The sequence below is a fragment of the Oncorhynchus clarkii genome, chromosome 31, assembly GCF_045791955.1.
Source record: "Oncorhynchus clarkii lewisi isolate Uvic-CL-2024 chromosome 31, UVic_Ocla_1.0, whole genome shotgun sequence".
NCBI classification, from domain to species: Eukaryota; Metazoa; Chordata; class Actinopteri; order Salmoniformes; family Salmonidae; genus Oncorhynchus; species Oncorhynchus clarkii.
The window spans coordinates 25,848,444-25,992,622 of record NC_092177.1 but is presented as its reverse complement, the minus strand read 5'-3'; the positions used below and the strand labels follow the sequence as shown (position 1 = coordinate 25,992,622).

The 144,179-nt window shown below is 45.9% G+C and overlaps 2 protein-coding genes and 1 pseudogene across 2 annotated transcripts; all 3 read right to left on the bottom strand.

The window, feature by feature from the left end:
* The window catches only part of LOC139390839 (protein diaphanous homolog 1-like), a 91,197-nt pseudogene extending 90,089 nt beyond the window's left edge, over window positions 1-1,108 (bottom strand).
* An 8,047-nt stretch (window positions 1,109-9,155) lies between these two features.
* Window positions 9,156-11,007, bottom strand: LOC139390952 (small integral membrane protein 32-like). The gene is made up of 2 exons (XM_071138382.1): window positions 10,195-11,007; window positions 9,156-9,939 (listed from the first exon to the last, which is right to left on the bottom strand). Exon 2 carries the CDS (start codon window positions 9,896-9,898, stop codon window positions 9,575-9,577), a length of 324 nt encoding a protein of 107 aa, XP_070994483.1. The 5' UTR covers window positions 9,899-9,939; window positions 10,195-11,007; the 3' UTR covers window positions 9,156-9,574.
* A 21,019-nt stretch (window positions 11,008-32,026) lies between these two features.
* LOC139390772 (short transient receptor potential channel 7-like) lies at window positions 32,027-106,508 on the bottom strand. Its single transcript, XM_071138135.1, has 12 exons — window positions 106,075-106,508; window positions 95,506-96,268; window positions 85,928-86,110; window positions 81,044-81,208; window positions 78,762-78,978; window positions 73,160-73,393; window positions 60,669-60,933; window positions 48,511-48,706; window positions 46,842-47,063; window positions 39,674-39,754; window positions 34,709-34,784; window positions 32,027-32,169 (listed from the first exon to the last, which is right to left on the bottom strand). The coding sequence occupies exons 1-12, from the start codon at window positions 106,506-106,508 to the stop codon at window positions 32,027-32,029; spliced, it is 2,979 nt and encodes a 992-aa protein (XP_070994236.1).
* Between the last annotated feature and the right edge of the window lie 37,671 nt (window positions 106,509-144,179).

The following is a 144,179-nucleotide window of genomic DNA, read 5'->3' as shown; positions in this document are numbered from 1 at the left end:
CCGGAGACAGTAACCTGTTAAACCCTAACCGAATTATCTCCAAATCAAACAATAGAACTTGCTACTACCGGGTTACAGTTTCCAAACCGCGAGTCATGCAGTTTGTTACAATGTCCCTCATTGCAGCACTTCAGACTTTCAGCAGGTGGTAAACTAACTACTTCCTCATGTGTTCACAAACCAAGGTTTGACATTAGCCTTGCAGATTTCAGAGTTTTCGGAAAACACGCTGAATAATGTCAAACTGGTTGCAAATTAAATATAATCACAAGCAGGTCTGCTAGACAGAGTTACTAGTGATATACTGACAAGCCACTTGTTCTACCAATAAGTAACTGTTGATGAGTCCACACTTGTTCAGCATGTTGCCATCAGAGCCCATAAGTAACATTGAACAGGAGTGCATAAACTAGCTAACTCACAATCAGTGAAATATGAATACGTACAAATTTCTTTTTCCCGTCTCCATCTTCATAATTTCTCTTTTCTTTTTTGTCCTTCTTGCTTTTGGGAGCAGCAGCAGAGGCAGAATTCCCCGCATTAGGATCCATTGTGATTTAGACAATTTCCTCAAAGAGAGAACAAAACTAAACTCACGAACACACCCGGTGATAACCGTATTTTTACACAAAAACAAACTGACGCCTCGCTACCAAGTAATGAAAAGTTGTCCTTTCCGAAGAAAAAAAGTTCTGAGTAGACCCTGCTGCCTGTCTGTACTCGCCTAACGTTACTGCTTTTGGACTAGTTACTATTAGCGAGTGGCTAGCTAGTCGCTAGCCAATAACCCGAACCCCCGCCTGTGATGGAAAAAGGAGGGAAATTTAAAGTACCCCCAAACAGCGGAAGGAAAACGCCACTCTTGACGGCTCTTTGTTGTTGCACCAAAGACAACTATACCATTTATTTTAGTTAGTTAATGTTCCACAGTTGTCGTCCCAAAGAAAGAGGGTTGCCCGTAATCCTTGCAAATGTTGAGTGGCTAACGTTAGATATCTTACAACTCGGTGAACAAAGACGGTTCTTCCTACTACCACAAGTTGTTTCTATACAACACGGTAGTCGTGTGGTTTCCCCATATTCGTGTCCATTAGTGCAACAAGTTAACTTTCTCGAGTGACAACGTTCAAACACATCCACAGTAGTTTTCTTCCTGTGCTGACAAATTAGAACGGCTGGGAGAGGAGCCATGCGCACTAGAACTACACCTGAGAGATGACAGATACAGTAGGTTAGGTATTCCCAAACTGGGGTACGCCAAATAAAAATGTAATTCACTTATTTATTTATTTTAATAAAAATTCAAACAGTACATTTATATTTTCTAACGGGGGTATATATTTGGGTGAGTTTTTTTTCTCTCGTCTGAGTAACCTCATTTCACTGCCATTAAATAAAATGAAACCATCTAGTGTTCAGCAAAATAACAGCACAATGTCAAATACATGTAGCCTAGTCAAATAATTAACATCCAATCACATTAACCGTTACTCTCTGGCAGGAAACCTTCACTCTTGCGCAGACATTTAAAAACATGACCATTTGAAAATAAGCCACAGGAGTTTTTAAGCGAGAATAAAGTCGATTTTCGAGTAGTAAGACATGTATAAAAGCAACAGATACCATTAATAAGAAGGGGCTAGCTGCAGGGGCGAAAATGTGATATCAACTTTGGAGGGGACAATTACATGAAATTCCTGAGGGGGACACCAAAAGTAGTGCTGTACACATAGCCTACGTTGTAGTATGTTTTTATTTAACTTTTTCTGATTCATTTATATAGTCATTAAATATGTGCCACTGGTTTGAGTCTATTACAACATCTTTACAAGAACAAAACGCTCAGAATAAGTACAGTTCTAAAAGCGAAATAACAATGAAATAACAATGAAAAACCCAAACAAATCCACCAAAATATCCTTCAGAAATACTTAGTTATTGTTCAGTCAGTGTCTCAACTCTTCAAACAACAGCTATGGACAAGTATGTCACACAAAGTATGCCATTTTAAATAAATAATTAGTAAGTGTACTGTCATGTACTAAAGACTACTAAACAAAATAACATATATCATACTATACCGCAGGGGGTCTCAAACAGGGTAGGTGGACCCCTAGGGGTCCCTGGTGTAATGGCAAGGGGTCCATGAAATAAAAAAGTGTAATGAACATATTCAGCAGCACAAGGATTCCAGTAACTTTACATTTAATATAGAGGGGGTGGAGGTCCCTGAGGATCACTCAAAACCTTGCCTCAAAATATGCAGGGGTTCCAGTACCGAAAAAAGGTTGAGAACCACTGCTATTCACACTACTGAACAAAACAACTGAACATATGTTTGAGGGTTTCAATGGATCCAACACATTGCTGGTAGATATTTTCCCTCAAGACTGTCCAGCCTGTCTTTATGTACATTACAGACTAAGTTCTGATCAGCACCTCAACTTGGTCAACCAACCCCCGCACCTCCACTGGAAGCCTCCTGAGGACCTCTGCTGCCTCTCCACTGCTGCTACAGGGGTATTTGATGCGAAAGAGATGCAACTGCACTAAAAGAGAATATATGTTCCGCTCAGGGTACTGATCTAGAGACTCATCCAACTCCCCCGTGAGAAGCGCTCTTTCCAACTCTTACAGAACGTTTAGACTGTCCTGGTCAAAACGGTTGCCAAACAACCTCCACACCATCCAACACTTTAAAAAGATTCTGCCCTATAGTGATCCACTGCTTTGCCAGCAAATCGTCTTGAGTGTCTTTCAATGGAGTCAATCAATGTTGTTGCTTTCTCATACAGTGCAAGGTAGCTTTCGTCATTTCGTCACTGCTGTTTACCCCAAGCACTGGATAACTGGGGACTGATTGGATTTAGCTGGTGTGCTGTTACAGTTACACAGTGGCGGTGGGTTTGGCAGTTTAGAATTTTACAATGGCTTTTCTCCAGTTCCTAAATCCTGCACTAATGAAGGCAGCATCTGCTCTTTGGCCAAAAGATGGCTGGCTTGAAAACCCTTGGCTACAGTGAAAACACAACACTCCTTTTATTGATGGATTATGATGTAGCCAGGGGAAATCACCAAACCATCTCTCTTGAAATGTCAGCACTCTGTTGGCAAGAGATTACAGTTCTATAAATTGTGGGTGTGGCTGATATGTTTTTGTGCCATCACTGAGGTAACTGGACAATGCTGTGCCACTGTCCCCTATACTGGTGCTGCTGGCAACAAGGTTGTCACCTGGTCCTGCCGTGGCTGTGCCACTGTCCCCTATACTGGTGCTGCTGGCAACAAGGTTGACACCTGGTCCTGCCGTGGCTGTGCAACTGTCCCCTATACTGGTGCTGCTGGCAACAAGGTTGACACCTGGTCCTGCCGTGGCTGTGCCACTGTCCCCTATACTGGTGCTGCTGGCAACAAGGTTGACACCTGGTTCTGCCGTGGCTGTGACACTGTCCCCTATACTGGTGCAGCTGGCAACAAGGTTGACACCTGGTCCTGCCGTGGCTGTGACACTGTCACCTATACTGGTCCTGCCGTGGCTGTGACACTGTCACCTATACTGGTCCTGCCGTGGCTGTGCCACTGTCTCCTATACTGGTGCTGCTGGCAACAAGGTTGACACCTGGTCCTGCCGTGGCTGTGACACTGTCACCTATACTGGTGCTGCTGGCAACAAGGTTGACACCTGGTCCTGCCGTGGCTGTGCAACTGTCCCCTATACTGGTGCTGCTGGCAACAAGGTTGACACCTGGTCCTGCCGTGGCTGTGCCACTGTCCCCTATACTGGTGCTGCTGGCAACAAGGTTGACACCTGGTCCTGCCGTGGCTGTGCCACTGTCCTCTATACTGGTCCTGCCGTGGCTGTGACACTGTCACCTATACTGGTCCTGCCGTGGCTGTGACACTGTCCTCTATACTGGTCCTGCCGTGGCTGTGACACTGTCCTCTGAAGTCTCTCCTTGGCTCTTTCCCTTTCACCACTCTCACTGACTCACAGTCTGTCTCTAGAAAAGAAATAAGGTGTTTGCTGTACTCCTAACTACCAGTACCCAAAACGACACAATTAATCACAACAGCAACACCATTTCCTTCAACAAATCTTAGTTCAGTCACCAGTTAAAGTTGAGAGTGGGGGTATCCATGGCATTTTCCAATTATGTCCCTATTTTACAGTCTAAAAAATTGAGAACCTTTCATAATGTTGCCAAACAAAGACTCAACAAACTTACCTGAGACTCCCTGTCTCTGCCAGTCTGTCCCTGCCTATCAGTCTCTGTCAGTCTGTCCCTGCCTATCAGTCTCTGTCAGTCTGTCCCTGCCTATCAGTCTCTGTCAGTCTGTCCCTGCCTATCAGTCTCTGTCAGTCTGTCCCTGCCTATCAGTCTATGTCAGTCTGTCCCTGCCTATCAGTCTCTGTCAGTCTGTCCCTGCCTATCAGTCTCTGCCAGTCTGTCCCAGACAATCAGTCTCTGCCAGTCTGTCCCTGCCGATCAGTCTCATTCAGTCTGTCCCTGCCTATCAGTCTCATTCAGTCTGTCCCTGCCTATCAGTCTCTGCCAGTCTGTCCCTGCCTATCAGTCTCTGCCAGTCTGTCCCTGCCTATCAGTCTCATTCAGTCTGTCCCTGCCTATCAGTCTCATTCAGTCTGTCCCTGCCTATCAGTCTCTGTCAGTCTGTCCCTGCCTATCAGTCTCTGTCAGTCTGTCCCTGCCGATCAGTCTCATTCAGTCTGTCCCTGCCTATCAGTCTCTGTCAGTCTGTCCCTGCCTATCAGTCTCTGCCAGTCTGTCCCTGCCTATCGGTCTCTGTCAGTCTGTCCCTGCCTATCAGTCTCTGTCAGTCTGTCCCTGCCTATCAGTCTCTGTCAGTCTGTCCCTGCCTATCAGTCTCTGTCAGTCTGTCCCTGCCTATCAATCTCTGTCAGTCTGTCCCTGCCTATCAGTCTCTGTCAGTCTGTCCCTGCCTATCAGTCTCTGTCAGTCTGTCCCTGCCTATCAGTCTCTGCCAGTCTGTCCCTGCCTATCAGTCTCTGTCAGTCTGTCCCTGCCTATCAGTCTCTGTCAGTCTGTCTCTGCCCATCTGTTGCCTGATCTGCCTAATGACATCATTGTGAAACGTTTCCATTATCATTTCACTTCTTTCTAATGAACATTTTATCAACTAGTCTTTGAGATATTAGACTACTGGGGTTCTTACTTTGCGTTTTGGTGTACTGAAAAATACTCTGATGTCTGTCTTTTTACTACCTGGCAGGCTGGCTAGCTGCACAAACACACACACACACACACGCACGCACACGCACACGCACACACACACGCGCACACACACACACACACACACACACACACACACACACACACACACACACACACACACACACACACACACACACACAGTGTGTAGGTTATTTACAGTAGGAGTTGGGCTTCTATCATCTTATCTTCTATCATTCTATATGGGCTTCGATCTAAAAGGCAGCTAGCAAATGTGAAGTGGATTGCAGTGACACGAGTTGACAGCTGTGTGAGTTCACCATTTACACAACATATGCTGCAACCTTTTGTCATTGTAATATAGTATGTTTCATATTGGCTGGCTTCCAACAATAGCTGAATTTGCAGAGCTAGCGAGCACCAATTCCGTTTCTGTGGTGTTTGCTATTATCTTTGCTATCGTCAGTTTACTCCAAGATCAGCACACGTGCTTCAAAGTCCCATAGCGACAATTTAGTTTTTGCAACAAGACCATTAAAGATATTTAAGACAATGGTAGAAGAGAGTGTAGTTCTGTTCAGTTGGGAGTTCAGTTTATCTCTAACCTGATCACAGGGACTTTGAAGCACTACAGCTGCATGTTGATCTTGGAATAAACTGACGATAGCAATGATTCCATCTTTGATGACGCCACGTAAATAGAATAGGTACTAGCTAGCTTAATAGCTAATGTTTGCCCGCTAGCTCTGCAAATTCAGCTAGTGTGTGTGTGAACCCTGCCAACATAAAAAAATAAACATTGCTATGGCGCGATTGACTGGAATAACTTCACGTCAGTTATGTGCATTGAGTGCCTTTCAAAAAGTAGATACGAACCCTCTTACCTGCCAGATAAAGAACTGGCAGTGGATCAAACCATTGTGAGGCAAAGGCAGCAAGCATGTAACGCTTTTACCACATACTGGTTATCAAGGGGCAAAGTATTGCCATGTTTTTTTTTAAATTGAGAGACCATTATTTTCACTTGTCTGTCCGCTTGCATGATGATGAGTTTCTCACACGACTGGCCTGTCTGGGGGATGTTTTTTCCCACCTGAATGATCTGAATTACAGGGACTCTCCACAACTATATTCAATGTGCGGGACAAAATTAAGGCTATTGTTAAGAAGTTGGAGCTCTTCTCTGTCTGCAGTAACAAGGACCACACACAGGTATTTCCATCATTATATATTTTTTTGTGTGCAAATTAACTCAAGCTTACGGACAATGTCAAATGTGATATAGCGAAGCACCTGAGTGAGCTGGGTGCGCAATTACGCAGGTACTTTCTCGAAACGGACAAAACAAACAGCTGGATTCGTTATCCCTTTCATGCCCTGCCTCCAGTCCACTTACCGATATCTGAACTAGAGAGCCTCATTGAAATTGCAACAAGCGGTTCTGTGAAAATTGAATTTAATCAGAAGCCACTGACAGATTTCTGGACAGGGCTGTGCTCAGAGTTTCTTGCCTTGGCAAATCACGCTGTTAAGACACTGATGCCCTTTGCAACCACGTACCTATGTGAGAGTGGATTCTCGGCCCTCAGTAGCATGAAAACTATATACAGGCACAACCTATGTGTGGAAAATGATTTAAGACTCTCCAATACAACCCAACATTACAGAGTTATGTGCATCCTTTCAAGCACACCCTTCTCATTAACCTGTGGTGAGTTATTCACAATTTTTGATGAGCAAAAAAGGTTTTATATGCAAGATTGATAAATAAAGAGTTAAATATTGATTATTTATTATATTATTATTTGTGCCCTGGTCCTTTAAGAGCTCTTTGTCACTTCCAATGAGCCGGGTTGTGACAAAAACACACTAATTCTTATGTTTAATAAATGTATCGTATAGTGTGTGTGTGGCAGGATTACAATGATGGCAAAAAACAACATTTCAGAGTGGCTGACCCTGGTGCTAGAGGGGGTACGCAGCTGGAGGTTGAATGTTTGCAGGGGGACGGGACTATAAAACGTTTGGGAACCACTGCAGAAGATGGAAAGGTAGAAGGGCCCTCAAGTCATTCTTGTAAATTTGATGAATGTCAACAAAAATCACATGTGAAGTAGAAAGATGCAAAACAAATGAATCAAATCATGCTTAATGAATATAAATAGAAAAGTTGAAGGCTTCATTTAAATTGATTGAAATGTAGCTTTGAGTAAAGTAGCCTATAATTTCTGAATCCCCCAACAATTTTTTTTGGTGTCATATTTTAGTCGTTCCAGCTCAGCTCCAGCATGATTCACTATGACAACATCCCATTGGAATGTGTTTGGGTTGTGGTGCATAGTCAATATTTTTAACTATCCCAACAGATGGAATTGAGAACGGTATTTTACTCAGCCTATGTCTTAAGAACACAAACAGACACAACAATAGAACAAAACCACCTCTGCAGTTCACTGTGATATGGAAATACTATGTTTCCTCATTAGCTTAAATTTGATTAACGATTTCATAATTATTTCAAATTTCCTTGGAGTTTAAGGTAAGGCTAATGACCGTTTTAGTCTACCACCTAGTGGTTAAAACACGAACAGCAGGCTCGTTTTCTGTCAACGGTTGGCCTGTGTTATCTTCGGGTCATTCAAGTGTCAAGAAAGTTTCACCCCTGTCTAAAACAAAATCAAATGATCATGATTCTGAGCACAGCAAGTCTCAATGACTCAGCAGTAAACTCGACTAGAAGTATGGGAAGTGGTGGAAAAAGTACCCAATTGTCATACTTGAGTAAAAGTAAAGATAAAAGTAAAGATAGAAAATGACTCAAGTAAAAGTGAAAGTCACCAAGTAAAATACTACTTGAGTTAAAGTTTAAAAGTATTTACTTTTAAAAATACTCAAGTATCAAAAGTAAATGTCATTGCAAAAATGTACTTTAGCATCAAAAGTATAAATAATTTCAAATTCCTTATATTAAGCAAACCAGTTGGCACAATTATTCGTGTTTTTTTTTATTTGCGGATAGCCATGGGCACACTCCAACCCTCAGACATCATTCAGAAACAAAGCATTTGTGTTTAGTGAGTCTGCCAGATCAGAGGTAGTAGAGATGACCAGGGATGTTCTCTTGATAAGTGCTTGAATTTTACCATTTTTTGTCCTGCTAAGCATTCATACTTTAGGAATGTAGTGAAGTAAAAGTTGTCAAAAATATGAATAGTAAAATAAAGTACAGATACCACAAAACACCACTTAAGTAGTACTTTAAAGTATTTTTTACTTAAGTACTTTACACCACTGAGTATGGTGCTACGTTAGAATATAGGCAGCATTAGCTGTGGTCTATCTTTCCACAATATGTCTTTATCTTTCCTTCAGAATGTGCCAACTCCATCGACCCAAATCCAGGAAGGGCAGGCCACCAATTGATGCGTAGTCGACTATTATTTTCACTTCAAAACTCACAGCAATTTCCATAAAATAATAATCCCACCCATGTGCTCAAATCCATGAAAATGTCTTTATCTAGGCTGGCTGAGGAATTCGTTCAAGGTAAACCTGCCCCCCTCCACCCACACACACACACACACACACACACACACACACACACACACTACTCCTCTGTGGTGACAAAACTGTCTTGGCATCTAGTGGTATTTTGGAACAACATATTTCAGTGGGGTCGGCGTAGACAGCGAGGCTAAAAGGATATATAGTCAATTTGGCTCGGGCGATTAATATCAGCGTAAACCATTTGTTCTGCGAGAAATTACACTAGTCAATTGTGAGTGTCGGCTTAATTAAAAAATAAATGAAAGTGCGTAATAAACAGGGATTCCATTCATGAAACCTCTTGTCTTGGATATTCATCTATCAACCCGTGTCATCCCATCATCATCATCATCATCATCATCACCCTATGATTTTCATATAGCCATATTGAACTAGATGGACAAATATAATATATTTAATCATAGTTTTACACAATACAAATAATAAAACGTTAAGCTCAGAATTACACAATAGATATACATAAGAGCGTATTACAGTGCTGTTATATAAAATGTTTTATATTCAAAAACAAACAAAAAATATACACCATTATATAGAACTTGTTCTCAACTAGCCTACCTGGTTAAATAAAGCTGAAATAAAATAAAAATGAATATAGACCTACACGTAATGACATTTAGTCCAGTTTGGAACAGGGAGCGTAATAGGTCTCTATGTCATTGTGCCAAATGAACACGTATCGGATACTCACAGCGTCTGGACTATGCATAGTCAATATAACACACCCCTCCATGAACACATTCATAACACACGTTACCTAAGCCTACAGACGTTACCAGCTGAGTTGGTATCGGGTTCTACTTGTAGGAGGTCCGGGCCTCTCTGAGAGACCGATCGTAGGGCATGGAGGCGAAGAAAGAGTTCCTCAGCTGACAGTTGATGAAGAAAACGATGAGCAGCACAAGCAGAAACAGCAACAGACATATTATCATGTAGGTGGCCAGGTCCGGTTTGTTCAGCTCCCCGTCCTCCCGCATCCCGCCCCTGCTGCCCGTGGGCAGCGCCGCCATGTTCACCGATCCGTGAGATGCGTTAACGGACACGGTCTCGTGCGTCTGGAGGGCCATCCCTAGGTCGAAGTCTAGTGCGTTGGTGGAATTCAGCAGGATTTGTCTCAACATGACCTCTCGCGTCACCGGCGGTCCACCCGGTCAACGTTCAACTGGGAAGGGAGTAAAATAGCAGTTTCTAATCCCAGATCAATGTATTGATATGCTATATAACGATCAATCATGCAAATGTTTTTAAACAGTTCACAAACGACAATAAGAACACAATTGGGCTACATACCCCTGTGGAAAATAATGACGGACATGGAAAGACATGGAGTGTGTCAACACCGCAAAGGAACTGAGTGTCTCTATCCATAATAGCCTACCTCATACGAATCCGTTACTTACTCAAATCAAATACTTACTTTGTGTGTTCCGCGTAGAGTCCCCGCAGGTGAGATGGAGATCCAGGGAAACAGAGACCGCATTCCCCAGGCTTTGTTTGCTCTGTCCAATCTCTCCCAGGGAGGACGCGCTCTGGAGAGGCGGTGTTGTTTTGGCACTAAATCCGCCGCGCTAACAGACCATATGCCGCCTGTCCTTAAGCCGCAGAACTGAATTTCGCATATCCATGTATGTCTAAGTCACTCAAAATCACCATAGGTTGTCTAGTCTCGTTACCGGTGATGTAGGCCTAAACCATGCAGGAGCTTCTCCGGTCGTAGCGATGAGATTATGAGGACGGAATTCATCTGATATATTTAACAATTTGAATCCTCTGATTTCTTTATTGAGAGTTATTACCGTAAACACCAGAGTAGCCTATCTGGACTGTATAAAGTGACAATGTCGCCCACTATGCAAATTGAATGGCTACTTGGTATAATTGGTCAAGTTTATAAGGTTGGTCCAAGTGGCTCCTTAGCGCGCTGTAATGTCTTGGTTGGAACGCGGGAAGAGAAAGAGTAGGCAAGGGGCAAACCGGTTCACTCCCGGTTTCTTCTCGCGCTCCACTCACGTTCTTATATCCAGGAAAGGTCGATACATCTCGGTTTTGAGTGCCTTCAACTCAAAACGATCCCCTGACGGGAATATCGACCTAGACCCGAAGAGAATGGTGGGAGAGAGACAGAAAATGTATAGAATACATAAATATTATTCACCAGCTCCCGATGGAGCTCCTTCTCTCTCTCTCCATTTCGTATACAGCTTCCTCCCTGCTTCGGTTTGTGTGTTGTGGGGAGAGGATAGATTGATTACCGAGAGGGGAGAGAGGGAGAGGGAGCGCGCCGGATGGGCTCCCTGTGCGCGCAGGGTTGGTGAGGAGATGTCATTGGACAGGGATGTGTTAAAGTCAAGCGGGTCATGTGACGCCTTGTCTCCCTCACCATCTCTCGTTTTTCTCCCAACAGGTCCTTCTTCATTTGAAAAAAAGTGAGTGAAACAATTGTTAGGGCAGTGCGGAATCTCTCAGGGTAATTAAAACAGACAGAGAGAGAGAGAGAGAGAGAGAGAGAGAGAGAGAGAGAGAGAGAGAGAGAGAGAGAGAGCTGAGCTGAGCTTGGGGAGGTGGGGAGGTGGGGAGGGAGGCAATTAAAGGAACAGCCCCCAACCAGACATGCAACTAGGCTGCAATCTGAATGCATTTATCTTAACCCTCACGTGTAAACGCTTGCACACCCAACCCTTCTCCTGAAAAATACACAAAAACAGTTTGTTTTTCTCAGAGAGAGTGGATGAGTACTATGACAGTGAGACTGATGATGAAGTAAGGCCATGTCCTTGGTAGCCATATAAAGAGTAGACCGTGGGGCTGTGGAGATGTGAGGGTTATTCTACTCCTGGGATGGAATGGACATTTGGAGATGGTGAGGCTTTATGGATCATAATAGATGGAGGCATGTACATATATTAACCTATAGATCTTAAAGCTTCTTGCCAAAAGTGAGTGGGTTTCTACATGGTATATGAATTCCCAAAGTGCAAATGGAATGCAGTATGTATAAACATTTGCTACATTATCATAATAGCCTTGCGTGCCAAGCTCAGTGTCACACAGCTGCTAAATCATACCAATATTATATTATTGTGTTTTGCTGCAGATATCAACCATTCTCACTGATAAGTGACAGCCTCCAGCGCCAACCCTGTAAATTAATGCCTCTCTCTGTCTCTCTCTGTCTCTCTCTCTCTCTCTCTCTGGTCTCTGCTTGACTGTCACTATGGAAATCCCACTCACCTGCTGTCAAATATCACAGAATAGGCATGAATACAGCACAGCCCCTGTATAGAAACCATAATGATGACATTTGTCAGAGATGTGAAGGTGACCATTGGAATCCAGCATTATTACAGTGGGTATTTGGTTTGGATATGATTAAAACAGCACTACCTTAAAAGGTTGGCTGGATGGTTCATATTCATGAGAACCTGTCGTGGTCGCAACAGAACGACAGACTGACATGGTTCACTGACACACACACACACACACACACACACACACACACACACACACACACACACACACACACACACACACACACACAGTATCTGCCAAGCGAGGAAAGATTAAAAAACATTCACCATTGAAGAACAGGAGTTTGATTTCATGTGCAATATAGAGTGTATCTTATTATTTTATCATTTTAATATCATAGCAACATAATACATCTGAATCTATACAAGATCACAATAATTTACTCTCCAGAGGGACTTCAATAGCTTCCTGTCCTTCTCTCCTGTCATCTTCAACTACATGGAAGGTAGACGTGGAATGGTGTCCTAGATCCACCTCTTACTGATCAGTGGGAAGACAAAGAGGACATAGAGCATGATGTAATAATGTAACATTCCTTTATATAAAGACCAAGCATCTTAAATGACCTCTAGACGACTATGTGAAACGTCATCACCTTGTTATGCAACCCTACACTAAGTTATATAAAATGCTAAAAGAGGATTTCGACCCCAGTGCTTGGCTACATCTCCTTGTGACAGATGAACACAAGTATAGCCTCAAGCCATGTTTACATATGAAGAGAAAACATCTCAGTAATTGTGACGGGTAAGGGGATAGTAATAGCTTTTTCCAAGTGACACTCTTATGCCCTAGGCCTAATCCCCCCCCCCCCCCCCTAATAAGAATGACCCACTTTTCCAGTGCTCCGCTGTCCGACTCGATCTCTTTACATTCCGCTTGGTGACAATCTCACCCGTATTTGCCAAATTCCAGTCCAGTCTCCTGGCACGAGGTTAACAAGCAGCTTGCCTACAGAGCGGAGCAACCTATTCTGACAGAGAGGGTCAACCAGGAGAGAAATATATATAGTACATACACAGGTGTTCAAAGATGCCTTTCTCCATAGCTAATTGTGTTTGGTACCCAGCTCTGCTCATCACCATGACAATCACATTTGGATGATGAACACTTGTCTTCCTGTAGTAGGCTTTATTAGGGATGCTGACAATCTCTCTCTCTCTCTTCCTCTCTGTCTCCGACACACACACATTTTATTTATCTCGTTCTTCGGCCCTCACATTCTCTCTGTCTCTTTCTCTGTCTCTTTCTTATTAACACATACATTCAAGAATGACAGAAAGCGAGAAAGACTAACAACAATTTATAGAGCAGCACGGGATCATGTCTTGGGTCTTTGTCTTGTAAAATAATTTACAAGGGAACAGAGAAGTTCCTTAGACAGTCCTAAGAGAGAGAGAGAGGAGGGAGGGAGGGAGGGGAGGGAGGGAGGGAGACAGGGAGAAAGGGAGGGAGGGAGAAAGAGAGAACACAGAAAGAGAGAGAGATTAAAGAAAAAAAAGAGAGGGAGAGAGAGGGAGGGAGGGAGGGAGGGAGGGAGGGAGGGAGAGAGAGAGAGATACTGAGGGGGATAGAGGGAGAGACAGAGAGACTGAGGGGGACAGAGGGAGAGAGAGAGACAGAGAGACTGAGGGGAATAGAGGGAGAGAGAGAGACAGAGAGACTGAGGGTAATAGAGGGAGAGAGAGAGACAGAGAGACTGAGGGGGACAGAGGAAGAGAGAGAGAGACTGAGGGGGATAGAGGGAGAGAGAGAGACAGAGACAGAGAGAGAGAGACAGAGAGACAGAGAGAGAGAGACAGAGAGACTGAGGGGGACAGAGGGAGAGAGAGAGAGAGAGAGAGAGAGAGACAGATACAGAGAGACTGAGGGGGATAGAGGGAGAGAGAGAGACTGAGGGGGACAGAGGGAGAGAGAGAGAGACAGAGAGACTGAGGGGGATAGAGGGAGCGAGAGAGAGAGAGAGAGAGAGAGAGAAATGAGACATAACTGGCCCAGCGGGTTGCCTGAGAGAAAGGCGACAGTGATTACGTACACAGCACACATAAGCACCCACCCCTCCCCCACCGAGCGCCACTCACTGGGGCGCTGGGCCCGTGCCATGCAGTGTTTTTGAGGGAGGGAGACTTTGTGGCTCTTTGTGATATCTTCCCTTATATATCCAATGTTTTCACAAGTTTAACTTGCCTCAAATACTGTAACTCCCACACAAACAGGATTGAGTGTTTTAGAGTTTTAGAGTTAGCTACACTTCTCCTAAATGTAAACTGTGTGATCTCAACCTAAATATCAAAATGTTTTTTATTCAAAATAAATCTACAATAAGTAAGGTCACTGGAGCCAGAGGACATGTCTGAAAGATTTGTGTTTGAGTCTGTTTCTGTATGGCTCTATAATAGGATGGTTATTACATCATGGGAGGGCGCAATGCAGGATTTCTCCCAGATTCACTTCAGCTATGTAATATAGGCGAGAGGAAGGTGTTCTCATAGCCCCATTCCTCTCCCACTGGCCAGGGTCAGAAGAAATAGGCCAGGGACAGAGCAGACAGGCTAGGGACAGGGCAGAGAGGCCAGGGACAGGGCAAAGAGGCCAGGGACAGAGCAGACAGGCTAGGGACAGAGCAGACAAGCTAGGGACAGGGCAGAGAGGCCAGGGACAGAACAGACAGGCTAGGGACAGGGCAGAGAGGCCAGGGACAGAGCAGACAGGCTAGGGTCAGGGCAGAGAGGCCAGGGACAGGGAAGAGAGGCCAGGGACAGGGAAGAGAGGCCAGGGACAGGGTAGTGGCCAGGGACAGGGCAGAGAGGCCAGGGACAGGGCAGAGAGGCCAGGGACAGGGTAGTGGCCAGGGACAGGGCAGAGAGGCCAGGGACGGAAGAAATAGGCCATGAGCAGACAGGCTAGGGACAGAGCAGACAGACTAGGGAAAGAGCAGACAGGCTAGGGACAGAGCAGACAGGCTAGGGACAGAGCAGACAGGCTGGGAAAGAGCAGACAGGCTAGGGACAGAGCAGACAGGCTAGGGACAGAGCAGACAGGCCAGGGACAGAGCATACAGGCTAGGGACAGAGCAGACAGGCTAGGGACAGAGCAGACAGGCTAGGGACAGGGAAGAGAGGCCAGGGACAGGGCAGAGTGGCCAGGGACAGGGCAGAGAGGCTAGGGACAGAGCAGACAGGCTAGGGACAGAGCAGACAGGCTAGGGACAGGGCAGAGAGGCCAGGGACAGGGCAGAGAGGCCAGGGACAGAGCAGAGAGGCCAGGGACAGGGCAGACAGGCTGGGAAAGAGCAGACAGGCTAGGGACAGAGCAGACAGGCTAGGGACAGGGAAGACAGGCTAGGGACAGGGAAGAGAGGCCAGGGACAGGGCAGAGAGGCCAGGGACAGGGCAGATAAGCCAAGGACAGGGCAGAGAGGCCTGGGACAGGGCAGAGAGGCCAGGGACAGAGCAGAGAGGCCTGGGACAGGGCAGAGAGGCCAGGGACAGGGAAGAGAGGCCAGGGACAGGGTAGTGGCCAGGGACAGGGCAGAGAGGCCAGGGACAGGGCAGAGAGGCCAGGGACAGGGTAGTGGCCAGGGACAGGGCAGAGGGGCCAGGGACGGAATAAATAGGCCAGGGACAGGGCAGAGTGGCCAGGGACAGAGCAGACAGGCTGGGAAAGAGCAGACAGGCTAGGGACAGAGCAGACAGACTAGGGAAAGAGCAGACAGGCTAGGGACAGAGCAGACAGGCTAGGGACAGAGCAGACAGGCTGGGAAAGAGCAGACAGGCTAGGGACAGAGCAGACAGGCTAGGGACAGAGCAGACAGGCCAGGGACAGAGCATACAGGCTAGGGACAGAGCAGACAGGCTAGGGACAGAGCAGACAGGCTAGGGACAGGGAAGAGAGGCCAGGGACAGGGCAGAGTGGCCAGGGACAGGGCAGAGAGGCTAGGGACAGAGCAGAGAGGCCTGGGACAGGGCAGAGAGGCCTAGGACAGGGCAGAGAGGCCAGGAACAGGGCAGAGAGGCCAGGGACAGGGAAGAGAGGCCAGGGACAGAGCAGAGAGGCCAGGGACAGGGCAGAGAGGCCAGGGACAGGGCAGAGAGGCCAGGGACAGAGCAGACAGGCTAGGGACAGAGCTGCCTGTCTGGGGGACTCAATGTGTGCACGTTCAGGCGTCTGTCTCTGTTGTGTACACAAAGCCCTGAGTCCCTCCAACCCTAATGCAGATAACAGCCATCAGCACTGAGTGTCCCTGTTACCAGTCTAGAGCACACAGACCAGACCCAAAACGAACAACAGACGGATGGATACAAACACAGACAGAACAGCTGCTCTGATAACAGGGACACACAGTTAGCCCTGTTAAAATGCGGACTCACAGATGAACCCATTCAGTTCAGTTATCAAGGTAACACAAGAAAGCCTTTGTCATTTCATTTGAATTGATTAGCACACTGAACATTGTTTAATTGATTGCTTAAGTCCATTGAAAGATGGATGCTCTTGTTGTCTTGCTCTGTCCGGGAATATCCGGAAACTGATTTCGATTGACTAGTCTGATAGCAGGGAGAACATAGACCAGTAGCCTTCAACCACGTTACTATGCCTCATTTTCTTCTCTGATGATTCTCGTTTGACTGCAGCCAAGTTACATATAAACAACGGTTTCAGTATGCAAATGACTCCTGCTCTCCATGTTCACCATTAACCTCCTTTCTTCCTTCCACCTCCTCTTTAACCTGGCTGGAACTTACTCTGCAAATTAGGATATTCCCTCAATGTACATCATCAGCCCTGGCTGGCTGGGTCTCTGTTCAATTAGTCACTTGATTATCCTCCCAGAAACATGAGATACTGTGGGATGTTCGTCTGTTGCAGAGCCAGAGCCATTCACGTCCACAGCAATCTACTAACACATCTCTAAATGGACACACTCTGGGACTTCACTAGAAACAACTAGACGGTTCTGTTTCTACTAACACATCTCTAAATGGACACACTCTGGGACTTCACTAGAAACAACTAGACGTTTCTGTTTCTACTAACACATCTCTAAATGGACACACTCTGGGACTTCACTAGAAACAACTAGACGTTTCTGTTTCTACTAACACATCTCTAAATGGACAGACTCTGGGACTTCACTAGAAACAACTAGACGTTTCTGTTTCTACTAACACATCTCTAAATGGACACACTCTGGGACTTCACTAGAAACAACTAGACGTTTCTGTTTCTACTAACACATCTCTAAATGGACACACTCTGGGACTTCACTAGAAACAACTAGACGTTTCTGTTTCTACTAACACATCTCTAAATGGACACACTCTGGGACTTCACTAGAAACAACTAGACGTTTCTGTTTCTACTAACACATCTCTAAATGGACACACTCTGGGACTTCACTAGAAACAACTAGACGTTTCTGTTTCTACTAACACATCTCTAAATGGACACACTCTGGGACTTCACTAGAAACAACTAGACGTTTCTGTTTCTACTAACACATCTCTAAATGGACACACTCTGGGACTTCACTAGAAACAACTAGACGTTTCTGTTTCTACTAACACATCTCTAAATGGACACACTCTGGGACTTCACTAGAAACAACTAGACGTTTCTGTTTCTACTAACACATCTCTAAATGGACAGACTCTGGGACTTCACTAGAAACAACTAGACGTTTCTGTTTCTACTAACACATCTCTAAATGGACACACTCTGGGACTTCACTAGAAACAACTAGACGTTTCTGTTTCTACTAACACATCTCTAAATGGACACACTCTGGGACTTCACTAGAAACAACTAGACGTTTCTGTTTCTACTAACACATCTCTAAATGGACACACTCTGGGACTTCACTAGAAACAACTAGACGTTTCTGTTTCTACTAACACATCTCTAAATGGACACACTCTGGGACTTCACTAGAAACAACTAGACGTTTCTGTTTCTACTAACACATCTCTAAATGGACACACTCTGGGACTTCACTAGAAACAACTAGACGTTTCTGTTTCTACTAACACATCTCTAAATGGACACACTCTGGGACTTCACTAGAAACAACTAGACGTTTCTGTTTCTACTAACACATCTCTAAATGGACACACTCTGGGACTTCACTAGAAACAACTAGACGTTTCTGTTTCTACTAACACATCTCTAAATGGACACACTCTGGGACTTCACTAGAAACAACTAGACGTTTCTGTTTCTACTAACACATCTCTAAATGGACACACTCTGGGACTTCACTAGAAACAACTAGACGTTTCTGTTTCTACTAACACATCTCTAAATGGACACACTCTGGGACTTCACTAGAAACAACTAGACGTTTCTGTTTCTACTAACACATCTCTAAATGGACACACTCTGGGACTTCACTAGAAACAACTAGACGTTTCTGTTTCTACTAACACATCTCTAAATGGACACACTCTGGGACTTCACTAGAAACAACTAGACGTTTCTGTTTCTACTAACACATCTCTAAATGGACACACTCTGGGACTTCACTAGAAACAACTAGACGTTTCTGTTTCTACTAACACATCTCTAAATGGACACACTCTGGGACTTCACTAGAAACAACTAGACGTTTCTGTTTCTACTAACACATCTCTAAATGGACACACTCTGGGACTTCACTAGAAACAACTAGACGTTTCTGTTTCTACTAACACATCTCTAAATGGACACACTCTGGGACTTCACTAGAAACAACTAGACGTTTCTGTTTCTACTAACACATCTCTAAATGGACACACTCTGGGACTTCACTAGAAACAACTAGACGTTTCTGTTTCTACTAACACATCTCTAAATGGACACACTCTGGGACTTCACTAGAAACAACTAGACGTTTCTGTTTCTACTAACACATCTCTAAATGGACACACTCTGGGACTTCACTAGAAACAACTAGACGTTTCTGTTTCTACTAACACATCTCTAAATGGACACACTCTGGGACTTCACTAGAAACAACTAGACGTTTCTGTTTCTACTAACACATCTCTAAATGGACACACTCTGGGACTTCACTAGAAACAACTAGACGTTTCTGTTTCTACTAACACATCTCTAAATGGACACACTCTGGGACTTCACTAGAAACAACTAGACGTTTCTGTTTCTACTAACACATCTCTAAATGGACACACTCTGGGACTTCACTAGAAACAACTAGACGTTTCTGTTTCTACTAACACATCTCTAAATGGACACACTCTGGGACTTCACTAGAAACAACTAGACGTTTCTGTTTCTACTAACACATCTCTAAATGGACACACTCTGGGACTTCACTAGAAACAACTAGACGTTTCTGTTTCTACTAACACATCTCTAAATGGACACACTCTGGGACTTCACTAGAAACAACTAGACGTTTCTGTTTCTACTAACACATCTCTAAATGGACACACTCTGGGACTTCACTAGAAACAACTAGACGTTTCTGTTTCTACTAACACATCTCTAAATGGACACACTCTGGGACTTCACTAGAAACAACTAGACGTTTCTGTTTCTACTAACACATCTCTAAATGGACACACTCTGGGACTTCACTAGAAACAACTAGACGTTTCTGTTTCTACTAACACATCTCTAAATGGACTCTGGGACTTCACTAGAAACAACTAGACGTTTCTGTTTCTACTAACACACTTGGACACAGACTCTGGGACTTCACTAGAAACAACTAGACGTTTCTGTTTCTACTAACACATCTCTAAATGGACACACTCTGGGACTTCACTAGAAACAACTAGACGTTTCTGTTTCTACTAACACATCTCTAAATGGACACACTCTGGGACTTCACTAGAAACAACTAGACGTTTCTGTTTCTACTAACACATCTCTAAATGGACACACTCTGGGACTTCACTAGAAACAACTAGACGTTTCTGTTTCTACTAACACATCTCTAAATGGACACACTCTGGGACTTCACTAGAAACAACTAGACGTTTCTGTTTCTACTAACACATCTCTAAATGGACACACTCTGGGACTTCACTAGAAACAACTAGACGTTTCTGTTTCTACTAACACATCTCTAAATGGACAGACTCTGGGACTTCACTAGAAACAACTAGACGTTTCTGTTTCTACTAACACATCTCTAAATGGACACACTCTGGGACTTCACTAGAAACAACTAGACGTTTCTGTTTCTACTAACACATCTCTAAATGGACACACTCTGGGACTTCACTAGAAACAACTAGACGTTTCTGTTTCTACTAACACATCTCTAAATGGACACACTCTGGGACTTCACTAGAAACAACTAGACGTTTCTGTTTCTACTAACACATCTCTAAATGGACACACTCTGGGACTTCACTAGAAACAACTAGACGTTTCTGTTTCTACTAACACATCTCTAAATGGACACACTCTGGGACTTCACTAGAAACAACTAGACGTTTCTGTTTCTACTAACACATCTCTAAATGGACAGACTAGAAACAACTAGACGGGACTTCACTAGAAACAACTAGACGTTTCTGTTTCTACTAACACATCTCTAAATGGACACACTCTGGGACTTCACTAGAAACAACTAGACGTTTCTGTTTCTACTAACACATCTCTAAATGGACACACTCTGGGACTTCACTAGAAACAACTAGACGTTTCTGTTTCTTTAAAATACTTTTAAAATCATTTTTCAACATTTCCCACAGTGCTGTATGGTAATCCCATCCATTCCAGACTATTTGGTTCTAAAAGTGGATTTATTCTTGAACTCATAGGAGTGTTTCTGTTCCACAGCATTTAACCACATTGGTTCATATATACAGTGTACAGCATGTCACAAGCAGAGTGGATTGTACACTGCATTCACCCAGATATCTTTTTATTTTTGGTTCCATCAAGCCGTAAGAGATGGCAGCCATCTCCCATAAGAGCTGATCTCGGATCAGCTCTCCTTGCCCTAACCTTTTCAATTAACCTGCTAACATCGACACTAGCCAGGGACACGTTTGTTTACAACGTGAAATCAACACAACGAGGATCCACTTGCTTGTAAGATATTTTGCTCAGCTGCCATTTTGGCTTCCTAAAACTGCTGCGTAATATCAGAAGCCGGTGTCAGGGACGGAGATGGGGGACGGGGGGAGGTTTAGGTGATCGCTCCAGTGAGCCGTGAGAGGCGCCCCGGACCAGAGCTACCTCGTTAGCATGCACCTCACCACACCGCAAGGCCGGTCATTAATGAACACAGACAAACCAGTAGCAGACGAAAAACAGAGCTGAGTGTCTACTCTGTCCCTGTTGTTGATTACAGGCTGGTTTAGGCTGGATCACTGGTTGGTTAAGAAGAGAAGAGATAAACACACAGCTAATTACATGCTGCTGAACTGCTTCCAGGGTCGCCACACAAACACATTTATGCACGCACACACAAATAGACACGAACACACACACCAGACAAAGACAACGAAACAAAGACCTGAGAGAAGAGGAGGGAAAGAGAAGTAGGGAGGTGGATGGATGGATGGATGGAGGGAGAGAGAGAGGGAAAAGAGGGAGAGAGGTGAGAGTGGAGGAGGGGGGAGAGAGGAGAGAGAGAGAGGAGGGACGGAGAGAGGAGAGAGAGAGGAGTGAGGGAGAGAGAGAGGAGGAGGGAGGGTGAGAGAGAGGAGGAAGGAGGGAGATAGAAGAGAGAGATGAAGATGGAGGGAGAGAGGAGGGAGGGAGAGATGAGGAGGGAGGGAGGGAGAGAGGAGTGAGAGGTGGAAGGAGAGAGAGAGGGAAAGAGAGGAGGAGATAGGAGGAGGAGGGCTGAGAGAGAGAGGAGGATGGAGGGAGGGAGGAGAGAGAGATGGAGGGGAAGGGAAAGGGTGGGAGAGAGAAGATATAGAGAGGTGGAGAGAGGAAAGAGAGAGGAGGAGGGAGAGAGGAAAGAGAGGAGGAGGGAGTGAGAGTGAGGAAGAGAGGCTAGAGAGAGGAGGGAGGGAGGGAAGGAGAGAGAGATGTAAAGAGGGAAAGAGAGAAGAGGGAGCAAAAGAGGAGACAGAGAGAGGAAAGAGAGAGGAGGAGGGAGAGAGGAAAGAGAGGAGGAGGGAGCGAGAGTGAGGGAGGGAGAGAGGCGAGAGAGAGGATGGAGGGAGGGAGGGAGGGAGGGAGGGAGGGAGGGAGGGAGGGAGGGAGGGAGGGAGAGAGAGAAAGATGGCGAGAGAGATGGTGAGAGAGAGGGAGAGAGGAGGAGGGAGAGAGGAGAGAGAGAAGGGAGGCAGAGAGGGAGGGAGGGAGACAGGAGAAAGAGTTGGAGGGGAGAGAGGGAAGGAGAGAGAGAGGGAGGGAGAGAGGAGAGAGAGGAGGAAGGGAGGGGGGAGAGAGAGAGGAGGGGGGAGGGAGGAGAAAGATGGCGAGAGAGAGGGAGAGAGGAGGAGGGAGAGAGGAGAGAGAGAAGGGAGGCAGAGAGGGAGACAGGAGAAAGAGTTGGAGGGGAGAGAGGGAGAGAGAGAGGGAGGGAGAGAGGAGAGAGAGGAGGAAGGGAGGGGGGAGAGAGAGAGGAGGGGGGAGGTGTTGAGAGAGAGAGGAAAAGAGAACACTAACGAGGTTGGAAACCATCAGTATGTTCTGTAAAAGAGACAGAGACAGGGAGTTTATGCTTTGCCAGTGTGAGGTCACATAAGGATCTTTGATTTGAGTCAGGGCATGGGTATACATGTGTTTAGTCAATATAGACTGAGTGTACAAAACCTTATGCCTTTTCCATGACAGACTGACCAGGTGAATCCAGGTGAAAGCTATGATCCCTTATTGATGTCACTTGTTAAACCCACTTCAATCCGTGTAGATGAATGGTTGGAGACAGGTTAAATAAGGATTTTAAAGCCTTGAGACAATTGAAACATGGATTGTGTATATGTGCCAGTCAGCAAGACAAAATACTTAAGTGCCTTTGAACGGGGTAGGGTAGTGGGTGCAGTTTTGAGTGTGTCAAGAACATCAACGCTGCTCGGTTTTTCATGCTCAACAGTTTCCTGTGTATCAAGAATGGTCCACCACCCAAAGGACATCCAACTAACTTGACACCTCTGTGGGAAGCATTGGAGTCAACATGGGCCTGTGGAACGCTTTTGACACCTTGTAGAGTCCATCCCTCGACAAATTGAGTCTGTTCTGAGGGCAAAAGGGTGCAACTCAATATTAGGAATGTGTCCTTAATGTATAGTCAGTGTATGTGTGGGCACTCTTATTGGTCCCCCCCCATTCCTACTGGACGACACTCTAGCAACAAAGACTTCTCTAGAAATTGGATATTGGCTGCCAGGTATTGGAGGTTATTTATAAGTCTGTCACAATAGAGGGGAATAACCTTAGAATATTGCTTTTATTAAATGTGAAAATAGGCAGGCTACATTTTCTGAATCTACAACAGAAATGTATTTCGTAGTTCTTCAATCCCAAGTGGTGTGTTTTCTCATCCACACATCATTTGTGTGAGATGTACGTGAGGTGAATGTTCTTGATAGCAGTCAAGGGTGTGTGTGTGTGTGTGTGTGTGTCTGTCGAGTTGTCTAAATCCCTAGATGGTTTGCAGGCAGAAGCAGTGTTACAGGGGTATAATCTCTCCTCCAAATCCAATGAGTCCCGTCTTCTGTGCCAGGGGGTGTTGTTGCTCTGTGAAAAGAGATAGAGGGGGAAGGAGGAGAGTTAGAGAGGAATCACATCCTTCCCTTGGGCCTCCGGGACTTTCCAAACTACACCAAAGAGAGGGTGGCAGGTTTAACACAAAGTATAATTGGGTAAGACCCCAGGAGCTCAGACAGATATCAGAGGGAAGTTGAATAAGAGAACTAAAGATATAAAATAAATGTAATTTATTTGTGCTGGGAAGACCACCTTAGTTATTATGGAGAATGGACTGGTCAGCTTTGGGCTAGAGATATGTGTTTGTGTGTGTGTGTGTATGTGTGTGTGTGTATGTGCGCACGTGTGTTTGTGTAACTGTGTCTTCCTGTCTAGTAAAATACCATACAAGGCCAGGTATATGTTAACGTTTTATGGATTAACTTTAAAGGCTGACTTTTACAGGAGTACATGACCCCAGCCTGTTAAACTCCAGACTATTCAGACGTCATTACAGATTGAAAGAATACAGAGTGAAGATGGGACATCCTCGGTAAACACATGGATCCATAACATTGTGACACACTGTTCCCACAAGGTCATGTGGGGAGTCTTTGTGTGTTCTCACGCAAATAAACAATTACACACACACACTGAACGAAAAGGTCTGAATGCACAGATAGTTGTTGTGGGATGTTTGAGTTGCATATGTAGAGTTGCTAGGTGACATGTTGAATTGTGTGGAATGGACCAATTATTAATAGATTATAAATGAGTGTGCTGTGTGTGTGTGCATTTGTGTACTGTGTCATGCTTGTGTGTGTCATCAGTAGATTACTGTATACAGTGTGTGTGTGTGTGTGTGTAGGCCTACACAATATCTATCGGGCCACATTTGCCCAGGTTGGGTGTGTGTGTCTGTTTTCACAATGCACGAACAGACTGTTTGCGCAGTGTGTGTCGTATTGGTGTTTGGTTGTGTGTGTGCGCGCATTTGTATGTGTGTGGCGGTGCCCTTTCCAGTGTGTACAGACATAATGACGTGGTCGCCAGAGGTTCGGTCTTGCTTGACTGCGTGTAATTGAGCTGACAACAGAACAATCATCACATTTCTCAGCTCAATAAAATCACAGGTTGTACAGACTGATTAATAAACAGAATTAATCAGACAAAACAATATCCAGTTTATTCCTTTTAATTCAAGATCAAAATATACAAGATTTTTCCCCTTTTTTTCGCTACAATTGAAAAATACAGTATATTGAGTCTCTATTCCGTTTGGTTTCTATGAGTGAAAATGTTAAGTGTTTTTAACAAACAATTACAATTTTCGTTGAACTCTTCAAAGTGACTCACATACAGTTTATCTCTCTCTCTCTCTCTCGCTTATGCACGCAAGTAACGCACACGCACACGCACACACACAAAACAAAGATAGAGTTTAAAATTCCAAATGTTGTTTCAATAACCATTTACAGTGTGCAGTCTACACTGTCCGACCAGGTGTGTGAATTTATTCAGAGCATGGTAGGGTAGATAGACAGAGTACAGACTGTGTACTGAAGCCAACATGCCCTCAACAGCTGGAGTTTAGAACCAATATATTCTAGGTGCCCATGAGAGAACCAATCAAAGTCCTGCAGGTAAGCAGATGGTGGTCTGAGTGTGTTCAGGTTGTCATGTGATAAACAGACCACTTTTTAATCAGCACTTTATTAGGAGTTATACAGTAATTAGCTTACCAAGTGTGTGTGTTTGAATGTGTGTGTGTGTGTTTGAACTCCTCCAGTGTTTGTGAACCTATGGACATTGGACAATGTGTTAATTAGATTGCCAACTCTATAAAAATGTCCATTATATTTATCTTCCCGAAACAGTGGACTGCTATACGGCACAATACCTCAGGTACAGACACCCCAACAATACCTCAGGTACAGACACCCCAACAATACCTCAGGTACAGACACCCCAACAATACCTCAGGTACAGACACCCTAACAATACCTCAGGTACAGACACCCTAACAATACCTCAGGTACAGACACCCTAACAATACCTCAGGTACAGTCACCCCAACAATACCTCAGGTACAGACACCCTAACAATACCTCAGGTACAGACACCCTAACAATACCTCAGGTACAGACACCCTAACAATACCTCAGGTACAGACACCCCAACAATACCTCAGGTACAGACACCCTAACAATACCTCAGGTACAGACACCCCAACAATACCTCAGGTACAGACACCCTAACAATACCTCAGGTACAGACACCCTAACAATACCTCAGGTACAGACACCCTAACAATACCTCAGGTACAGACACCCTAACAATAACTCAGGTACAGACACCCTAACAATACCTCATGTACAGACACCCTAACAATACCTCAGGTACAGACACCCCAACAATACCTCAGGTACAGACACCCCAACAATACCTCAGGTACAGACACCCCAACAATAACTCAGGTACAGACACCCTAACAATACCTCAGGTACAGACACCCTAACAAAACCTCAGGTACAGACACCCCAACAATACCTCAGGTACAGACACCACAACAATACCTCAGGTACAGACACCCTAACAATACCTCAGGTACAGACACCCCAACAATACCTCAGGTACAGACACCCTAACAATACCTCAGGTACAGACACCCTAACAATACCTCAGGTACAGACACCCTAACAATACCTCAGGTACAGACACCCTAACAATACCTCAGGTACAGACACCCCAACAATACCTCAGGTACAGACACCCCAACAATACCTCAGGTACAGACACCCTAACAATACCTCAGGTACAGACACCCAAACAATACCTCAGGTACAGACACCCCAACAATACCTCAGGTACAGACACCCCAACAATACCTCAGGTACAGACACCCCAACAATACCTCAGGTACAGACACCCTAACAATACCTCAGGTACAGACACCCCAACAATACCTCAGGTACAGACACCCCAACAATACCTCAGGTACAGACACCCTAACAATACCTCAGGTACAGACACCCTAACAATACCTCAGGTACAGACACCCTAACAATACCTCAGGTACAGACACCCTAACAATACCTCAGGTACAGACACCCTAACAATACCTCAGGTACAGACACCCTAACAATACCTCAGGTACAGACACCCCAACAATACCTCAGGTACAGACACCCTAACAAAACCTCAGGTACAGACACCCTAACAATACCTCAGGTACAGACACCCTAACAATACCTCAGGTACAGACACCCCAACAATACCTCAGGTACAGACACCCTAACAATACCTCAGGTACAGACACCCTAACAATACCTCAGGTACAGACACCCTAACAATACCTCAGGTACAGACACCCTAACAATACCTCAGGTACAGACACCCCAACAATACCTCAGGTACAGACACCCTAACAATACCTCAGGTACAGACACCCCAACAATACCTCAGGTACAGACACCCTAACAATACCTCAGGTACAGACACCCTAACAATACCTCAGGTACAGACACCCTAACAATACCTCAGGTACAGACACCCTAACAATACCTCAGGTACAGACACCCTAACAATACCTCAGGTACAGACACCCTAACAATAACTCAGGTACAGACACCCCAACAATACCTCAGGTACAGACACCCCAACAATAACTCAGGTACAGACACCCTAACAATACCTCAGGTACAGACACCCTAACAAAACCTCAGGTACAGACACCCCAACAATACCTCAGGTACAGACACCCTAACAATACCTCAGGTACAGACACCCCAACAATACCTCAGGTACAGACACCCCAACAATACCTCAGGTACAGACACCCTAACAATACCTCAGGTACAGACACCCAAACAATACCTCAGGTACAGACACCCCAACAATACCTAAGGTACAGACACCCTAACAATACCTCAGGTACAGACACCCTAACAATACCTCAGGTACAGACACCCCAACAATACCTCAGGTACAGACACCCTAACAATACCTCAGGTACAGACACCCCAACAATACCTCAGGTACAGACACCCTAACAATACCTCAGGTACAGACACCCTAACAATACCTCAGATACAGACAACCTAACAATACCTCAGGTACAGACACCCTAACAATACCTCAGGTACAGACACCCTAACAATACCTCAGGTACAGACACCCTAACAATACCTCAGGTACAGACACCCTAACAATACCTCAGGTACAGACACCCTAACAATACCTCAGGTACAGACACCCCAACAATACCTCAGGTACAGACACCCCAACAATACCTCAGGTACAGACACCCTAACAATACCTCAGGTACAGACACCCTAACAATACCTCAGGTACAGACACCCTAACAATACCTCATGTACAGACACCCTAACAATACCTCAGGTACAGACACCCCAACAATACCTCAGGTACAGACACCCTAACAATACCTCAGGTACAGACACCCCAACAATACCTCAGGTACAGACACCCCAACAATACCTAAGGTACAGACACCCTAACAATACCTCAGGTACAGACACCCTAACAATACCTCAGGTACAGACACCCCAACAATACCTCAGGTACAGACACCCTAACAATACCTCAGGTACAGACACCCCAACAATACCTCAGGTACAGACACCCTAACAATACCTCAGGTACAGACACCCTAACAATACCTCAGATACAGACAACCTAACAATACCTCAGGTACAGACACCCAGGTAACAATACCTCAGGTACAGACACCCTAACAATACCTCAGGTACAGACACCCTAACAATACCTCAGGTACAGACACCCTAACAATACCTCAGGTACAGACACCCTAACAATACCTCAGGTACAGACAACCCTCAACAATACCTCAGGTACAGACACCCTAACAATACAGAACAGACCCTAACAATACCTCAGGTACAGACACCCTAACAATACCTCAGGTACAGACACCCTAACAATACCTCAGGTACAGACACCCTAACAATACCTCAGGTACAGACACCCTAACAATACCTCAGGTACAGACACCCTAACAATACCTCAGGTACAGACACCCCAACAATACCTCAGGTACAGACACCCTAACAATACCTCAGGTACAGACACCCTAACAATACCTCAGGTACAGACACCCTAACAATACCTCAGGTACAGACACCCTAACAATACCTCAGTACAGACCCCAACAATACCTCAGGTACAGACACCCCAACAATACCTCAGGTACAGACACCCTAACAATACCTCAGGTACAGACACCCAAACAATACCTCAGGTACAGACACCCCAACAATACCTCAGGTACAGACACCCTAACAATACCTCAGGTACAGACACCCCAACAATACCTCAGGTACAGACACCCTAACAATACCTCAGGTACAGACACCCCAACAATACCTCAGGTACAGACACCCTAACAATACCTCAGGTACAGACACCCTAACAATACCTCAGATACAGACAACCTAACAATACCTCAGGTACAGACACCCTAACAATACCTCAGGTACAGACAGCCTAACAATACCTCAGGTACAGACACCCTAACAATACCTCAGGTACAGACACCCTAACAATACCTCAGGTACAGACACCCTAACAATACCTCAGGTACAGACACCCCAACAATACCTCAGGTACACCCCAACAATACCTCAGGTACAGACACCCTAACAATACCTCAGGTACAGACACCCTAACAATACCTCAGGTACAGACACCCTAACAATACCTCAGGTACAGACACCCTAACAATACCTCAGGTACAGACACCCTAACAATACCTCAGGTACAGACACCCCAACAATACCTCAGGTACAGACACCCTAACAATACCTCAGGTACAGACACCCTAACAATACCTCAGGTACAGACACCCTAACAATACCTCAGGTACAGACACCCCAACAATACCTCAGGTACAGACACCCCAACAATACCTCAGGTACAGACACCCTAACAATACCTCAGGTACAGACACCCAAACAATACCTCAGGTACAGACACCCCAACAATACCTCAGGTACAGACACCCCAACAATACCTCAGGTACAGACACCCCAACAATACCTCAGGTACAGACACCCTAACAATACCTCAGGTACAGACACCCCAACAATACCTCAGGTACAGACACCCCAACAATACCTCAGGTACAGACACCCTAACAATACCTCAGGTACAGACACCCTAACAATACCTCAGGTACAGACACCCCTAACAATACCTCAGGTACAGACACCCTAACAAATACCTCAGGTACAGACACCCTAACAATACCTCAGGTACAGACACCCTAACAATACCTCAGGTACAGACACCCTAACAATACCTCAGGTACAGACACCCTAACAATACCTCAGGTACAGACACCCCAACAATACCTCAGGTACAGACACCCTAACAATACCTCAGGTACAGACACCCTAACAATACCTCAGGTACAGACACCCTAACAATACCTCAGGTACAGACACCCTAACAATACCTCAGGTACAGACACCCTAACAATACCCTCAGGTACAGACACCCCAACAATACCTCAGGTACAGACACCCTAACAATACCTCAGGTACAGACACCCTAACAATACCTCAGGTACAGACACCCCAACAATACCTCAGGTACAGACACCCCAACAATACCTCAGGTACAGACATCCTAAAAATACCTCAGGTACAGACACCCTAACAATACCTCAGGTACAGACACCCCAACAATACCTCAGGTACAGACACCCTAACAATACCTCAGGTACAGACACCCTAACAATACCTCAGGTACAGACACCCTAACAATACCTCAGGTACAGACACCCTAACAATACCTCAGGTACAGACACCCTAACAATACCTCAGGTACAGACACCCTAACAATACCCCAGGTACAGACACCCCAACAATACCTCAGGTACAGACACCCTAACAATACCTCAGGTACAGACACCCTAACAATACCTCAGGTACAGACACCCCAACAATACCTCAGGTACAGACACCCCAACAATACCTCAGGTACAGACATCCTAAAAATACCTCAGGTACAGACACCCTAACAATACCTCAGGTACAGACACCCCAACAATACCTCAGGTACAGACACCCTAACAATACCTCAGGTACAGACACCCTAACAATACCTCAGGTACAGACACCCTAACAATACCTCAGGTACAGACACCCTAACAATACCTCAGGTACAGACACCTTAACAATATCTCAGGTACAGACACCCCAACAATACCTCAGGTACAGACACCCTAACAATACCTCAGGTACAGACACCCCAACAATACCTCAGGTACAGACACCCTAACAATACCTCAGGTACAGACACCCTAACAATACCTCAGGTACAGACACCCTAACAATACCTCAGGTACAGACACCCTAACAATACCTCAGGTACAGACACCCTAACAATACCTCAGGTACAGACACCCTAACAATACCTCAGGTACAGACACCCTAACAATACCTCAGGTACAGACACCCCAACAATACCTCAGGTACAGACACCCCAACAATACCTCAGGTACAGACATCCTAACAATACCTCAGGTACAGACACTCTAACAATACCTCAGGTACAGACACCCTAACAATACCTCAGGTATAGACACCCTAACAATACCTCATGTACAGACACGCTAACAATACCTCAGGTACAGACACCCTAACAATACCTCAGGTACAGACACCCTAACAATACCTCAGGTACAGACACCCTAACAATACCTCATGTACAGACACGCTAACAATACCTCAGGTACAGACACCCTAACAATACCTCAGGTACAGACACCCCAACAATACCTCAGGTACAGACACCCCAACAATACCTCAGGTACAGACACCCCAACAATACCTCAGGTACAGACACCCTAACAATACCTCAGGTAAAAATACCATCACAGTGTTTTTTTCAACTTCTGTTCTCTCCCACTCACACTCTCTGTTCCCATGGTAGGGTGAGCTGATGTATCTTGGCAATGTGTTTTGGAGGGGTGACCTCTCTCTTCGCTGCATCAGAATTGTACTCTTAACAATCCCCTATGTACCCCTCATACTGCTCAGAGCCTCCTTCCTCTCTTTCAGTCCTCTCTCCTGCCTCTCTCCCCTCCTCCTCTCCTCCCTTGCTCTCAATTCCGTCCCATCTCTCTCCCCCCTTCATCTCTTCTTCTCACCTCCCTCTGTCCCACTTTCTCTCTTTCGCTGTCCACCAGCTCTCTTCCCCCCCCCTCTTCTCTCATCTCTATCCCCTTCTTCCCACTTCTCTCCCTCTGTCTATTTTCAGGTCTCCACCTTCCTCCCCCTTCCCCTTCTCTCTCAGGGTCTTTTGGTGGTGTTCTTGACAAACTTGTCACTGAGTTGTGTGATGAGGTCAGCTAGTTCTCCGGTGGCCTGAGACTTCTCCTCCAGGAGCTCATAGCGCAGGCTGGAGATGTCCTGCTTGATCTCCTTCAGCTCACCTATAAGACACAAACACACACAGCCAGACAGTCACACACACACCAAAACATATGAATGAAACATAACATAACAACGCCCTGACCTGAGTATTCTTTGTTTTCTTTATTGTTTTGGTTAGGTCAGGGTGTGACATGGGTGATGTTTGTGTTTTTGTACTGTCTATGGGTTTTGTAGGTTTATGGGGTTGTTTATCATCTAGGTGTTTATATATGTCTATGGTTGCCTAGATTGTTTCTCAATTAGAGGCAGGGGTTTATCGTTGTCTCTGATTGGGATCCATATTTAGGCAGCCATCTGCTTTGGGTATTTCGTGGGTTATTGTCTATGTCTATGTGTTAGTTGCCTGTGTCTGCACTTATCATATATAGCTTCACGTTCGTTTTGCTGTTTTTGTATAGTTTAAGTTTTCAAGTGTTCTTCGTTAAATAAATAAGAGGAATGTATTCTCATCACACTGCGCCTTGGTCTCCTCTATACGACGAACGTGACAAAAACAAACGCAAAGAAACACACACATCAGCCTGGAGATGTCCACTATTACCTCATTACAAATCTTCAATTAAAAAAACACATTTTGAAATGTTGCTCATAATAGTCTTCTTTAAGTCCAAAGTGATCTGTAGGATACAATACACACTCACACTCAGAACAGCAACCCAGTCACACTCACACTCACGACAGCAACCCAGTCACACTCACGACAGCAACCCAGTCACACTCACACTCACGACAGCAACCCAGTCACACTCACGACAGCAACCCAGTCACACTCACAAGAGCAACCCAGTTACACTCACACTGACAACAGCAATCCAGTCACTCACACTGACAACAGAAACCCAGTCACTCACAAGCACAACAGAAACCCAGTCACAGTCACAACAGCAACTCAGTCACACTCACAACAGCAACTCAGTCACACTCACAACAGCAACCCAGTCACACTCACGACAGCAACCCAGTCACACACACGACAGCAACCCAGTCACACACTTACAACAGCAACCCAGTCACAGACACGACAGCAACCCAGTCACACTCACGACAGCAACCCAGTCACACTCACGACAGCAACCCAGTTACACTCACACTGACAACAGCAATAAAGTCACTCACACCGACAACAGAAACCCAGTCATTCACAAGCACAACAGCAACCCAGTCACACTCACAACAGCAACCCAGTCACACTCACAACAGCAACCTAGTCACACTCACAACAGCAGCCCAGTCACACTCACGACAGCAACCCAGTCACACTCACGACAGCAACCCAGTTACACTCGCACTGACAACAGCAATAAAGTCACTCACACTGACAACAGAAACCCAGTCACTCACAAGCACAACAGCAACCCAGTCACACTCACAACAGCAACCCAGTCACACTCACAACAGCAACGCAGTCGGACTCACACTGACCACATCAACCAAGTCACACTCACACTGACAACAGCAACCCTGTCACTCACACTGACAACAGCATCCCAGTCACACTCACACTGACTTCAGAAACCCAGTCACGCACACTGACCACAGATACCCAGTCACAGTCACAACACCAACCCAGTCACAGTCACACTGACCACATCAACCCAGTCACAGCCACACTGACCACATCAACCTAGTCACTCTCACACTGACCACATCAACCCAGTCACAGCCACACTGACCACATCAACCCAGTCACACTCACACTGACTTCAAAAACCCAGTCACGCACACTGACCACAGATACCCAGTCACAGTCACTCTCACAACACCAACCCAGTCACAGTCACACTGACCACATCAACCCAGTCACAGCCACACTGATCACATCAACCTAGTCACTCTCACACTGACCACATCAACCCAGTCACATTCACACAGCCACACTGACCACATCAACCCAGTCACAGTCACACTGACCACATCAACCCAGTCAAACTCACAACACCAACCCAGTCACCCTCACACTGACCAGATCAACCCAGTCACAGTCACACTGACCACATTAACCCAGTCACAGCCACACTGACCACATCAACCCAGTCACACTCACTGACCACATCAACCCAGTCACACTCACACTGACCACATCAACCCAGTCACACTCACACTGACCACATCAACCCAGTCACACTCACACTGACCACATCAACCCAGTCACACTGACCACATCAACCCAGTCACACTCACAACATCAACCAAGTCACACCACAACATCAACCCAGTCACACTCACAACATCAATCCAGTCACACTCACAACATCAATCCAGTCACAACATCAACCCAGTCACACTCACAACACCAACCCAGTTACACTCACAACATCAACCCAGTCGCACTGACAACATCAACCCAGTCACACTCACAACATCAACCCAGTCACACTCACACTGACCACACCAACACAGTCACAATCCCACTGACCACACCAACCCAGTTACAATCACATTGACAACACCAACCCAGTCACACTCACAACAGCAACCCAGTCAGGCAGAATCTGGTGAGTTACATAGAGTCGACGTTAAAGGAGATTAGATCTTCACCTTCATTGACGTCATCATTCTCTCTGTCAACCTGAGCCTTCAGAACATACCGCTTAATGAGACGCTTCATGATCTTCTGTAGGAGGAGAGAGTGGAGAGAGGGATGAGGGGAGAGGAGGATGGGAGGAGAGTGCAGAGAGGTGAGAAAATATGAAAGGGAGAGAAGAGGTGGAGAGGAGAGAGTTGGAGTTATGAAAGCTGAAAATATTATACTAGGTTATTATACAAAACTAAAATGAATCATGAGAAAACTATTTAGCAAACGGAAATAAAATAAGAACTATTTAACCTTTATTTAACTCGGCAAGTCAGTTAAGAACAAATTATTATTTACAATGTGATAAAGGAATTTATATGTTTAAAGTAATGACTAAAGAATTCAACCCTGAAATCATAGAATTGTATGAAATATGTTAGAGTCAAAATTCCATAATGTGTGTGTGACTAGACCATTGTGTTACTATGTAGCAATGTGACAGTTGAGACAACAAAGGACAACTAGACTACACATGACCTGGTTATAACTCTGAAAAAGCTGACAACAGGAAAGAGGGCCATTCCAAGGCCTCTAATTTAGGGAGGAGAGGAACGGCGAGAAACTGCCAAGGCTGGTAGAAAAGTGACAAAACTGTGTGTGTGTGTGTGTGTGTGTGTGTGTGTGTGTGTGTGTGTGTGTGTGTGTGTGTGTGTGTGTGTGTGTGTGTGTGTGTGTGTGTGTGTGTGTGTGTGTGTGTGTGCGTTTTTGACTTCAGAGCTCTCTGAATAAAAAACTAGCCTATTGCAGACTGGGGGCTTTGTCTAATTCTTCATTAACCAGGGTCTTACAAACTTCTGGGAATTGGTCAAAGCTATAGTGATAGTTGAGTTCAACCATTGTGATAAAAATTCTCATGACACAATGACAGCCTTCCCGGGAACAGTGGGTTAACTTCCTTGTTCAGGAGCAGAATGACAGATTATTATGTTGTCAACTCGGGGATTCGATCCAGCAACATTTCGGTTACTGGCCCAGCGCTCTTACCACTAGGCTACCTGCTGCCCTGAACTCGCAATAGCTATCATTAGCTAACAGGGGAAAAACTGCTAGGTGGCTAACAAATGCTAAAACGTATTAGATTGGGAGAGAGACTTACCTTCCAACATATTTTGTTTGCACCAGTCTCTGCGCTATTCCTTTAAATCCAAGTCACATCGAGATTGATTTTATAATTTAAACACAACCTAACCTTAGCTCCTGAGAACCCATACAGCCATAGGGTTCTCATTTGAACAATTGACCCCAGTGGGGCAACTGTACCAACACTTTATCTACACGTTGATAATTACTACGCTTTTGGAAACCTCAGAAATTCTACTTTCATATGTACCTTGAACACTCAGTTTAATTATCAACCCAAAATAATTTTATGAATACAAAACAATACTTATTATGCGTGTTTATCTCGAAGATTCCCGCTGAGGTTTTACATGGCACTTCCTGAGCTAATGGAAACTCGGGTGGGAAGAAACAACAACATCAGCTCGAAGCTGTGTTAAATAAAACATGTTTCACCACAGATTTCCACAGAGGTTGTCTTTTGTAAAGTTATTTTGTGATGATAATTAAGTTGAGTGTTCAAGGTTTCCAAAAGCGTATTGCAATAATGGATCAATTGTTTCTAGACAGATCAAGTGTTTTCTTGACCAAATGACCAGCCAATCAAAAGGGACGTGGAATGACTCCAACGTAGCATTGGTGTCATGAGAAGACCTAACCTAACCTAACCTATGACCTGACCCATCACCGTATGTCTTACTGCCCCCAGTTGGTAGAAGTGACGTAAAATTAACGCACAAAACTATACCATATACCAATTGGCTCCTAGCCTCTCACACTTTCTGTCCCTAACACTAAAACTGAAATTAAATAAAAAACTACATGGAAACATTTGTATACAACTATAACGAAATACAACTAATATAAAAACAAAAAACTATAATAACATTGAAGCAGTGTTTGAAAAAGTACCCAATTGTCATACTTGAGTAAAGGTAAAGATACATTTATAGAAATTAACTGTCTTGTTAAATAATTGTTAAATAAAAATGTAAAAATTAAAAAGGAAAAGTGAAAGTCATCCAGTAAAATACTACTTGAGTAAAAGTCTAAAGTATTTGGTTTCAAATATACTGAAGTATCAAAAGTAAAAGCAAAAGTAGAAATCATTTCACATTCCTTATATTACCAAACAAGACAGCACCATTTGATTTATTATTTATTTAGTTTACGGATAGCGAGGGGCACACTCCAAGTATTTGTGTTGAGTGAGTCCGCCAAATCAGAGGCTGTAGGGATAACTAGGGATGTTCTCTTGATAAGTGTGTGAATTTGACCATTTTCCTGTCCTGCTAAGCATGGGAAATGTTTGACACTTTTGGGTGTAAAATGTATGGCGTAAAAAGCACATCCTTTTCTTTAGGAATGTAGTGAAGTCAAAAGTAAAAGTTGTCGAAAAATATAAATAGTAAAGTAAAGTACAGATACCCCAAAAAACTACTTAACTAGCACTTTGAGTATTTTTACTCACAGTTGAAGTGGGAAGTTTACATGGACTGGAGGTTGGAGTCATTAAAACTCGTTTTTCAACCACTCCACACATTTCCTGTTAGCAAACTATAGTTTTGGAAAGTTGGTTAAGACATCTACTTTGTGCATGACACAAGTCATTTTCCTAACAACTGTTTAAAACAGATTAATTCACTTATAATTCACTGTATCACAATTCCAAAGGGTCAGAAGTTTACATACACTAAGATGAATGTGCCTTTAAACGGCTTGGAAAATTCCAGAAAATGATGTAATGTCTTTAGAAGCTTCTGATAGGCTAATTGACATCATTTGAGTCAATCGGAGGTGTACCTGTGGATATATATTCAAGGCCTACCTTCAAACTCAGTTGCCTCTTTGCTTGACATCATTGGAAAATCAAAAGAAATCAACCAAGACCTCAAAGTTTCTTTTAGACCTCCACAAGTCTGGTTCATCCTTGGGAGCAATTTCCAAATGCCTGAAGGTACCACGTTCATCTGTACAAACAATAGTACGCAAGTATAAACCCCATGGGACCACGCAGCCGTCATACTGCTCAGGAAGGAGATGCGTTCTGTCTCCTAGAGAGGAACGTACTTTGGTGCGAAAAGTGCAAATCAATCCCAGAACAACAGCAAAGGACCCTGTGAAGATGCTGGAGGAGACAGGTACAAAAGTATCTATATCCACAGTAAATTGAGTCCTATATCGACATGACCTGAAAGCTCGCTCAGCAATGAAGAAGCCACAGCTCCAAAACCACCAAAAAAAGCCAGACCACGATTTTCAACTGCACATGGCGACAAAGTTCGTACTTCTTGGAAAAATTTCCTCTGGTCTGATGGAACAGAAATAGAACTGTTTGGCCATAATGACCATCATTATGTTTGGAGGAAAAAGGGGGTGGCTTGCAAGTCGAAGAACACCATCCCAACCGTGAAGCACGGGGGTGGCAGCAATCATGTTGTGGGGGTGCTTTGCTGCAGGAGGGACTGGTGCATTTCACAAATGTCATCATGAGGATGAAAAATTATGTGGATATATTGAAGCAACATCTCAAGACATCAGTCAGGAAGTTAAAGTTTGGTCGCAAATGGTTCTTCCAAATGGACAAGCATACTTCCACAGTTGTGGCAAAATTGCTTAAAACTTCTTGAGGGCCGGTGGCAGTATTCGGTATTTCGGATACCGAGCTAGGATATGCATATAATTGGTAGTATTGGATAGAAAACACACTGAAAATAAAATAATAAATATAAAATAATGTAATGTCTGGCGAAAACCCGAGGAGAATCCATCCAGATTTTTTTTTTTAGGTGTCTGCCCATCCAAATCCTTGCTTATGGGAAAATCAAAGGAATACCTCACAGATTGGAGTTCCTAGGGATTCCCCTAGATATCAACAGTTTCAGTTTTGTTTTTTGAAAAATGAGCTAGAATTTGTAGTATTTCTAGGTGGCTCCCATTTTGACTGTAGTATTGTGGCGTGCATTGATGAGGGCCCACACTTCGTTATTTATCTCCGGTAATGAACATACTATTCTCCGTCCTAAATGTGATTGTTTATTTACATATTATGGTACCTGAGGATTGATTAGAAACGTTGTTTGACTTTTTTGAACAAAGTTTATTGTCAACTTTTGGGATTCCTTTGTATGCATTTTGAAGGAGGGAAACAGGTGGATTATGAACCAACTTGTGAACCAAGTGATCCAATGATCCAAAACATAAAGCAAAATCTACAATGGAATGGTTCAAAAATAAACATATCCAGGTGTTAGAATGGCCAAGTCAAAGTCCAGACCTGAATCCAATCGAGAATCTGTGGAAAGAACTGAAAACTGCTGTTCACAAATGCTCTCCATCCAACCTCACTGAGCTCGAGCTGTTTTGCAAGGAGGAATGGGAAAAAATGTCAGTCTCTCGATGTGCAAAACTGATAGAGACATACCCCAAGCGACTTACAGCTGTAATCGCAGCAAAAGGTGGCGCTACAAAGTATTAACTTAAGGGGGCTGAATAATTTTGCACGCCCAATTTTTCAGTTTTTGATTTGTTAAAAAAGTTTGAAATATCCAATAAATGTCGTTCCACTTCATGATTGTGTCCCACTTGTTGTTGATTCTTCACAAAAAAATACAGTTTTATATCTTTATGTTTGAAGCCTGAAATGTGGCAAAAGGTCGCAAAGTTCAAGGGGGCCGAATACTTTCGCAAGGCACTGTATCTGTCTCGATAATTGTCTATTTCTCCCTGGCTCTATCATTCTCTTTCCTTCTGTGCCCCCCATTTCCCTCTGACTTGTTCTCTTCCATTACCCTCCCACACCCCTCTTCTTTCTTTCTTTCTTTCTTTCTTTCTTTCTTTCTTTCTTTCTTTCTTTCTTACTTACTTACCTGGTATCTGGTAGGGTGTTTGATAGGTTGTCTGAGAGTGTACTCCTCTCGTAGTCGACCATGGGCCATGTAGCGTTCACCCTGCAAAAACACAACATGAGTTATACATATATAAACAGAAGAAACCCTGTGCACAGCACATCATCTAGATCAGGGCTCTCCAACCCTGTTCCTACACAGCTACCGTCCTGTAGGTTCACTCAAACCATAATACAGAAAACCTGATCCTAATAATTAGCTTGTTTATCAGCTGAATCAGGTTACTTACAACTGGGGTTGGAGTGAAGACCTACAGGAGGGTAGCTCTCCAGGAACAGGGTTGGAGTTAAAACCTACAGGAGGGTAGCTCTCCAGGAACAGGGTTGGAGTGAAAACCTACAGGAGGGTAACTCTCCAGGAACAGGGTTGGAGTGAAAACCTACAGGAGGGTAGCTCTCCAGGAACAGGGTTGGAGTGAAAACCTACAGGAGGGTTGCTCACCAGGAACAGGGTTGGAGAGCCCTGCTCTAAATCCAGGTGCTGGTATTGGCAGGAACAACTAGTATTCCCGAAATTCAGTATGCAGGAACAAATACTATTCAAATTTCAGTATGCAGCCTCCCGGGTGGCGCAGTGGTCTAAGGCACTGCATCGCAGTGGTCTAAGGCACTGCATCGCAGTGCTAGCTGTGCCACCAGAGACTCTGGGTTCGAGCCCAGGCTCTGTCGCTGCCGGCCGCGACCGGGAGGTCCATGGGGCGACGCACAATTGGCCTAGCGTCATCCTGGTTAGGGAGGGTTTGGCTTGTAAGGATATCCTTGTCTCATTGCGCACTAGCGACTCCTGTGGCGGGCCGGGCGCAGTGCGAGCTGACCAGGTCGCCAGGTGCGGGAGTTGGGAGTTGTAGCGATGAGACAAGATAGTAACTACTAACAATTGGATACCACGAAATTGGGGAGAAAAAGGGGGTAAAATTAAAATAAATAAATTATAATTTCAGTATGCAGAAACAACTAGTATTCTGAAATTCAGTATGCAGGAACAACTAGTATTCAGTATTCAGGTTGCAGGAACAACTAATAGTCAAAATTCAGTATGCAGGAACAACTAGTATTCAATATTCAGTATGCAGGAACAACTAGTATTCAGCATTCAGGAACAAATAGAATTCAATATTCAGTATGTAGGAACAACAAGTATTCAGCATTCAGGAACAACTAGTATTTAATATTCAGTATGTAGGAACAACTAGTATTCCGAAATTCATTATGCAGGAACAACTAGTATTCAGTATTCAGGTTGCAGGAACAACTAATAGTCAAAATTCAGTATGCAGGAACAACTAGTATTCAATATTCAGTATGCAGGAACAACTAGTATTCAGCATTCAGGAACAAATATAATTCAATATTCAGTATGCAGGAACAACTAGTATTCAATATTCCGTATGCAGAAACAACTAGTATTCAATATTCAGTATGCAGGAACAACTAGTATTCAATATGCAGGAACGACTAGTAATCAATATTCAGTAGGCAGGAATGAAAAGTATTCAATATACAGGAACAACTAGTAATCAATATTCAGTAGGCAGGAATGACAAGAATTCAGCATTCAGTATGCAGGAACAACTAGTATTCAGTAATCAGATTGCAGGGACAACTAGTATTCAATATTCAGTATGCAGGAACAACTAGTATTCAGTATGCAGGAACATCTAGTATTCAATATTCAGTATGCAGGAACAACTAGTATTCAATATTCAGTAGGCAGGAACAACTAGTATTCAAAATTCAGTAGGCAGGATATACAAGTATTCAGTATACAGTACGCATGAACAACTACAGAAGACAGGTGATCAACCTTGACTTTAGTTAGTATTTATTTATATTGTTCATGTATATGAAGAGAAGTTAGCCACAACAACACAATATTAGGTATACTGTACATGAGAAGTCAGCCATAACAACACAACATGAGCTATACATGAGGAGGAGTTAGCCAAAACAACACAACATGAGCTATATATGAGGAGAAGTTAGCCACAACAACACAACATGAGCTATATATGAGGAGGAGTTAGCCAAAACAACACAACATGAGCTATATATGAGGTGATGTCAGCCACAACAACATAAGCTATACTTGAGGACAAGTTAGAAACAACAACATGAGCTATATATGAGGAGGAGTTAGCCACAACAGCATTACATGATATATATATGAGAAGTAAGCCACAACAACACAACATGAGCTAAATATGAGGAGAATTCAGCCACAACAACACAACATGAGCTATATATGAGGAGGAGAAGTCAGTCAGAACAACAGAACATGAGATATACTGTATATGGAGAAGTCAGCCACAACAACACAACATGAACTATATATGAGGAGAAGTTCTCAACAACAACATGAGCTATACATGAGGAGAAGTTAGCCACAACATGAGGTATAAATGAGGAGAAGTTAGCCACAACATGAGCTATATTTGAGGAGAGGTCAGCCACAACAACATGAGCTATATTTGTTGACAAGTTAGCCACAACAACAAGAGCTATACATGAGGAGTTAGCCACAAAAACACATCCTATATGTGAGGAGAAGTTAGCCACAACAACAAACAATGATCTATATATGAGGAGTAGTTAGCCACAACAACATGAGCTATACATGAGAAGGAGTCAGCCACAACAACATGAGCTATACAGGAGTAGGAGTCAGCCACAAAAACACATCATGAACTACATATGAGGAGAAGTTAGCCACAACAACACAACATGAGCCACATTTGTTGACAAGATAGCCACAACAACATGAGCTATACATGAGGAGGAGTTAGCCACAACAAGACAACATAAGCTGTAAATGAGGAGAAGATATCCACAACAACACAAGCTGTAAATGAGGAGAAGTCAGCCACAACAACATGAGCTATACAGGAGTAGGAGTCAGCCACAACAACACAACGTGAGGTATATATGAGAAGTTAGCCACAACAAAACAACATGAGCTATATATGAGGAGAAGTTAGCCACATCATGACCTATAAATGAGGTGATGTCAGCCACAACAACATGAGCTATATATGAGGAGAGGTCAGCCACAACAACACAACATGAGCTATATCTGAGGAGAAGTTAGCCACATCAACACAACATGAGCTATATATGAGGTGAAGTTAGCCACATCAACACAACATGAGCTATATATGAGGAGAAGTTAGCCACATCAACACAACGAGCTATACAGGAGGAGTTGGCCACAACAACACAACATGAGCTATATATGAGGAGAAGTCAGCCAAAACAACACAACATGAGCTACATATGAGGAGATGTTAGCCACAACAAGACAACATGAGCTATAAATGAGGAGTTAGCCACAACAACACAACATGAGCTATATATGAGGAGGAGTTAGCCACAACACAACATGAGCTTTATATAAGGAGAAGTCTGCATCAACAACATGAGCTATATTGAAGAACAATTTAGCCACAGCAACATGAGCTATACATGAGGAGTTAGACACAACAACACAACATGAGCTATATATGAGGAGAAGTTTTTCACAACAACATGAGCTATACACAAGAAAGATTTATCCACAACAACACAACATAAGCTGTAATTGAGGAGAAGTTAGCCACAACACAACATTAACTATATATGAGGAGAATTTAGCCACAACCTGACCTATAAATGAGGAGAAGTCATCCACAACAACATGAGCTATACTTGATGACCAGTTAGAAACAACAACATGAGCTACATATGAGGAGAAGTCATCCACAACAACATGAGCTATACTTGATGACCGGTTAGAAACAACAACATGAGCTACATATGAGGAGGAGTTAGCCACAACAACATAACATTATATAAATATGAGAAGTTAGCCTGCAGGACAGGTACAGGAAGGCAACAACAACTGCCCGAGTTACACCAGGAACGCACAATCCCTCCATCAGTGCTCAGACTGTCCGCAATGGGCCGAGAGAGGCTGGACTGAGGGCTTGTAGGCCTGTTGTAAGGCAGGTCCTCACCAGACATCACCGGCAACACATTGCCCATGGGCACAAACCCACCATAGCTGGACCAGACAGGACTGGCAAAAAGTGCTCTTCAATGACGAGTCACGGTTTTGTCTCACCAGGGGGGGGATGGTCGGATTCGCGTTTATTGTCGAAGGAATGAGCATTACACAGAGGCCTGTACTCTGGAGCGGGATCGATTTGGAGGTGGAGGGTACGTCATGGTCTGGGGCGGTGTGTCACAGCATCATCGGACTGAACTTGTTGTCATTGCAGGCAATCTCAACGCTGTGCGTTACATGGAAGACATCCTCCTCCCTCATGTGGTACTCTTCCTGCAGGCTCATCCTGACATGACCCTACAGCATGACCCTCCAGCATGACAAGCCATACTACTCTTTCTGTGCATGATTTCCTGCAAGACAGGAACGTCAGTGTTCTGCCATGGCCAGCAACGAGTCCGGATCGCAATCCCATTAAGCACGTCTGGGACCTGTTGGATCGGAGGGTGAGGGCTAGTGTCACGCCCTGCCCGTAGAGATCCTTTTATTCTCTATGTTTGTTTGATCAGGGTGTGACTCGGGTGGGAAACTCTTATGTTCTGTGTTTCTATGTTTTGGCCGGGTATGGTTCTCAATCAGGGACAGCTGTCTATCCTTGTCTCTGATTTGGAATCATACTTAGACAGCCTTTTTTCCCTTTTTTGTATTGGTGGGTAGTTGTCTTTATTAGTGGCCTGTATAGCCCTAGTAAGCTTCACGTTCGTTTTTGTTGTTTCTTGTTTTGTTGGCGACATTTATAATAAAGAAAAATGTACGCTCACCACTCTGCACCTTGGTCCGGTCATTTCCACGATTTCGACTAGCGTGACAGCTTGGGTCATTTCCCCCAGAAATGTCCGGGAACTTGCAGGACCCTTGGTAGATCTGGTGCAGTCCATGAGAAGGAGATGCACTGCAGTACTTAATGCAGCTGGTGGCCACACCAGATACTGACTGTTAGTTTGATTTTGACCACCCCTTTGTTCAGGGACAGATTATTCCATTTCTGTTAGACACATGTCTGTGGAACTTGTTCAGTTTATGTCTCAGTTGTTGAATCTTGTTATGTTCATACAAATATTTACACATGTTAAGTTTGCTGAAAATAAACGCAGTTGAAAGTGAGAGGATGTTTCTTTTTTTGCTGGGTCCATGAGTAGAAGTCAGCCACAGCTACACGAGCTATAGATGAGGAGTTAGCCACAACAACACAACATGTGCTGTATATGAGGAGAAGTCAGCCACAACAACACAACATGAGAATTTAGAGAGGAGGTTAGAGAGCATGAAAGCCAGATGAGTCAGATATAGATATGTAAACCATAGAAAATAACAATCAAGGCTGGTCTAGCTTGTACCCCCACGGTCTGTGTTACCCTCAGTGAGGGCATGAATGTCGACCAGACTGCTATTGTGCATTTCCCTCCATTTTTGTCTCACCCTCCTTTCAATTTCTGTCATATTAGATGGAAATTCTCCGAAAAACATTTGACATGTTAAATGTAATTAATTATATGTTATATTTAATTGTGTGGCGCAAACATGATTCCTGTGACCATGGAATAATGTGTATCGGGTTAGGGGAGGGTTTGGCCGGGGGTCTTTACAAGTAGGCTGTCATTGTAAATAAGAATTTGCTTTTAACTGACTTGCCTGGTTAAATAAAGGTCCACATTTTTTTAAAACAAAATAACAAGTACTCTCTGCTATGCTAACTAACACTGACCTGGTTTTATTGTCCTCTATTAGCTTTATTTAGTGTCCTTATTTTCATTTTGGCAGGAGATACCCTCAGACACACACACACACACAACCCCCCCCTCGTAAGGCTGCTAAGCTTGGTATTGTCAATGGCATGGCATGACACCAAACTGCAATGGCTCCTGAAACCCCAGACAGACACCCACACACTAACTCATGCACTCACACACTCCCACAGACACACACGACTGCACGCACGCACGTACAGACACACACACACACACACAATCTCACTTGACATTTTGCTGATTTTCCAGAGGTGTAGTGTGAGTCTATGTATCGATTGCTCACCTCCTGCTCAGTTCTGTTCCATAGTCAAGCCATTAGGTCTCTGCATACCCATAGATGCAGTTCTATGATACATCCTGAAGCATTTGAAAAACAGGTAACTGTCAAGATATGCTTGAAGGGCTGTAGGAAGTCAGGTGCAGGAGAGCAGATATTTGGTAGCAAAACGGAGCCTTTTATTTGGCGAACCAAAAGCACATGGCACAAATGAACACGAAATACAAATACAGGTTGAACATAACTCAGTACAACCAGCCTAATGTGCGCATACATGAAAACATAATAAACAATACCACACAAAGACATGGGGGAAACAGAGGGTTAAACACACAACACATAATGAGGGAAATGAGAACCAGGTGTGTGGGAAAACGAGACAAAACAAATGGAAAATGAAAAATGGATCGGCGATGGCTAGAAGACCAGCGACGTCGACTGCCGAACACCGCCCAAACAAGGAAAGGCTTCGACTTCGGCAGAAGTCGTGACAGTAACTGTCAAAATAAAGGAAACACCAACATAAAGTGTCTTAATAGAGTGTTATGCCACCATGAGCCACCAGAACAGCTTCAATGCGCCTTGGCATAGATTCTACAAGTGTCTGGAACTCTATTGGAGGGAAGCAACACCATTTTTGCACGAGAAATTCCATAATTTGTTGTTTTGTTGATGGTGGTGGAAAACGCTGTTTCAGATGTTGCTCCAGAATCTCCCATAAGTGTTCAATTGGGTTGAGACCTGGTGACAGACACACACACACATAAAAACACATGCACAACCACACACATAAAAACACACGCACAAACACACACCCTTTAAACCCCCTATGCTCTTTCAGGCCCGTCTTTCAGCCTCCCACCCTGGACGTTCAGCTGTGTCTTGGGAAGACAGATTTACCCAGGATCAAATTCTCACCTGGTTAACAAACAAAACCCATTTTTTAAATGTCTTATCATCTTATTATGAAAATAGCTTCGTATCAGGTCAAACTCTTACTAGCATCTACAATATCTATTGACACAATTAGGGTTTGACTTTTGACCTTTGTCCTCTCCCCTCTGGCCTTGAATCGTGAGTTGAGCATGCCCATCTCCAGCTCGTTGTCGTGGCGAAGGTCCTTGGCCTTGCAGAGGTGAACAAGGCCGGCCTTGGTGCGGAGGACCAGGTAATACCAGGACTTGGGAGACGGCACCATGTTGAAGGGAGCAGGCAGAGTACGACCCTCGTCAAAGTAGGACATCCACAGCTTGGCACGGGCAAACTTCCACTCTACATCTGCATCTGTCTAGAGGGGACAAACACGCGTGTAGAAACGGACACAAACAAACAAATGGATGCACAAACGTAAACACACGCATATTGGTTGCATCATTGCACAGGCACATGTGATTAACAATATTTCACATTAAATATACTGTACATTGCTTTGACTAAACATGTCTTAAATTAAAAGGACACTACTAGGATTATACATTAACATACAAAATTGAATAATTTCAGATGAATTAGTTATTAATAGGACTGACCTCTATATGAATGGGTTATTAATAGGACTGACCTCTATATGAATGGGTTATTATTATGACTGACTTCTATATTAATAGGACTGGGTTATTAATAGGACTGACCTTTATATCAATAGGAATGAGTTATTAATAGGATTGACCTCTATATGAATGGGTTATTAATAGGACGGACCTCTATATGAATGAGTTATTAATAGGACTGACCTCTATATGAACAGGTTATTATTAGGACGGACCTCTATATGGATGAGTTATTATTAGGACAAACCTCTATTTGAATGAGTTATTAATAGGACTGACCTATATATGAATGAGTTACTAATAGGACTGACTATTAATAGGACTGACCTCTACATGAATGAGTTATTAATAGGACTGAGGTCTGAGATATAAATGAGTTATTAATAGGACTGACCTCTATATGAATGCGTTATTTTTAGGACTGACCTCTATATGAATTAGTTATTATTAGGACTGACCTCTATATGAATGAATTATTAATAAGACTGACCTCAATATGAATGGGTTATTAACAGGACTAACCTCTATATGAATGAGTTATTAAAAATTCTGACCTTTATATGATTGATTTATTAATAAGACCAATGTCTATATGAATTAGTTATTAATAAGAATGACCTTTATATGAATGAGTTACTAATAAGACCGACCTCTATATGAATTAGTTATTAATAGGACTGACCTATATATGAATGAGTTACTAATAGGACTGACTATTAATAGGACTGACCTCTACATGAATGAGTTATTAATAGGACTTACCATCTAAATGAATGGGATATTAATAGGACTGACGTCTGAGATATGAATGAGTTATTAATAGGACTGACCTCTATATGAATGGGTTATTAATATGACTGACCTCTATATGAATGCGTTATTAATAGGACTGACTTCTGAGATATGAATGGGTCATTAATAGGGCTGACCTCTATGTGGATGAGTTATTAATAGGACTGACCTTTATATGAATCAGTTATTAAAAATACTGACCTCTATATGAATGGGTTATTAATAGGACTGACCTTTATATGAATGATATATTAATAAGACCGACGTCTATATGCATTAGTTATTAATAAGAACGATGTCTATATGAATTAGTTATTAATAAGAATTACCTTTATATGAATGAGTTACTAATAAGACTGACCTTTATATGAATGAGGTATAAATAGGACTGACCTCTATCTCCTGGTAGGAGCTGTTGATCATAGCGATGAGCATGTTGAGTAGAACCACCACCATGGTGACGTTATAGACCCCGTAGAGCACATAACCAATGTTCTCTATGAACTTATGGTCATACTTCAGGACCACAGAGATCACCTCCGACAGACCAAAGATGGACCAGAACAGGGTCTTAAAGCTCTCCTCCACCCTGGGGAAGGAAGGAACGAAGGAAGGAAGGAAGGAGACAGACAGACAGACAGACAGACACACACACACACACACTCTCTCCAGGTGAGTCTTTAAACCACAGTATGGTGTAATTTATAGAGTTTATGAGCTGGCACTGATGAAAGAGTTCCAACACAATATCCCCCCACCAGGACATTATCCCCCCCACCAGGACATTATCCCCCCACCAGGACATTATCCCCCCCAACAGGACATTATCCCCCACCAGGACATTATCCCCCCACCAGGACATTATCCCCCCCCACACCAGGACATTATCCCCCAACACCAGGACATTATCCCCCCACCAGGACATTATCCCCCCCACCAGGACATTATCCCCCCACCAAGACATTATCCCCCCACCAAGACATTATCCCCCCACCAGGACATTATCCCCCCACCAGGACATTATCCCCCCACCAGGACATTTCCCCCCCCACCAGGACATTATCCTCCCCACCAGGACATTATCCCCCCACCAGGACATTATCCCCCCAACAGGACATTATCCCCCACCAGGACATTATCCCTCCACCAGGACATGATCCCCCCACCAGGACATTTTCCCCCCCACCAGGACATTATCCTCCCCACCAGGACATTATCCCCCCACCAGGACATTATCCCCCCAACAGGACATTATCCCCCACCAGGACATTATCCCCCCACCAGGACATTATCCCCCCCACCAGGACATTATCCCCCCACCAGGACATTATCCCCCCACCAGGACATTATCCCCCCCCACCAGGACATTATCCCCCCACCAAGACATTATCCCCCCACCAGGACATTATCCCCCCACCAGGACATTAGCCCCCCCATCAGGACATTATCCCCCCCACCAGGACATTATCCCCCCACCAGGACAGCTCAATGAATGCCAATTCTACTGTCACATTTTAGAACAGATCACTAAGAGGATTTTGCTTCAATTTATAAGCTCAGAATTGAAGCTGAGTCCAGTCCAGCCCAGTCCAGTTCAATCCAGTCCTGCTTTTAGCCACAGTGCTCTAGCTAACTTTCTGGTTGAGGGGCTTTTGAATAAGCAAAACAAACACTGAGCCTAAAGAACACAGACATTTGGCCTCAGTTCTGTAAATACATATTCAATCAGTGGCAGAGCTGGAGGAAGGGAGAAAAGGGAGGAGAAATGATGACAGAAAGCCTGTGTGTGTCCTTTCCACTTTCAGAGCTGAGAGCACACACAAATCCACACACCCTCGGCAGTGAAGTTTACTGGTATCTCCTCAGAGTGAACTTCTCATCTTTCCGAGAAGACCGGAAAACACTTCTTAACTTCAAAGACCTCTCCCTCGCTCTTGCTGTTTGTGTGTTCTCTAGTCCCATGATATGCAATAACTGTAGTTATAAAACTAAACGTCAAGCCAAACATCTCTCATCACATAGCAATATGTCCAGTATCATCTCAGTATACTGCAGGACCCAGTACGTACAGGACATTATCTCTCTAGAAGGAGAGTGTTTTCATGTAGAACAGAATTCATATCACCGTATGACAGGCCATGCATTGAATCCCTGTCCTCTGACCCAGGGGTCACATGACAAACGTCCTTACGATGGCGTGATACTCGACCCATCACTAATGTCCTTGTCAATACACACAACACTATGTAGAAATGGACTGACATATTATTAGGCAGGGAAATGGACTGGCATATTATTAGGCAGGGAAATGGATAGAAATGGATTGACATATTATTAGGCAGGGAAATGGATTGACATATTATTAGGCATGGAAATGGATTGACATATTATTAGGCATGGAAAGGGACTGACATATTATTAGGCTGGGAAATGGATAGAAATGGACTGACATATTATTAGGCTGGGAAAGGGATAGAAATGGACTGACATATTATTAGGCAGGGAAATGGACTGGCATATTATTAGGCAGGGAAATGGATAGAAATGGATTGACATATTATTAGGCAGGGAAAGGGATAGAAATGGACTGACATTATTAGGCAGGGAAATGGACTGGCATATTATTAGGCAGGGAAATGGATAGAAATGGATTGACATATTATTAGGCAGGGAAAGGGATAGAAATGGACTGACATATTATTAGGCAGGGAAATGGACTGGCATATTATTAGGCAGGGAAATGGATTGACATATTATTAGGCAGGGAAAGGGATAGAAATGGACTGGCATATTATTAGGCAGGGAAATGGATTGACATATTATTAGGCATGGAAATGGATTGACATATTATTAGGCAGGGAAATGGATTGACATATTATTAGGCAGGGAAATGGATTGACATATTATTAGGCAGGGAAATGGATTGACATATTATTAGGCAGGGAAATGGATTGACATATTATTAGGCATGGAAATGGACTGACATATTATTAGGCAGGGAAATGGATAGAAATGGATTGACATATTATTAGGCAGGGAAATGGATTGACATATTATTAGGCATGGAAATGGATTGACATATTATTAGGCATGGAAAGGGACTGACATATTATTAGGCTGGGAAATGGATAGAAATGGACTGACATATTATTAGGCAGGGAAATGGATAGATATGGATTGACATATTATTAGGCTGGGAAAGGGATAGAAATGGATTGACATATTATTAGGCTGGGAAATGGATAGACATATTATTAGGCAGGGAAAGGGATAGATATGGATTGACATATTATTAGGCTGGGAAAGAGATAGAAATGGATTGACATATTAGGCAGGGAAAGGGATAGAAATGGATTGACATATTAGGCAGGGAAAGGGATAGAAATGGATTGACATATTATTAGGCTGGGAAATGGATAGACATATTATTAGGCAGGGAAAGGGATAGAAATGGACTGACATATTATTAGGCAGGGAAATGGACTGGCATATTATTAGGCAGGGAAATGGATTGACATATTATTAGGCAGGGAAAGGGATAGAAATGGACTGGCATATTATTAGGCAGGGAAATGGATTGACATATTATTAGGCATGGAAATGGATTGACATATTATTAGGCAGGGAAATGGATTGACATATTATTAGGCAGGGAAATGGATTGACATATTATTAGGCAGGGAAATGGATTGACATATTATTAGGCAGGGAAATGGATTGACATATTATTAGGCATGGAAATGGACTGACATATTATTAGGCAGGGAAATGGATAGAAATGGATTGACATATTATTAGGCAGGGAAATGGATTGACATATTATTAGGCATGGAAATGGATTGACATATTATTAGGCATGGAAAGGGACTGACATATTATTAGGCTGGGAAATGGATAGAAATGGACTGACATATTATTAGGCAGGGAAATGGATAGATATGGATTGACATATTATTAGGCTGGGAAAGGGATAGAAATGGATTGACATATTATTAGGCTGGGAAATGGATAGACATATTATTAGGCAGGGAAAGGGATAGATATGGATTGACATATTATTAGGCTGGGAAAGAGATAGAAATGGATTGACATATTAGGCAGGGAAAGGGATAGAAATGGATTGACATATTAGGCAGGGAAAGGGATAGAAATGGATTGACATATTATTAGGCTGGGAAATGGATAGACATATTATTAGGCAGGGAAATGGATAGATATGGATTGACATATTATTAGGCAGGGAAAGGGATTGACATATTATTAGGCATGGAAAGGGATTGACATATTATTAGGCATGGAAAGGGACTGACATATTATTAGGCTGGGAAATGGATAGATATGGATTGACATATTATTAGGCTGGGAAAGAGATAGAAATGGATTGACATATTAGGCAGGGAAAGGGATAGAAATGGATTGACATATTACTTGGCAGGGAAATGGATAGATATGGATTGACATATTATTAGGCAGGGAAATGGATAGATATGGATTGACATTATTAGGCAGGGAAAGGGATAGAAATGGATTGACATATTAGGCAGGGAAAGGGATAGATATGGATTGACATATTAGGCAGGGAAAGGGATAGAAATGGATTGACATATTAGGCAGGGAAAGGGATAGATATGGATTGACATATTAGGCAGGGAAAGGGATAGATATGGATTGACATATTAGGCAGGGAAAGGGATAGATATGGATTGACATATTAGGCAGGGAAAGGGATAGATATGGATTGACATATTATTAGGCAGGGAAATGGATAGATATGGATTGACATTATTAGGCAGGGAAATGGATAGATATGGATTGACATATTATTAGGCAGGGAAAATGATAGAAATGGATTGACAATAGAAGTTTATGACACATACACTGACATCCCAACTGGTCTGCAGATATATACAGTAATCCTCTCTCTTGATGATTTCTCTGTCTAACCTCTCCTCACCCACTGTGAACAATTTGGTCAGTCTCTGCCTCCTGCTACGCTTCCTATTCACACAGAGAGCAGTTCAGTAGATGTGGGTACCAGGTGGGATCCATCATTAAAGACTTCTGTCTAGTTCCCTAACGACTGGTCACAGTAGGTGCCAGGACACAGCAGTCCTTAACCCTCAGGAGAACACCTAACTGACAGAGGGAGGAGACAGGGGGGGAGGAATACAAGACACCAATATGTGGCTTGTAGTGTCTTCTCTCCCCCTGTTCTCCAACCACCCTAGGATAGGCTGTCAGGCTGCAGCTGTCACACACATACACACACAAAAGAACACACTGGTGTGGTGACTCACCTCTACCGTGTGTGCAGTCCAAACCCTGCTCCTCTGCTCCATCAGGAGACTCACCTGAGCACACAGTAGGTCTCTGTTTCTCTTTATCTACCCTTCTTTTCCATCTTTACCTTTCTCTTCCTCGCTACCTTTCTTCAATGCCACGCTGTCTCTCTCTTTCCCTCTCTTTCCCCCTCTCTCCCAACCCCTCTCTCTTTCCCTCTCTCCCAACTCCTCTCTCTTTCCCCCTCTCTCCCAACCCCTCTCTCTTTCCCTCTCTCCCAACCCCATCTCTTTCCCTCTCTCCCAAGCCCCTCTCTCTCTCCCAACCCCCCACTCTCTCTCTTTCCCTCTCCCAAACCCACCCCCCCTCTCTCCCAACCCCCCACTCTCTCTTTCCCCCTCTCTCCCAACCCCTCTCTCTTTCCCTCTCTCCCAACCCAATCTCTTTCCCTCTCTCCCAAGCCCCCCTCTCTCTCCCAACCCCCCACTCTCTCTCTTTCCCTCTCCCAAACCCACCCCCTCTCTCTCCCAACCCCTCTCTCTTTCCCCCTCTCTCCCAACCCCTCTCTCTTTCCCTCTCTCCCAACCCCCTCTCTTTCCCTCTCTCCCAAGCCCCCCTCTCTCCCAACCCCACACTCTCTTTCTCTTTCCCTCTCTCCCAACCCCCCCTCTCTCTCCCAACCCCCCACTCTCTCTCTCTCTCTCTTTCCCCCCCACCCTCTCTTTCCCAACCCCCCCCCACCCCCCTTTCTCCCAACACCCCATTCTCTCTCTTTCCCTCTCCCCACCCACCCACCCCCCCTCTCTCCCAACCCCCCACTCTCTCTCTATTTCCTTCTCTCCCAACTCCCCCTCTCTCTCCCAACCCCCCACTCTCTCTTTCCCTCTCCCCACCCACCCCCCTCTCTCCCAACCCCCCACTATCTCTCTTTCCCTCTCCCCACCCACCCACCCTCTCTCCCATCCCCTCTCTCTTCCCCTCTCTCCCAACCCTCTCTCTTTCCCTCTCTCCCAACCCCCTCTCTTTCCCTCTCTCGAAAGCCCCCTCTCTCCCAACCCCCCACTCTCTCTCACTTTCCCTCTCTCCCAACCCCCCCTCTCTCTCCCAACCCCCCACTCTCTCTCTTTCCCTCTTTCCCTCTCCCCACCCACCCCCCTCTCTCCCAACCCCACACTCTCTCTCTTTCCCTCTCCCCACACACCCCCCACTCTCTCTCCCAACCCCCCACTCTCTCTCCCAACCCCCCACTCTCTCTCTCCCAACCCCCCACTCTCTCCCTCTTTCCCTTTCTCCCAACTCCCCCTCTCTCCCAACCCCCCACTCTCTCTCTCTTTCCCTTTCTCCCAACCCCCCCTCTCTCCCAACCCCCCACTCTCTCTCTTTCCCTCTCTCCCAAATCTACCACTCTCTCCGAACCCCCCACTCTCTCTCTTTCCCTCTCCCTACCCATCCCCCTCTCTCCCAACCCCCCACTCTCTCTTTTTCCCTCTCCCCACCCACCCCCCCCTCTCCCAACCCCTCTCTCTTTCCCTCTCTCCCAACCCCCTCTTTCCCTCTCTCCCAACCACCCCTCTCTCTCCCAAACCCCCACTCTCTCTCTTTCCCTCTCCCTACCCACCCCCCCTCTCTCCCAACCCCCCACTCTCTCCCTCTCCCCCCCACCCTCTCTCTCCCAACCCCCAACTCTCTCTCTCTTTCCCTTTCTCCCAATCCCCCCTCTCTCCCAACCCCCCACTCTCTCTCTCTTTCCCTCTCTCCCAAACCCACTGTTACGCACGCCTCTATGAAGAGGGAACGCAACACCCTGCTACAACTAAACTCTCTGTGAAGTGAAAAAGGTATGGACTGTAGGTGCGAGTAAGGATGACAACAGGCAGAATGTGGTACCGTTTTACAAGGACTTTATTCCTGTACACGGTAATATGGGGAAAAGGGGCTGGACGGAACCAAAGCAAAGAAAGTAAATCTCAAAGCCCCCCCCTCTCCTATCTTACCTGCCTACCCACTACTTACCTAATTTAGCACCACCTGGTGCCCTAACCAAAATACAGGGGGTGGTCCGCCCAGGTCTTACCTAGTGTGCCTAGACAGTGAATATACTACGGGTATATGTATGCCCGCGGGCCTCTTGCCTAAGCACTCCCAAGGTGCCTTCCCCTTCCCCCCCTGGGAACAAATGAAACAGAATATTAAACAATTTCACAAACAAACTAAAAAACAAAGGACATCAAATAAGCTCTACCTGAGCAACAAACTCACAGAACATACCAGCTCTCAGCAATGAACTCCCAGCAAAATCACACAGTAATCCCTACCTCCAAAATCTCTCTATCACAAACAATCGCTCTGCAATGACCTCCCAGCAAATCTCCAGCAAAATCTCTCCCAGCAATCCCTACCTCCAAAATCTCTCTCAGTAATCCCTACCTCCAAAAATCTCTCTCAGCAATCCCTACCTCCAAAAATCTCTCTCAGTAATCCCTACCTCCAAAAATCTCTCTCAGCAATCCCTACCTCCAAAAATCTCTCTCTCCTGAACAGAACACTGGCTTTTATATAGCTTCAGAATGAATGTATAATTGGAGACAGCTGTGTCTTGACGAGGGGGCGGGGTCAGCTCTCCAATTAGCCCTGGAGTCGACCAATCAGCTGCTTGAGGGATTTCAGGAAGCCATTTCCTGAAATAAACACATGCAAGTACACAAACTACAACACAAACTGGGGAACGTAACACCCACGTCTCTCTCCGAACCCCCACTCTCTCTCTTTCCCTCTCCCCGCCCACCCCCCCTCACTCCCAACACCCCACTCTCTCTCTTTCCCTCTCCCCACCCACCCCCCTCTCTCCCAACCCCTCTCTCTTTCCCTCTCTCCCAACCCCTTCTCTTTCCCTCTCTCCCAACCCCCTCTCTTTCCCTCTCTCCCAACCCACCCATCTCTCCCAACCCCCCACTCTCTCTTTTTCCCTCTCCCCACCCACCCCCCCTCTCTCCCAACCCCCACTCTCTCTCTTTCCCTCTCCCCGCATACCCTCCCTCTCTCCCAACCCCCCACTCTCTCTCACTTTCCCTCTCTCCCAATGCCCCCTCTCTCTCCCAACCCCCCACTCTCTCTCTTTCCCTCTTTCCCTCTCCCCACCCACCCCCCTCTCTCCCAACCCCACACTCTTTCTCTTTCCCTCTCCCCACACACCCCCCCCTCTCCCAACCCCCCACTCTCACTCTCTCTCTCTCTTTCCCCCCCACCCTCTCTCTCCCAACCCCACACTCTCTCTCTTTCCCTCTCCCCACCCACCCCCCCCTCTCCCAACCCCCCACTCTCTCTCTCTTTCCCTGTCTCCCAACCCCCCCTCTCTCTCCCAACCCCCCACTCTCTCTCTTTCCCTCTCACCACCCACCCCCCTCTCTCTCCCAACCCCCATTCTCTCTCTTTCCCTCTCCCCACCCACTCTCTCCCAACCTCCCCTCTCTCCCAACCCCCCACTCTCTCTTTCCCTCTCCCCACCCACCCCCCCTCTCTCCCAACCCCTCTCTCTTTCCCTCTCTCCCAACCCCCTCTCTTTCCCTCTCTCCCAACCCCCTCTCTTTCCCTCTCTCCCAACCACCCCTCTCTCTCCCAACCCCCCACTCTCTCTCTCTCTTTCCCCCCACCCTCTCTCTCCCAACCCCCCACTCTCTCCCTCTTTCCCTTTCTCCCAACCCCCCCTCTCTCCCAAACCCCCACTCTCGCTCTCTTTCCTTTTCTCCCAACCCCCCCTCTCTCCCAACCCCCCACTCTCTCTCTTTCCCTCTCTCCCAACCCTACCACTCTCTCCGAACCCCCCACTCTCTCTCTTTCCCTCTCCCTACCCATCCCCCTCTCTCCCAACCCCCCACTCTCTCTTTTTCCCTCTCCCCACCCACCCCCCCTCTCTCCCAACCCCTCTCTCTTTCCCTCTCTCCCAACCCCCTCTCTTTCCCTCTCTCCCAACCACCCCTCTCTCTCCCAACCCCCCACTCTCTCTTTCCCTCTCCCCACCCAACCCCCCTCTCTCCCAACCCCCCACTCTCTCTCTTTCCCTCTCCACACCCACCCCCCCTCTCTCCACACCCACCCCCCACTCTCTCCCTATCTCTTTCCCCCCCACCCTCTCTCTCCCAACCCCCCACTCTCTCTCTCTTTCCCTTTCTCCCAACCCCCCCTCTCTCCCAACCCCCCACTCTCTCTCTCTTTCCCTCTCTCCCAAACCCACGTTTCTCTCCCAACCCCTCTCTATTTCCCTCTCTCCCAACCCCCTCTCTTTCCCTCTCTCCCAACCCCCTCTCTTTCCCTCTCTCCCAACCTCCTCTCTTTCTCTCTCTCCCAACCCACCCCTCTCTCCCAACCCCCCACTCTCTCTCTTTCCCTCTCCCCACCCACCCGCCTCTCTCCCAACCCCCCACTCTCTCTCTCTCTTTCCCCCCACCCTCTCTCTCCCAACCCCCCACTCTCTCTCTCTCTTTCTTTCCCCCCCACCCTCTCTCTCCCAACCCCCACTCTCTCTCTCTCTCTTTCCCCCCCACCCTCTCTCTCCCAATCCCCCACTCTCTCTCTCTCTCCACCCCCCCTCTTGTTCACTGCTGCCCCTGTGTTTCTCAACATCATATTGAAATGATGATGTGTTTGACTGGCATGACAGATCATGACACATCCCCAATCACATATCCATAGGAGTTAATGACCACTCTCCTTCACTCTGATCCCTCTATCTAAACCTCTATATCACTCTCAAACTCACCCTGCCATCTCTCAACCTCTATATCACTCTCAAACTCTCCCTGCCATCTCTCAACCTCTATATCACTCTCAAACTCACCCTGCCATCTCTCAACCTCTATATCACTCTCAAACTCACCCTGCCATCTCTCAACCTCTATATCACTCTCAAACTCTCCCTGCCATCTCTCAACCGCTATATCACTCTCAAACTCTCCCTGCCATCTCTCAACCGCTATATCACTCTCAAACTCTCCGTGCCATCTCTCAACCGCTATATCACTCTCAAACTCTCCGTGCCATCTCTCAACATCTCAGTCCCTCTCTCCTTTTTTCCTTCTATCACTCATTTTATGTCTATATATCCTTAGCTTGACGTATTTATTTTATTTTTTAGATTTGTCTTTATTGTTGTGAATTGTTAGATATTACTGCACTGTTGGAGCTAGGAACACAAGCATTTCGCTACACCCACAATAAGAACTGCTAAACATGTGTATCTGACCAATAAAATGTGATCTGATTTGATTTGATTTGATTACGGCTCCCTCTAAACCCCTCTCTCTGTATCATTCTCATCTCTTTATCTCTCCACTCTGCCTCTCTCACTTCATCCCAAAACATGATAATATCTCTCTGTTTCTTGGTTTTGCCCTCTCCCTCATTCATATTTTTCTCTGTGTCTGTGCACAGATGCGTATCTTAATTTGATCATCCTGTTGTTTCATGACATGCAAACTTGTAGTGTATTCAAGGTTTAAAAAAGCTTCTAAAGTTTGTAATTTTCACTTAAAAAATGTATTTGAATTCTAATCAACAAATTATTCACATTTCTTATTGCTGCAGGATTATTTTCCTGCTTCGAGAAACTCAGCCAAATTAGGAACCAGCATCTGTAGGTCTCTCTCTTTCTTCCTCTCCCTCTTTAATTTCCTCTCTCTCACCTCTCCTCCAGTGTCGGTGGCTCTGGCCAGTTTCCCTCACTGAGCCAGCCAAAAATCCACCTCTGCTGCTCTCCTTCTCCCTCTAGTCTTTCTATCCCATCTCTCCACTCCATACTCATTCCTACTTTCCTCCTCTAGCCTTCATCGGTCTGTGGAGCATTTGTCATGCATGGCTGACTAGAACATAGAGACAATCTCATCACCTCAGCAGTCTGAACCCTCAAGCCATCCTCCAGAGACCCTCGTTCACCCTCACCCTGGCACCCACTCAACGTGCCTCCACCTGGGGTATCATTATCACTGACACCTGCCTCCATCACCACCAGAGCCATCAACCCAGCCCTCGCTACCATCCTCCATCAAAACCTTCCCTGTCAACTATACTTAATCACACAGAGCAATAACACACACACACACACACACACACACACACACACACACACACACACACACACACACAGCAACATAGAAAGGAGTGACGGAATGTATGTTGACACCTTCAAATATAGACGAACTCAACTGTTATTGTTTTTTTCTGATGCAAGCCGAGTCAGAACTGGAGTCATACTGACCCCTTGTGGCATGAGTAACAACTTTTCAATAGAAGAGTTGACTCATAACAGCTGACACTAGCAATTCAAGAGGTAAAAATATTTGTGGAAAAATATCCCCAAAACTGACATCAGAAACAAATCCCAATTATGTTTCAAGGCAAAGCCTTTCTTATTACAGACTGATCTAACTCGTGTTTGGGTAGAAACACATCAACAACACTTAGACAATACTAATTGGGCCTTAGAGTCCAAAATATAGCCCTGACACTGCGTATCCTGTGTGAGGGAGTAGAAGTGATGTATACCACCTCAGCAGACTGGCAGTTCTAAGTGATCAGCCAAGCAGAACCCATCCTACACGCCACGGTTCTCTAACTCACAACTTAAAACACACTGACTGACTGACAGATGGACAGACTGACTGACTGACCGACAGACTGACTGACTGACAGGCAGGCTGGACTCAAAACCCATTAGCAAAGTGACTAAAAGATGATTGCGTGGAAACTTTCAGTCTGAGTCATATGACACAGGAGAGGAGATAGGAGAGGAGGAGAGGAGATAGGAGAGGAGGAGAGGAGAGGAGGGAAGAGGACTGACAGTGTCTGAATGTGTGTGCCTTCTCTCTCTAAGATAAATTGTGACAAAAGGTTCCTAAATGAGCCTGCCTCAGAGTAAAGATGATTTATATCACAAAGCAACGTTGCTAAAAACAACAGACGGACATTGAATGAGTCCCAATTTTGCTTGTCATCACTGATGTGAAAGGACTGGCAAGATTCCAGAAAACATCATGGCGGATGTCTACTAATAAACTGGCCAGAGATGTAGCCAGACACTGCTTACACCTGTCGTTTCAGAAGAGAGCTTTGATAGAAAGAAAGTAAGGCTGAGTTTCTATCTCTCTACACACTAATACGATGCAAAGTGTATGTGAACAGTATGTGATTTTGAAGTGGAGAAGCTAGGGTTGTACTTGGCCCCCGGGTAGTAGGAGTAGAGGTTGAAGATGCGCGTGTGGGTGTGTGGTCCCACTCACGTGGTGAAGGCAGGGTTGTACTTGGCTCCCAGGTAGTGGGAGTAGAGGTTGAACATGCCGATCATGAAGGCCACAAACACCATGATGAAGATCACCATGAACTTGAAGATGTCCTTCACCGTCCGGCCCAGGGAGATCTGGAGGGGGCCGAAGCTCTCGTTGGCTGGCAGGATGTAGGCGATGCGGGAGAAACTCAGCACCACAGCGATGGCATACAGACCCTCCGAGATGATCTGGGGGTCCGACGGACGCCACTTATTCCTGGCTGAAAGAGGGAGGGGAGGGGAAGGGAGAGAGGAGCCTGATCACAAGAAACAGACTTTGATTTTGGACGTGCAAAGTCGTGATCCTCGGAGCCGAAGAGTGCTGCTCAGACCACTGAGCTACAGCAGTTCACAGACCCCTGGCAAACGGTCGAGAATAGTAAGAATACGGATGATACCTGATGGTGATAGTGTGTCATTTGTATTACTTTGTTTTAAGCCATCCCCAAACCACAGCCCTAACCGTAACCGCTCGGAAGTAATGCTTAAACTGTTCAACTTTGAGCTGTTCCTGTTTCAACCCCGTTACCATGCAGAATCAAACCTGTAAAACGCGTGGAATTCATCCGTCAAACATACGCGTTTATTCATACTACATCACTTCTAAGCGAAACTATGAGATGTTGTTGGGAGAGTGAGAGTAGAAAGTGAATGTAATTTCAATGTAGGTGAAAGGAGAAGGGGTAATGGAGAGAGAAACATGGAGGGAGATGCAGGGATTAGAGAGAGAGGGAGAGAGAGACATACATTAGAGAGAGAGGGGAGGGAGAGATATAATTAGAGAGAAAGGGGAGGGAGAGAGATACATTAGAGAGAGAGGGGAGGGAGAGAGATACATTAGAGAGAGAGGGGAGGGAGAAAGATACATTAGAGAGAGAGGGGAGGGAGAGATATACATTAGAGAGGGGAGGGAGAGATATACATTAGAGACAGAGAGATACAATAGAGAGAGAGGGGAGGGAGAGAGATACATTAGAGAGAGATGGGAGGGAGAGAGATACATTAGAGAGAAAGGGGAGGGAGAGATATAAATTAGAGAGGGAGGGGAGGGAGAGATAAACATTAGAGCGAGAGGGGAGGGAGAGAGATATACATTAGAGAAAGGGGGGAGGGAGAGATATACATTAGAGAGAGAGGGGAGGGAGAGAGATACATATTAGAGAGAGAGGGGAGGGAGCGAGAGATATACATTAGAGAGAGAGGGGAGGGAGAGAGATATACATTAGAGAGAGAGGGGAGAGAGAGATATACATTAGAGAGAGAGGGGAGGGAGAGAGAGATATACATTAGAGAGAGAAGGGAGGGAGAGAGAGATATACATTAGAGAGAGAGGGGAGGGAGAGATATACATTAGAGAGATAGGGGAGGGAGAGATATACATTAGAGAGAGAGGGGAGGGAGAGATATAATTAGAGAGAAAGGGGAGGGAGAGATATACATTAGAGAGAGAGGGGAGGGAGAGATATACAATAGAGAGAGAGGGGAGGGAGAGATATACAATAGAGAGAGAGGGGAGGGAGAGATATACATTAGAGAGAGAGGGGAGGGAGAGATATAATTAGAGAGAAAGGGCAGGGAGAGATATACATTAGAGAGAGAGGGGAGGGAGAGATATACATTAGAGAGAGAGGGGAGGGAGAGATATACATTAGAGAGAGGGGGGCGGGAGAGATATACATTAGAGAGAGAGGGGAGGCAGAGAGATACATATCAGAGAGAGAGGGGAGGGAGAGAGAGATATACATTAGAGAGAGGGGAGGGAGAGAGATACATATTAGAGAGAGAGGGGAGGGAGAGAGATACATATTAGAGAGAGAGGGGAGGGAGAGAGATACATATTAGAGAGAGAGGTTAGGGAGAGAGATATACATTAGAGAGAGAGGGGAGGCAGAGAAATATACATTAGAGAGAGAGGGGAGGGAGAGAGATATACATTAGAGAGAGAGGGGAGGGAGAGAGATATACATTAGAGAGAGAGGGGAGGTAGAGAAATATACATTAGAGAGAGAGGGCAGGGAGAGAGATATACATTAGAGAGAGAGGGGAGGGAGAGAGAGATATACATTAGAGAGAGAGGGGAGGGAGAGAGAGATATACATTAGAGAGAGAGGGGAGGGAGAGATATACATTAGAGAGAGAGGGGAGAGAGATATATACATTAGAGAGAGGGGGGAGGGAGAGATACATTAGAGAGAGGGGAGGGAGAGATATAATTAGAGAGAAAGGGGAGGGAGAGATATACATTAGAGAGAGAGGGGAGGGAGAGATATACATTAGAGAGAGATGGGAGGGAGAGATGTACATTAGAGAGAGAGGGGAGGGAGAGCTATACATTAGAGAGAGAGGGGATGGAGAGATATACATTAGAGAGAGAGGGGAGGGAGAGATATACATTAGAGAGAGAGGGGAGGGAGAGAGATATACATTAGATAGAGAAAGTGGAGGGAAAGAGAGATATACATTAGAGAGTGAGAAAGGGAGGGAGAGAGAAATGTACATTAGAGAGAGAGAACAGGGAGGGGGAGAGAGATATACATTAGAGAGAGAGAAAGGGGAGGGAGAGAGATATACATTAGAGAGAGAGAAAGGGGAGGGAGAGATATATACATTAGAGAGAGAGAAAGGGGAGGGAGAGAGATACATATTAGAGAGAGAGGGCAGGGAGAGAGATATACATTAGAGAGAGAGAGGGGAGGGAGAGAGATATACATTAGAGAGAGAAAGTGTAGGGAGAGAGATATACATTAGAGAGAGAAAGGGGAGGGAAAGAGAGATATACATTAGAGAGTGAGAAAGGGGAGGGAGAGAGAAATATACATTAGAGAGAGAGAACGAGGAGGGGGAGAGAGATATACATTAGAGAGAGAGAAAGGGGAGGGAGAGAGATTTACATTAGAGAGAGAGAAAGGGAGAGAGATATACATTAGAGAGAGAGGGGGGGAGAGAGATATACATTAGAGAGAGAGGGGAGGTAGAGTAATATACATTAGAGAGAGATGGCAGGGAGAGAGATATACATTAGAGAGAGAGGGGAGGGAGAGAGAGATATACATTAGAGATAGAGGGGAGGGAGAGAGAGATATACATTAGAGAGAGAGGGGAGGGAGAGATATACATGAGAGAGAGGGGAGGGAGAGATATACATTAGAGAGAGAGGGGAGGGAGAGATATACATTAGAGAGAGAGGGGAGAGAGATATATACATTAGAGAGAGGGGGGAGGGAGAGATACATTAGAGAGAGGGGAGGGAGAGATATAATTAGAGAGAAAGGGGAGGGAGAGATATACATTAGAGAGAGAGGGGAGGGAGAGATATACATTAGAGAGAGAGGGGAGGGAGAGATATACATTATAGAGAGAGGGGAGGGAGAGTTATACATTAGAGAGAGGGGGGAGGGAGAGAGATACATTAGAGAGAGAGGGGAGGGAGAGAGATACATTAGAGAGAGAGGGGAGGGAGAAAGATACATTAGAGAGAGAGGGGAGGGAGAGATATACATTAGAGAGGGGAGGGAGAGATATACATTAGAGACAGAGAGATACAATAGAGAGAGAGGGGAGGGAGAGAGATACATTAGAGAGAGATGGGAGGGAGAGAGATACATTAGAGAGAAAGGGGAGGGAGAGATATAAATTAGAGAGGGAGGGGAGGGAGAGATAAACATTAGAGCGAGAGGGGAGGGAGAGAGATATACATTAGAGAAAGGGGGGAGGGAGAGATATACATTAGAGAGAGAGGGGAGGGAGAGAGATACATATTAGAGAGAGAGGGGAGGGAGCGAGAGATATACATTAGAGAGAGAGGGGAGGGAGAGAGATATACATTAGAGAGAGAGGGGAGAGAGAGATATACATTAGAGAGAGAGGGGAGGGAGAGAGAGATATACATTAGAGAGAGAAGGGAGGGAGAGAGAGATATACATTAGAGAGAGAGGGGAGGGAGAGATATACATTAGAGAGATAGGGGAGGGAGAGATATACATTAGAGAGAGAGGGGAGGGAGAGATATAATTAGAGAGAAAGGGGAGGGAGAGATATACATTAGAGAGAGAGGGGAGGGAGAGATATACAATAGAGAGAGAGGGGAGGGAGAGATATACAATAGAGAGAGAGGGGAGGGAGAGATATACATTAGAGAGAGAGGGGAGGGAGAGATATAATTAGAGAGAGAGGGGAGGGAGAGATATACATTAGAGAGAGGGGGGCGGGAGAGATATACATTAGAGAGAGAGGGGAGGCAGAGAGATACATATCAGAGAGAGAGGGGAGGGAGAGAGAGATATACATTAGAGAGAGAGGGGAGGGAGAGAGATACATATTAGAGAGAGAGGGGAGGGAGAGAGATACATATTAGAGAGAGAGGGGAGGGAGAGAGATACATATTAGAGAGAGAGGTTAGGGAGAGAGATATACATTAGAGAGAGAGGGGAGGCAGAGAAATATACATTAGAGAGAGAGGGGAGGGAGAGAGATATAAATTAGAGAGAGAGGGGAGGGAGAGAGATATACATTAGAGAGAGAGGGGAGGTAGAGAAATATACATTAGAGAGAGAGGGCAGGGAGAGAGATATACATTAGAGAGAGAGGGGAGGGAGAGAGATATACATTAGAGAGAGAGGGGAGGGAGAGATATACATTAGAGAGAGAGGGGAGAGAGATATATACATTAGAGAGAGGGGGGAGGGAGAGATACATTAGAGAGAGGGGAGGGAGAGATATAATTAGAGAGAAAGGGGAGGGAGAGATATACATTAGAGAGAGGGGAGGGAGAGATATACATTAGAGAGAGATGGGAGGGAGAGATGTACATTAGAGAGAGAGGGGAGGGAGAGCTATACATTAGAGAGAGAGGGGATGGAGAGATATACATTAGAGAGAGAGGGGAGGGAGAGATATACATTAGAGAGAGAGGGGAGGGAGAGAGATATACATTAGATAGAGAAAGTGGAGGGAAAGAGAGATATACATTAGAGAGTGAGAAAGGGAGGGAGAGAGAAATGTACATTAGAGAGAGAGAACAGGGAGGGGGAGAGAGATATACATTAGAGAGAGAGAAAGGGGAGGGAGAGAGATATACATTAGAGAGAGAGAAAGGGGAGGGAGAGAGATACATATTAGAGAGAGAGGGCAGGGAGAGAGATATACATTAGAGAGAGAGAGGGGAGGGAGAGAGATATACATTAGAGAGAGAAAGTGTAGGGAGAGAGATATACATTAGAGAGAGAAAGGGGAGGGAGAGAGAAATATACATTAGAGAGAGAGAACGAGGAGGGGGAGAGAGATATACATTAGAGAGAGAGAAAGGGGAGGGAGAGAGATTTACATTAGAGAGAGAGAAAGGGAGAGAGATATACATTAGAGAGAGAGAAAGGGGGGGGAGAGAGATATACATTAGAGAGAGAGGGGAGGTAGAGAGAGATATACATTAGAGATAGAGGGGAGGGAGAGAGAGATATACATTAGAGAGAGAGGGGAGGGAGAGATATACATGAGAGAGAGGGGAGGGAGAGATATACATTAGAGAGAGAGGGGAGGGAGAGATATACATTAGAGAGAGAGGGGAGAGAGATATATACATTAGAGAGAGGGGGGAGGGAGAGATACATTAGAGAGAGGGGAGGGAGAGATATAATTAGAGAGAAAGGGGAGGGAGAGATATACATTAGAGAGAGAGGGGAGGGAGAGATATACATTAGAGAGAGAGGGGAGGGAGAGATATACATTATAGAGAGAGGGGAGGGAGAGTTATACATTAGAGAGAGGGGGGATGGAGAGATATACATTAGAGAGAGATGGGAGGGAGAGATATACATTAGAGAGATAGGGGAGGGAAAGATATATACATTAGAGAGACAGGGCAGGGAGAGAGATATACATTAGAGAGAGAGAGGAGGGAGAGAGATATACATTAGAGAGAGAGAACGGGGAGGGGGAGAGAGATATACGTTAGAGAGAGAGAAAGGGGAGGGAGAGAGATATACATTAGAGAGAGAGAAAGGGGAGGGAGAGATATATACATTAGAGAGAGAGAAAGGGGAGGGAGAGAGAAATATACATTAGAGAGAGAGAAAGGGGAGGGAGAGAGAAATATACGTTAGAGAGAGAGAACGGGGAGGGGGAGAGAGATATACGTTAGAGAGAGAGAAAGGGGAGGGAGAGATATATACATTAGAGAGAAAGAAAGGGGAGGGAGAGAGATATACATTAGAGAGAGAGAAAGGGGAGGGAGAGAGATATACATGAGAGTGAGAAAGGGGAGGGAGAGAGAAATATACATTAGAGAGAGAGAACGGGGAGGGGGAGAGAGATATACGTTAGAGAGAGAGAAAGGGGAGGGAGAGAGATATACATTAGAGAGAGAGAAAGGGGAGGGAGAGATATATACATTAGAGAGAGAGAAAGGGGAGGGAGAGAGATACATATTAGAGAGAGATGGCAGGGAGAGAGATATACATTAGAGAGAGAGGGGAGGGAGAGAGATATACATTAGAGAGAGAGGGCAGGGAGAGAGATATACATTAGAGAGAGAGGGGAAGGAGAGAGATATACATTAGAGAGAGAAAGTATAGGGAGAGAGATATACATTAGAGAGAGAAAGGGGAGGGAAAGAGATATACATTAGAGAGAGAGAAAGGGGAGGGAGAGAGATATACATTAGAGAGAGAGAACGGGGAGGGGGAGAGAGATTTACATTAGAGAGAGAGAAAGGGGAGGGAGAGAGATATATACATTAGAGAGAGAGGGGAGGGAGAGATATACATTAGAGAGAGAGGGGAGGGAGAGATACATTAGAGATACATTAGAGAGAGGGGAGGGAGAGATATAATTAGAGAGAAAGGGGAGGAAGAGATATACATTAGAGAGAGAGGGGAGGGAGAGATATACATTCGAGAGAGAGGGGAGGGAGAGATATACATTAGAGAGAGAGGGGAGGGAGAGTTATACATTAGAGAGAGGGGATGGAGATATATACATTAGAGAGAGATGGGAGGGAGAGATATACATTAGAGAGATAGGGGAGGGAAAGATATATACATTAGAGAGAGAGGGCAGGGAGAGAGATATACATTAGAGAGAGAGAGGAGGGAGATATAGATGTACATTAGAGAGAGAGAAAGGGGAGGGAGAGAGATATACATTAGAGAGAGAAAGTGGAGGGAGAGAGATATACATTAGAGAGAGAAAGTGGAGGGAAAGAGAGATATACATTAGAGAGTGAGAAAGGGGAGGGAGAGAGAAATATACATTAGAGAGAGAGAACGGGGAGGGGGAGAGATACATATTAGAGAGAGAGGGCAGGGAGAGAGATATACATTAGAGAGACAGGGGAGGGAGAGAGATATACATTAGAGAGAGAGGGCAGGGAGAGAGATATACATTAGAGAGAGAGGGGAGGGAGAGAGATATACATTAGAGAGAGATGGCAGGGAGAGAGATATACATTAGAGAGAGAGGGGAAGGAGAGAGATATACATTAGAGAGAGAAAGTGTAGGGAGAGAGATATACATTAGAGAGAGAAAGGGGAGGGAAAGAGATATACATTAGAGAGAGAGAAAGGGGAGGGAGAGAGATATACATTAGAGAGAGAGAACGGGGAGGGGGAGAGAGATATACATTAGAGAGAGAGAAAGGGGAGGGAGAGAGAGATATACATTAGAGAGAGAGGGGAGGGAGAGATATACATTAGAGAGAGAGGGGAGGGAGAGATACATTAGAGAGAGGGGAGGGAGAGATATAATTAGAGAGAAAGGGGAGGGAGAGATATACATTAGAGAGAGAGGGGAGGGAGAGATATACATTCGAGAGAGAGGGGAGGGAGAGATATACATTAGAGAGAGAGGGGAGGGAGAGTTATACATTAGAGAGAGAGGGGATGGAGATATATACATTAGAGAGAGATGGGAGGGAGAGATATACATTAGAGAGATAGGGGAGGGAAAGATATATACATTAGAGAGAGAGGGCAGGGAGAGAGATATACATTAGAGAGAGAGAGGAGGGAGATATAGATGTACATGAGAGAGAGAAAGGGGAGGGAGAGAGATATACATTAGAGAGAGAAAGTGGAGGGAGAGAGATATACATTAGAGAGAGAAAGTGGAGGGAAAGAGAGATATACATTAGAGAGTGAGAAAGGGGAGGGAGAGAGAAATATACATTAGAGAGAGAGAACGGGGAGGGCGAGAGAGATAGACATTAGAGAGAGAGAAAGGGGAGGGAGAGAGATATACATTAGAGAGAGAGAAAGGGGAGGGAGAGAGATATACATTAGAGAGAGAGAAAGGGGAGGGAGAGAGATATACATTAGAGAGAAAGGGGAGGGAGAGAGATATACATTAGAGAGAGAGAAAGGGGAGGGAGAGAGAGATATACAGTAGAGAGAGAGAAAGGGGAGGGAGAGAGAGATATACATTAAAGAGAGAGAAAGGGGTGGGAGAGAGATATATACATTAGAGCGAGAGAAAGGGGAGGGAGAGAGATACACATTAGACAGAGAGAAAAGGGAGGGAGAGAGAGATATACATTAGAGAGAGAGGAAGGGGAGGGAGAGAGATATATACATTAGAGAGAGAGAACGGGGAGGGGGAGAGAGATATACATTAGAGAGAGAAAGGGGAGGGAGAGAGATATATACATTAGAGAGAGAAAGGGGAGGGAGTGAGATATACATTAGAGAGAGAGGGGAGGGAGGGAGAGAGATATATACATTAGAGAGAGAGAATGGGGAGGGGGAGAGAGATATACATTAGAGAGAGAGGGGAGGGAGAGAGATATACATTAGAGAGAGAGGGGAGAGAGATATACATTAGAGAGAGAGGGGAGGGAGAGAGATATACATTAGAGAGAGAGGGGAGGTAGAGAAATATACATTAGAGAGAGAGGGCAGAGAGAGAGATATACATTAGAGAGAGAGGGGAGGGATAGAGAGATATACATTAGAGAGAGAGGGGAGGGAGAGAGAGATATGCATTAGAGAGAGAGGGGAGGGAGAGATATACATTAGAGAGAGAGGTGAGAGAGATATATACATTAGAGAGAGGGGGGAGGGAGAGATTCATTAGAGAGAGGGGAGGGAGAGATATAATTAGAGAGAAAGGTTAGGGAGAGATATACATTAGAGAGAGAGGGGAGGGAGAGATATACATTAGAGAGAGAGGGGAGGGAGAGATATACATTAGAGAGAGAGGGGAGGGAGAGTTATACATTAGAGAGAGAGGGGATGGAGAGATATACATTAGATAGAGATGGGAGGGAGAGATATACATTAGAGAGATAGGGGAGGGAAAGATATATACATTAGAGAGAGAGGGCAGGGAGAGAGATATACATTAGAGAGAGAGAGGAGGGAGAGAGATATACATTAGAGAGAGAGAACGGGGAGGGGGAGAGAGATATACGTTAGAGAGAGAGAAAGGGGAGGGAGAGAGATATACATTAGAGAGAGAGAAAGGGGAGGGAGAGATATATACATTAGAGAGAGAGAAAGGGGAGGGAGAGAGAAATATACATTAGAGAGAGAGAACGGGGAGGGGGAGAGAGATATACGTTAGAGAGAGAGAAAGGGGAGGGAGAGAGATATACATTAGAGAGTGAGAAAGGGGAGGGAGAGAGATATACATTAGAGAGAGAGAAAGGGGAGGGAGAGAGATATACATTAGAGAGTGAGAAAGGGGAGGGAGAGAGAAATATACATTAGAGAGAGAGAACGGGGAGGGGGAGAGAGATATACGTTAGAGAGAGAGAAAGGGGAGGGAGAGAGATATACATTAGAGAGAGAGAAAGGGGAGGGAGAGATATATACATTAGAGAGAGAGAAAGGGGAGAGAGATATACATTAGAGAGAGAGGGGAGGGAGAGAGATATACATTAGAGAGAGAGGGCAGGGAGAGAGATATACATTAGAGAGAGAGGGGAGGGAGAGAGATATGCATTAGAGAGAGAGAAAGGGGAGGGAGAGAGATATACATTAGAGAGAGAGAAAGGGGAGGGAGAGAGATATACATTAGAGAGAGAGAAAGGGGAGGGAGAGAGAGATATACATTAGAGAGAGAGGGGAGGGAGAGAGAGATATACATTAGAGAGAGAGGGGAGGGAGAGATATACATTAGAGAGAGAGGGGAGAGAGATATATACATTAGAGAGAGGGGGGAGGGAGAGATACATTAGAGAGAGGGGAGGGAGAGATATAATTAGAGAGAAAGGGGAGGGAGAGATATACATTAGAGAGGGGAGGGAGAGATATACATTAGAGAGAGAGGGGAGGGAGAGATATACATTAGAGAGAGAGGGAGGGAGAGTTATACATTAGAGAGAGAGGGGATGGAGAGATATACATTAGAGAGAGATGGGAGGGAGAGATATACATTAGAGAGATAGGGGAGGGAAAGATATATACATTAGAGAGAGAGGGCAGGGAGAGAGATATACATTAGAGAGAGAGAGGAGGGAGATAGAGATATACATTAGAGAGAGAGAAAGGGGAGGGAGAGAGATATACATTAGAGAGAGAAAGTGGAGGGAGAGAGATATACATTACAGAGAGAAAGTGGAGGGACAGAGAGATATACATTAGAGAGTGAGAAAGGGGAGTGAGAGAGAAATATACATTAGAGAGAGAGAACGGGGAGGGGGAGAGAGATATACGTTAGAGAGAGAGAAAGGGGAGGGAGAGAGATACATATTAGAGAGAGAGGGCAGGGAGAGAGATATACATTAGAGAGAGAGGGGAGAGAGATATATACATTAGAGAGAGGGGGGAGGGAGAGATACATTAGAGAGAGGGGAGGGAGAGATATAATTAGAGAGAAAGGGGAGGGAGAGATATACATTAGAGAGGGGAGGGAGAGATATACATTAGAGAGAGAGGGGAGGGAGAGATATACATTAGAGAGAGAGGGGAGGGAGAGTTATACATTAGAGAGAGAGGGGATGGAGAGATATACATTAGAGAGAGATGGGAGGGAGAGATATACATTAGAGAGATAGGGGAGGGAAAGATATATACATTAGAGAGAGAGGGCAGGGAGAGAGATATACATTAGAGAGAGAGAGGAGGGAGATAGAGATATACATTAGAGAGAGAGAAAGGGGAGGGAGAGAGATATACATTAGAGAGAGAAAGTGGAGGGAGAGAGATATACATTACAGAGAGAAAGTGGAGGGACAGAGAGATATACATTAGAGAGAGAGAACGGGGAGGGGGAGAGAGATATACGTTAGAGAGAGAGAAAGGGGAGGGAGAGAGATACATATTAGAGAGAGAGGGCAGGGAGAGAGATATACATTAGAGAGAGAGGGGAGGGAGAGAGATATACATTAGAGAGAGAGGGCAGGGAGAGAGATATACATTAGAGAGAGAGAAAGGGGAGGGAGAGAGATATACATTAGAGAGAGAGAAAGGGGAGGGAGAGAGATATACATTAGAGAGAGAGAAAGGGGAGGGAGAGAGAGATATACATTAGAGAGAGAGGGGAGGGTGAGAGAGATATACATTAGAGAGAGAAAGGGGAGGGAGAGAGATATACATTAGAGAGAGAGGGGAGGGAGAGCGAGATAAACATCAGAGAGAGAGGGGAGCGAGAGAGAGATATACATTAGAGAGAGAAAGGGGAGGGAGAGAGATATACATTCGAGAGAGGGGGAGGGAGAGCGAGATATACATTAGAGAGAGAGGGGAGGGAGAGAGAGATATACATTAGAGAGAGAAAGGGGAGGGAGAGAGATATACATTAGAGAGAGAGGGGAGGGAGAGCGAGATATACATTAGAGAGAGAGGAGAGGGAGAGAGAGATATACATTAGAGAGAGAAAGGGGAGGGAGAGAGATATACATTAGAGAGAGAGGGGAGGGTGAGAGAGATATACATTAGAGAGAGAGAAAGGGGAGGGAGAGAGAGATATACATTAAAGAGAGGGAAGGGAGAGAGATATACATTAGAGAGAGAGAAAGGGGAGGGAGAGAGAGATATACATTAGAGAGAGAGAGAGAGAGAGAGAGAGAGAAAGGTCTTAAGAGAGTGAGGTCTTAAGGGAATACTGGACAACTTACAGCGCCGGAGTGGTTCAAAACGAATAATTTGTTTACTCATAAGCACTTTTTCATTCTTTGAAAAATACTTCCTCATTACAAAACCACCAGGAGAGATAAACACATACGCACACAGACAACTACCAGAGATCAGGGTGTGTGACTGAGTGCGTCATTGTCTGTTGGCTGTTTCAAAGTGTTTGTGTGTAAACAGTGGGGAAGCCGGCATATGCGTGTATATGCAGACTGCGTAGCAGCTTACTTTAAACAGTCGTTGTCATAACAACCCCACACCACAAGATGACGGCAGTGATTAGGGGGCTTGAGCAGTGTACTGTGAAGGGTACCAGAGCACAGTGGCTAATGTAGACACTCGTAGAAGGGTAGAAAATGAATGCCAACTGTATATTTCCACGCACCATAGGTGTAGTAGGCAACCTCAGTAGGTAGGGACGCGTTGCGGATGTCTTCGTTGGTCACAAACTGGTCTACGTACAGCTGGGCCTTGGAGGCCTTGAGGAAGGCCATGAGCCGAGCGGTGAACGATGCTACGAAGATAGACAACATGCCGAAGTCTAACACGTTCCATAGGTGATTCACGTACTCTCTAGGGCCGTCCACCCAGATCTCCTTGACCTCTGACCAGATCATACCTGAGAGAGAGAGAGAGAGAGAGATGGTGGTCTGGGCCTAAACCACACAAAAACAACTCTATACACTATGGAACACAAAGCTTTTACTGTCTCATTCTGGTCTGATGTTTCTTGTTGGTTGAGAATGTCTGTATTTCCAATTTCTTTGATGAAGTCTGGGTTCCTGCTCTTTAGGCCAAAGGCAGATGACGCCTTTTCCCTAAAGAGCAGGAACCCGGAATTCATCAAAGAGATTGGTAATACAGACATTGTCAACCGATAAGAAACATGGTATAAAGTATAAAGGAGATGGACCCACTGGTTGCCCTCTAGGTTACAGAGAGCTGGTAGTCCCACCCACCAAAATACCAGGTGTGAAACAGGGAAGAGACTCAGGTGTTATGCTAATTTGTTATAGAGCAGACCTAACTCACTTTATTAAATTAGTCAAAACAGGAACATTTTACATGTGTCTAGAAATGAATAAGGACATGTTCTCAACAGAGGAAAATGTCCTCATGTCTGCTACATATATCCCCCCAATAGAATCCCCAAACTTTAACTTTTTATGGCTGCAGGGGCAGTATTGAGTAGCTTGAATGAAAAGGTGCCCATTGTAGACGGCCAACTGTTTGAATTATGTCTGTGAGTATAACAGAACTCATATTGCAGGCAAAAAACTGAGAAATTCCACTTCCTGTTTGGATTTTTTCTAGGGGTGGCAGATTTTCAACCAAGCTCTCATTGAAATTACAGCGAGCTATGGATGAGTTTTCACTTCCTACGCCTACCACTAGATGTCAACAATCAATAGAACTTTGTCTGATGACTCGAATGTGAAGGGGGGTCGAATGAGACAGGAAATAGTCACCACTGCCACGAGTTGACCATGCTTTATCCATGAGCGTTCATAGGGGAAGCACCTGCGTTCCACCGGTCATCTGAAGTCATTCTAATTCTCCGGTTGGAACGTTATTCAAGATATATGTAAACAACCTTCTAAAGATTGATTCAGTACATCGTTTGACATGTTTCTACTGACTGTTACGGAACTTTTGGACATTTCGTCACGTTATAGTGGACGCGCTTTGTGACTTTGGAATTGTTTACCAAACGCGATAAACAAAGTAGCTAATTGGACATAAATAACGGACATTTTCGAAACAAATCAAGCATTTATTGTGGACCTGTGATTCCTAGGACTGCATTCTGATGAAGTTCATCAAAGGTAAGGAAACATTTATCATGTATTTTCTGGTTTCTGTTGACTACAACATGGCGGATAATTTGGCTTCTGTTCTGAGCGCCGTCTCAGATTATTGCATGGGTTGCTTTTTCCGTAAATGTTTTTTGAAATCTGACACAGCGGTTGCATTAAGCAGAGGTCTATATATAATTCCATGTGTATAACTTGTATTATCATCTACATTTATGATGAGTATTTCTGTTGAAACGGTGTGGCTATGCAAAATCACTTGATGTTTTTGGAACTAGTGAATCTAATACACCAATGTGAACTCAGATTTCTTTATATAAATATGAACTTAATCAAACAAAACATGCATGTATTGTGTAACATGAAGTCCCATGAGTGTCATCTGATGAAGATAATTCAAGGTTAGTGATTAATTTTATCTCTATTTCTGCTTTTTGTGAATGCTATATTTCGCTGGAAAATGGCTGTGCTTATTGTGGTTTGGTGGAGACCTAACATAATCGTTTGTAGTGCTTTTGCTGAAAAGCATATTTGAAATCAGACACTTTGGTGGGATTAACAACAAGATTTCCTTTAAAATGATATAAGACGTACGTGTATGTTTTAGGAATTATGAGATTTCTGTGGTTTGAATTTGGCACCCTCTATTTTCACTGGTAGTTGTCATATCGATCCCTTTAGCGGGATTGTAGCCATAACAAGTTAACGGTGACAGCTTCTCCATCCTAGACGGGGAGATCAACCATTTCCAGGCCCAGGGACATGTACTAGTCTCTGGTGACCTAAATGCCAGAACTGGACAAGAACCTGACACCTCAGCACACAGGGGGACAAACACCTACCTGGAGGTGACAGCATTCCCTCCCATATTTGCCCCTCTAGGCACAACTACGACAACATAACCAACAAAAACAGGTCACAACTCCTGCAGCTCTGTCAGACGCTGGGTATGTGGTAGGCTTTTATGAGACTTCTACGGTAGGTACACCTATAGCTCATCTCTTGGCAGTAGTACTGTAGACTACTTTATCACTGACCTCAACCCAGAGTCTCTCAGAGTGTTCACAGTCAGCCCACTGACATCCCTACCAGATCACAGCAAAATCACACTCTACTTGAACAGAGCTGTGCTCAATCTTGAGTCACAAAAATAACTGAATAATATTAAGAAATGCTATAGATGGGAGGAAAGTAGTGTGGAAATCAACCAAAAAACAATTAGGCAACATCAAATTCAAGTGAAGGTGTAAACTTGGCAGTAGAAAACCTAAACAGTATATTTGACCTCTCAGCTTCCCAATCAAATCAAAAAATGTCAAGGAGACAACCTAAGAAAATGAACAACAATGACAAATGGTTTGATGAAGAATGCAAAACCTGAGAAAGAAATTGAGAAACCCAGCCAACCAAAAATTTAGAGATCCGGAAAACCTGAGCCTACGCCTTCACTATGGTGAATCACTAAAACAATACAGAAATGCACTACGGAAAGAGAAGGAACAGCACGTCAGAAATCAACTCATGTAATTGAAGAATCCATAGAATCTAACCACTTCTGGTAAAATTTGAAACTCGAAACAAACAACAAGAAAAGTTATCTATACAAAACAGAGATGTGGGGATAAACCACTTCTCCAATCTTTTTGTCTCTATTACAACAAACAAACAGCAAAAACATATACATGATCACATACAAAACTTAGAATCAACACATTTCTTTCCACAGGGCAAGGGGGTGAGACAGGGATGCATCTTAAGCCCCACCCTCTTCAAAATATATATCAACGAATTGACGAGGGCACCAGAACAGTCTGCAGCACCCAGCCTCACCCTACTAGAATCTGAAGTCAAATGTCTACTGCTGAAGATCTGGTGCTTCTGTCCCCAAACAAGGAGGGCCTACAGCAGCACCTATATCTTCTGCACAGATTCTGTCAGACCTGGGCCCTGACAGTAAATCTCAGTAAGACAAAAATAATGGTGTTCCAAAAAAGGTCTAGTTGCCAGGACCACAAATACAAATCCATTTAGACACTGTTGCCCTAGAGCACACAAAAAACTATAAATAACTTGGCCTAAACATCAGCGCCACAGGTAACTTCCACACAGCTGTGAATGAGCTGAGAGACAAGGCAAGGCAAGAAGAACATACAATTTGACATACCAATTAGGATCTGGCAAAAAATACTTGAATCAGTTATAGAACCCATTGCCCTTTATGGTTGTGAGGGCTGGGGTCCGCTCACCAACCAAGAATTCACTAAATGGGACAAACACCAAATTGAGACTTGGCATGTAGAATTCTGCAAAAATGTCCTCAGTGTACAACGTAGAACACCAAATAATGCATGCAGAGCAGAATTAGGGCGATACCCGCTAATTATCAAAATCCAGAAAAGAGAAGGTTCAATTCTTCAACCACCTGAAAGGAAGCAATTCCCAAACCTTCCGTAACAAAGCCATCACCTACAGAGAAATTAACCTGGAGAAGAGCTCCCCAAGCAAGCTGGTCCTGGGCCTCTGTTTACAAATACAAACAGAACCTACAGAGCCCCAGGACAGCAACACAATAAGACCCAACCAAATCATGAGAAAAAAAAAAGAATTACTTGACACATTGGAATGAATTTACAACAAAAAAACAGCAAACCAGAATGCTATTTGGCCCTAAACAGAGAGCACACAGTGGCAGAATACCTGAAAACTGTGACTGACCCAAACTTAAGGAAATCTTTGACTATGTACAGACTCAGTGAACATAGCCTTACTATTGAGAAAGGCCGCCGTAGGCAGACATGGCTCTCAACATGGCTATAAGAGCACAAGGCCAGACCCAGATGCAGACACGGGAGGGAAATGGTTTGAGTCTTTGAGAAAGGCCGCCGTAGGCAGACATGGCTCTCAACATGGCTATAAGAGCACAAGGCCAGACCCAGATGCAGACACGGGAGGGAAATGGTTTGAGTCTTTGATATTTATTATATTCCAAAAGGGCAATAGAATGGTCATGGACAGGAAAAAGGCCAAAACCAGTTCAGAGTCCAGGAGGTACAGTGTGGCAGGCAGAATGGTCAGGCAGGCTCGAGGTCAGGGCAGGCAGAATGGTCAGGCAGGCTCGAGGTCAGGGCAGGCAGAATGGTCAGGCAGGCAGAATAGTCAGGCAGGCTCAAGGTCAGGGCAGGCAGAATGGTCAGGCAGGCGGGTACAGAATCCAGAACAGGCAAGGGTCAAAACTGGGAGGACTAGCATAAGATAATAGAAAAGGCAGCATGGGAAAACCCACACTGATTGACTTGAACAGACAAGACAAACTGGCACAGACAGACAGAAAACCCAGGTTTAAATACCTGGGGAAGATGGGTGACACCTGGAGGGGGTGGAGACAATCACAAGGACAGGTAAACAGAACAGGGTGTGACAAGAAGACAGGCTATGTGCTCACTGCCCACAAAATGAGGTGGAAACTGAGCTGCACTTCCTAACCTCCTGCCAAATGTATGACCATATTAGTGACACATATTTCCCTCAGATTACACAGACCCACAAATAATTTGAAAACAGATCCCATTTTGATTAACTCCCATATCTATTGGGTGAAATACCACAGTGTGCCATCACAGCAGCAAGATTTGTGACCTGTTGCCACAAGAAAAGGGCAACTAGTGAAGAACAAACACCCTTGTAAATACAACCCATATTTATGTTTATTTATTTCCCTTTTGTACTTGAACTATTTGCACACCATTACATATATATAGACATAATATGACATTTGAAATGTCTTTATTCTTTTGGAACTTTGTGAGTGTAACATTCACTGTTTCACTTCTTTTTTCATTTCACATTTGTGTATTATCTATTTCACTTGCTGTTGTTTTCCATGGCAATAAAAGCCCTTAAATTGAAATGGAATAAATGTACATTTAATTGAGAGAGAGTGAGGGGGGGGGGGGGGGGGGAGAAGAGACGGAGAAACCAGTGGATTCTTTTGTAATGATTGATCTTATGTTTGTGGGTACCACTCTCTTTCTTTCTCTTTTCCTATTTCTTTCTCTCCATCCACCATCCTTTCCTTCTTTCTCTCTTAAATCCATTCCCTCACATTCTTCCTCTTACCCCCCTCATTTCCTCCCCTCTTACCTCTATCCCCTTCTCTCCCTCTCCCCTACTCACCCAGCACCCACTTCATGATCAGCATCTCCGTCCAGGAGAACTGAGTGGTCTTGACCCGGAACACCTGACGAGGGTGGTCAGTGATGGTCTCGTTGGGCAGGTTCTTGACCCCCTCAAAGCGGTCTGAGGCGTTGATGACCAGCAGGCTCAGGAAGATGGTGAAGGACACGGCGTGGGCCACAAACTTCATGAAAGGACTTCTCAGGATCTGACCCAACTAAAACAAACAGGGTCAAAACATACAACAGCTGTATTAGTCTTTTTTTACACATAGCTGCTTTATCGAGGAGAATGTCGACTCACTATGACTGTGATATGGATGTCTTGCCTCGCTATCTTAAGATGAATGCACTAAGCGTAAGTCCCTCTGGATAAAAGTGTTTACTAAATGGTTCAAATGTAGTTATAAGCCCTGAATGCTGATTGGCTGACAGCTGTGGTATATCAGAACATATACCACAGGTATGACAAAACATGTATTGTTACTGCTGTCATTATGTTTGTAACAAGTTTATAACAGCAACAAGGCACCTCAGGGGATTGTGGGCTATGGCCAATATACCACGGCTAAGGTCTGCATCCAGGCACTCTGCGTTCCTTCGTGCTAAGAACATCCCTTAGTCGTGATATATTAGCCATATACCACAAACCATAGAGGTGCCTTATTGCTTAAATGTAATAAATCCATGTTAAATGTGTACATGATATTGCAAAGAAACAGTATCACTGTCAGGAGGTGTCATAATAAACTGACTTAGTGGAACTAGTGTGGACTGTATTCTCTAACCTGAGGCTGAAAAACAAAACATATTCAGTTAAGTCAGACTTAGGGATCAGCTAAGTCAGAATTGGAGTCAGACTCAATACTCCTGTCAACTGAATAGAACAATTCTCCATTGGAGGGTAGCTAACAGAACTTCTATTTTATTGACCCTCTAGTGGCCCATGTCCAGAAATCTGAAGTCTGAAGAGAAAACACTAAATAAGACAGTGTGTGTGAAATATGAATCTGGTTGTGTATTCTACAGGTACAGAGTGGCACACCAACACAAACACAGTTATGCTTCAGAGGGATGCAGATCGACACACTGAACATTCAAAACTATGCACTCAAAATCACAGGCACATGTATTTGTAAATATTAACATGCAAGCTTGTTCATTTAACACACAGCCATTGTGCTGTGTGCGTGTCCCACATCAACCAACAGTACATCAAGGGTGTTGATCACCACATTTACATCAGTCATATAGCAGACACTCTTATCCAGAGCGACTTACAGACGCAATTAGGTGTAAGTGTCTTGCTCAAGGGCACATCGGCAGATTTGTGGGATTCGAACCAGCTGCCTTTCTGTAACTGATCCAACGCTCTAAGTGCTAGACTACCTGCCGCCACATTGCCATCTTAACCAAATCAATCAGGTGTGTGTCTTTCCCATCTGTTTACATCTGTTTACTCTGAACAGGAACTAGCTACGTCCCAAACTGCACCATATTCCTATAATGTAATGGACTACTTTTTACTAAACGTAGTGCACTATATAGGGAGAAAATATAAGGTTCCATTTGGATTCTCAGCAGATTGCGGTAGGGAGAGATCCTTCTGTACTTCTCAGTGTGGAGGGGTCTTGGCTGCCTGTGTCTCTCTCAGTAGGTGTTAGCAGGGGTAAAAGGGGTGACTGGACCCTGATATGGTCCTATTAAACGTAATGATTACAGACATCATCAGCAGAGACCATCTCTGATCACCCCCTCCAGCCATACTCCCTCCATCTCTCTCTCTCAGACTCCCTCAGTCTCCCTGTAAATCTCCCATCTTTCCCCTTAGTCTCTGTCCATCTCTCTCTCTCTCTCTCTCTCTCTCTCTCTCTCTCTCTCTCTCTCTCTCTCTCTCTCTCTCTCTCTCTCTCTCTCTCTCTCTCTCTCTCTCTCTCTCTCTCTCTCTCTCTCTCTCTCTCTCTCTCTCTCTCTCTCTCTCTCTCTCTCTCTCTCTCTCTCTCTCTCTCTCTCTCTCTCTCTCTCTCTCTGTGTGATATTTACAGTGTCTTCCTCCTGCTATAGGAGGAGTTGCCTCTCTAACTGTCTGTCTTCCATTGGTTAGAAATCATCTTACTGACAACAGCCCCTAGAACCCCCACAAGGGTATTACTGCTCCCACACGCCAGGTGTCAAACACACACACACACACACACACACACACACCCCACATTGTCTGTGTGTGCACTTAAGCACACAGGTGTGTGTGTGTATACTGTAGGTGCGTCTGCATACATTCATTACCTTGCTGCAGGGCATGATCCAGTAGGCGAGAGCCAGAAAGGGCAGTCCCAAGCTGACCGCCAGAACGGTCCAACACTTGACTCCGATGGACTGCTGCCTCAGATCTGACAGGTTCTCATACCAGATAGTCAGCAGCTGCTGCTGGCAGTTAGGATGGGCCACAAACTACAGACAGAGAGAGGGAGAGATGGAAACACACTAAATATAATTTAAAAACAGAGAGAGAGAGAAAGAGAGAGAGAGAGAGAGAGAGAGATGAAAACACACTGTCCCACACTTACATAAAGACGGCTACTGTATATTAGCAAAGCACAAAGTTCTTGCTCCTGCTGACAGGAATTGTGGGTGAGTTCTTACTCTTGCTAACAGGAAGTGTGGGCCATGAACTGTATAAAATAATTAAAACTACAGTCATATAGCTACAGCAGAAGCCACAGATTACAGGCAACACCTGCACTGAGCTAAAGGCTAGAGCTGCCGCTTTCAAGGAGCGGGATCCTAACCCAGAAGCTCATAAGAAATCCCGCTATGCCCTCCGACAAACCATCAAACAGGAAAAGTGTTATTACAGGACTAAGATTGAATTGTAGTAGACCGGCTCTGAAGCTCGTCGGATGTGACAGGGCTTGAAAACCATTACAGACTACAAAGGGAAGCACAGCTGAGAGCTGCCCAGTGACACGAGCCTACCAGATGAGCTAAACTACTTCTATTCTTGCCTCGAGGCAAATAACACTGAAACATGCATGAGAGCACCAGCTGTTCCGGAAAACTGTGTGATCACGCCCTCCACAGCCAATGTGAGAAGACCTTTAAACAAGTCAACATTCACAAGGCCACAGGGCCAGACGGATAACCAGGACGTGTACTGCGATTATGCGCTGACCAATTGGCATTTTCAAACTTCACTGACAATTCAACCTCTCCTTGTCCGAGTCTGTCATACCAACATGTTTTAAGCAGACCACCATAGTCCCTGTGCCCAATAACACTAAGGTAACCTGCCTAAGTGACTACCAACCCGTAACACTCACGTCTGTAGCCATTAATTGCTTTGAAAAGTCTGGTCATGGCTCACATCAACACCATTATCCGGAAATCCCTAGACCTACTCCAATTTGCATACTGCCAAAACACATCGACAGATGATGAATATCTATTGCACTCCACACTGCCCTTTCCCACCTGGACAAAAGGAACGCTATTGTGAGTACGTTATTCATTGACTACATTTCAGCGTTCAATACCACAGTGCCATCAAAGCTCATCAATAAGCTAAGGATCCTGGGACTAAACACCTCCTTCTGCAACTGGATCTTGGTCTTCCTGTTGGGCAGCCCCCAGGTGATAAGGGTAGGTAACAACACATCCGCCACGCTGATCCTCAACACAGGGGCTCCTCAGGGGTGCGTGCTTAGTCCCCTCCTGTACTCCCTGTTCACTCATGACTACACGGCCAGGCACACCATCATTAAGTTTGCCTATGACACAACAGTGGTAGGCCTGATCACCGACAACGACAAGACAGCCTTTAGGGAGGAGGTCAGAGACCTGGCTGTGTGGTGCCAGGACAACAACCTCTCCCGCAACGTGATCAAGACAAAGGAGATGATTGTGGACTGCAGGAAAAAGAGGACCAAGCACGCCCACATTCTCATCAACTGGGCTGAAGTGGAGCTGGTTGAGAGCTTCAAGTTCCTTGGTGTCAACATCACCAACAAACTAACATGGTCCAAGCACACCAAGCCAGTTGTGAAGATGGCACGACAAAACCTATTCCCCCTCAGGAGACTGAAAAGGTTTGGCATGGGTCCTCAGCTCCTCAAAAGGTTCAACAGCTGCACCATCGAGAGAATCCTGACTGGTTGCATCACTGCCTGGTATGGCAACTGCTCGGCCTCCAAACTCAAGGCACTACAGAGGGTAGTGCGTACAGCCCAGTACATCACTGGGGACAAGCTTCCTGCCATCCAGGACCTCTATACCAGGCGGTGTCAGAGGAAGGCCCTAAAAATTGTCAAAGACTCCAGCCACTCTAGTCATAGACTGTTCTCTCTGCTACCGCATAGCAAGCGGTACCGGAGCGCCAAGTCTAGGTCCAAGAGACTTCTAAACGACTTCTACCACCAAGCCATAAGACTCCTGAACACCTAATCAAATGGCCACCCAGACTATTTACATTACCCCCCACCCCCCTCTTTTAGACCGCTGCTACTCTCTGTTTTTATCATCTATACATAGTCACTTTAATAACTCTACCGACACGTACATTTTACCTCGACACCGGTGCCCCTGCACATTGACTCTGTACAGGTATCCCCTTGTATGTAGTCTTGCTATTGTTATTTTACTGCGGCTCTTTAATTACTTGTTACTTTTTTTTTCTTATTCTTATTCATATTTTTTTTAAACTCCATTTCACTGTTATATTCGACGCATGTGACTAATACAATTCGATTTGATTTGAGCAATAAACAAGCCAAGAATAAAAGGTTCAGTCAGTTCCCTGCAGTCAAGTTGGATACAAATCACAAACATTTGCTGGCAAATTCCAACTTTTAAAATAATTTAAACTCTTCAGCAGCAGTGCACCATTGGAAAGGTCTTCACTTTAAATGGATCTGTTGTTCCTGTCAGCTATTCTCCGTCTGTAATGACTAATAATAGTTCATCATTTCGTGGGTGCTTATATTTGTCCTGTTTAACACATGCACAATTGTGCATAATATAATAATATCTGTGATTTGGAAATGTGTTTTTTTGCATATCCCAACTCTCCCTGAGACACCCTCTAAGTGTGTGTGTGTGTGTGTATGTCTGTTTCCCTCAGTTTACACACTAGTATCGGGGGCCAGTCTGGCAGGTTGATTAACACACTGCTGTGGCCACGCTCCCCTGCTTTGGGAAAACAGCCCATACACTACACTCTACTGTGTCCCCGGATGCTTCCAGACAGGCTGGAGTATACATTATTATGGCTTAGATGATATGAGCCCTGATGGTACTAATGTCTCATGATGTTTCAATACAGGATGATCAACCATAGGGTCAGATAAACATGCATACGTTTATTTTTGAACTGTGTGTGTATGAGTGTGTGTATGTGTTTGTGTGTGTCAGTCTCTGTGACTCCCGGGTAATGAAGGGAGAGTTGATGTGGTTTGACATTTAGCTGAAACACTTTTGGTATGAGAGGGATAAGCACTCTGAGACAGGCTCGATAGTCTGATATTTACAAACGCTACCAGGCCTTGGGACACACACACGCACACACACACGCACACACACACACACACACACACACACACACACACACACACACACACGAGATGTGTGTGCTGCATCACTACTGCAATACTACATCACTGATCCAATGCTCTCCCTGAATTGTCTAGATTGAACCTAAATCCAAATTTTCGCATACAATTACAGCAGTTAACAATAAGGTCCAACAGACAAATGCAGTCAAATGCTTTATGTACAATCAATGCTATCCAGTGGTGTAAAGTACTTAAGCAAAACTATTTTAAAATACTACTTAAGTAGTTTTTGGGGTTATTTTGTACTTTACTTCACTATTTATATTTTTGACAACTTTTACTTTTACTTCACTACGTTCCTAATGAAAAGGATGTACATTTCCCCTGACACCCAAAAGTGTCACACCCTGATCTGTTTCACCTGTCTTTATGCTTGTCTCCACCCCTCTCCAGGTGTTGCCCATCTTCCCTGTTATCCCCAGTGTATTTACACCTGTGTTCTATGTTTGTCTGTTGCCAGTTTGTTTTGTTCGTCAAGCCTACCATTGGTTTTCCCCTTGCACCTATCTTGTTATAGTTCCTGTTTACTAGTTTTCCTGGTTTTGAGCATTTCTGCCTGCCCTGACCCTGAGCCTACCTGCCATTCTGTACCTTGTCACACCACCCTAGATTATTGACCTCTGCCTGCCCTGACCCCGAGACTGCCTGCAGTTCTGTTCTTTATGGACTCTGATCTGGATTACTGACCTCTGCCTGCCATTGACCTGTCGTTTTGCCTGCCCCCTGTTCTAGCATTACACTTTTGTTACTTTGACACTGTTTGCATCTGGTTCTTCTCCTGAAACGAGATACAGAAGTACTCATTACTTTTTAAATGCTTGGCAGGACAGGAAAATGGTCAAATTCAAGCACAAAGAACATCCCTGGTCATCCCTACTATCTCTGATTTGATGGTGTCACGCCCTGACCATAGAGAGCCCTTGGTTCTCTATGGTGTAGTAGGTCAGGGCGTGACTAGGGGGTGTTCTAGTTTAAATTTTCTATGTTGGTGTTTTGTATGGTTCCCAATTAGAGGCAGCTGGTAATAGTTGCCTCCAATTGGGGATCATATTTAGGTAGCCATTTTTCCCACCTGTGTTTGTGGGATATTGTTTTGTGTTTGTGCACCACTACTTTCACATTTTGTTATTGGTTTATTGTTTTTGTTTAAAGTTTCACCGTAATAAAGATGTGGAACTTCCATCACGCTGCGCCCTTGGTCCGCTCACTACGACGATTGTGACAGATGGACTCACTAAACACATGCTTCGCTTGTAAATGATATCTGAGTGTTGGAGCTTGGCTGTGGCAATCTGTTAATTAAAAAAATAGAAAATATGGCCATCTGGTTTGCTTAATATAAGGAATTTGAAATGATTTATACTTGTACTTTGACTTTTGATACTTAAGTATATTTTTTTTATGTATCTTTACTTTTACTCAAGTATGAAAATTGGGTACTTTTTACACCACTGATACTTTCAGATAAATACTGGCATGTAAACTAAAACAAAATGTAACGTTAGTCATTTACAACAGTGTCAAGCAATGCAGTCAGGTTGCAGTCCTGGTTAGGGTTTCTCACCTTTTTGACCTCATATTTAATGGCCAGTTTGACGCGTTCGAGGCAGGGCCGGTTGTTTTCGCTGGGCGGGGAATTGTCCACGTCACCGTTCAAGATGGCCTCCACCTCCTCTGTGTCTCTGCACTGGTCCAACACCCCCACGACAAAGTCCTTACACTGCATGGACAACTTTCTGTAGTCATTCTATGGAGAGAGAGAAAGGAAGTGAGGGGGAGGTTGAATGGTGGGAGGATAGAGATTGAGGCCGAGAAAGGGATACATGAAAATAGCAAGGATGGAAAGAGAGGAGAGAAAAGGGGAGGGAGAAGGAAAGAGATATTAATCAAATGTATTTATATAGCCCTTCTTACATCAGCTGATATATCAAAGTGCTGTACAGAAACCCAGCCTAAAACCCCAAACAGCAAGCAATGCAGGTGCAGAAGCACGGTGGCTAGGAAAAACTCCCTAGAAAGGCCAAACCTAGGAAGAAACCTAGAGAGGAACCAGGCTATGAGGGGTTGCCAGTCCTCTTCTGGCTGTGTCGGGTGGAGATTATAACAGAACATGGCCAAGATGTTCAAATGTTCATAAATGACCAGCAGGGTCAAATAATAATAATCACAGTAGTTGTGGAGGGTGCAGCAAGTCAGCACCTCAGGAGTAAATGTCAGTTGGCTTTTCATAGCCGATCATTAAGAGTATCTCTACCACTCCTGCTGTCTCTAGAGAGTTGAAAATAGCAGGTCTGGGACAGACAGGTAGCACGTCTGGTGAACAGGTCAGGGTTCCATAGCCGCAGGCAGAACAGTTGAAACGGGAGCAGCAGCATGGCCAGGTGGACTAGGGCCAGCAAGGAGTCATCATGCCAGGTAGTCCTGGGGCATGGTCCTAGGGCTCAGGTCCTCCGAGAGAAAGAAAGAAAGAGAGAATTAGAGAGAACATACTTACATTTACACAGGACACCAGATAAGACAGGAGAAATACTCCAGATATAACAGACCGACCCTAGCCCCCGACACATAAACTACTGCAGCATAAATTCTGGAGGCTATTAAAGAGCAACTGAAAGATATGAACAACTTCTCTGATAGAAAACAGTCTATGTGGAATCAATATGGGGGGGGGGGGTGTTCTACTAAGTTATATGGAATTGTTTTAAGAAGGTCAAACTAACAATCATTTAGCTATTTGATTTGAAGTGTTAAAAAAAATAGCAAAAAAACATTTGATTAAACATTATTTTTGGCCTTCCTATTTGCCCATACAAACGCATTGACTAACAGATTCACTACATGCAACAACAGATAGTCCCCCAAAAATACAAAGGAAGTTTGTTTTGAGTGTCTGTCCTTTATCTGAGAAACATAACAAAGATCAGGAAAAATGTGTTATTTTTTTTGGACATGTGTTAACCCCTTATTTTTGGAACTAACCAGTGTCCATATATGCTCCAGTTATTTGTTCAACTGCTACCGGGGGACCTTCTGATCAGTCTTCTGAGGCCTGTGGGCGTCCTAGAGTAAAACCTCACCTTTACACAGATGGGTCATAGTAGTGTGTAGCCCAAACTGCTCAGACGCTACAGACAGAAGTTGGCAGATCAGCTGTACCAACTTCAGACAAGTCCCAAGATGCTTGTGGGGGTCATAGAGAACACACACCATCGTGTTAGTGAGAGGTCATAATAGTTTGTAGGCCAAACCATTCGGACGCTCCGGTAGAGTAGTCCACTCTGGCTTGGTCACCTTTCACCGCAGATGGTGTTACATAGGCGGATGTTGTCGATACAATGCAAAACAACAAATATCTCTAGTTTAAACTGACAGATTTTTATGGGTAATTTGTATTATGTTTATAAGATTTCCGCGGGGTGCGGACATCGACCTTAGAGTTAATAGGATAATTTTGGTCATAAAGTCAGACTTCTACAAAAGTGAGATCTGCAAGACCATTTGGAAAAGATTGTATGTCACATAATGAAAGGTACTGAGCTTTCCTTGGGTTGGGTTCATTTCAATCCTTCCCACAGCTGGCAGCACTCAAGTAATCATTAATTTGGAGTGCAGCTGCACACGACCCAATCATATTACCCATGGTCAATTTGGTTTGACATCTGATATCCATATGTGGGGATAGTAAGGGACCATCAGTAAATGACACAATGTACATGCAACAATATTTTTAAATGTCAATAGCTTAAAACGTCAAGAACATTTCAATGACTTAAAAACCTCTAACCAACTCTAAATTGTAAAAATGAATCTACAAATATTGAAAGCATTTAATAAGATAACTAAAAGATGTGCAGCATGAAAATATTGTTCCATTTACACTGTGCAATTTATTGATGATCCCTAACTAGCCCCATAGATATGCTATCCAAAGTATTACCAACTTTGCCACGGTCACCCATGGCTGATTGAAACTAATTGGGGGAAAAAGTTGACTAGCTTCCTAGCTAGCCTAGAGGCTACTTCCAGAAACAAGACCTGGTTAGACTGTTTCTAGATGGGGGAGTGACTATTTGGGTTTCCATTTTGGCATAGTGAAAGTACAAACACTTCCCTTGTTACAACACACACACAAGAGACACGCACGTCAAAGCACACCTCCAAGACTCAAATATTTCTCTCAGTCGCATTTCCTAATGAGGAAAATTGAAACCCAGGCTAAATCAGGAATTTCAGCCCCCCCTTAACCTCTTTGATCTCTAGGGGCGCTATTTCATTTTTGGATAAAAAACGTTCCCGTTTTAAGCGCGATATTTTGTCACGAAAAGATGCTCGACTATGCATATTCTTGACAGTTTTTGAAAGAAAACACTCTGAAGTTTCAGAATCTGCAAAGATATTGTCTGTAAGTGCCCCAGAACTCATTCTACAGGCGAAACCAAGATGATGCATCAACCAGGAAATGATCAGAATTTCTGAAGCTCTGTTTTCCATTGTCTCCTTATATGGCTGTGATTGCGCAAGGAATGAGCCTACACTTTCTGTCGTTCCCCCAAAGTGTTAGCAGCATTGTGACGTATTTGTAGGCATATCATTGGAAGATTGACCATAAGAGACTACATTTTCCAAGTGTCCGCCTGGTGTCCCTGCGTCGAAATTGGAGCGTAAAGCCAGGTGCAATTATTTTTCCATTTGAGAGCAAGGAGAAACCAGGCTTCCACGAAGGATATATCATTGAAGAGATATGTGGAAAAACACCTTGAGGATTGATTCTAAACCACGTTTGCCATGTTTCAGTCGATATTATGGAGTTAATTTGGAAAAAAGTTCGCGTTTTGAGGGCTGAATTTTCGTTTTTTTTTTTTTTTTTTTTTTTTTTTTTTTGGTAGCCAAATGTGATGTACAAAACGGAGCTATTTCTAATACACAAAGAATCTTTTAGGAAAAACGGAGCATCTGCTATCTAACTGAGAGTCTCCTCATTGAAAACATCAGAAGTTCTTCAAAGGTAAGTTATTTTATTTGAAGGCTTTACTTGTTTTTGTGATAGTTGCCTGCTAAATGCTAACGCTAATGCTAACGCTAATGCTAACGCTAAATGCTACGCTAGCTAGCTACTGTTACACAAATGATTGTTTTCCTATGGTTGAAAAGCATATTTTGAAAATCTGAGATGACAGTGTTGTTAACAAAAGGCTAAGCTTGAGAGCTAGCATATTTATTTCATTTCATTTGCGATTTTCATGAATAGTTAACGTTGCGTTATGGTAATGAGCTTAGGTCTATAAATAGAATCCCGGATCCGGGTTTGGTCGTCGCAACAGGTTAAAGGAGCAGGAGATAAGGAGACGCGAGAGATGAGTGGTAGAATGTTCCTGTGTAGGGAGAGAAGAGAGAGATGAGTGGTAGAATGTTCCTGTAGAGGGAGAGAAGAGAGAGATGAGAGTGGTAGAATGTTCCTGTGTAGGGAGAGAAGAGAGAGACGAGAGTGGTAGAATATTCCTGTAGAGGGAGAGAAGAGAGAGATGAGAGTGGTAGAATGTTCCTGTAGAGGGAGAGAAGAGAGAGATGAGAGTGGTAGAATGTTCCTGTAGAGGGAGAGAAGAGAGAGATGAGAGTGGTAGAATGTTCCTGTAGAGGGAGAGAAGAGAGAGATGAGAGTGGTAGAATGTTCCTGTAGAGGGAGAAAAGAGAGAGATGAATGGTAGAATGTTCCTGTAGAGAGATGAGTGGTAGAAAGTTCCTGTGCAGCTAGTGTTTGTATAATGACTTGACTAGCCGTTGGAAAACCAGGTGCAGCTCTGGAGACAATTTCACAGCTTTCAGCTCTGACATCACACTCCCCCTCTCCTTCTCTCCCATCCCTTCATATTGTGCCATCTCTCTTTCACAAACATTTTGATTCATTTTCCAAACACTCCCTCTCCCTCTCTAAACCCCAAATATCTCTTCCTATCTCATTCTTATATTTCTCTGCCTCGTTCATCCATTCACCCATTGCTCCTTCTTCCATCCTTCCATACTCCCGCCTCCTTATGTGCTCCCTTGAACCCCACAGAGCTCTGCAGGCCAGTGCTTGAGGTCCCTCAGATATGCTAACACACACATAAACACTCATAAACAAACAACCACACACCCACAAATTCAAGCTTGACACATGCACTCACCCCCATGCGTGTGGACATGAACATGCGTGCACACAACAAAGAATCCATCAGTATATTTCATTTGCACGAAAACATACCAAATCTGCCAACCAATGCCTCCAGGACCAGTCAAAATGGTTTGTCGAGCTAAATGTCGACAGAGACTGAAATGCATATTTTTAATATTTTTTATTTAGTATAGGCTTTCTTTTTTTCACTTAGGTTCGTATTGTGGAGTAACTACTATGTTGGTGATCCATCTCGGTGTCCCCCTATCACAGCCGTTAAACTCTGTAACTGTTTTAAAGTGACCATTGGCTTCATGGTAAAATCCCTGAGAAGTTTCCTTCCTCTCTGGCAACTGAGTTACGAAGGATGCCTGTATCTTTGTAGTGACTGGGTGTATTGTATTGATGTAATTAATAACTTCACCATGCTCAAAAGGATATTCAACATCTGTTTTTTTTTATTTTGACCCATCTACCAATAGGTGCTCTTCTTTGTGAGCCATTGGAAAACCTCCCTGGTCTTTGTGGTTTAATCTGTGTCTAAAGTTCACTGCTATATCAGCACAATATCACCAAGTAAAACTCTCAGTATGTTGTCTATCACTAGCAGCACCATATCACCAAGTAAAACTCTCAGTATGGTGTCTATCACTAGCAGCACCATATCACCAAGTAAAACTCTCCGTATGGTGTCTATCACTAGCAGCACCATACCACCAAGTAAAACTCTCAGTATGTGGAAATATAATTGGTGAATAAAGGTGACTCGGATTCTGATGAAGGGGAGGAGCCAGGTTAAAGAGGATTTTTAAGCCTTGAAACAATTGAAACATTGATCATGTATGTGTGAATTAAGGTGATTCTGATTCATTGATACTGAGTGTGTGTATGCATGTGTGTGTGTGTGTCTGTCTGTCCTGTCCAGGGACACTACAGGAGAGCGATGGACCTGTCTAGCCGGTCGGGGGACAGACAAAGCCAAACTAATGTAAGATGAATGTGGGACTTGTTACAAATTATCTGCATCAAATTCACAGCATCAAAATGAACACACATATAACACTATGACCCTAGTCTTATCTCTACCATAGACACATTGTCTGCTACAATCCCTATCCCTAACATTAGGACCACATTGTGTGTTGTCCCTATCACCTTAACCCACTTGGACAATATATGACACCTTGTCAACATCACCCGGGACAACAGCCAGGCGGCAGCGTAGCCTTGTGGTTAGAGTGTTGGACTAGTAACCGAAAGGTTGCAAGTTCGAGCCCCGAGCTGATAAGGTACAAATATGTCTTTCTGCCCCTGAACAAGGCATTTAACCGACTGTTCCTAGGCCGTCATTGAAAATAAGAATTTGTTCTTAACTGACTTGCCTAATTAAATTTAAAAAATAAAAACAGGGCTGATACTGCACATAACCACACAAACACTGCAGAGGGCAATGACATCACTGGTGGCAACTGCACCTGTTAGATTCGTCATGTCCTTCCTTTCATTGAAATAGAGGTTAGAGAGAGGGAAAGATGGATGAGAGGGAGGTTAGAGTGAGAGGGAGAGAGAAGATTGGAGGATGAGAGGGAGGTTAGAGTGAGAGGGAGGGAGAGAGATGGAGGATGAGAGGGAGTAGAGAGAGCGAGATGGGTTATAATGAATGTGTAATGAGAGAGATGGAGGATGAGAGGGAGGTTAGAGTGAGAGGGAGAGAGAGATGGAGGATGAGGGGGAGGTTAGAGTGAGAGGGAGAGAGAAGATTGGAGAGGGAGAGGGAGGAGAGAGTGAGACAGGTTATAATGAATGTGTAATGAGAGAGATGGAGGATGAGAGGGAGGAGATAGAGGGAGAGGGAGGAGAGAGAGGGAGAGGGAGGAAAGAAAGCGAGATGGGTTATAATGAATGTGTAAGGAGAGAGATGGAGGATGAGAGGGAGGTTAGAGTGAGAGGGAGAGAGAAGATTGGAGAGAGAGAGGGAGGAGAGAGAGCGAGATGGGTTATAATGAATGTGTAATGAGAGAGATGGAGGGTAATAGAACTACATCCCCCAGGAGACTATTTCTCATTTACAGGGAAGCAGACAGACAGACAGCTCTAGTCACGACAAATGCCGACCCAAGCACCCGTCTGGACTGCACCCTTCTCCTCACTTTACCTGACCCCCCCAATGCCAAAATGTTCCCCTCTGCCTCCCCTCCCTCCCATAGCTTCTGGGCTTAAATCATGTTCCTGTCCTTGTGGCTGTATATCCCACACTGCAGCATGAAACTCAAGATCCAATTGTGTGCTGTTAACACGTTAACGTGTGTACAGTATGAGTGTATACAGTGCCTTTGGAAAGTATTCAGACCCCTTGACTTTATCCACATTTTGTTATGTGACAGCCTTATTCTAAAATTATTCTACATTTTTATTCATCAATCTACACACAATACCCCATAATGAAAAAGTAAAAACAGGTTTTCAGAAAAATAATTATGATAAATATCACATTTACATAAGTATTCAGACCCTTTGGCAGCGATTACAGCCTCGAGTCGTCTTGGGTATGACGCTACAAGCTTAGCACACCTGTATTTGGGGAGTTTCTCCCATTCTTCTATGCAAATCCTCTCAAATCCTCTCAAAGGAACAAACAGATCCTCTGATGGGGAGTGTCGCTGCACAGCTATTTTCAGGTCTCTACTGAGATGTTAGATCGTGTTCCAAGTCCAGGGTCTGGCTGGGCCATTCAAGAACATTCAGAGTCCCGAAGCCACTCCTGCGTTGTCTTGGCTGTGTGCTTAGGGTCATTGTCCTGTTGGAAGGTGAACCTTCACCCCAGTCTAAGGCCAAGAGCGCTCTGGAGCAGGTTTACATCAAGGATCTCTCTATACTTTGCCCCATTCATCTTTCTCTTGATCCTGACTAGTCTCCCAGTCCCTGCCGCTGAAAAACATCCCCACAGCATGATGCTGCCACCACCATGCTTCACCGTAGGGATGGTGCCAGGTTTCCTCCAGACGTGACGCTTGGTATTCAGGCCAAAGAGTTCCATCTTGGTTTCATCAGACCAGAGAATCTTGTTTCTCATAGTCAGAGTCCTTTAGGTGCCTTTTAGCAAACTCAAAGCAAGCTGTCATGTGCCTTTTACTGAGGAGTTGCTCAGTTTGGTCGGGCGGCCAGCTCTAGGAAGAGTCTTGGTGGTTCCAAACTTCTTCCATTTAAGAATGATGGAGGTCACTGTGTTCTTGGGAACCTTCAATGCTGCAGAAATGTTTGGGTACCCTTCCTCAGATCTGTGCCATGACACAATCCTGTCTCGGAGCTCTATGGACAATTACTTCAACCTCATGGCTTGGTTTTTGCTCTGACATGCTGTCACCTGTGGGACCTTATGTAGACAGGTGTGTGCATTTCCAAATCATGTCCAATCAATTTAATTGACCACGGGTGGACTCCAATCAAGTTGTAGAAACATCTCAAGGATGATCAATGGAAACAGGATGCATCTGAGCTAAATTTTGAGTTTCACAACAAAGGGTCTGAATTCTTTAGTAAAGAAGATATTTTATTTTGTATTTTTTATAATTTTGCAAACATTTCTAAAAACCTGTTTTCTCTTTGTCATTATGGGGTATTGTGTGTAGATTGATGAGGAATCTTTTTTTATTTAATCAATTTTAGAATAAGGATGTAATGTAACAAAATGTGGGAAAAGGGGTCTGAATACTTTCTGAATGCACCTGGTGTATGTTTCTGCATGCATGCATGTGTGTGTGTGTGTAGAAGTAGTGAGTCAGAAAAGCAAACCAGCCTCAGTCCTGAGCCAAAGACTCCTAGCAGAGAAGATCGATCATTACAGCAGATGATGGAGCAGAAAATCCTACTGGAGGGGGCCTCCCGGGTGGCGCAGTGGTTAAGGGCGCTGTACTGCAGCGCCAGCTGTGCCATCAGAGTCCTGGGTTCGCGCCCAGGCTCTGTCGTAACCGGCCGCGACCGGGAGGTCTGTGGGGCGACGCACAATTGGCCTAGCGTCGCCCGGGTTAGCGAGGGCTTGGTCGGTAGGGGTGTCCTTGTCTCATCGCGCACCAGCGACTCCTGTGGCGGGCTGGGCGCAGTGTATGCTAGCCAAGGTGGCCAGGTGCACGGTGTTTCCTCCGGCGCATTGGTGCGGCTGGCTTCCGGGTTGGATGTGCCCTGTGTTAAAGAAGCAGCGGCTTGGTTGGTTGTGTATCGGAGGACGCATGACATTCAACCTTCGTCTCTCCCGAGCCCGTACGGGAGTTGTAGCGATGAGACAAGATAGTAGCTACTACAACAATTGGATACCATGAAATTGGGGAGAAAAAGGGGTAAAATTCAAAAAAAAAAAAAGAAAATCCTACTGGCAACATATGGATCCTCCCTCACTCACTCACTCACTCACTCACACTCAGACTCAGACTCACTCACTCACTCAGAGATACTGCTCTCTGTTCCTACACAAGTATCAAAGCATACCGCTGATCAAATCAGTTCTGGAGAGTCCCATTGTTGTGTGTATCGGGTCCACATGGTCCAAACACACCAAGACATTCGTAAAGAGGGCAAACAAAGCCTAAACTAAAAAGATATATGTGTTCTGATCTCTCTCCTGAAACTCGGTCTCTAGTGTGTGTGTTTTCTGTTTAGTGTGTCTGTGTGTGTGTTTGCGTGTGTGTGTTGTCTTTGTTTTGTGTTCCATCATCTCTCACCTTAAACTCAGTCTCTATGTTAGCCAGTCTGGCCTGTTAAACTCACCTTAAACTTAGTCTCTATGTTAGCCAGTCTGGCCTGTTAAACTCACTTTGAACTCAGTCTCTATGTTAGCCAGTCTGGCCTGTTAAACTCACCTTAAACTCAGTCTCTATGTTAGCCAGTCTGGCCTGTTAAACTCACTTTAAACTCAGTCTCCATGTTAGCCAGTCTGGCCTGTTAAACTCACCTTAAACTCAGTCTCTATGTTAGCCAGTCTGGCCTGTTAAACTCACCTTAAACTCAGTCTCTATGTTAGCCAGTCTGGCCAGTTCGTTGCTGAGCTCCAGCGAGGTGAATACAGGGTCCTCACTAGACAGGGACAGGTAGGCAGCACTGGCCAGCCCTTTATAAGCGTTCATCCTGGAGCGCGAGTGGCTGAACGAGTCCCTTCTCTGCTTCTCTGCACACTCATTGCACATACAGAAGTAGTCATGAGGCTTCTCAATGCGGGCCCCCTTGGTGAGCAGGATATGTACAATCTCATATTCCTGACAGTGTGCTGCTAGGATGATAGGGGTGACGTCGTGAGAAAACCGAGTCCCGTCTTCGTCGTAAGCGTAAAAATCGTCATCCCGTAGCTCCTGTTCAAGGGGACTCAAAGAGAGCCGCAGCCCCTGGCTAAATGCCGGGTTCCCCAATATGGCTTCCACAATACGCACATACCCTTTAGATATAGCCAATAGGAGCCCGTCACCCACTCTGGCTTGCCCCTCCTTCTTTAACAACAGCTCAGTCACTTCCAAGTGTTCGTTTCCCACCGCCAGCTGCAATGCATTCTGGCCCATGTAGTCCACACAGTTGAAGTTAAGGGTCTTGGACTCCTCCAGCATCTTGCGGACCACTGGGATGTTGCCGTACTCGGCGGCATCAAGGAAACCCTCTTCCTCAGGCGTCAGGGCCGAGCCACGCTCGTTAAACATGTAGGCGGGTCCTCGCACGGCTTGGCGACGCCCCTTCTCCCGCACTGTGGTGTGTCTCCGATGCATGGCTTCCACTCTAGAGAAGGGGGAGGAGGGAGGGAGGGAGGGCGAGAGAGACATAGAAATGGTTAAGCAAGGGGTATCCCTTTCCTGCTGTCAATGACCAAAAGCCTCATGGGTCGAAGGTTAATCATATTTTTCACAATTGTATTATTATTAAAGTTTAAAGGGAGAGAGAGGGAGAGAGAGGGAGAGAGAGGGAGAGAGAGAGAAAGGGAGAGAGAGGGAGAGAGAGGGAGAGAGGGAGAGAGAGAGGGAGAGAGGGAGAGAGAGAGAGAGGGAGAGAGAGAGAGAGAGAGAGAGAGAGAGAGAGAGAGAGAGAGAGAGAGAGAGAGAGAGAGAGAGAGAGAGAGAGAGAGAGAGAGAGAGAGAGAGAGAGAGAGAGAGAGAGAGAGAGAGAGAGAGAGAGAGAGAGAGAGAGAGAGAGAGAGAGAGAGAGAGAGAGAGAGAGAGAGAGAGAGAGAGAGAGAGAGAGAGAGAGAGAGAGAGAGAGAGAGAGAGAGAGAGAGAGAGAGAGAGACTGCTGTCACCCACAGCACATGGCTGACAGCAGAGCCTGGACCTGCTAGATCCTGGGCCAGATCAGGGCCCTGAGACAAAAATAATGATTTTCCAGAGAATATCCATATCTCAGGGAACTAGACCCATTACTAAGGTTTAAAAATAACCTCAACTGGAAACCAAACTGAGGCAGTGAAGGCAGTGAGGCAGAGATCCTGGACTTCCTGACAGGCCGCCCCCAGTTGGTAAGGGTAGATAACAACACATCCGCCACGCTGATCCTCAACACCCTCATGGGTGCGTGCTCAGTCCCCTCCTGTACTCCCTGTTCACTCATGACTGCACGGCCAGGCACGACTCCAACACCATCATTAAGTTTGTCGATGACACAACGGTGGTAGGCCTGATCACCAACAACGACGAGACAGCCTTTAGGGAGGAGGTCAGAGACCTGGCCGTGTGGTGCCAGGACAACAACCTCTCCCTCAACGTGATCAAGACAAAGGAGATTATTGTGGACTGCAGGAAAAGGAGGAACAAGCACGCCCCCATTCCCATCGACGGGGCTGGTTGAGAGCTTCAAGTTCCTTGGTGTCCACATCACCAACAAACTAACATGGTCCAAGCACACCAAGACAGTCGTGAAGAGAGCACGACAAAACCTATTCCCCCTCAGGAGACTGAACAGATTTGGTATGGGTCCTCAGATCCTCAAAAGGTTCTATAGCTGCACCATCGAGAGAATCCTGACTGGTTGCATCACTGCCTGGTATGGCAACTCCGACCGCAAGGCACTACAGAGGGTAGTGCGTACAGCTGGTATCAGAGGAAAGCCCTAAAAATTGTCAAAGACTCCAGCCACTCTAGTCATAGACTTTTCTCTCTGCTACCGCACGGCAAGCGGTACCGGAGTGAAAAGTCTGGGTCCAAGAGGCTTCTAAACAGTTTCTACCACCAAGCCATAAGACTCCTGAACACCTTATCAAATGGCCACCCAGACTATTTACATCACCCTCCCACCCCCCTCTTTTACACCGCTGCTACTCTCTGTGTATCATCTATACATAGTCACTTTAATAACTCTACCTACATATATATATTACCTCAAATACATTGACTCTGTACCGGTACCCCTCTGTATATAGTCTCGCTATTGTTATTTTACTGTTGCTCTTGAACTACTTGTTACTTTTATTTCTTATTCTTATCCGTATATATTTCCTTTTTTATTTAAACTGCATTGTTGGATAGGGGCTTGTAAGTCAGCATTTCACTGTAAGGTGAACCTGTTCTATTCAGCTCATGTGACAACTGAAATTAGATTTGATTTGATCTGAATGGCCTGAGAAAGACAGCACGCAGGGCATTTTACACCATTACAAAACAAATTTAAATTGAAATACATATTAAAATTTGGCTAAAACTTGTGTCATTAAATGTGTCGTTGAATTAATTTCACTTCATGGCAGAGAGGTGTGGGCTCCACATTCAAAACAAGATTTCACCCAATGGGACAAACACCCCTATAAAGCCTGAAACCATTGAGGTCTGTAAGAGGTCTGTAAGATTCTCCTACACGTCAAGAGGAAAACTACAAACAACACATGCAGGGCAGAAAAAGAGCTGAGCAAAGAAAACAGTCCCCTCATCCAGCTGGTCCTGCGGCTGAGTTCACAAACGTGTTCTACTAACAGCCTGAAGCCTCAAGACCAGAACATCCAATCAATCAGAATAAACGAAATTACAACAGTCAAAACAAAACTACATTACCTATTGGGAAACACAAGCACAAAGCAAAATGCATTGCAATCTGGCCCTAAATCAACAGTACACCGTGGCTAACTACTTGACCATGGTTACGGATTAAAACCTTAGAAAAACCTTGACAAAGTACAGGCTCAGTGAGCACAGCCTTGCCATTTAAATCAAATCAAATATAATTTGTCACATGCGCTGAAATGCTTACTTACAAGCTTTCACCAACAATGCAGTTCAATAAATAGAGTTAAAAAAATACCAAAAAAATCTAAGCGTAACACAAGAAAATAACAATAATGAGGATATATATTGGGGGTGTCGGTACCAAGTCAATGTGCGGGGATACAGGTTAGTAGAGGTCATTTGTAAAGTGACTATGCATAGATAATAAACAGCGACTAGCAACAGCGTAAAAATAAAGGAGGAGGCTTGGGGGTAGAAGCTGTTAAGGAGCCTTTTGGTCCTAGACGTGGCGCTCCGGTACCGCTTGCCGTGCGGTAGAAGAGAGAACTATGACTTATAGGTCCTGGATGTCAGGAAGCTTGGCCCCAATGAAGTACTGGGCCGTATGCGCTACTCTCTGTAGTGCCTTATGGTCAGATGTCGAGCAGTTGCATACCAGACGGTGATGTAACCGATCAGGATGCTCTCGATGGTACAGTTGTAGAGCTTTTTGAGGATCTGGGGCCCATGACAAATCTTTTCAGTCTCCTGAGGGGGAAAAGGTGTTGTCATGCCTTCTTCACAACTGTCTTGTTGTGTTTGGACCATGATAGTTCATTGGTGATGTGGACACCGAGGAGCTTGAATCTCTCGACCTGCTCCACTTCAGCCCCGTCGATGTTAATGGGGGCCTGTTCTGCCCTCCTTTTCCTTTAGTCCACGATCAGCTCCTTTGCCTTGCTCACATTGAGATAGAGGTTGTTGTAATGGAACCACACTGCCAGGTATCTGACCTCCTCCCTATAGGCTGTCTCATCGTTGTGATCAGGCCTACCACTGTTGTGTCGTCAGCAAACTTAATGATGGTGTTGGAGTCATGCTTGGCCATGCAGTCGTGGGTGAACAGAGAGTACAGGAGGGGACTAAGCACGCACCCCTGAGGGGCCCCCATGTTGAGGATAGCGTGGCAGATGTGTTGTTGCCTAAGTTGCAGAGGGATGTGTTTAGTCCCATGGTCCTTAGCTTAGTGATGAGCTTTGTTGGCACTGTGGTGTTGAACACTGAGCTGTAGTCAATGAATAGAATTCTCACTTAGGTGTTCCTTTTGTCCAGGTGGGAAAGGGCAGTGTGGAGTGCAATTGAGATTGCGGCATCTGTGGATCTGTTGGGGCGGTATGCGAATTGGAGTGGGTCTAGGGGTTCCTGCATGAGAAGGGTAGACACAGGGAAACCTGGATCCCTGTAGAGCACATATGTCAGAGTCAAGGCCCGCGGGCCACATCCGGCCCGCAAGAAGGTTTTTTACGGCCCCTGGGATGATCTTGATTTATTATTAGAACCGGCCCGCAGCAAGCCGGCAGCCCGCAGATCTTTTACACGCACCAATACTACATTTCCCACAATGCAAAGGTGACGCACCGAGCAGTAGGCTGCTTCATTTCAATATTTATTGGCACAGCAGTCGTCAGCATCACAGTAAAATTAACTTTCAGATACCCATCAAAAATGGCAAAACGGAAGGTGGATACTGAGAACCGGGGGTTTCAAACAAGGTGGGAGTCGGAGTATATGTTCACGAAGGTAGCTGGAAAACCTGTGTGTCTTCTGTGTGGAGAAAGTGTGGCGGTACTGAAAGAGTATAATCTGAGACGACATTATGAAACGAAACACGCGGACAAAAACAAGAATATGGACATGGAACAAAGGCTACAAAAGGCAGAGGAATTAAAACGAGGCCTCAAATCTCGACAGGCTCTGTTCAAAAAAGCCAAATCACAAGGCCAGGCTGCTGTCAAGGCCAGTTTTATTTTGGCAGAAGAGATCGCTAAATCAGCCCGGCCATTTACGGAGGGGGATTTCATCAAAAACTGCATGATTAAAGTTTGTGACGAAGTTTGCCCAGAAAAAAGGCAACTCTTTTTAAATGTGAGTCTGAGCAGAAACACCATTGCCGAGAGAGTAGACCAGTTGTCCATCAATCTAAAAGAGCAGCTTGTGAAAAAGGGAAAAGATTTTATTGCATATTCCTTGGCTGTGGATGAGAGCACCGACATTTCTGACATTGCCCAGTTGTCAATTTTCATCCGCGGAGTGGACTCCAACCTAAGCGTGACAGAGGAGTTTTTGGCTTTACGTCCTATGCATGGCACAACTACGGGGCATGATTTGTATGAAGAGGTGTCAAGATGTGTAAATGAGATGGAGCTGCCTTGGGAAAAACTCGTGGGTTTGACAACCGACGGAGCACCTGCGATGTGTGGACACAGGAGCGGACTGGTGGCGAAGATACGGGAAAAGATGCAAGAGGAAAACGCGACAGGTGAGCTGACAGCTTATCATTGTATCATACACCAGGAAGCGTTGTGCGGTAAAGCCTTGAAAATGGAGCATGTAATGAGCATCATCACGCGCACAGTTAACTTTATCAGAGCCAAAGGTTTGAATCACCGCCAGTTCAAGGCATTTCTGACGGAGTTAGAAACGGAGCATGGTGATTTGCCTTATCACACAGAGGTGCGATGGCTAAGCCAGGGAAAGGTGCTTCAAAGATGTTTCGAGCTTCGTGAGGAGATTTGTCTGTTCTTGGACAGCAAAGGGAAAGACACAACACAACTCCGAGACGAAATGTTTCTGTGTGAAATGGCTTTTCTGTGTGACATTACGAGTCATCTGAATGCAATAAACTTGCAGCTGCAGGGTCGGGATCGTGTCATCTCTGATATGTACAGTACAGTGAAGGCATTTAAAACCAAACTGACTCTGTGGGAGACGCAGATGCGGAAAGAAAATTTGAGCCACTTTCCCAGCTGCCAGACCATGAAAGAGAAGCTCTCTACCAGTGCGTTCCCGAGCACACAGTTGGCTGATAAAATAGGTATGCTTGCCGCTGACTTTCGACGCCGATTTGCTGACTTTGAAGCACAAAAAAGCAGGTTGGAACTGCTCGGTAACCCATTTGCTGTTGACGTGGAAAGCTCACCACCAAACCTCCAAATGGAGTTGATTGACCTCCAATGCAATGATGCACTGAGGGCAAAATATGCGGCAGTGGGTGCTGCGGAGTTCGCCCGTTTCCTCCCCGGCACAATGCCCCAGCTGCGCATCCAGGCTGCTCAAACGTTGTCTATGTTTGGCAGCACATACCTGTGTGAACAACTGTTTTCTTTGATGAACCTGAACAAAACATCACACAGAAGTCGACTTACTGCTGAACACCTCCACTCAATTCTGAGGATTTCTTCAGCTCAGAGCCTTACCCCGAACATTGATGAACTTGTGGAAAAGATGGGACACCACCAAGTATCACCCTCAACCTCAAACAAGTGAACATTACTGTGCAATCACATATTTAGAGTTTTTACTCAGTTCAAGTTTAAAAGTTAAAATTTAATATTTGTTTTCACTGCATGTTACTTCTCCTTAAACAAAGTGTTGTTTTTGATTAATAGATTTTTGCACTTTATTTTTTTGTATTTCAATCCAATTATATTTTAAAAATATTTCAGTTGAGTGGATGATAGAAAATTGCTATTATTGTTTTTTCTTTGAAGTAAATTTAGCCCACTTTTGCTAAAATAGAAAATATAGTCTACTGATGGTGCCTTGAATACCGGTTTCTTTCATTTAATGTTCATGTTATGGGGATATTTATATAAAGGAAATTTGTCTTTTGTGTCTGTTGAAAATTAAAGATTACTGACAGAGCCATAAGAAAATATTGCTTTATTTATCTGATCATATTGTAATATATTTGTTAGGTTTTCAGTAGGTTCAATTAGGTTCACTAGACTATATGCGTCATTTAAAAATTTTTCAATGAACATTCGAACAGTCCGGCCCTCGTCTTGTAGCTGATTTTTTTATTTGGCCCTCCGTCCATTTGACTTTGACACCCCTGCTGTAGAGGGAAGACTGTGCAACCATTGCACCACTGCAGAACCAGAGACAGAGCTGCATTTCCTGACAAAATGAAAAAAATATAAAACTATTAGAGAGTGTAATTTCCCCAAATTTCAAACCCTTATTCAAGGTTTCAAAGACCTCTCTGATGAGGATAGGCTACCAGTCCTGTTGGGGGAGGACGCAGAGAGCTGTGGGTTGGCAGCGCACTACATTACTGCCTGCCATAAGATGAGTGACAGTGTCTGACAGACCAACCAACCTGCACATGTCCTCTATGCCATTGTTATTGTTATTGTTGGTTGGTTATTTTGACCGTTGGTTATTGTTGTTACTGTTGTCCCGTTGAAAATATTGATGATTATTTATTAAATTATGTTATAATTGTAAATGAAAGGAAAACACTGCACACTGCTGCTCATGCTCATAGTTGATATTTATTTACAATGTTTCGACCCGTAGGCCTTCATCAGGCATCCATATCCCAGGTTAGGGATATACAACCTTCCACCCCCACCTATATCAAGGATATACGACCTTCCACCCCCACCTATATCCAGGATATACGATCTTCCACACCCACCTATATCCAGGATATACGACCTTCCACCCCCACCTATATCCAGTATATATGACCTTCCAGCCCCACCTGGGAGCATGAGCAGCAGTGTACAGTGTTTTCCTTTCTGTTTTCCATGAGTTTACTTTTAACTTCCGCACCTGAGGAAAGTACCTGGATGTGCGCATGTTCTTCAGCTTTTATAATTGTAAATTAAATCACTTAATCTCCAAGGTACGGTTTGGCAATATGTACATTGTTACGTCATGCCAATAAAGCAATTTGAATTTAATTGAGAGAGAGAGAGAGAGAGAGAGAGAGAGAGAGAGAGAGAGAGAGAGAGAGAGAGAGAGAGAGAGAGAGAGAGAGAGAGAGAGAGAGAGAGAGAGAGAGAGAGAGAGAGAGAGAGAGAGAGAGAGAGAGAGAGAGAGAGAGAGAGAGAGAGAGAGAGAGAGAGAGAGAGAGAGAGAGAGAGAGAGAGAGAGAGAGAGAGAGAGAGAGAGAGAGAGAGAGAGAGAGAGAGAGAGAGAGAGAGAGAGAGAGAGAGAGAGAGAGAGAGAGAGAGAGAGAGAGAGAGAGAGAGAGAGAGAGAGAGAGAGGGAAAACAAAGAGAAAGAGAGAGAGAAAACAAAGAGAAAACAAAGAGAGAGAGAGAGAGGGAAAACAAAGAGAAAGAGAGAGAGAGAGAGGGAAAACAAAGAGAAAGAGAGAGAGAAGGTGCAGAAATGGATGAATGAGAAAGCTGTGAAGACAGGTTGGTGGGAGAAGTTTAGGTTTGTATTCCTGGTCCTCTCTCTGTTGCTTCTCTCAGTCTGTGATGGCTCTCTCACACACACACACACGCACACAAACACATACACATACACACACACACGTACCAATGCACACACTCATACAGACACACAGCTTTGCATCAGTGAGCTCTCTTCATGTTGTCAGTCCCACATCCTTTGATGCCACTGGGCTGTGAGCAGGCTGACAGAGCAGTTAACACTATGTAGTGACTGTTATCTACGCTGGCTCAGAGGAACAGAGAAACCATCCATTAACCATTAACTCCACAACCAGTAGCCCCACTGAGACTTTGTAGTCACGCACGCACACACACACACACAGGTCAGGTCATAGGTTATGTTTAAATGATAAAGTCAATCTCAATGTGACTTGGAATTTAAAGGAACAGCGACGAGACTAGTGCAAAACATATGGTGAAGGAAACTCTGTCATGTTTCCACCAATGCAATGCTTTTTAACTATAGTAGTACATGAAAGAAGAATAAAGTTAGCTGCCTAGACAATTGTTTCCCTGTTAGATAGTGATAACTAGTGATGGTGATGAACAAGCGAGGTGTTTATGAAACATCATCTCCTGGCTCCATTTACCCACCACATTCACTAGCTTGAAAAAAACGATAATTTGAAAACCCAATTCTACTATTACCCAAAGTAAAATATATATATTTTTTAAATAACATAATTCATGTTGGTTTTTATTTGATTTTAGTTCGTTTTGGAGTCGAAGATAATAGTTTCTGTATGGTTTTAGTTTGTTAATTATTTTATTTCAGTATAGTAAATAGATTTTTCATAATTAGTTTTGGTTTTTGTTTCAGTTTCAGTTTGCTATAATAACACGCACACACACAAACTCACACACACACACACACTAAAAAAAAAACAGTTGAAGATCAAAGACCAGTAGCTACATTAAAGAGAGAATAAGAAGTAGCAATGTTCTGTCTCAGCCTGGGCTTTGGTCAGACCTAACTGAGAGCATGCGTGCTTCCTCTATTCAAAGACATTGCTTTCAAGGTGAATGATACGGTATCAAAGAGCAGACACGGTCCTGAGAGATCAAACGCAAACACACTGCAGGACTACATTGGGAATATCTCCTATTACATTTCCAATAGGCTATCTTGTCAAACTGGCTCATTTGCATACGGGCTCATTTACATGTTGGACTCAGCACAACAAGTGGCCCTGATTCGGTTCCTCACGCGACCAGCCGTTAATATATCGGTTCTCTGGTATCAATCAAGTCTCTCTCAACTCAAGGACAGACAGGCACCACGAACACGCTGTTGTGGTAGAATCCGTTACCCTCACCTTGGTGTCAAGGGCCAGAGTTAAGGCTTGACCCTTATTCTAAACCGAACCTTAGCAAGCAGTTGCTTATCAACAGATAGTTTGTTGACAGTATGGCCATCTGTAGAGCATCTACAGATGGACAATCCAGACTATCCACATAAAGTGTGACCCCTGGATCTGACTGAGGGGTTCGATTTATTTAGTTATTGGAATTAATTTTAGGGGATGGAATCCCCCTTCGCAGTCTTCAAAAAGAACACAGACCACTCAACTATTTTAACTGAGAATACAACATTACAATGCAAGAAATAATAACAAAAAGTAATCGTGTTAAAAATATTGAGTTACTGGTGCCGGGGAACTACAGTAGAACGCTGTCACTGGACAACACACCGACAAGGAACAACAGTAGAACGCTGTCACTGGACAACACACCGACAAGGAACTACAGTAGAACGCTGTCACTGGACAACACACCGACAAGGAACTACAGTAGAACGCTGTCACTGGACAACACACCAACAAGGAACTACAGTAGAACGCTGTCACTGAACAACACACTAACCACCGCTGTGTGCTCTCTGTAGCCTAGGGTGAAAACACTAAAGCCCCATACAAGACCAATGGGAGGAGTATATCTGGGTAGAATATGTCTGCACAATCCCAATATATAAGCAATCAAAAAATATGGCATTACTGTATTCACTCATCGTGAATAACATTTTGAGTATCCTATACATACACTACCCCACATGATTCAGTTTCCTGAATCCTTCTTTAACTACTAATTGTGTTTCCACATATGTGAATACGGTATAAACTTGTCTGAATGAATAAAAGAGTGGACTCACGGTGGCTGGGTCTCGCTGCTGTCTCGCGGCGGCTCTAGTAGCTTATCTGGATCTGCGCAGTGGTTCGTGTAATCATCTTGGTCCTGTCCGCGGGGGAGTCGCTGTCCGCGGTCCTGAAACGCTGCCGAGGGGACAGCTGTGGCTGCTGGGCGCGAATTCTGACTTTGGCGGAACGGAGCGCGTGTCTTCGTCAGGCGCTTGGTGAACTTTGGCGGGGTGAAGCGCGGGGAGTACCCAGGTTTGCAGTCCTCTTGAGACGGGTGGAGGCAGTCCTGAGGAGCCGGGGCTGGGTCTCGAAGCACCGGGGGACTGGAGAAGAAGTCCGGCGGCCGTGGAGGAGAGGGGGTTCCCGGGAGACCGGGTGGAGATGGACAGGGAGAGCACCTGAGCTGCGCTAGCTCGGTGCTGTCGTTTTCTTCTCCTTTGTCAGACATAGCGAGCAGCATAGGTTAGAGTTGTTATTTAAATATAGCGACAAAATTCTACATCTGAGACACAGAACATATATACATATGAATATATATATATGAATATATATATATATATATATTCACGTCAGGCTCAACAAGTTGAAGGCACAAGTTAATATTTTTCTCCAGCACGGGTTGGGACCGATAACACCACTGTTTCGCGCAGCAACTCTCACGCACGCGCAACAGGGAAGTCTACCCTAATTAACAAAGACACACAGACACACACCACACAGACACACAAACACACACACACACACACACACACACACACACACACACACACACACACACACACACACACACACACACACACACACACACACTGCACACGCAACTATCATATTTAAAATGCTAAATTGGGGGGAAAAAATAGGCCCTGAGATGGATGAAATCCTGAGTGCTTAGGCTGAAATAATACAACTGATACAGGCATTCAACTAGGGTCTCAGCTCTGGACTATAATCTATCACATTCTACCCACTAGCCTGTATTCTATGAATACTTTGTAGATTAATTAGAGCCTGATGCAGCATGAGGTCCTTATAGGAGTTTTATGGGTGAAGCATGCAGGCTTTAGGTTTCTTAAATATAGTCCAAGCAAAGCCCTAACTGACATGGTTAAATCCTTGGTGGTTTAGAAATAAGAGCTTGTCCAGTTGAGAGCTGCAGGCCTAATGGATTGGCGATACCCAACTGCCAGCCTAATAAAGAATGAAACGCTCGCCTTGTCTTTCATCGTCTGTTTGCTATGGAAAGAGATTCCCTTCTTTCAATTTGGGAGGCCCATGTGAACGGGGTCGGGGTCACCCCTTTTGTGAAGACCTACTTGAAATGTATTTTGTTGGGAGGGTTTCTGTCACGTGTTTTAATTATTATAATTTAGTAAAATCACCTGCTGTTGTGCCCGTGTATCTACCAGTAGACTTCACTCAGCTGTGCTATAAGGATGCAGAAGTCCAGAACAGAAAGTGAAGGTTCCACTTGAAATAATATCCCCAATATTCCCCATAACCTAACTACACAATAAATTAATTAAGGTGTAGCCTACACTTAGGCTTTATTATGGTTTTCTAATTTAGGCTACTATGGATAACTTAAACCTGTTAAAGTCTGACGCCCTCTGGTGGCATTTTCTAAACAACGCATAATATTGCATACTACCCACAAAGTACATTTCGGTTTCAAAACTATAAATCCTACGAACACATGCATAGTGCTATTAGAAAGGTAAGATCTGTGTAATTATGATAAAGGTGGCAGAAAGAATGTGACTACTACGGAACCCCAGATGCATCAGACCAAACAAAAGAAAACAAAATGTACATATTTTCATGGGGTGGGGCTCCCCCAATTGTCCCAATGTTGGGGAATAAGAGGTTTGAAAGTCTAAGTTTTGAGATAAAACAATTACTGTTCCAAAAGGAATTTACCAAATGGTGATGCTCTAAACATTTGTAAATTCCTATTGGAACATGGCCATTTTCCTCCTTACATTAACGATATACGTGTGAGGAGAAAGCTGACATCTCTACCTATCCATCAATGAAAATATATCCTCTGTCTGATTCCCATCCACTAGATAGCAGTATGAGATCACATGACGTCTCTTGGCCACTTGAAACACGTTGAGTCTGGCTTGGGTAGTGAGTCACTGTGCCTGTCATGCTCTGACCTTAGAGATCCTTATTATTCTCTATGTTTGGTTAGGTCAGGGTGTGACTCGGGTGGGAAAGTCTATGTTTTCTATTTCTTTGTTTTTGGCCGAGTGTGGTTCCCAATCAGAGGCAGCTGTCTATCGTTGTCTCGGATTGGGGATCATATATAAGTTGTCATTTTCCTTTTGGGTTTTGTGGGATCTTGTTTTCTGTTTAGTGTCTGTGCCTGACAGAACTGTTCGCTTTCGGTTTCATGTTTGTTCTTTTGTTTGAGTGTTTTTTTGAATATTAAAATCATGAAAACTTTCCACGCTGCGTTTTGGTCCACTCTTCATTCAACAAACGAGAGCCGTTACACTGCCAAATTATCTGAATGGATTTTCAAGCGTCACATCTTAAAATGACCTTCATAATCAGGGCTTTCAAGTGATGGAGTTTGTTTAAAAAAAATAAGACACATACAGGTGAAGAAGCTTCAAACTTCTTTACCAATCAACTTTTACTATTGTAAACAATGAGCTAGCTAAACAGAGCATGTGGAGGATGCATACAAGGTAATGTGGATGATAAGGAAATTAATTGATTTACAATGACCATCAGGGTGTACCCTTTCCATGCATACTAAATGTTTGCACTTTTGGTGATTTGACCTACATCGCAAAATTAAGGCAATTCATACCATTTTAAAAACAATACATTCACTTATTTCACAACAAACTGTGTGCCCTCAGGCCTCTACACCACTACCAAATATCTACAGTACTAAATCCATGTGTACATGTGGGCCTAGTGCGCATGTTATCGTGTGTGTGTATACACATTCGTCAATGCCTCTGCCTGTGTTGCTCCACAGTCACTGCTGTTCCAGAAGGTGTATTTTTATCTGTTTTTAAATCTAATTTTACTGCTTGCATCAGTTACTTGGTGTGGAATAGAGTTCCATGTAGTCATGGCTCTATGTAGTACTGTGCACCTCCCATAGTCTGTCCTGGACTTGGGGACTGTGAAGAGACCTCTGGTGGCATGTCTTGTGGGGTATGCATGGGTGTCCGAGCTGTGCGCCAGCAGTTCAAACAGACAGCTCGGTGCATTCAACCTGTCAATACCTCGCATAAAAACAAGTAGTGATAAAGTCAATCTCACCTCCATTTTGAGCCAGGGAAGATTGACATGCATATTATTAATATTAGCTCTCTGTGTACATCCAAGTCCCAGCCGTACTGCCCTGTTCTGACCCAAATGCAGTTCTTTTTTGTGGCACCTGACCACACGACTGAACAGTAGTCCAGGTCCAAAAAAAACAGGGCCTGTAGGACCTGCCTTGTTGATAGTGCTGTTAAGAAGGTAGAGCAGGTTCTTATCATGGACATACTTCTCCCCATCAGCTACTGTTGTATCAATATATTTTGACCATGGCAGTTTACAACCCAGGGTAACTCCAAGCAGTTTAGTCACCTCAATTTTCTCAATTTCAACAAGATTTATTACAAGATTTAGTTGAGGTTTAGGGTTTAGTGATTGATTTGTCCCAAATACAATGCTTTTAGTTTTTTAATTATTTAGGACTAACTTATTCCTTGCCACCCATTCTGAAACTAACTGCAACTCTTTGTTAAGTGTTGCAGTCATTTCAGTCACTGTAGTAGCTGACATGTATAGAGTTGAGTCATCCGCATACACAGACACTATGGCTTTACTCAAAGCAAGTGGCATGTCATTAGTAAAGATTGAAAAAAGTAATGGGCCAAGACAGCTGCCCTGGGGAATTCCTGATTCTACCTGGATTATGTTGGAAAGGCTTCCATTAACTTCTTATGGGCAGGTGGGAGGGTAGCGTCCCACCTGGTCAACATCCGGTGAAATTGCAGAATGCAAAATTCAAACTATAGAATTATAAGCTTCTGGGCCTGAGTAACAGGCAGTTTACTTTGGGCACACTTTTAATCCAGATGTTAAAATATTGCCCCCTACCCAAGATAGGTTAAAGAACACCCTCTGTAATCACGAATTACAAAAAGAAAACCAGCCCCGTCACGGACCAGGATGTCTTGCTCCCAGGCAGACTAAATAACTTTTTTGCCCGCTTTGAGGACAATACAGTGCCACTGACACGGCCCGCAACCAAAACATGCGGACTCTCCTTCACTGCAGCCTACGTGAGTAAAACATTTAAACGTGTTAACCCTTGCAAGGCTGCAGGCCCAGACGGCATCCCCAGCCGCGCCCTCAGAGCATGCGCAGACCAGCTGGCTGGTGTGTTTACGGACATATTCAATCAATCCTTATCCCAATCTGCTGTTCCCACATGCTCCAAGAGGGCCACCAATGTTCCTGCTCCCAAGAAAGCTAAGGTAACTGAGCTAAACGACTACCACCCCGTAGCACTCACTTCCGTCATCATGAAGTGCTTTGTGAGACTAGTCAAGGACCATATCATCTCCACCCTCCCTGACACCCTAGATCCACTCCAATTTGCTTACCGCCCAAATAGGTCCACAGACGATGCAATCTCAACCACACTGCACACTGCCCTAACCCATCTGGACAAGAGGAATACCTATGTGAGACCCTGGGTCTCGACCGCGCCCTGTGCAACTGGGTACTGGACTTCCTGACGGGCCGCCCCCAGGTGGTGAGGGTAGGTAACAACATCTCCACCCCGCTGATCCTCAACACTGGGGCCCCACAAGGGTGCGTTCAGAGCCCTCTCCTGTACTCCCTGTTCACCCACGACTGCGTGGCCATGCACGCCTCCAACTCAATCATCAAGTTTGCGGATGACACTACAGTGGTAGGCTTGATTACCAACAACGACGAGACGGCCTACAGGGAGGAGGTGAGGGCCCCCGGAGTGTGGTGTCAGGAAAATAACCTCACAATCAATGTCAACAAAACTAAGGAGATTATTGTGGACTTCAGGAAACTGAAGAGGGAGCATCCCCCTATACACATCGATGGGACAGTAGTGGAGAGGGTAGTCAGTTTTAAGTTCCTCGGCGTACACATCACAGACAAACTGAATTGGTCCACCCACACAGACAGCATCGTGAAGAGGGCGCAGCAGCGCCTCTTCAACCTCAGGAGGCTAAAGAAATTTGTCTTGTCACCAAAAGCACTCACAAATTTCTATAGATGCACAATCGAGAGCATCCTGTCGGGCTGTATCACCGCCTGGTATGGCAACTCCTCCGCCCACAACCGTGAGGCTCTCCAGAGGGTAGTGAGGTTTGCACAACGCATCACCGGGGGCAAACTACCTGCCCTCCAGGACACCTATACCACCCGATGTCACAGGAAGGCTATAAAGATCATCAAGGACAACAACCACGCAAGCCACTGCCTGTTCACCCCGCTATCATCCAGAAGGCGAGGTCAGTACAGGTGCATCAAAGCAGGGACCGAGAGACTGGAAAACAGCTTCTATCTCAAGGCCATCAGACTGTTAAACAGCCACCACTAACATTGAGTGGCTGCTGCCAACACACTGACACTGACTCAACTCCAGCCACTTTAATAATGGGAATTGATGGAAATTGATGTAAATATATCACTAGCCACTTTAAACAATGCTACTTAGTATAATGTTTACATACCCTACATTATTCATCTCATATGTATATGTATATACTGTACTCTATATCATCTACTGCATCTTTATGTAATACATGTATCACTAGCCACTTTAAACTATGCCACTTTGTTTACATTACTCATCTCATATGTATATACTGTACTCGATACCATCTACTGCATCTTGCCTATGCCATTCTGTACCATCACTCATTCATATATCTTTATGTACATATTCTTTATCCCCCTACACTTGTGTGTATAAGGTAGTAGTTTTGGAATTGTTAGATTAGATTACTCGTTGGTTATTACTGCATTGTTGGAACTAGAAGCACAAGCATTTTGCTACACTCGCATTAACATCTGCTAACCATGTGTATGTGACAAATAAATTAGATGATTTGATTTAGACAGGTAACTATATCCACAATATTGCAGGAGGTGTAAAGCCATAACACATACGTTATTTCAGCAGCAGACTTTGATCAATAATTTCAAAAGCCACACTGAAGTCTAACAAAACAGCCCATCAATTTCTCTAAGCCAATCATCAGTCATTTGTGTAAGTGCTGTGTTTGTTGAACGTCCTTCCCTACAAGCATGCTGAAAGTTTGTTGTCAATTTGTTTACTGTAAAATAGCATTGTATCTGGTCAAGCACTATTTTTTCCAAAAGTTTAATAAAGGTTGGTAACAGGCTGATTGGTCGGTTATCACATATATTATCAAGCATTTCACACATGCTATCTAGCTACTGACTGTTAGCACTTGGTGGTCTATAGCAGATTCCCACCAGAATGGGCTTTAGGTGAGGCAGATGACCCTGCAGGCATATTACATTTGACATGCGATCCTCTCTAATTTTTACAGGAATGTGGATCTGAATATAAACAGCAACACCTCCACCATTGGCATTTATATATTTTCTGTAAACATTATAACATTGTATTGCTACCACTGTGTCATCAAATGTTTTATCTAAGTGAGTTTCAGAGATGGTCAGAATATGAATGTCATCTGTTACTAGAAAATTATTGATTTCATGAACCTTGTTAACGTTAACTACATATGTTAACGTGGGCTAATTTGAGCACTTTTCTTCCAGGATGCTTGCTTGTTTTTATTGCTTTACTCGGAAGCTTAGCAGCAGTAGATGTGCTGATGTTCTTTATGTTAGTGCAGGGTGAGCTGCACAGTGGACTTCCTCCTAGTGCACACTGGCTCAGTGTTGATTAGTGCATACAATAGCTGTAGGATCAGCAGAGGCATTCAGAACAGTTAGAGGGTCATAAATTAGATGACTTATGTTGTGTCTACCCACACCCCTTGTGTAATGTAAATTTGCTGAAGCATTATGACAACTCTGCGTCACAATGGTAGGGATTAGCTGAGCTGGGCTTGGGTCATTGATAAGTCATTGTCTCAAAGCAGCCTTATAATGCTGTGAAAGGATCCAGGAACCCAAATGATTTGGGTGGATCCCATCCTCCTTATAAAACGTGTTTTGTTTCCAAAAGGTATCGAAATTGTCAACAAAAGTTACACCCATTCAGCTGCAATAATCACGTAGCCAGTTGTGAACAGAAAGAATCCTGCTGAAGTGTTCAATGCCACGGTTCAGAGAGGGCACAGGGCCAGATATGATGGGTCTTTTGTTAGTGTCTAGCAGGGACTCAATCAGCTCTTTAAAATCCAGTTTCAACTGTTCAGAGCTGCCCTTCATAATGACATTAAAACCCACACGGACTACGATAGAATCGATTTCCATGTCCTGACAAAGTGCTTTCGGGAGAAGCTTAGTAATGTAATTTACTCTCGCTCCTGGATAGAGCATTGTTTTTGCACCAGGAACGGTCACATTTCTTACCATGGAACTGCCCAAAATCACGGCTGGCGAGAAGGACGAGGAAATCCGCCCACTACCACACTTCACAGAATTCAGTTCTCCTACAGAGGGAAAAGCCCCACTCGATCCAGAGCAGGGATGGAAGGTTGCCAGCGTTGACTTCGAAATTGTAGTAGTAGACACTGCAGCCATAGACACAGACATCCCCAGCGACGAAGGTGCAGGAAGATCAGGCTCCAGGATGTGAAACTATTCCCTGTTTGTATCCCCTCCGTTGGGAATGTCGACTGCTTTGCGGGAGGTTTCTGTCTTCGGCTTCCACGGTTTGTGACATGCGACCATCGTTGATTTCCTTTTACCTCATGCTGTGCCCCATAAACTCCGCTATCAGATGGGAGAGCTCCGGGCAAAACCGGTCAGTCAGATATGGCGGAGATGCATCCAACAAGCGCGAACGCCGTCCAGCCAGCGGTGTAGAAAATTTTAGCATTCCATTCTGCGTTTTCCCCAGTTTCTTACGTAGGCTGGTGACCTGCGTGATCAAGGAAGCCACCTCAAGCCAATTATCCTCAGCAAGATTCTAGTGACATTGCCAGCAGTAAGATTTGAGTTCCATTTCCAAAAAGACAAGGCATGAAGCTTTCAGATGATATCTAACTTTCTATATCTGATTAATTATTTTTTGGGGTACCCCCTCAAGCTCACCGGGCATCACAACAGGATAATTATTGTGATGTGGGAGTGGACAGTCAGTGTGTGTGTGTGTGTGTGTGTGTGTGTGTGTGTGTGTGTGTGTGTGTGTGTGTGTGTGTGTGTGTGTGTGTGTGCGTGTATGTGTATGTGTATGTGTATGTGTATGTGTGTGTGTGTGTGTGTGTGCGTGTGCGTGTGCGTGTGCGTGTGCGTGTGCGTGTGCGTGTGCGTGTGTGTGTGTGTGTGTGTGTGTGCGTGCAAGTCTGTGTGTATGTGTGTATGCAAGGGTTTGTGCATGTGTGTGTGGTCTGGGGCAGGATATCTGGCATGGCTGGTACGTTCTGGGAATAGCTGCAGGAGGTGTCCTGCCCCTAATTAGATATACAGACCAATTAGTCACGTTTACCAAGGTCTCCCTGATACTTGCTGACACCACAAACACACAGACACTACCTCTGATCCACAGCAGAACACCGTATAGACACCACAGACAGACACACACCTCCTCTCTCTCTCTCTCTCTCTCTCTTGATACACAGCAGAACACAACAAAAACGCATCACACACTCATCCCCCTAACGTGCTGCAGAACAACACAACACAATGAGAGAAAGAGAGAGACAGAGAGAAAGAGCGAGACAGATAGACAGGCCTGAACTCTCCTTTCACTGAGAGTAAACAGGCCTGAACTCTCCTGTCACTGAGAGAAAGCAGGCCTGAACTCTCCTGTCACTGAGAGTAAACAGACATGAACACTCCTGTCACTGAGCGTAAACAGGCCTGAACACTCCTGTCACTGAGAGTAAACAGGCCCGAACTCTCCTGTCACTGAGAGTAAACAGGCCTGAACTCTCCTGTCACTGAGAGTAAACAGGCCTGAACTCTCCTGTTACTGAGAGTAAACAGGTCTGAACTCTCCTGTCACTGAGAGTAAACAGTCCTGAACACTCCTGTCACTGAGCGTAAACAGGCCTGAACACTCCTGTCACTGAGAGTAAACAGGTCTTAACTCACCTGTCACTGAGAGTAAACAGGTCTGAACTCTCCTGTCACTGAGAGTAAACAGGCCTGAACTCTCCTGTTATTGAGAGTAAACAGGTCTGAACTCTCCTGTCACTGAGAGTAAACCTCATACCATCATGTTCCACACGGCAGCCCTCACACACATTCTCTAATCTACTGCAGAGCACAATTTAACACACACACACGCACAAACGCGATCTTGCATGCCTGTACACACACACACACACACACACACACACACACACACACACACACACACACACACACACACACACACACACACACACACACACACCTCAACTATCAGACAACATTTCTGACCAACACATAAAACACACCAGGTAAAAATTCCCTCTCTCTTCTCTACCTTCAGTTCATCCTCCCTTTGCTTTATTCATGTATTCATCCTCCCTTCTTCCTCACTTCAAAGCCCAGGTACATACTACAATCAGTATTCCATATACCAACTCAGAGACATACAGAGAAACTTCAGGGCTTATGACAGACTGGTCTTACATCCAAGATCCAAAGGGACTGTTTTTTTTTTTACACAGTTGCCACTTTCAAGGACTCTCAGCTCATCCCTGTGCACACCTGAATGGACCAGTCTTGGTCATGAACCAGTATTGGTTACTGACTTCTGTCAGCCGTAACAGCTCCACTAAACTCCTTTGAGTCGAAGCTCTAGATTCAATCCGATCGCCCTTTTTTAGTCTATGCACCGTTTAAAAGCAATGTTCCCAAGTTCTCGGAGACGCATTCACGGTACACGCTGCATACATCGATTCAATGGGAGACGCATTCACGGTACACGCTGCATACATCGGTTCAATGGGAGACGCATTCACGGTACACGCTGCATACATTGGTTCAATGGGAGACGCATTCACGGTACACGCTGCATACATCGGTTCAATGGGAGACGCATTCACGGTACACGCTGCATACATCGATTCAATGGGAGACGCATTCACGGTACACGCTGCATACATCGGTTCAATGGGAGACGCATTCACGGTACACGCTGCATACATCGGTTCAATGGGAGACGCATTCACGGTACACGCTGCATACATCGGTTCAATGGGAGACGCATTCACGGTACACGCTGCATACATCGGTTCAATGGGAGACGCATTCACGGTACACGCTGCATACATCGGTTCAATGGGAGACGCATTCACGGTACACGCTGCATACATCGGTTCAATGGGAGACGCATTCACGGTACACGCTGCATACATCGGTTCAATGGGAGACGCATTCACGGTACACGCTGCATACATCGGTTCAATGGGAGACGCATTCACGGTACACGCTGCATACATCGGTTCAATGGGAGACGCATTCATGGAGATAATTATGTCCTCAAGGAAATACATCAAGCCTGCCCTTTCTTAAAGCCTCAGGCACATTTTTTAAATGTAACCTTAATTTAACTTGGCAAGTCAGTTAAAAACAAATTCTTAATTACATTGACGGCCTACACCGGCCAAACCCAGATGACACTAGGCCAATTGTGCTCCGCCCTATGGGACTCCCAATCACAGCCGGTTGTGATACAGCCTGGAATCAAACCAGGGTGTATGTAGTGATGCCTTAAGTAGTGAGATGCAGTGCCTTAGACCGCTGCACCACCCGGGAGTGTCCAAATAATCCAGACAAGAACACAAAGCATGTTGCATTGGTATACAGTACAGAGTAAATATCTTTCATCCTCTTTTAGTGTTAAGCCTATCCCAAACCTTAACCCTTACCTTAACCATTTAGAGTTAATGCCTAACCTTAACCCTAACCTTTAGAAATCAGTGTTAAGCCTATCCCAAACCTTAACCCTTACCTTAACCATTTAGAGTTAATGCCTAAACTTAACCCTAACCTTTAGAAATCGGTGTTAATGCCTAAACTTAACCTTAAACACGTTGACATTTGCAATCATTTTGAAATGTGATGTTTGAGAAACATGGATGAACGTCTAACTCTGATGTGAGACTGTGAGAGCTGGTTGTTTGAAGTGGTCAACAGGGTGGGACTTCCTATGGGTTAAGGAAGGATCACATAATTCCATCCAGGTCGTGAGGAGGGATCAGCCAATGAATTATACTCATGAGCAAACATTCCATAACTGCAGGTAGCACCAAATCGCCAACCCTGGGTTTGTACCTGTTCAAAACCACACCCTCCGGGTGGTAGTGTGCACCGTTTCAGTTTGTGTGCCAACTTATAGCAGTAGTAGAAGAAAATGGACTTCTTCAAAATGGAGATGGCCTCAATGCTCTCACAAACGCCATAATGGGACAGATACAATGTAGCTCCATGGTTAAAAATTCCTTGCCTCTCTTACCTACTTCCTGATTACAGAACCCTTCTGTCTCTGGGTCTTAATGGACCTTAATATTGCAGAGTAATGATGACACACAGACATTGCAGTTATCACTATGAAAACAATAAAGGAGAGCTGCAAGAGCTCAGATACACAATATATTTTCCTTGATTATTTTCCCCTAACCCTACCACCTCTCCCCTAATTGGAGTAAACTAATGGACAACAGCACTTAGGCTTCTATTTCCAGCTTATACATACAACAAACATTTTACAGACACAGTGTATTAGTTGGGTTTAAGTTAGTTTATTTTTGGTGTGTATTCATGGATGCCAAGGGAAGCCGGGCTTCCCCAAATATTTGACAAATAATTTATCTTTCGTCTTTCTCTGTGTTTTCATAATTTTCCATCAATTCGCAAGTGTCAGAATCTCACTGGAGAAATCATCTGAGCGAGGGAAACAGCGCCCCTCTGTCTCAGTATGTGTAGTCCATGTATCTGATGCTGTCTGGACCAAAAGATGTTGCCACTGTAGCATTTGATTGATTGATGCCAGCAAGCATTTGGCCTCCCTTGATAAAAAAATAAAAAATAATTAGCCAATCAGCAATCAACTGTGGGTTGTCCTGGTGCAGCAAAACGCCCCCCCCCCCCCCCCCCCCCCCCCCAAGGTAGGCCAGTTTGGATTTGGCTTCACACCAATCAAATCACTTCCTAAGCAAAACATAATTTTCTGAAAAACATCTGTTTCTGCTTTGCTTGTGTTGATGTCCTGCAGTAGCTAGCTTGTGTTGATGTCCTGCAGTAGCTAGCTTGTGTTGATGTCCTGCAGTAGCTAGCTTGTGTTGATGTCCTGCAGTAGCTAGCTTGTGTTGATGTCCTGCAGTAGCTAGCTTGTGTTGATGTCCTGCAGTAGCTAGCTTGTGTTGATGTCCTGCAGTAGCTAGCTTGCTAAATCACCCCTTTCCTAAGCCATGGATGGAAACAGGATTCTCTGTACAGGCCAATGATTATGATTTGATTCTGATCAAATCATAAATATGTTTTGCCACTGGCCTGAGTTGACTGAAGTTTAATATGTAGCTTAGATGGAGCCTTGTAGGCTCAAATTAACTAGCTAGCTAACGTACCTGGTTCACTGTTGCCCATGTGAGGAAGTTAGGCTAGCAAGCATTTTAGCCAGGTAGCATGTATGACAGAAACATTTGCCAAGAGAGGAGGATGGCATTGGCATTAAACTAGGCATTAAACTAGCAACATTGATTCCACTAAATTGTTTGTTTATAGTGTATTCAACTTTACAGTATATATAGCCTTATTGATTTGATGATGTTAAAATGTTTAAGTTGAAATAGTGCTGGAATAGCAGTGGCAGTGCTCCTGTTGTCTTTGTGCTGACATGAGGTAACTCTGTGGTTCTAAATGAGTGTCTAGTAAACTGTTGAAAACATGAACTTGCATGACCATACTGCAGGTCATAGAACTGTTTGTTACATGGAATATTTGCTTTGTGGACTCCGGTTTTGTGATGAAGCAAATGTATGTGTAGTTGAATTTCAACCGCCACTGTGTGACTGTTGTCTTTTTGTTGTCACAGCCTTTTTATGTATGACAGTGGAGTATGAGCGAATAGGTTATAGAGCAAACAACGCAATTATCACAACATACTGCAGGCTTTAGGCTTCCTCAGTGATTTTACCCACGCTACTGTCATTTGTTACACCTGATTTGCTAGTTTTTATGTCACTTCTTCCAACTTGGACAGTAACACATAATATGATGGGTGAGGTCATAGGTTATGTTTAAATGATAAAGTCAATCTCAATGTGACTTGGAATTTAAAGGAACAGCGACGAGACTAGTGCAAAACATATGGTGAAGGAAACCCTGTCATGTTTCCACCAATGCAATGCTTTTTAACTATAGTAGTACATGAAAGAAGAATAAAGTTAGCTGCCTAGACAATTGTTTCCCTGTTAGATAGTGATAACTAGTGATGGTGATGAACAAGCGAGGTGTTTATGAAACATCATCTCCTGGCTCCATTTACCCACCACATTCACTAGCTTGAAAAACCCCCAAAAGATTGTGCACGTCGTGCCTGAAATGCCATGCCACTCACAGTCCCATTATGAATAGGTCCCCAACGGGTGTCTTCCCACCTGCCTGTCAACCATGAATACATGCTCAAATAGTTTCTTTAATGGCATTTAAATCCCACAGGGTCTGCCATACACACACACACACACACACGCACGCACGCACGCACGCACGCACGCACGCACGCACGCACACACACACACACACACACACACACACACACACACACACACTGTAGAAAAGGCCCATGGAGTTGGTGGAATACTCCTTTAATTCATTGCCATTTACTCAGCTGGACCAGGGGCGCTCTAATTAGGTCAGGTGGAAATGTCCACAGACTACTCAGTAAATATACCACTTTATGGTTAAAGGAATTCCTGCCTCAGTCTCATCCATTCCTCTGTCACCTGACACGTGACCACCTGTTCACCTTCACTGTCAGTCATCCTACCTGTCCAGCTACTCACACAGATTCCACTAATCTTTCAATGGTCCTTCGAGACGGATGATGACTGAACCAAAGACAGGTGAAAAGGAAATGGAGGCGGAGAGGGAAGAATTGTCTCCACTGGAAGGAAGAAGAGAGGAGGAGAGAGCAGCTGAGGGAAAGGTCTTGGAACAAAGGAAATATCCAGGAGCTAAGCCTAAAGTAACAAAGGCTTCATCCTCAATCACCAGCAGCACCAGAAGAACCAGGCAAGCACCTGGTTATCTTTCGGATTATGTAGTCAAGTTTCCGACATCAAAGGGCAAGCCCACCAGAGCTCAAAGTGTTGATGGATCAACTATATGTTTCAGCCATCAACCATCCCCTCTGAGCCAAGGACTGGAAACTGCTTTGGAGCAGGAAAGTGGTCTACATGAAGAACCTATGGAGGAGGTAACTCCCACCGCACAGGTCGACCAGCTTCCTGAGGCAGGCTCCACTCACTCCTTAACTAATGGGAAATCATCGAAGCACTCTAGACGGAGTGGGAGTTCGACCAGTGGATACCCCTTTGGGAGTGGCCATGGCAGCCGCCATTCACTAGCCCTCAGCGATTCACAGACCGCTGTCCTACAAGAGAGGATGAAACTATTAGCTTTGGAAGAAATTGAGCGTCAGATTGAGGAGGAACGACAGGCTGATGAACGATGTCACCAATTGGATGTGCAGGCCCGTAGAGCTCTACAGGAACGGGAATTCATTGCCAAGGACCTGGCACAGCAGCGAAGGCATCGTCAAGCCAGAAGGGAATTGGAGGAGGCACGGATGGTCTCATCCTTCCTGGAGAGGAACGAACAGGGAGTTGACCTGACCACACCTCCACATGGACCTGAACTGTCTGCCTTTCTTTCCCAATCTGCCCCTCTGGTACAGCATGGCACACAGTCCCCGGAGGCTCCGGGGTCAACAGCCAACACGGAGCACGGGAGACAGGCCGCTCCGCCAACCATCTCTATGCCAGTGTCACAAGTTAGCATTCCTCCATCTGGACAAAGCATCACTCCTTCGCCTTTCCGCCAATTACCAACCAAGGCAAATCGTTCCTTTCGTTCAGGGCCAGGCCAGTCCTCAAACAACAGGTCGGAGGGCTCTCGCCCAATTCCGGCTGCCACAAATGGAGGGTCTGGGACCGTAGGGGACCGGCCCAATGAAGCCACAGTGGGCTCATCAGAAGTCCCGGGTTTATCCTTCACGCAACCAGAAGAGGGAGCCAACATTATGCAACTTCTAGTAGCCTCAGCCTATGGAATTCCCAGACCCAAACTGCCATACTTTGAAAACGGAAAGGAGAGTGAATTTGTCCTTTTGGAAATGGCATTGGAGAGCCTACTGGGTATTCACAGTCATCTGTCAGAACGCTACAAATACCAAGTACTAATGGATCATTTGCGGTTTCCCAGTGCATACAGGCTGGCCCAATCCTTTATGCACTCCGCAACACCATACACTGCAGCTCTCCAGGCCCTGAAGGAGAGATATGGTGAGCCACGTCAGCTAGTCCAGAATGAACTAAACAACATCCTGAACACGTCTCCAATTGAAATGGGAGACCATGCTGCCTTCCAAGAATTCTCCCTGGCTGTCCAATCCCTGACCTCGATGCTCCAATCCGTTGAAGGAGAAGACGGGAACGAGCTTAAATGTGGCTCCCACGTGGACAGGCTTCTTGGCAAACTTCCAGTGTACCTCAGAGACAGTTTCATTGAACATTGTTTGAATAAGGGCATCCTGAAAGAGGGCTCGAGAAGCACCTATGCTCTTAGAGACCTGGCCGCGTGGTTGGAGGTGAAGGCAAAGGCGAAGAGCATCGCTCACCAGGCCACAATCTCAGCCATAGCCACCGGGGGAAGGAAGGAGTTTGAACGCCACGAGGGACAGAAAAGGCCAAATCCCACTACCATGTACTTAAATAGTGAGGCCCGGGAGGAACCCGGGAAGAAGACCCCTCTCAAGAGCAAGAACATCAAATTCCAGCCTTACTGCCCATATTGCAAAAGTAAGGGGCATTTCCTTGGCTCATACCCTAGGGTAAAAAAGCTCAATCAAACTCAATTGAAGGCCTGGATCACTTCAGGCGAGCGATGCTACAAGTGTGCCCGTAGCCATAAGGCAGAGACCTGCACATTGAGGAAACCCTGCAACCGCTGTAAAGAAATCCATCTCACCGTGTTGCATGATCTAATTCCCCAAGCACAGAAGGAGCAGAGTATGCTCATGGTAGGAGCTGCAAAGGACCTGTACCTCGACCAGCAGAACCGGTCTCCAAGGGTCATGTTGAAGGTGGTCAAGGTCACTCTGAAAAGTGAAGGGAGAAGCATTGATACATTCGCTGTTCTAGATGATGGGTCAGAAAGAACAATCATTCTCACGGCGGCCACCCGTCAGCTTAACCTGGAGGGGACCCCCGAGACCCTTAATCTCAGAACGTTGCGACATGATGTTATCCAAATGAAAGGCTCTGCTGTAACATTTAGCATTTCACCTTCAGGAAACAGGGACGTGGCCTATAACATCACCAATGCCTTCACGGCAGGTGGCTTGAATCTCGCAGTGCACTCCTGCCCGGTAAGTGTTCTACAGAAACAATATCCTCATCTACGAGGATTGCCTCTTCCTAACCTGGCCAGAGTAGCGCCACTTGTCCTGATTGGGTCAGACCACCCACATCTCGTCACCCCGACTGAGCCTATACGAGCTGGACCAGAAGGAGGGCCCATTGCTGTCCATACATCCTTGGGTTGGGCTGTGCAAGGTCCATCCCATCTACTTCTCTCCACCCAAGCTGTACAGTCACAGCAAGTCCTCTTCACCAGAAGCAATCCAGATGCAGCCACTAACCTCCTTCGGAATGTTGAGATGCTCTGGAAGATGGACACATTCTCCAATCGGAAGCTACAGGAGGTCACTCGCTCGAAACATGACTCCTATGCATTAGACCTCCTGGAGAAAAGCACCACCACCACTGAAATGGATGGCGTTTGCAGGTATGCAACCCCACTGCTACGGGTGCCCAACCATCCTTCTCTGGCAACCACGACACGGGCTGTACTCCCACTACTGCGTGGAACGGAGCGACGCCTGGTGAAGAATCCTGAGCTTGCAGAAGTTCATAACCGAGAGATTCATAACCTTGTGAAGGCAGGCTTGTCCCAACCAGAGAACGAGTGGCCGACAGCCCCCAGGCGTACGGCCCCTCCGCAACCAACTGAAGCTCATGAGTTAAGGAGATCCGCCCAATGCTACAGCATTTCTACGGAACCAACAACGGCTCTCCCTGACCTAACACAATCCCAAACACTGCCGGATCTGATCACCGCCACAAACCAGACCTCAGATGGGGTGGCTTCTATACCTACCTCCCTCGCGGCAGAGACACTACTCCTCCAGCAAGCACAAGCAGTTAGCTTCCCTGAGGAGTTAAAAGCTCTGAAAGCCGGTAGGGAAGTGGCTAAGGACAGCCGTCTTCTCTCTCTTGCCCCAGAATATGATCCAATCCTTGGAGTGATCAGAGTCGGAGGGAGGCTGCGCCAAGCAGAGGTTTTGGACCCAGATGCTATCCACCCAATTATCATTGACTCCAAACCCTTGGGATATCTCTCTGCAGACATCGCTGACCCCGATCCAGTTACACCGAATATGCTCTTGATGGGACGCCGAGATGCATCACTTCCTCAAGCCATGTATGCTGATACCAACCTCGTAGGCAGACGCCGGTGGCGACACAGCCAAATCTTAGCTGACCATTTTTGGGCCCGATTCATTCGGGATTACCTACCAAGTCTACAGCACAGAGGGAAATGGCGGAGAGAAATGGCCAGCCTGGAAACTGGCCAAGTAGTAATGATGGTGGACCCTCAGCTGCCTCGAGCCTCCTGGCTGGTGGGCCGTATAACTAAGACTATGCCTGGGACCGATGGTCGTGTTAGATCAGTGGAGATCCAGGTGAAGAACCGGACATATATCCGGCCAGTTGCCCAACTAATTCCTCTCCCTGAGATGACAGAGGACGGGGAGCAATGAGCCTTTTTTGAGGAGTGTGGAATTTAACAAATTTCCGGGGTGGCTGTAGAAAAGGCCCATGGAGTTGGTGGAATACTCCTTTAATTCATTGCCATTTACTCAGCTGGACCAGGGGCGCTCTAATTAGGTCAGGTGGAAATGTCCACAGACTACTCAGTAAATATACCACTTTATGGTTAAAGGAATTCCTGCCTCAGTCTCATCCATTCCTCTGTCACCTGACACGTGACCACCTGTTCACCTTCACTGTCAGTCATCCTACCTGTCCAGCTACTCACACAGATTCCACTAATCTTTCACACACACACACACAGGGACAGGGACTGCTCACACACCTCAGCCCCCTTATCTCTTTACATTGTCATTCTCATTGGGAGTATTCCTCTCTTCTCAGGTTTCTCAAGTGGACATCAGTGTTCTGTCTCCCTCCCTCTCTCTCCCCATAACACTACTCTGTCTCCCTCCCCCTCTCTCCCCCATAACACTACTCTGTCTCCCTCCCCTCCCTCTCCCCCATAACACTACTCTGTCTCTCTCCCCCCTCTCTCCCCCATAACACTACTCTGTCTCCCTCCCCCTCTCTCCCCATAACACTACTCTGTCTCCTTCCCCCTCTCTCCCCCATAACACTACTCTGTCCCCCCCCTCTCCCCCATTACACTACTCTGTCTCTCTCCCCCCTCTCTCCCCCATAACACTACTCTGTCTCCCCCCTCTCCCCCATAACACTACTCTGTCTCCCTCCCCTCCCCTCCCTCTCCCCCATAACACCACTCTGTCTCCCTCCCCCCTCTCTCCCTCATAACACTACTCTGTCTCCCTCCCCTCCCTCTCCCCCATAACACTACTCTGTCTCCCTCCCCCTCTCTCCCCATAACACTACTCTGTCTCCCTCCCCCTCTCTCCCCCATAACACTACTCTGTCCCCCCCTCTCCCCAATAACACTACTCTGTCTCCCTCCCCCTCTCTCCCCCATAACACTACTCTGTCTCCCTCGCCCCTCTCTCCCTCATAACACTACTCTGTCTCCCTCACCCTCTCTCCCCCATAACACTACTCTGTCTCCCTCCCTTCCCTCTCCCCCATAACACTACACTGTCTCCATCCCCTCCCTCTCTCCCATAACACTACTCCGCCCCCCCCCTCTCCCCCATAACACCACTCTGTCTCCCTCCCCCCTCTCTCCCTCATAACACTACTCTGTCTCCCTCCCCCGCTCTCCCCCATAACACTACTCTGTCTCCCTCCCCCTCTCTCCCCATAACACTACTCTGTCTCCCTCCCCCTCTCTCCCCATAACTCTACTCTGTCCCCCCCTCTCCCCCCATAACACTACTCTGCCCCCCCCCTCTCCCCCCATAACACTGCTGTCTCCTTCACCCCTCACTCTCCACAACACTACTATGTCTTCTTTCCCCTCTCTCCCCCATAACACTATTCTGTCTCCCTCCCCCTCTCTCCCCCATAACACTACTCTGTCTCCCTCCCCCCCTCTCCCCCATAACACTACTCTGTCTCCCTCCCCCTCTCTCCCACATAACACTACTATGTCTCCCTCCCCCTCTCTCCCCATAACACAACTCTGTCTGTCTCCCCCCTCTCCCCCCATAACACTACTCTGTCTCCCTCCCCCTCTCTCCCCCCATAACACTACTCTGTCTCCCTCCCCCTCTCTCCCCATTACACTACTCCATCTCCCTCCCCCTCTCTCCCTCATAACACTACTCTGCCTCCCTCCCCCTCTCTCCCCATAACACTACTCTGCCTCCCTCCCCCTCTCTCCCCCATAACACTACTCTGTCTCCCTCCCCCCCTCCCCCTCTCTCCCTCATAACACGACTCTGTCTACCTCCCCTCTCTCCCCCATAACACTACTCTGTCTCCCTCCCCCTCTCTCCCCCATAACACTACACTGTCTCCCCCTCTCCCCCCATAACACTACTATGTCTCCCTCTCCCTCTCTCCCCCTATGACTACCCTGTCTCCCTCCCCCCTCTCCCCATAACACTACTCTGTCTCCCCCCCTCTCTCCCCCATAACACTACTCTGCCCCCCCCTCTCCCCCCATAACACTGCTGTCTCCTTCACCCCTCACTCTCCATAACACTACTATGTATTTTTTCCCCTCTCTCCCCATAACACTACTCTGTCTCCCTTCCCCTCTCTCCCCCATAACACTACTCTGTCTCCCTCCCCCTCTCTCCCCATAACTCTACTCTGTCTCCCTCCTCCTCTCTCCCCCATAACACTACTCTGTCTCCCTCCCCCTCTCTCCCCATAACTCTACTCTGTCTCCCTCCCCCTCTCTCCCCATAACTCTACTCTGTCTCCCTCCCCCTCTCTCCCCATAACTCTAATCTGTCTCCCTCACCCTCTCTCCCCATAACTCTACTCTGTCTCCCTCCCCCTCTCTCCCCCATAACACTACACTGTCTCCCCCTCTCCCCCCATAACACTACTCTGTCTCCCTCTCCCTCTCTCCCCCTATCACTACTCTGTCTCCCTCCCCCCCTCTCCCCATAACACTGCTGTCTCCTTTACCCTCACTCTCCATAACACTACTCTCTCCCTCCCCCTCTCTCCCCCATAACACGGTGGTCTCCTTTACCCTCACTCTCCATAACACTACTCTCTCCCTCCCTCTCTCAGGCCTTCATTTTCTCAAACTACTCTTTCCCCTCTGGGGAATCTCTTATCCAGGGGTTTGTGAATAACTTCCCCCTGATATCCACTCATCAACTCATCCTGACCCACACTACCACTCCCCCACTGCCACACCTGAACTAACCCTAAAACTCACCTTCACCAAACTCAAAACATGCCCCCCCCCCCCACAAACCCTCACATTTACAGTGACTCCCCCTTCCACTCCCCAAATTCACCCCCACCCTCAACCCAAGCCACATCCTCCCCTCTACTTTTCACATACAGGGTTCATAATATTAATGTGTGACTGGGCGCTCCACCCCTCTCAATCTTTTGGGAGAAACCTTAGATTAGTGTTTATCTTGTCAGGACTCATCCTCCAGTGACCATCTTTTCCATTTCACACCGTTCTGTCTCTAACCAACATCTGAATTTACATATAAAGCACTTACATTCTGTAAGGAGTTCTAAGAAAAAGTCTAGAATTACTGTTAAGGCTCCATGGATTGATGAGGAATTGAAAAATTATATAGTTGAAAGAGATGGGGCAAAAGGAATGGCTAATAAGTCTGGCTATACATCTGACTGGCTTACTTACTGTAAATTGAGAAAATATGTGACTAAACTCAACAAAAGAAGAATAAACTTTATTATGTATCCATGATCAACGATAGAAAGAATGATGGAAAGAAACTTGAGTACTTTAAATGAAATGATGGGCAGAAAGACAAATTCAACTCCGTCTTTCATCGAATCAGATGGCTTATTCATCACAAAACCATTTGATGTTGCCCATTTTAATTATTATGTAATTGGCAAAGTGGGCAAACTTGGGCAGAAAATGCCCACGACAAACAGTAAGCAATTATATTCATGCATAAAAAACAAATAATGAAAGAAAAGCAGTGCCAGTTTGAATTTTTTAAGTTAGTGTGGGAGGGGTGGTGGTTTCAGAGCTATCTATCTAATAGAACTCAAAGGGTTTTCTTTAATGGTAGCGTCTCTAATGTCAAACATGTAAAGTGTGGTGTACCACAAGGCAGCTCTCTAGGCCCTCTACTCTTTTCTATTTTTACCAATGACCTGCCACTGGCATTAAACAAAGCATGTGTGTCCATGTATGCTGATGATTCAACCATATACGCATTAGCAACCACAGCTAATGAAGTCACTGAAACCCTTAACAAATAATTGCAGTCTGTTTTGGAATGGGTGGCCAGTAATAAACTGGTCCTGAACATATCTAAAACTAAGAGCATTGTATTTGGTGCAATTCATTCCGTAAGTGCTAGACCTCAGCAGAATCTGGTAATGAATGGTGTGGCTGTTGAACAAGTTGAGGAGACTAAATGACTTGGCGTTACCTTAGATTGTAAACTGTCAGGGTCAAAACATATAGATTCAATGGTTGCAAAGATGGGGAGATGCCTAGCTGTAATAAAGAGATGCTCTGCTTTTTTGACACCACACTCCAAAAAGCAAGTTCTGCAGGCTCTAGTTTTGTCAAATCTTGATTATTGTCCAGTCGTGTTGTCCAGTGCTGCAAGGAAAGACCTAGTTAACCTGCAGCTGGCCCAGAACAGAGCAGTACATCTTGCCCTTAATTGTACTCAGAGGGCTGATATAAATTCTATGCATACCTGTCACGACTTCTGCCGAAGTCGGCCCTTCTCCTTGTTCGGGTGGTGTTCGGCGGTCGACGTCACCGGCTTTCTAGTCACCATCAATCCATGTTTCAGTTTCGTTTTGTTTTGTCTGTATTACACACACACCTGGTTTCTATTACATATCACGTTCCTTATTTAACCCTCTGGCATACATTCCTGTTCTGTCCGTGATTGTTTATGTTGTTAGTGGTTGTGTTTTGTGCTAGTGTTTTTGTATGTTCCTATTTGGAATTTTGCTTGATATTTTGAGTCAACTCAGTTATGTTACTCAATACCTGTGTCCTGCGCCTGAATCCGCTATAACTCTGCACCCAATCGCTGACAATACCAGTCTCTCCTGGCTAAGAGTTGAGGAGAGACTGACTGCATCACTTCTTCTTTTTATAAGAAACATTAATGTGTTGAAAATCCCAAATTGTTTACATAGTCAACTTACACACTGCTCTGACACACACTTATCTCACCAGACATGCAACCAGGGGTCTTTTCATAGTCCCCAAATACAGAACAAATTCAAGAAAGCGTTCAGTATTATATAGAGCCCTTATTGCATGGAACTTCCTTCCATCTCATATTGCTCAAATAAATGGCAAACCTGGACTCAAAAAACAGATAAGGCAACACCTTGCAGCACAACGCCTCTCCCCTATTTGACCTAGATGGTTTGTGTCTATGCATTGATATGGAGGCTACGTGTGCCTTTTTAAAAATGTATGTAGTTCTGTCCTTTAACTGTTGTTGTCTATTGTATTATGTCATTCTGTATTATGTTTCATGTTTTGTGTGGACCCCAGGAAGAGTAGCTGCTGCTTTAGCAACCGCTAATGGGGACCCTAATAAAATAGCAAATACCAAATTACAACAGGCGTCGACACACACATGCACGCAAACACACACACACATTCTAAATACTTTATTTGAATCCACCAATCAAATTGACAAAAAAAGGAACCAAACTTTTCAAAGGTCCCTGTATGCATGGCACTCAAGGGTACAGAAAGCACCTCTTTTTCCAAAACAGCTAGGCTGCCCAAGACAGCTGAAACAGAGCAGTAACAACCCAATTGCCTTGCCCTAGTTTTTGTCAGGCCCTCAATCCGGAGGCCACTCACAGCAAGCCTGTGTACATGGCCGAGACTACCAAATATCAGCACCACCAGCTAGCACCCGAGGCTGTCCAAGCGTGCCACGAGGGGCTGTCGGAAAGATATCAGTTTGTCTCTGTGAATGGTTTGTCCTCTGACAAATCAACTCTAAATTCGGTGTTCCTCAAGGTTCCGTTTTAGGACCACTATTGTTTTCACTATATATTCTACCTCTTGGGGATGTAATTCGAAAACATAATGTTAAATTTCACTGCTATGCGGATGACACACAGCTGTACATTTCAATGAAACATGGTGAAGCCCCAAAATTGCCCTCGCTAAAAGCCTGTGTTTCAAACATAAGGAAGTGGATGGCGGCAAACTTTCTACTTTTAAATTCAGACAAAACAGAGATACTTGTTCTAGGTCCCAAGAAACAAAGAGATCTTCTGTTGAATCTGACAATTAATCTTAATGGTTGTACAGTCGTCTCAAATAAAACTGTGAAGGACCTCGGCGTTACTCTGGACCCTGATCACTCTTTTGACGGACATATCAAGACTGTTTCAAGGACAGCTTTTTTTCCATCTACGTAACATTGCAAAAATCAGAAACTTGAAAGCTTACTGGTGCTCTTTCATGCTGTCCCTAGGAGGGGTGCGTCACTTGAGTGGGTTGAGTCACTGATGTGATCTTCCTGTCTGGGTTGGCGCCCCCCCTTGGGTTGTGCCGTGGTGGAGACCTTTGTGGGCTATACTCTGCCTTGTCTCAGGATGGTAAGTTGGTGGTTGAAGATATCCCTCTACTGGTGTGGGGGCTGTGCTTTGGCAAAGTGGGTGGGGTTATATCCTTCCTGTTTGGCCTTGTCCGGGGGTAACATCGGATGGGGTCACAGTGACTCCTGACCCCTTCTGTCTCAGCCTCCAGTATTTGTGCTGCAGTAGTTTGTGTCGGGGGGCTAGGGTCAGTTTGTTATATCTGGAGTACTTCTCCTGTCTTATCCGGTGTCCTGTGTGAATTTAAGTATGCTCTCTCTAATTCTCTCTTTCTCTCTCTCGGAGGACCTGAGCCCTCGGACCATGCCTCAGAACTACCTGGCATGATGACTCCTTGCTGTCCCCAGTCCACCTGGCCGTGCTGCTGCTCCAGTTTCAACTGTTCGGCCTGCGGCTATGGAATCCTAACCTGTTCACCAGACGTGCTACCTGTCCCAGACCTGTTGTTTTCAACTCTCTAGAGACAGCAGGAGTGGTAGAGATACTCTTAATGATCGGCTATGAAAAGCCAACTGACATTTACTCCTGAGGTGCTGACTTGCTGCATCCTCCACAACCACTGTGATTATTATTATTTGACCACGCTGGTTATTTATGAACATTTGAACATCTTGGCCATGTTCTGTTACAATCTCCACCCGGCACAGCCAGAAGAGGACTGGCCATAGCTTGGTTCCTCTCTAGGTTTCTTCCTAGGTGTGGCCTTTCTAGGGAGTTTTTCCTAGCCACCGTGCTTCTACATCTGCATTGCTTGCTGTTTGGGGTTTTAGGCTGGGTTTCTGTACAGCACTTTGAGACATCAGCTGATGTACGAAGGGCTATATAAATCAATTTGATTTGATTTTGGTATTTAAGCTGCTCCTCTGCAAAGGCCTGCTCAATGTAGCCTTCAAATGAGAAGCCCACTTCCACAATGAGCACCTCCCCCTGGCCTCCCCCACAACAATAATATCTGGTACATCATCTACCTGCCCTACATCACCCGATGTCACAGGAAGGCCAAAAAGATAATCAAGGACAACAACCACCCGAGCCACTGCCTGTTCACTCCACTACCACCCTGAATGCGAGGTCAGTACAGGTGCATCAAAGCTGGGACCGAGAGACTGAAAAATAGCTTCTATCTCAAGGCCATCAGACTGTTAAACAGGCCATTCCAAGACATTTAAATGTTTCCCCTTAAACCACTTGAGTGTTGCTTTAGCAGTATGCTTCGCGTCATTGTCCCGCTGGAAGGTGTACCTCCAGCCTAGTCTCACATCTCTGGAAAATTGAAACAGGTTTCCCTCAAGAATTTCCCTGTATTTCGCGCCATCCATCATTCCTTCAATTCGGACCAGTTTCCCAGTTTCCCAGTCCCTACCGATGGAAAAACAACCCAACAGCATGACGTGAGGTGTAAGGTTTGCGCCAGACATAGCATTTTCCTTGATGGCCAAAAAGCTACATTTTAGTCTCATCTGACCAGAGTACCTTCTTCCATATGGACATGGGAGGACGTGTTGGACGGCAAGGGTTGCTACACATGGGAGGAGATCCTGGCGGGAAAGGATCGCCTCCCATGGGAACAGGTGGAGGCAGCTAGGAGAGCAGAGGTAGCCGGAGAGAGGAACCGGCGATACGAGGGAACACGGCTGGCAAGGAAGCCCGAGAGGCAGCCCCAAAAAATTATTGGGGAGCAGGCACAAGGGAAGTATGGCGAAGCCAGGTAGGAGACCTGCGCCAACTTCCTGTGCTTACTGGAGGGTGAGAGAGACCGGGCAGGCACCGTGTTATGCTGTGGAGCGCACGGTGTCCCCAGTGCGGGTGCATAGCCCGGTGCGGTACATACCAGCTCCTCGTATCGGCCGGGCTAGAGTGGGCATCGAGCCAGGTGCCATGAAGCCGGCTCTACGCATCTGGTCTCCAGTGCGTCTCCTTGGGCCGGCGTACATGGCACCAGCCTTGCGCATGGTGTCCCCGGTTCGCCTGCACAGCCCAGTGCGGGCTATTCCACCTCGCCGCACTGGCAGGGCGACCGGGAGCATTCAACCAGGTTGGTTTGGGCAGGCTCGGTGCTCAAGAGCTCCAGTGCGCCTGCACGGTCCGGTCTATCCAGTACCACCTCCACGCATCAGCCCTCCGGTGGCAGCTCCCCGCACCAGGCTTCCTGTGCGTGTCCTCAGCCCAGCACCACCAGTGATGGCCCCACGCACCAGGCCTACAGTGTGCTTCACCTGTCCAGCGCTGCCAGAGCCTTCCTCCTCTCCAGAGCTGCTAGAGTCTCCCGCCTGTCCGGCGCTGCCGGAGTCTCCCGCCCTAGTGTGCCTAGTGTGGTTCTCAATCAGAGGCAGGTGTCATTAGTTGTCTCTGATTGAGAATCATACTTAGGTAGCCTGGGTTTCACTGTTTGTTTGTGAGTGATTGTCTATGTTAGTTCCTTGTGTCAGCACAGTTCTCAATATAGTCACGGTCGTTATTCGTTTATTGTTTTGTATAGTTTGTATTCAGTGTTCAGTGCTTTCTTGAATTAAAAAATCATCATCAACACATACCACGCTGCATTTTGGTCCGCTCCTTACGACGATCGTGACAAGTACGCAAGTATAAACACCATGGGACCACGCAGCCGTCATAACGCTCAGGAAGGAGACGCATTCTGTCTCCTAGAGATGAATGTACTTTGGTACGAAAAGTGCAAATCAATCCCAGAACAACAGCAAAGGACCTTGTGAAGATGCTGGAGGAAACAGGTACAAAAGTATATATCCACAGTAAAACAATTCCTGTATCGACATAACCTGAATGACCGCTCAGCAAGGAAGAAGCCACTTCTCCAAAACCGCCATAAAAAAGCCAGACTACGGTTTGCAACTGCATAGTGGCCATCACAAAGCCCTGACCTAAATCCTATGGAAAATGTGTGGGCAGAACTGAAAAAGCGTGTGCGAGCAAGGAGGCCTACAAACCTGACTCCGTTACACCAGCTTTGTCAGGAGGAATGGGCCAAAATTCACTCAACTTACTGTGGGAAGCTTGTGGAAGGCTACCCGAAACGTTTGACCCAAGTTAAACAATTTAAAGGCAATGCTACCAAATACTAATTGAGTATGTTTGTACACTTCTGACCCACTGGGAATGTGAAGCTGAAATAATTCTCTCTACTATTATTCTGACATTCCACATTGTAATGCTCCGGGTGTCGTGGGTGTGGAGTCAAATGCAGGATACAGAGAGTTCAATGCTGCGCGTCTTTTAATCGCACCAATGCACCACAGGGTGCTCACAAAAACGTTACGTTCCCAAAACACAGGGAATCAAAAAGTACAAATGGGAAACAACGTGCCTATACCACAGAGCCGAAGGTTTACATAGAAATAATCCCGCACAACAACCAGGCTGTCTAATAAAGACAAACTAATTAAACATTCACAGGTGCTACCACTCAACATACAAGGAGGGGAAGGAAAAACAATCAGTGGCAGCTAATAGGCCGGTGACGACGACCGCCGAGCGCCATCTGCCCGGGAAAGGGAAACACCCTCGGTCGGACTCGTGACAGTACCCCCCCCCTGACGCGTGGCTCCCGCAGCGCGCCGACACCGGCCTCGAGGTCGCCCCGGAGGACGAGGCGCAGGGCGATCCGGATGGAGGCGATGGAAATCCTTCAACATGGAGGGATCCAAGATGTCCCCCACCGGTACCCAGCACCTCTCCTCCGGACCGTACCCCTCCCAGTCCACGAGGTACTGCAGGCCCCTCACCCGGCGTCTTGAGTCCAGAATGGCCCGGATCGTGTACGCCGGGGACCCCTCGATGTCCAGCGGGGGGGGAGGGACCTCCGGTACCTCACTGTCCTGCAGGGGACCAGCTACCACCGGCCTGAGGAGAGACACATGAAACGAGGGGTTAATACGATAATAGGAAGGGAGTTGTAATCGATAACACACCTCGTTTATCCTCCTCAGGACTTTAAAGGGCCCTACACACTGCGGACCCAGCTTCCGGCAGGGCAAGCGGAGAGGTAGGTTTCGGGTCGAGAGCCAGACCCTGTCCCCCGGTACAAACACGGGGGCCTCACTGCGGTGGCGGTCAGCACTCCTCTTCTGCCGTCCACTCGCTTGTCGTAGAGATTCCTGGACGGCCCTCCAGGTCTCCTTGGAGCGCTGTACCCATTCCTCCACCGCAGGAGCCTCGGTCTGGCTCGGATGCCATGGTGCCAGGACCGGCTGGTACCCCAACACACACTGAAAAGGGGACACGTTAGTAGAGGAGTGGCGTAGTGAGTTCTGAGCCATTTCAGCCCAGGGAATGTATCGTGCCCACTCCCCTGGCCGATCCTGGCAATACGACCGCAGAAACCTACCCACCTCCTGGTCCACTCTCTCCACCTGCCCATTACTCTCAGGGTGATAACCGGAGGTCAGGCTGACAGAGACCCCCAAACGTTCCATGAACCCTGTCCATACCCGGGACGTGAATTGGGGGCCCCGATCAGAAACAATGTCCTCCGGCACCCCGTAGTGCCGGAAGACATGGGTGAATAACGCCTCCGCAGTCTGTAGGGCTGTAGGGATACCGGGCAACGGGAGGAGACGGCAGGACTTAGAGAACCGATCCACAATCACCAGAACCGTGGTGTTCCCCTGAGACGGCGGGAGATCGGTTAGGAAATCTATGGACAGATGTGACCATGGCCGCTGTGGAACAGGGAGGGGTTGTAGCTTCCCTCTAGGAAGGTGCCTAGGAGCCTTACTCTGAGCGCACACTGAACAGGAGGAGACATAACCCTTAACGTCCTTAGCCAACGTAGGCCACCAATACCTCCCCTGAAGGCTCCCCACTGTCCTCGTCACCCCAGGGTGACCCGAGGAGGGTAGGACGTGAGCCCACCGAATCAGTTTGTCCCGAACACCAAGCGGCACGTACCTTCGCCCCGCTGGACACTGAGAAGGCGCGGGTTCAGCCCGTAACGCCCGCTCGATGTCCGAGTCCACCTCCCATACCACTGGGGCTACCAGCTTCGAGGCGGGAAGGATGGGAGTAGGTTCGGTGGACCCATCCTCCGTGTCATAAAGGCGGGACAGTGCGTCAGCCTTCACGTTCTGGGAGCCCGGTCTATAAGACAAAGTAAATCGGAACCGGGTGAAGAACATGGCCCACCTTGCCTGACGTGGGTTAAGTCTCCTAGCTGCCCGAATATACTCCAGATTCTGGTGGTCGGTCCAGATGAGAAAGGGGTGTTTAGCCCCCTCAAGCCAGTGTCTCCACACCTTCAGAGCTCTAACCACCGCTAGCAACTCCCGGTCCCCCACATCATAGTTACGCTCCGCTGGGCTGAGCTTCCTTGAGAAGAAAGCGCAGGGTCGGAGTTTTGGTGGCGTACCCGAGCGCTGTGATAGCACGGCACCCACCCCAGCCTCGGACGCGTCCACCTCCACTATGAATGCTAGAGAGGGGTCCGGATGCGCCAACACGGGCGCATCAGTAAACAGCGCCTTCAACTTGTTGAATGCTCCGTCCGCCTCTGCTGACCACTGCAAACGCACCGGGCCCCCCTTCAGCAGTGAGGTGATGGGAGCCGCTACCTGGCCAAAACCCCGGATAAACCTCCGGTAGTAGTTGGCAAAACCCAGAAAACGCTGCACCTCCTTTACCGTGGTCGGAGTCGGCCAATTACGCACGGCCCTAATGCGGTCACCCTCCATCACTACCCCCGAGGTGGAAATGCGATATCCCAGAAAAGAGACGGCTCGTTTAGAGAACACGCATTTCTCAGCCTTGACGTATAGGTAGTGCTCCAGCAGTCTACCAAACACCTTGCGCACCAGAGACACATGCGCGGTGTGAGTGGCCGAGTAGATCAGAATGTCATCGATATAAGCCACCACTCCCTGCCCGCACAGGTCCCTGAGAATCTCGTCTACAAAGGATTGGAAAACGGCTGGAGCATTCTTTAACCCATACGGCATGACGAGGTACTCATAGTGGCCTGATGTAGTACTAAATGCGGTTTTCCACTCGTCTCCTTTCCGAATACGCACCAAACTATACGCGCTCCTGAGATCCAGTTTTGTGAAGAACTGCGCTCCGTGGAACGATTCCACCGCCGTAGCGATGAGAGGTAGAGGGTAACTATACCCCACTGTGATGGCGTTTAGACCTCTATAATCGATACACGGACGCAAGCCTCCCTCCTTTTTCCTCACAAAAAAGAAACTTGAGGAGACGGGTGAAATGGAGGACCGAATGTACCCCTGTCCCAGCGCCTCCGTGACATATGTCTCCATTGCCAACGTCTCCTCCTGGGACAGCGGGTACACGTGACTCTTGGGAAGCGCAGCGTCTACCTGGAGATCTATCGTACAATCCCTTCCCGGTCGATAAGGTGGTAATTTAGTCGCTTTCACTTTACTGAAAGCGATTGCCAAATCGGCATACTCGGGGGGAATGCACACCGTGGAACCCTGGTCTGGACTCTCCACCGACGTGGCACCGATGGAAACTCCCAAACACCTTCCAGAACACTCCTCTGACCACCCCTGGAGAACCCCCTGTTTCCACGAAATTTTAGGATTGTGCCGGGCCAGCCAGGGAGTCCCCAGCACCACTGGAAACGCAGGCGAGTCAATAATAAAGAAACTGATACGCTCCCTATGATTCCCCTGCGTCACCATGTCCAGTGGGACCGTGGTCTCCCTGACCATCCCTGACCCTAATGGCCGGCTATCTAGGGAGTGCACAGGGAAAGGAGAATCTATCGGCACCAGCGGAACCCCTAACTTAAGGGCGAGTCCGCGATCCATAAAGTTCCCAGCTGCGCCTGAATCGACGAGCGCCCTATGCTGGGAAGAGGGAAAAAAGCGAAGGAAAAAAGTTAAGACAAACATGTGGCCAACAGGGGGTTCTGGGTGAGTTTGATGCTGACTCACCTGGGGTGACCGAGAAGCGTTCCGCCTGCCATCTCTACTCCCAGACGGACCCCCCCAGCACCGATCAGACGTGTGTCCTCTCCGACCACAGTTGGTGCAGGGAAGGCCTCCTCCTCCGGTACCCCTCGGCGCAGCCCCTCCCAACTCCATCGGAATGGGAGCGGAGGGGCTGGGTGGTGGAACGCACAGGACCCTCTCTGAACGCCCGCGGGCAGCCAGCAGATTATCCAGTCGAATGGACATGTCAATCAGCTGATCCAGTGACAGAGTGGTGTCCCGACACGCTAACTCCCGGCGGACATCCTCTCGGAGACTACACCTGTAGTGGTCCATGAGGGCCCTGTCGTTCCACCCAGATCCGGCTGCCAAGGTCCGGAACTCCAGCGCGTAATCCTGGGCGCTCCTCCTCTCCTGCCTGAGGTGAAATAGTCGTTCTCCCGCCGCTCGGCCGTCTAGAGGGTGATCAAACACGGCGCGGAAGCGACGGGAAAACTCTGGGTAGTGCTCCCGCGCTGAGTCTGGACCATTCCAGACCGCGTTCGCCCATTCCAGGGCACGACCCGTGAGGCAGGAGATGAGGACACTCACCCTCTCTTCTCCTGAGGGAGTAGGTCTGATGGTGGCCAGGTATAGCTCCAGCTGGAGCAGAAACCCCTGGCAACCCGCCGCCGCTCCATCATAAGCCCTCGGTAGCGTCAGACGGAGGGTGCTGGAGTCGGGAGATGGGGAGTCCGGAACCGTGGGTGCCGAAGGTGGAGAGAGGAGCCCACTCCTCTCCCATCTGTCCATTCTCTCCATCACTTGATCCATCGCGGATCCGATCCGATGAAGGACGGTGGTGTGGTGGAGAACCCGTTCCTCCATTGATGGGAGAGGGTTGGCTGCTGCTCCTGCTGACTCCATCAATTTGATAGGTGCGGGATTCTGTAATGCTCCGGGTGTCGTGGGTGTGGAGTCAAATGCAGGAGACAGAGAGTTCAATGCTGCGCGTCTTTTAATCGCACCAATGCACCACAGGGTGCTCACAAAAACGTTACGTTCCCAAAACACAGGGAATCAAAAAGTACAAATGGGAAACAACGTGCCTATACCACAGAGCCGAAGGTTTACATAGAAATAATCCCGCACAACAACCAGGCGGGCCGGCTGTCTAATAAAGACAAACTAATTAAACATTCACAGGTGCTACCACTCAACATACAAGGAGGGGAAGGAAAAACAATCAGTGGCAGCTAATAGGCCGGTGACGACGACCGCCGAGCGCCACCTGCCCGGGAAAGGGAAACACCCTCGGTCGGACTCGTGACAGTACCCCCCCCCTGACGCGTGGCTCCCGCAGCGCGCCGACACCGGCCTCGAGGTCGCCCCGGAGGACGAGGCGCAGGGCGATCCGGATGGAGGCGATGGAAATCCTTCAACATGGAGGGATCCAAGATGTCCCCCACCGGTACCCAGCACCTCTCCTCCGGACCGTACCCCTCCCAGTCCACGAGGTACTGCAGGCCCCTCACCCGGCGTCTTGAGTCCAGAATGGCCCGGATCGTGTACGCCGGGGACCCCTCGATGTCCAGCGGGGGGGGAGGGACCTCCGGTACCTCACTGTCCTGCAGGGGACCAGCTACCACCGGCCTGAGGAGAGACACATGAAACGAGGGGTTAATACGATAATAGGAAGGGAGTTGTAATCGATAACACACCTCGTTTATCCTCCTCAGGACTTTAAAGGGCCCTACACACTGCGGACCCAGCTTCCGGCAGGGCAAGCGGAGAGGTAGGTTTCGGGTCGAGAGCCAGACCCTGTCCCCCGGTACAAACACGGGGGCCTCACTGCGGTGGCGGTCAGCACTCCTCTTCTGCCGTCCACTCGCTTGTCGTAGAGATTCCTGGACGGCCCTCCAGGTCTCCTTGGAGCGCTGTACCCATTCCTCCACCGCAGGAGCCTCGGTCTGGCTCGGATGCCATGGTGCCAGGACCGGCTGGTACCCCAACACACACTGAAAAGGGGACACGTTAGTAGAGGAGTGGCGTAGTGAGTACTGAGCCATTTCAGCCCAGGGAATGTATCGTGCCCACTCCCCTGGCCGATCCTGGCAATACGACCGCAGAAACCTACCCACCTCCTGGTCCACTCTCTCCACCTGCCCATTACTCTCAGGGTGATAACCGGAGGTCAGGCTGACAGAGACCCCCAAACGTTCCATGAACCCTGTCCATACCCGGGACGTGAATTGGGGGCCCCGATCAGAAACAATGTCCTCCGGCACCCCGTAGTGCCGGAAGACATGGGTGAATAACGCCTCCGCAGTCTGTAGGGCTGTAGGGATACCGGGCAACGGGAGGAGACGGCAGGACTTAGAGAACCGATCCACAATCACCAGAACCGTGGTGTTCCCCTGAGACGGCGGGAGATCGGTTAGGAAATCTATGGACAGATGTGACCATGGCCGCTGTGGAACAGGGAGGGGTTGTAGCTTCCCTCTAGGAAGGTGCCTAGGAGCCTTACTCTGAGCGCACACTGAACAGGAGGAGACATAACCCTTAACGTCCTTAGCCAACGTAGGCCACCAATACCTCCCCTGAAGGCTCCCCACTGTCCTCGTCACCCCAGGGTGACCCGAGGAGGGTAGGACGTGAGCCCACCGAATCAGTTTGTCCCGAACACCAAGCGGCACGTACCTTCGCCCCGCTGGACACTGAGAAGGCGCGGGTTCAGCCCGTAACGCCCGCTCGATGTCCGAGTCCACCTCCCATACCACTGGGGCTACCAGCTTCGAGGCGGGAAGGATGGGAGTAGGTTCGGTGGACCCATCCTCCGTGTCATAAAGGCGGGACAGTGCGTCAGCCTTCACGTTCTGGGAGCCCGGTCTATAAGACAAAGTAAATCGGAACCGGGTGAAGAACATGGCCCACCTTGCCTGACGTGGGTTAAGTCTCCTAGCTGCCCGAATATACTCCAGATTCTGGTGGTCGGTCCAGATGAGAAAGGGGTGTTTAGCCCCCTCAAGCCAGTGTCTCCACACCTTCAGAGCTCTAACCACCGCTAGCAACTCCCGGTCCCCCACATCATAGTTACGCTCCGCTGGGCTGAGCTTCCTTGAGAAGAAAGCGCAGGGTCGGAGTTTTGGTGGCGTACCCGAGCGCTGTGATAGCACGGCACCCACCCCAGCCTCGGACGCGTCCACCTCCACTATGAATGCTAGAGAGGGGTCCGGATGCGCCAACACGGGCGCATCAGTAAACAGCGCCTTCAACTTGTTGAATGCTCCGTCCGCCTCTGCTGACCACTGCAAACGCACCGGGCCCCCCTTCAGCAGTGAGGTGATGGGAGCCGCTACCTGGCCAAAACCCCGGATAAACCTCCGGTAGTAGTTGGCAAAACCCAGAAAACGCTGCACCTCCTTTACCGTGGTCGGAGTCGTCCAATTACGCACGGCCCTAATGCGGTCACCCTCCATCACTACCCCCGAGGTGGAAATGCGATATCCCAGAAAAGAGACGGCTCGTTTAGAGAACACGCATTTCTCAGCCTTGACGTATAGGTCATGCTCCAGCAGTCTACCAAACACCTTGCGCACCAGAGACACATGCGCGGTGTGAGTGGCCGAGTAGATCAGAATGTCATCGATATAAGCCACCACTCCCTGCCCGCACAGGTCCCTGAGAATCTCGTCTACAAAGGATTGGAAAACGGCTGGAGCATTCTTTAACCCATACGGCATGACGAGGTACTCATAGTGGCCTGATGTAGTACTAAATGCGGTTTTCCACTCGTCTCCCTTCCGAATACGCACCAAACTATACGCGCTCCTGAGATCCAGTTTTGTGAAGAACTGCGCTCCGTGGAACGATTCCACCGCCGTAGCGATGAGAGGTAGAGGGTAACTATACCCCACTGTGATGGCGTTTAGACCTCTATAATCGATACACGGACGCAAGCCTCCCTCCTTTTTCCTCACAAAAAAGAAACTTGAGGAGACGGGTGAAATGGAGGACCGAATGTACCCCTGTCCCAGCGCCTCCGTGACATATGTCTCCATTGCCAACGTCTCCTCCTGGGACAGCGGGTACACGTGACTCTTGGGAAGCGCAGCGTCTACCTGGAGATCTATCGTACAATCCCTTCCCGGTCGATAAGGTGGTAATTTAGTCGCTTTCACTTTACTGAAAGCGATTGCCAAATCGGCATACTCGGGGGGAATGCACACCGTGGAACCCTGGTCTGGACTCTCCACCGACGTGGCACCGATGGAAACTCCCAAACACCTTCCAGAACACTCCTCTGACCACCCCTGGAGAACCCCCTGTTTCCACGAAATTTTAGGATTGTGCCGGGCCAGCCAGGGAGTCCCCAGCACCACTGGAAATGCAGGCGAGTCAATAATAAAGAAACTGATACGCTCCCTATGATTCCCCTGCGTCACCATGTCCAGTGGGACCGTGGTCTCCCTGACCATCCCTGACCCTAATGGCCGGCTATCTAGGGAGTGCACAGGGAAAGGAGAATCTATCGGCACCAGCGGAACCCCTAACTTAAGGGCGAGTCCGCGATCCATAAAGTTCCCAGCTGCGCCTGAATCGACGAGCGCCCTATGCTGGGAAGAGGGAAAAAAGCGAAGGAAAAAAGTTAAGACAAACATGTGGCCAACAGGGGGTTCTGGGTGAGTTTGATGCTGACTCACCTGGGGTGACCGAGAAGCGTTCCGCCTGCCATCTCTACTCCCAGACGGACCCCCCCAGCACCGATCAGACGTGTGTCCTCTCCGACCACAGTTGGTGCAGGGAAGGCCTCCTCCTCCGGTACCCCTCGGCGCAGCCCCTCCCAACTCCATCAGAATGGGAGCGGAGGGGCTGGGTGGTGGAACGCACAGGACCCTCTCTGAACGCCCGCGGGCAGCCAGCAGATTATCCAGTCGAATGGACATGTCAATCAGCTGATCCAGTGACAGAGTGGTGTCCCGACACGCTAACTCCCGGCGGACATCCTCTCGGAGACTACACCTGTAGTGGTCCATGAGGGCCCTGTCGTTCCACCCAGATCCGGCTGCCAAGGTCCGGAACTCCAGCGCGTAATCCTGGGCGCTCCTCCTCTCCTGCCTGAGGTGAAATAGTCGTTCTCCCGCCGCTCGGCCGTCTAGAGGGTGATCAAACACGGCGCGGAAGCGACGGGAAAACTCTGGGTAGTGCTCCCGCGCTGAGTCTGGACCATTCCAGACCGCGTTCGCCCATTCCAGGGCACGACCCGTGAGGCAGGAGATGAGGACACTCACCCTCTCTTCTCCTGAGGGAGTAGGTCTGATGGTGGCCAGGTATAGCTCCAGCTGGAGCAGAAACCCCTGGCAACCCGCCACCGCTCCATCATAAGCCCTCGGTAGCGTCAGACGGAGGGTGCTGGAGTCGGGAGATGGGGAGTCCGGAACCGTGGGTGCCGAAGGTGGAGAGAGGAGCCCACTCCTCTCCCATCTGTCCATTCTCTCCATCACTTGATCCATCGCGGATCCGATCCGATGAAGGACGGTGGTGTGGTGGAGAACCCGTTCCTCCATCGATGGGAGAGGGTTGGCTGCTGCTCCTGCTGACTCCATCAATTTGATAGGTGCGGGATTCTGTAATGCTCCGGGTGTCGTGGGTGTGGAGTCAAATGCAGGAGACAGAGAGTTCAATGCTGCGCGTCTTTTAATCGCACCAATGCACCACAGGGTGCTCACAAAAACGTTACGTTCCCAAAACACAGGGAATCAAAAAGTACAAATGGGAAACAACGTGCCTATACCACAGAGCCGAAGGTTTACATAGAAATAATCCCGCACAACAACCAGGCGGGCCGGCTGTCTAATAAAGACAAACTAATTAAACATTCACAGGTGCTACCACTCAACATACAAGGAGGGGAAGGAAAAACAATCAGTGGCAGCTAATAGGCCGGTGACGACGACCGCCGAGCGCCACCTGCCCGGGAAAGGGAAACACCCTCGGTCGGACTCGTGACACACATTCTTAAAATAAAGTGGTGATCCTAACTGACCTAAGATAGGGAATGTTTACTAGGATTAAATGTCAGGAATTGTGAAAAACTGAGTTTAAATGTAGTTGGCTAAGGTGTATGTAAACTTCTGACTTCAACTGTATATAAAGTGTATATATATATATATATATATATACTGTTTCAGAACACCTACTCGTTCAACAAATGATAGTCCCACTAATCCCAAACCAAATGGGATGGCGTATCGCTGCAGAATGTTGTGGTAGCCGTGCTGGTTTAAGATGTGTCTGTCACTTGAACTCTGTGAAGCATTATTTGGGCAGAGTTTTCTGAGGCTGGTAACTCTAATGAACTTATCCTCTGCAGCAGAGGTAACTCTGGGTCTTCCATTCCTGTGGCGGTCCTCATGAGAGCCAGTGTCATCATAGCACTTGATGGCTTTTGCGGCTGAACTTGAAGAAACTTTCAAAGTTCTTGAAATGTTCCTCATTGATTGACCTTCATATCTTAAAGTAATGATGGACTGTCATTTCTCATCTTATTTGAGCTGTTTTTGCTATAATATGGACTTGGTATTTTACCAAGTAGGGTGATCGTCTTTTTTTCACCCCTACCTAAACTCAGCATAAAAGAAACGCCCCTTTTTCAGGATCCTGTCTTTCAAAGATAATTCATAAAAATCCAAATAACTTCACAGATCTTCTATGTAAAGGGTTTAAACACTGTTTCTCATGCTTGTTCAATGAACCATAAACAATTTATGAACATGCACGTGGAACGATCGTTAAGACGCTAACAGCTTACAGACGGTAGGCAATTAAGTTCACAGTTATGAAAACTTAGGA

What these genes read in the sequence shown, in the direction of transcription:
- LOC139390952 (XM_071138382.1), bottom strand. Translation starts at nt 9,898, where the DNA reads ATGTTGAGACAAATCCTGCTGAATTCCACCAACGCACTAGACTTCGAC.
- LOC139390772 (XM_071138135.1), bottom strand. Translation starts at nt 106,508, where the DNA reads ATGTCTGACAAAGGAGAAGAAAACGACAGCACCGAGCTAGCGCAGCTC. An exon ending in GGATCATGCCCTGCAGCAAG is followed by an intron (nt 78,979 to 81,043) that starts GTAATGAATGTA and finishes TGTTTGTTTTAG; the next exon opens with TTGGGTCAGATCCTGAGAAG. An exon ending in TACAACCCTGCCTTCACCAC is followed by an intron (nt 48,707 to 60,668) that starts GTGAGTGGGACC and finishes TTCCTTCCCCAG; the next exon opens with GGTGGAGGAGAGCTTTAAGA.